Source organism: Nesoenas mayeri (assembly GCF_963082525.1).
Source record: "Nesoenas mayeri genome assembly, chromosome: 7".
Lineage (NCBI taxonomy): Eukaryota > Metazoa > Chordata > Aves > Columbiformes > Columbidae > Nesoenas > Nesoenas mayeri.
The window spans coordinates 22474829-22588004 of record NC_137551.1 but is presented as its reverse complement, the minus strand read 5'-3'; the positions used below and the strand labels follow the sequence as shown (position 1 = coordinate 22588004).

The 113176-nt window shown below is 41.5% G+C and overlaps 1 protein-coding gene across 18 annotated transcripts; it reads right to left on the bottom strand.

The window, feature by feature from the left end:
- Positions 1 to 8833: 8833 nt before the first annotated feature.
- On the bottom strand, positions 8834 to 101998 carry MARCHF8 (membrane associated ring-CH-type finger 8). 18 transcript variants are annotated; one of them, XM_080347911.1, is made up of 10 exons: positions 101827 to 101998; positions 86259 to 86349; positions 79764 to 79942; positions 30308 to 30358; positions 25322 to 25351; positions 19199 to 19278; positions 18050 to 18895; positions 16290 to 16470; positions 12284 to 12431; positions 8834 to 9822 (listed from the first exon to the last, which is right to left on the bottom strand). In XM_080347911.1, exons 3-10 carry the CDS (start codon positions 79857 to 79859, stop codon positions 9518 to 9520), a joined length of 1737 nt encoding a protein of 578 aa, XP_080204037.1. In that variant the 5' UTR covers positions 79860 to 79942; positions 86259 to 86349; positions 101827 to 101998; the 3' UTR covers positions 8834 to 9517. The 18 variants fall into 18 exon arrangements, with proteins under 18 accessions (XP_080204037.1, XP_080204027.1, XP_080204038.1 ...); XM_080347901.1 differs by lacking the exon at positions 86259 to 86349; XM_080347912.1 differs by lacking the exons at positions 86259 to 86349; positions 101827 to 101998 and adding an exon at positions 101071 to 101190.
- Positions 101999 to 113176: the final 11178 nt, after the last annotated feature.

Genomic DNA, 113176 nt, shown 5'->3' with positions numbered 1-113176 from the left:
GAATAATTGATCTCTGATTGCCATCACTAACTGCGTTCGTGCCTGGCAGTCCTTTTGTGTGCAGCTGCTGAGACCCAGTGCTGGTTTCTCACGCCTGCTTGCAAGACTAGGCAGTCCCATCCAGTCACAGACCCCATGCAGGCAGCAAGCCTGGGCTTATTTCTCCCCAGGCCACTTACCTGGAGAGTAAGGAACCATTCCCTCCATCATCTCCACACTCAAGCCCTTCTGCATCTCACTCTCCTCACTTGAAGATGGTTTCACAAGGCAGTGATGGAATCTGTGCACTCAGAAGCAAGGAGCTGGGAAACCGGGTCCTTAAAAACAGGAGTGACTGCTATTTCTGAGCTGAGTGTTAGTGAGGGACTAGGATAGGCCCCTTCAAGGAGCACATCTACTCTGCCATGGATTTTACAGCTTATTATTCACAACTGTCATCGTCCTAAGCATCACTCAGATTTACTACATGGAAACTCACAGCAGAAGTCAGCTGTTGTCCCTCTCTATCTCCTTGCAATGCCAGTGAAAAACAAGGTTGATCTGTGATGATGTAACATCTTATAGCCCTCCTGAGGCTACAGGCAATTTGGGTGGGCAGATGGTTCTTTTGAAATATGCTAATAAAGGACTTGGAATGGGGAGGAATGAGACAACATGGCAATTAACAAATGACAGAAGGTATCAGTAGAGCCTATAGGAATTTCCAAGCTACATAAGTAATCTAAGGGGCATGAGTTTAATAGCTGAGAACATATGGGTGCTAATTGTGTATTGCTCCATCAGAATGGAAAGAAAAAGGTCCTTGTTCATAGACCTGCCTCTGTCCCAGCTCAAAGGGTCCAGAAATTAACTCCAGGATTGCAAAGCTCACATAGCCTGTCTTTGCCATCCAGGCAGTGGCAATTCTGACACCAGTTGAATCGCTCACAAACCCCAAATGGAGTTATTATATCAACCCCTATTACAATAACTTTATATGTGTAGTGCAAAGGATCATCCAGATTGCAAGGGGCTGTGAGTCTCTGCCTCTGTGAACGTACTACTCTGGCACTTCGCAAGAAAAGGGGAAAAAGGAGGGAGACAGAGAGAAGGCAGCCTGCTTCCAGCCTTCCCCACTCCCAGTCAGTGCTGGGAGGTTGCACAGGTAGCGCTGCTAAGGAGGAGGGGAGAGCAGAGGAATGGGACAGGTAAGTCACACACAAGGAATACAGTTGCATTATTGGCTACTCTGTTGGTATCATTTGGTACTGCAGAAATTTGAGAACTGCAAAGCTAGAATTGCAGTGGAAGACTGAAGACTGGTGCAAAAGTCCCAGGCCACAGCAGCAAGGGTTGAGTATTGACAGAGGTTTGTACAATATCAATCCTAAGTCAGGCAGGTCAAAATTCAACCCTGAAATAATACCTCTAACTTCTACCACAGCTTAATTTGGTCCAGGGCTGCAAGAAAGCTGCTCAGTGGTTTAATTTTCATCTGATTTCTCTGGAGTGCACCAACTGCTTAGGTGTGGCCACGAATGTAGCATGGTCCTGAAAGCACAATTTTGGGATGAAATTAACTGTCATCTTGCTGGCATGAGAAACACTAGTTTAGCTAATTCCATGATCAGAATCAGTCCTCTTTTAATGCAGTACTTTAAAGAGCAAGAAGCTAAGCGTAAGAGCAAGACAAGCAGCAAGGCAGACTCCAGAGAGACCTCAGTCTATCCATGGGAAGGGAACAATGGTACATTTTTAATTAATTTGGGATGGTCAGGGTTAAAGCACATATGAAATACTGCATACACTCTCTAAGACAGCTGCATTGTCTCAGTTGGGATCAAGTCATCAGCCCAAGACATTTCCTATTCTCTCCCAATCACAAGGATAACTGTTACCCTTGACAAAGGAACCTGCTGACCCCAGCACCAGAACCTATGGCTCTAATAGTGATCAATTCTTCTATGCCTGCCTGGTCTGCCTTGTTTGCAGGTGGCCTTTGAAACAGAAAGCACCAGAGCAAACTAGAGAACCCAGCAAAAATGAGTGGGAGGTTAATTTTGGTGAAGTCTTAACATGTTAGGAATTGCAAGCCTGATTGCTTGAAGCTTCAGGATTTTATGAGCACACCCTGAGTGGTGATCTCCCCCATCTGCTCTGTGCAGCCTCCTGTTTGTTTTATTCAGTTATTTCAAACCCTCCTCTGATATTAAAGCTTTTGAGACAATTTCATTCAGCTCCTTAACACTCTAGAGCAAGATCTCCTCTTTTTTTGCAGCTTTTGGCTCCTCTGCCCCCAATTTTGCCTTTTCCCTAGAATATACTTTAAAATAAATAGTATTCTTAAAGCTTGCCATCATTTGACCCTGTCTGACCAATATTACATTTTCAATTATTCTACCCTGCATAACACCCTGAACTTACTCCCTTTTTTCCTTTACCCAGAACTCTAATGACTTTAATGACTTTTTAACTTTTTTTTTTTTTTAAAAGCCTCCTCTGCCTCCCTTCTGAATTGTGTTTCCCCCTCTCTCTGTTTAGCCAACATGAATGAACTTTTCCTCTGTTCAGTTCTTGTTCTATAATGAGATATTTTTGCTTGATTTTCTTGTCATCCATCCATTCATCCATCCATCCATCCCACAGGGTGCTCAGGTGGATCTTGCCAACCTCTGCTGCTGCACCCCTTTCTTCTGACAGCCTCCCTCTGTCCCACTCTGAGAGACAAGTCATGCCAGTCCTGCCAGCCAGATACACATAGCTACTCACCAGACAGCTCCAGTTCCTGGGGACCAGCTGAAAAGTCCTGTTCTGGAGTCACAGCTGTGCCATGTGCCGCTGAGTCACTGCTCTTGGAGATGGACACACTTCACACAGCAACGGTAACACTCTTTCAGATGAAGAGGATAACAAGAGGGAAAAGGCTATTTTATCAATAACTCCAAGTGCCTGAACCCAAGACGAGGAGCATGTCTCAACCAGCAGTCAGCTGACTCTGCAGGCTCTGTTCCCTTAACCGTCTATCAGCTTTTCATCCCAGAGACTGTCAGTCAAACAGCAGGCCCTGGCAATCTCCCCAGCAGCGCATTTTCGTATAGAGGTCCTGCTAGTGAGTTTGCAAAATTTATGTAAGTAGCTTCATTTACTACAACCAGACTTGCTTCACTAAAGGAATACAGGACAGAGCCTTCTGCTTTGCATGGGGAGGCACCTCTCTAGGGTTGCAGTATTAAAATTTCCTCCCTCTTCTTACCTAAAACAAAATCACAAACTAATCACTCCTTAACAAGAAATATAAATCATAAGATTTTGTTTGAGCCCTCTTGTGTCACAGACACAATTTTCGAGATCTTATTTGCTCTTTGACATTTATGCTTTTGTTACAAGCTCACAGCAATGTAGACAGCTCTTTTCCTTGACCTACTGATGCCAGAAACCTATTCACAGATGCATAGAATGGTTTGGGTTGGAAGGGACCTTAAAGATCACCTGGTTCCAAACCCCCTGCCATGGGCAGGGACACCTTCCACTAGACCAGGTTGCTCAAAGCCCCCTGCAATCTGGCCTTGAACACCTCCAGGCATGGGGCATCCACAGCTCCTCTGGGCAGCCTGTTCCAGTGCCTCACCAACCTCATAGTGAAGAATTTCATCCTTATATCTAACCTAAATCTACCCTCTTTCAGTTTAAAGCCATCACCCTTCGTCCTGTCACTACATGCCCTTGTAAAAAGTCCATCTCCAGCTTTCCTGAAGGTCCTCTTTAGGTACTCAAAGGCTGCTAGAAGATGTGCCCAGAGCCTTCTCTTCTCCAGGCTGAAAAACCCCAACTCTCTCAGCCTGTCTTCATAGGAAAGGTGCTCCAGCCCTCTGATAATCTTTGTGGCCCTCATCCAGACTTGCTCCAACAGGGCCATGTCCTTCTTATGGTGGGGGCCCCACAGCTGGATGCAATACTCCAGGTGGGGTCTCACGAGAGCAGAGTAGAGGAGCAGAATCACCTTCAACTGGCTGGTCATGCTTCTTTTGAAGTTCAGGACAAAGTTGGCTTTCTCTGCTGCAAGTGTACATTCCTGAGTCATGGTGAACTTCTCATCAACCAAGACCTCCAAGTCCTTCTTGTCAGGGCAGCTCTCAATCCCTTCATCACCCAGCCTGTATTTGTGCTTGGGATTGCCCAGACCCATGTGCAGGACCCTTGCTTGCACTTGGACTTGTTGCACTTCATGTGGCTTGCATGGGCCCACCTCTCAAGCCTGTCAAGGTCCCTCTGGTTGGCATTCAAGATAAACTGCTGAAGACTTCCCACTCTGAGGCTCAATCCTGGCATGAAAACACATAGAGGACTGCAATCATGCTCATGTCATCAGCAATGAAGTATAAATACAGCCATCCATCACTCCATGCTTACATAAAATTATTTTTCTTCTTAGAGAAGAATCACAGAAATGAGAATCTTCTGCTTTGCACCCCGGCATAGAAACTGATGCATGTGAGAACACTGATTTCAGACACAAAGCATTCATAGCATCACTGTCAATTCCAGAAGTTCCAGATTTTAAGGCCCACAGAAATCCTCTCTCCACACCTCCTGCACGGCATAAGCCAGACAATTCTCCCCACAATTTCCACATCTGAGCCCAAAGTACCTGCAGAGTCATATCTTCTTTGAATGAGTTGCCCACCTATTCTGATCATTAATTATCCCTTTATCATCATGAATAATTTTAACATCAAATTGTCACGGGATGCTTCTCTGCATTGGTCTGCCACACTGAAGAGCCAACAAGTTCCATGTTTACTCCAGTGAAAGTAACTCACTTCGAGCAGGAGAGCTCAAGTTTTCTCTTGCATGTGCCTCTAATGTTTTTTCAAACAAAATTGATACTATAATGGCTTAATTTTGTTATTTTCTTTTTAATAGAAACACTTTATTGCTGCAGTTAATAACCCTGTGTATCACACACAAATAACCAATTACAGTTCAAGAAACTAAAAATAATTCTGCAAGTGGTAATACTGAGAAAATGAACATACATGAAAAGATACAAAACTATACATTTAAGTTACTAGAAATTTACTAACTAAAAAACTCCGCAGAAGTGTGAAGTGTCTTGTATAAACTATACAACACATGCCAGTGTAAAGTTTTTTTAACATTATACAATTACCTATCTACAAATGTTTTACCTAAATACAAGATCAGCTGCAATTTTTAAACAGTTACCTTCTACACAAGTGCTTTCAGAACTTCATTGGGATATACAGACACTGTGATATCTCAGAACTAAAAAGTAATCACAAAATAGAAGGTCCCACTTAGAAGTTTTCTTTGCATATCTGATATAATGCTGTGAAAACCCAGCTAGCAATACCCTTGCTTTTCTATTTCCCCTGTTTCAGCCATATTTGAGAAGGACCCAACCCAGAGTCATCAACCTCCCTTTCGTTGCTGGCCGCAATCTCCACAGTGGAGTACACCAGAAATCTGTAGCTTAACACACTCAGCTTTAGGAGAAATTTGAACCTGGGCCCCACTTTGTAATAGACACCCAGTCAAACACAGGGCAGCAGCAACCAGCTCTCATGCTTGGCCATATCCACGCATCACTTCAAAGGCTTCCGAAGAGCAGCACACCAACCAGATCCCTTCCTTACAGCACCGCTGCAAGTGGGACGGATGCCCTGATCAGTACAGGGGTGGGCAGAAATGGGCTGGGACAAGGAGTTACTGTTGCTTCCCAGGATTTCCCAGGTACAGCACAGGCCCAGCACTTCTATAATCCCTGGTAGGCTCGGTGTAATGTTTGTTGAATCCCTCCTGCAGAAGAAAAGCCAATCTCAATGACATTCAACCAGAGGAATCTGTCCCCAGGTCTGGCCATCTCTTCAGAACACAGGACAACATTTTAAACATCACCCCAGCTCCTAAAATATAGGGTTATAGTTGAAGAAAGTCCTGAGAATGCATAGGAATTTAACTTCTCATGATCTCTTAAATGGGATCAACCCTCTGCACCACACACCTGTATTTCTAACATAATGCATGTTCATGACCTGGCAGATATACAAAAAATGACATGGTGGGGAACTTTCCTTGGCACAGTCAGCACTCAACAGGATTTAAATCAATAGAAGGGGTGGCTGGTCATATGTCTAGGGCATGGGGCATATCAGCAAAGGCTCTGTTAATCTAGGAAAGGAATGGTGGTAGATAGTATTAGACCTATAACCGCTCCTACTTAAGTTCTGGTCTCAGAAAAGCCCCAGGTAACCCAAACTAACTTTGGCCAAGGAACAAGGACCAAAAAAAGTCAAGACATCTATTTCAGCCATTTCAAAAGCTGCCAGAAGGAAGCACTGGAAAGCCTGACCTGACAAGAGATGATTGTTCCTCTTACAGACATCTGGGCAGGAAGGACAAAGCTCACCTGAGTGAGCATCAGTGCCTTGCAGCTGGAAGCTGAAAAAAGGTCAATGGTATCTCCTTGAGGAGAAAGAAGGAAAAAGCACCATTAAGCCTTCTCACACCATGCACCATGCAGAAGCAGAGAAATGCAGCTCCAGAAGCCCACTGCTAACACCAGCAAGAATCAGCATGAGAAGTGTGACCAGAATAAATGAAAACCCCTGACAGACGGATCTCTTCTGCAGCCTTTCTTGGTATGAACATTCCTAAGCAGTAAAAAGAGTTCAAATATTAGGTCTTAATTTTCACTCAAAAAAGACCTGCTGGGAGAGGGAATGGTTAGCAGCAACACTGGCTAAAACAGTCTCATACATAAATATTTTTCCCCAGATGATTTTTCTTGAGATGGTTTTACTTCCCAAGATACACATGGGCACAGCAAAAACCTTCAGTATCCTGAATACACTGGACACACTGACACGTGCCACACGGAGCTTCCAAAACCGCAAATAAGATTTCACAATATTTCACTGAAAATCACATATGACAGTGACTGAAACAGGACCAGCATGTTACAGTATGCCATATCGGCACTTGTCAGAGCATTGATCAGATACCAGTGCTTCTCAGGTGTGAGCTGGAGAACAAGCAGGTTTTATATCTGAACTTTTCCATTTTGATTTCACCTACTGGCCACAGGTTGGATGAGAATGCACGCAGCATCAGTTGGCAGCTGAATCAGTGCATCTTGTAGCTGTAACGTGAGCATCCCACAGACATGTAAGCCTTGTGCACTTGGGCATTTCAGAAGAACATGATGAAGGTGTGCAAGACCTGATATTTAAAAACCACCTGAGTTTATCTAGTAAATATTTTCACAGAACAAAATAGAAAACAAACCAAAACAAAACAGTGTATTATCTCAGTTCTCGTAATAGAAGAGGACCACCCACAGCAGAGTTCAGGAAACAGCCCGAGTAATTGCACTTAAAATTATGGCAGGCATAGGCAACAAACTCTACATGCATATGGTCACGAAGACTGCTGCCCCGATATTAGCAGGGTATGCAGGGTTTGTCTGCCTGTATCACATAAGCATAGGACATCCCGACAACCTAGTACAGCATGCAAACCTGTGCCAGTGCAGCTTTGCTAGGACTGCCTATGGGTCTGGGTATTTAAAAACATCTCAAGAACAAGGTACCGTGTTATTAATGAAGATCACAGCCAGCGAGCTTCCAGCATGAGATCACGCAGATGCATGTACACACACATACGCTTTTCCTCTAACAGCTCTTAGAAAACACAGGTGTGTGTTCTCTTACCATAGTCCCTGCTCTGCCTTCTTTTAAAATATTAAGTTAGAAATAAATTAATATTACATTTTAAGGAAAAAAAATCACCAGTCTCTTACTGTTATTCTTTTGGAAGTCTTACAGCAACTACTTTTATTATTACAAGAACTTGTCCAATTAAAGTTGTACTTGAAAAAGACTAAGTAATACTTGAACCAGAGCTGGGGATTTAGTTCAGCATCTCAACAGGTAAATAAAAATTTTTACCTCACTGAGAAGTCCAGGCAACTCCTGCTAAGACTAACCAGAAGATTATCATTGACTTCACAGAGATTTAGATAGGGCTCAGGTAGGGAAAGTCAGCTTTCAAATGCAGAGGCCCCATGTACTGACGTTTGGTAGGGCTTTGTTTCTGTTCCAGTCACACCAAGATTTTAGTTAAATGAGGGTTTGAAGCTGGACAGTGGTTTGGTGAAGCAGATTGGTCAAGCAAATTAACAGCAGACACCTCAGGCTTTGGGCAACTCTGTCTAAAGCCCAGCAAACAGATTTTAAAGCTGTCTCTCTCTTCTCACTAAGGCTGTCTGATTAAAAAGACAGTCCCAAATTCAAAAGCACAGACAAAACTATTATCTGACCACATAATGTATCACATTAGGACTAAAACCAGGCAGGTATTTTTAAACTCATTCACTTAATGCAATATTTACTTCCCAGACTTTGATCTCAGCATCTCCTCTGACAATGTCAAATTCTTGGGTAATTCACACATGACACAGCACAAAAGGGAAACCAATTAAACCAATTTCAGCTGTATTGACTAAGTATCTTTTTTTTTTTTTTTTCATGACAGCTCACATTTTTACCAATATAGAAACAAACCCTTTGCCAATGATTTGGAATTAAAGTTACATTAGATATTTATGTGCAGGTGTGTTGATGGTTTGACCTGTTGAAAAAAAAAAACCCAAACCAATCCCCAAAACAGAGCACTGAAACCATTATGCATTGAAACAAGCACTGTACACATCCACTACTTTTTGTACACAAGTCACAAGTGCAACATCCTTTGGAAAAAATTGCTCCTCAAAGGAAATCCGAAGAGGCAGAGATTTGTAGTGTTATGTTTAGTAAGATAATGTGGGCATGTGTTAGAAATCACAGGTTGGAATTTTTTTTTTAATAAGGCAAGAGGTTTACGTTCCAGAAGAATAGATGGGGTAAAGAATGAAGAAATGTTTAGAAAATAACACATTCTTTCAAGTTTCATTCCTGTTTGACATATGTATTACAAAATAAAGATTTTTAAAAGTGCTATATGCTTTGTAAGTCTCATCACATATGTAAAGCAAAATTTTACACCTGCTGCCTAAGACGAAATGTTAGTGGCAGTGTTAGCAGTAGATTAGACTCTAAATCTCTAATTTCTCTCAATGTTTGGGACAACCTCCTTCATCACACTTAAAGAACAAACACCATTCTACACATATTCCAGAATAATTTAGAGTCATCTTCTAAAGTAACAGACTCCATGAACTTGATGACAGTTCACTAGCAGTTTGCTTGATACCAAACCCAAGGCTCACTCTACCCAGTATCCTATGACTCTTTGATCAGCCAGTATGAGAGACAAAATGTTGAGAGGTATGCAACCACGATGACATTGACAGATATGCCAAAGGGATTTTAAAAAACTCCAACAAAAAACAAATGTAAAAAATCTCATCCACCAGCCCTCAGTTGTTAGCTGATTTTAAAAAGGTAGAGCAGTTTGCAGTAAACAATGATATTTTAAATCTTCAAGGACATACAGAAACATCCCTCCCACCCAGCAATCAGACGTGAAGGATTTCTGCAGCACAGTCTTCTGGCTCCGTGTAATGTGAAGAGTTTGTGTCTGAATGATGAACCCCAAGCATCTCTTTACTTTCGAAGTTTGGCTCCATTAGTGCAGGTTTTTCAAAAATATTCTTTTTGCCAGTTTCTGGACAGTTTTGTACATATATTACTCGGTTATAAGCTTTAAGTCTCTTCCACAGCTGTACGTACACTTTGCATTGCACATACATGAACAGAAGTCCTCCAGTGAAACCAATAGCCACAACCACCAGCTTAGTCCAAAATGGCCACTCTAGAATCCCTGGAAGAAAGAAGAAGGACCTGGTCAATGGCTGGACTACAGCGGCTCTCTCAAAAGCATCCTGTAAGGAACCTGTCACAGAGTTTGGGCCATGCAAACTATTCGTACTTTGCTATTTTTCTTGTTTGTCTTCCCTCTCCCCCGCACCGTAGAGTCAAACACAGGCAGGCTTCTGCTTCACATATCACATTTATTCACACCCACGAGAAAAAAAACAATTGATTCTCTGTGGCTGAGCCTTTGTACAACACAATCACAAACAGAGTCAAGGCAACAGTCACTAATAGATTTAGGTCCTTTTACACCCTGTTTTTAAACAGGGATTGGATCAGATTATGACAGGGATTCTATGGTATGGTTTCCTCTTTATAGCAGGAGGCTCGACCCAGTGATGCAAGAAGTCTATACTACCCTGTGATCACACAGTACATGGACTCATAGTCTTTAAACTCAAAAGGGGACCACTGTTACTATCTAGCTCAACACAATCGTTATGCAGATCAGACAATTTTGTCTGCATCAGGCCCAGTAACCTGTGTGTGAGCTAGAGCATCTCTTCTGATGCAAAACTGCAAGTGTTGGAGATGCTGAAGCATTCTGGTAAGCTTACTCTCCATCACTAAAAATGATCACCCTTGCTTTTCCTGACTTTGTCTAGCTTGAACTTTTAGATATTGGATCTTTTTACATCTCTATTGACTACTTTTAAATGAGAGACTATTCATTTTACACATCTTCTGCTTACACAGGTCCTGTATCCTCCCAGCCTCTCTCTTCTTTAAAGATAAGTGACATCACAAGATGGATATGAAACCATGCTGAATCACACACTGTCAGATTACTCAGAGAATAAAATCATGGCCTTTCAGTTTTCAAAGTTTTTACCAAGACACAGCTCACTGTTCTTTTGGAAAGGCATGGTAGTGGGGGAGGAATGAAAATATTTTAGTCCCACAATACAAAAGGTGCTGCAGCATGACTACTGATATAATCCCATCTGTGATCAATGTCTGAACCTTTGATTCACAGGTGAACTATCTGGTGCCATCTGTAGACAGTGACAGTATATGCTTGCCCCTGTGCAGACATGAATATATACCCACACATATTCATCACACCCCCAGCTCATTACAGTACTCCCCAGATTTAGAATCCAAACAAAGGGAGCAAAGAAGGCACTATAACGTGTACTAAATATTGACATTATTCCTTCTATTCTTGTTCATCTAATATATTTATTGGCTAAAACAACCTGGAGACAATAAAGCTTTGAAAGCATATTGCTTTTCATTATCATAAGGAAACCTTACACTGAAAGGCCTACATTTTTCACCATATGTGGAAAAGATGGGGTTGGATGGAATAGAAACTAACATTTCATTCCAAGCAGCTTCCTGACTGAGGTCATGAAAATCAAACTACAGTCCAAATGAAAAAGGATAGCAAAACTGTTCAGTTTTAAGTGAGATTTTGCTCTGAAGAGATTGTAACAGCTCTGTGGATTTGCAGGTTTGTCAATGCTCAGCTACATGCCCAGAAGACACTCTTCAATCATCAGCAAAACATCTTCCACTTGCATGTCTAGCTGACATGCAATGCTCTGTGAGCAAGGACAGCTTGTCTTCTAATGGCTTCCAGCCTTGGTAGATACCCTATCCCTTTTTATCCCCACCTCCAGGGGCAGCTCAGCTGCCTGAGAAACCGTTCTGTGACAGCTGCAAATTTGCAGCCCAGCATACCTAGGTAAACAGAGTTCAGTTTGCTAAGTTTAGAGCTGGCATACTCAAGAAAACGTACTATTCAAGAAGTTAAGATATTCCTGCAGTGGGGTGTCAGCCACTGCACAAACTGCAGCACACCTCATCTCAGTTGTGTGAACTGGAGTCCTAAGAGTCAACCTGAATTTCTTCTGCTTCAGGATCAACCTCTTATAAATATTTCTCCAGTCTAACAAGGTTCTCACAGGAAACTTGTGCTAACCTACCTCACAGGTGACCAAATAGAAAGAAAACCCTGATGATTTACCTCAAAGATTTGGATTTAGGTTCCTCTTCTTTTTTTTTTAATAAGTGTTCTTGTTTTGCTCAGGTAACCGTAGCAGGAAACAAATGCTTATGTCCTTATCTGCTCAGTAAGTGTTCCAATTCAAAACAAAATTAGCTAAGGCAATGCAATTTTGTGTCTGACTACAGTGCATTAGCTCTCCTATCTGTGCATTTCCTAAGTGCAAACTAAATTGACTTGAAATAGACTTAAAAAGCACCCACAGATGAATTTAACTAAACCCACTGATTTAACTAATTCATTTTAGAACTGTGCTTTTAAACTAATCCAACCACAGGCTAAAGCTGACTAGTTTAAGTATAAGCATTACCTGCACACTCATGCTCTGCATCCTCTCTGTATTTGGGATAAATAATTATTCCATGAGAATAAGTGGCAAGATAACAAGGTAACATACCAGTAGTCTGTCCCTGTTTTATCTCTTCAGCAGTCCTGTCTATCAGGACATAGAGAGACCACACAACGCAGGTGATGGCAATGATATGGAATGTTACAGAGCACATGATCTTCCTCCTCTCGCTGGCCGTCATCTGCAGCTTCTCCCACTGGCAAGAAACCCAGAAGCAAAGCAAGAGATTAGGTGTTTATCGTAGGTACTAGAGACTATAAAAAGAAAACGTTGATATGAAGAAAGACCAGGCAGGAGTTTTTTTCTAACACGGATTTTAAAAATCAGACATCATTATTGCTCTGACCATAGCATGCGTGCAATGGCTGGCAGCTCACTCTGCTGTGACAGGAGCCATTCTGGCACCAGTGGGGACCTCCAACGCTCAGCTCCGACCCGGAGCCTCAGCACCATGTCACGGCACCCTGCTTACCCACGGAGGGGCAGCTCCAGCACAGAGGGACCTTAACGCGAGGCCTTGTGCAGTGCAAGCAAAGCTGCTCCCTCCTGTGTTCCCTGCTCAACAGCGGGTATCCACAGCCACAGCTGAGCACCGTGAGCGGCAAAGGGTGTCCCTGCTCTGGCAGGCATCCAGTAAAACTGCAATGAAAATGGTACATGATCCAGCTGACCACTGTGTGCAAGACACCTCACACTGAGCTCTGTTAGAGTCCCTCGGTGCACAGTCAAGGCTGTTTAGCTCTCAGCTCAATGTTGCTTAGTTCTCACCTCTCACTTCTGGGGGTTTCATTCAACCTTCACGTATATTTAACAGTACTTACAGCGGCAACACCCATGTTTTATTTTCAGTGTTTCAAGTGCACTCAAATACATCTGCCCTAAGAATATATAGTAGAACTGGGATGACAGCTTTTGTAAGTGAGAGGACACAGGCAACTAAATCCCCAGACCTGCATCTATGAATAACGTTTATGCAGCCCAAATAGCAATGACAAAGTCAGGTCACTCTCATTTAGGAAAGATACAAAGAAACAAGACAATTATTATAAATGCTTCTAATATGCAAGGAATTGTTCAAAACCAGCTTTTTTTTTTTAAAAAAAAACACCTGAGACACCCAGAAGCTTATTTTAAAAATATTTCTTGGCAATTTCCCATATGTATATGATGAAAATTTTTGTATTTTGTATACACACCCCTCAGCATTGGAAGAGAGAGTTAAGATGGGCTTTTCTCACACTTTTACAAAATATATGCCGGGGCACATACGCTTCTCATACGTACCTATGTGTTTCTAGAGAGGTGCACTTGATGTCTCCTACAATAATTTGTAGAAAAAGAGGACTTCAAAAAGGAAGAATAATGTGGAAGAAAGTGAGGATGACCTGACTGGTATGATTGAGATCATCCATTATGTTGAATTGTTGTTTCCACTGCTACGAATACAGAAATGGATGAACCCTGAAACAGAGACTTTGTGATCCTCTCTGTCTTGCCATCAACCAATCTCTTTGGCAAGTCCAATCCAAGCCACATCTCCAGTTCTATGGCCATCAAAATCTCATCATGGCACAAGAATTAAAGACTTTCAGCAATGACAGGCTAGACTCATGTCATGCTAGAAAGCTATATTCATTTAATCTTCTTATAAAAAGACTGGACAAAACATTCCATTTAGATGTTGTATTTTAAACAGAAAATTGCTTTTGCATCTAAATAAAGCTGTTCATTTTTGATTAAAAGTATAATTTAATTAATTAATCTGTCAAAATGTAAGCGGGTGAAATATATTTCTGACTGCTTTTACAGAGCCATGAGGACTTGTGTTTTGACTAATTTCTATTTCTCTTTTCTGTTCCACAGCTATTGCACTGACCAATACCTCCTGTGACCTGCTGGCTCCACAGCCACCAAACCAATCCGCACCAGCTCATCTCTTCAAGAGATATGATTGCACAGCAAAGGAGGAGATATTCTGCAAACTATGCACTAGCCCAGAGAGAGCAAACTAGAATCTGAAGGTCCCTACTGCATTATTCTGATGACTCAGCATGTGGCATTTCCCAGCTACAACCATCAGCAGTTCTGGGGTTTTGAAGTGTTAAAACAAAAAATCCATCTGAAAATTTAGATTTACTGTCCCATTTTTTAATGGAAATTTTGTAATGGAGCACCCTTCTCTTGTCTCCCCTCATCTTCGCTCGAACTGTGACACTTTTTTTCTCACCCTTTTATCTTACCCTTAGTAACTTAGTGTTTGAAAGCCCAATGTGGCAATACAACCTTACGATGCTGAAAAAGTTTAATTCCATTTCTACCCTACAGACAAGCACTAGCCCTATTATTTGTTCCATCCTGTTCATAATCACCAGTTCCAGACTGTTTTCCCCTGACTGACAGGATACCATACAGGCTGAGGTGAAGATACAGAGCCAGCTTATCTTCTGGCTGCAGCTGAACCTCTAAAAAGACTCTTTAGATACATTTGTGGCAAATGTCTCCTTCTCCTTCTGTTTATGGCTCTGTCCCTACCTTCTGGCATCTGGTCTCTTTCCCGCAGACGACCTGTTCACATATAACTGAAGATGCTGAGTGACTCATTTCTGAAGGTGCCCAACAACTTTTGCTCATTTCTGAAGTTTTTCTTGCAGGGCACAAATATTCAGAAAGTGTTTCCCACCTGCTACAGGCAAAGAAAACACAGAAAAAACAGTAGCCAATTGCCAAATAAAGCAACTCTTTTTACTTGGGATTCTCTAGAGTAATTTCTTACATGTCCTATGGCTGGGCTGTGCAAAGCATTGCCTGTGGAGATAACAGAGCCTATGATGGTCAACACTGCAGCTCAGAGGTCCTACACTTTGTGCCAAGAGGCTAGACCAAGGAAAATCTGTAGTTCTTCAAAGGCAATGATTCACTGCAGTCATAAGCACAGTCATCCTATCAGCTGGACGAGGTAAGCTATATTCCTTGCAGACTGTACATCTCTGTAAAACAGTTAGAGATGTTTGAAATCTGAGCTATTTTTTGCTAGGAGCCACTTTTAGGAAATGGACAAGTTCCCATTACAGCTTTCGGAAGGCTGCAGTCCAGACTTCCCACACGATATGATTTAGGCCCATACTAACTGAATTTAATATCTCTCATTTATTCTAGTTTCAGACTGAGGTTATTGTTATTAACCTCTTCCACTGTGGTAGATGTGGCAAGGTTTGTCTGTGCTAAGAACACAGTGACTTCCATCTCAAAATCCTGATGGTAAGGATCAATTGAAATTGAAATCCCAGAGGATGTGGGAGAACAGGAAGGTTACAATTGCAAAACCGGCCTTACAATACAAGTAGCATTTAAGTACCTATACTTTAAGTCATCAGATTTATGAAAGGTACTTTTCTATAAAACAAAAATACAGGTTCTAGCAATCAGAACTACTAAAACCTAGTCATTCGCAGTCTTAGAAAAAGGTAAAAATGAAAACACTTTTTTTGTTGAACTTTCTGCTACTTACATTATAATATTTTCATTAAAATAGCTTTGCTTCTTTAAAAAGAAAAAAAAAGCTACATATCTTAACCAAATTACACTCAGAAAGTGTGATTTAAAGTAAGTTTAACCTGAAATTCCCATATTTTCAAGAGGACTTCAAAGCCATGTGGATTGTGAAGCAGCAAACTAAAGCAGATAACGGTAAAGCAAAACTCCATATTTTTTAAAAAAATGTGGATGACTGCAGAGCAAATACCTTTTTGCATCAATTCTAAAATGTAACTGTTAAGAAAAACATATCAGGTCGCTTCATGCAGTTATGTATGTCTATGTACATTTACATACAGAGAGCTGCCAGGCTACACAGCTAACTCTCAGAGCTGGATTCCACTGATGTTGAATTTGCAAGGTTGAGTGTTAATTTAAATCTTTTTGCAACTAAACCAAACTGACCAGACTTAGTAAAGAGACACAGGATCGTGACAAAGACATGGGGATGCTGCAGGCTTGTTGCCAAGGACTGCCTCTTTTCCGGGTGGATCCGTGGGGAAGCAGGTCTTGTGCCTACCTTTCTCAAAGGCTTCAGTTTTGTCTCCATGATGAACTCATACTTGCACAGTTCACAGCATCGTGTGTCTGAGCTCTTGATCCATTGCTGTAGGCAGGCTTGGTGCACGAAATGAAGACTTCCCGTGCAGTGACAGGGGGTAATCAAAGGGCTCTCGTCATCTCCTTCACAGTGACATATCCTGAATCAGAAGCAAAGCCGCTCGTTAGGAGAAGAGGAAGCAGAAAGGATGTGGAAGAGGCGTGTAATATCTGTGATCACACACAGTTGTCCATTGAGGATCTTGAGACATACATATCAAAGGAATGTATTCCATAAAAGAGCTACAACTAAAGAACTCCATTGCTGCGCAGGCACATACACAGGCACAAAACAATTGAGCACAGACACTGCTAGCTAGATAGCTGCCTTCTAACAGATGAGGTGGACACACAGAGCCTGACAGAAATGCAGTATCCAAAAGGAAAAAACAGGGTAAGAAATGACAATGCTTCATCTAGAACTATAGCACTTAACTGAAAATAGCATATAAACAGATTGGACAGCACTTCCCAAGACAAAATATGCACAGAGAGGTACAGCTACCCATGGATTACAATCCGAAACAGAAGATATTCCCAAACCAATAGTGAAACAGCCCACCCCAACATCCTGAAGAGTTAATTTAGATAGCCTGGATTTTGCACAAAAGGAGTATGTTACCAAGCGTATGTGAAGTACACCCTGGCATGCTGCTGTCCCTGTCTGTTTCTGAAATCTCTTACTGATGTGTAGCATCTTGCCTCTTGCAACCTTGCTGATAGCTGACAAGTGGAAATGAAGAAGCGAGTAGATTACAACAGCCTCTTGTTGATGACAAGACAGTATGGAACTAGATTTTGCTGGTAATGAGGGGAAATCAAATAATATTGGCAAGCAGGAACAAAGCCAGCTTCAGAAAGTGCTGTCAGGGAGGGGAAAGATTAGGATAGTAAAATGTGAGGTACGAGAACGGGACATTTGCTCCTGTACTTAGTGACTCCTGCTTCTCAGCCACATTTTAGAGCTGGAACAGGGCAGATCGGCAGACAAGTCACCATGGAGACAGTCCAGAGCTGGTTCTTCCTATGACCTGTGCACATGATTAATCCTCTGCAGTTGGAACAAAGACATCCAACCTTTTTTGGACCTCACACTATGGATATCACACAGGCCCAACACGGACACCCAGCGCTCAGATGCCCCTTTCAACTAAGGCATCCGGAAAGCCCTTTACAAATAAAAGAGTGTGGTGGGATACAAACTGTGATGAAAAGATTAAAAAAAATCTTAAGCTATATTGGTCTGATCTCAGAAGCAATTTTCAAACAGTGTCTGTTTTCCTCCTATTCCCCACCTTCTGACCAAACCAGCAGTGACTGGCAGGACAACACATTGCTCATCAAAAGCTAAGACGTGTTCAGCTTGGCCTTTAATATCCATAGCTGATTCTCAGTTTGGGCACTGATAGAGAGAAAAATACCATTCCAGAACACCAACCCAAAAACAAATTGCAAGAGAATTTATTTAAATCCACAGGAAATGATTTTGCTTAGTAGCCTTGTTAAGTGCCTCAGAGGGGTGCAGGACAGCAGCGAGAGGAATGCATGCTTCAAATCACACATATTAAAGCAAGGTGACAGGGTGAAAGACAGAAGGAACACAAAGGCAGGAGGGAAAGCAGAACGGTCACCATCACACATGGGAGGGCTTGAAGGTAGGTGGTTCTCTGGTAAACCAACCTGCATGTATCCCCCGATGTGGACACAGGGGAGAGGGGGGGGAAGTTTTCTGAGAGGGGGGAAGGGCAGTCAAGGTCACTGTCCTTCTCAACTGAACAGAGCGGTGCGCGCTGCTCTTTTGTTTTCAATTTCACTGAGGTGCTGTCCTCAAAGACGTCATCATCTCCCATTTCATCAGAGCAGAAGTCCGTGCTTTCCACCAGCACACTGGAGGATTTCTCAGCTTGCAAGTGACTGGAATAGCTCTCCAGTTCATGGAACTTATGCAGGCTGCTGGTGCTGGAGGTGTGGGAGAAGGAAAAAAGGTAGCGCAACAGTTTTTTGCTCCTTGAGGTGTCATGGTCCACTTTGTCATCCAGCAAGGGGATATGCACAGCGCTGTGGTTCTCTGCTCCTCCTGATGCACTTGAGTAGTTGGAAAGGGAAGGGATGTAGGAGTGCTTAGAATTACTAAAAGAAAGAGGCCTGAGATTTAGCGGTTTCCTCTCTTTAAGATGAAATTTGTTAATCCTTAAACACTGCTCTTGGGTCGGGATCAGTTTGCCTTCTGAGCGTGTTCGCTCCACATAGTCAAAGCACTCACTGGTGCTCTGCGCCTTCTGGTCCACGTCATTGAGGGACTTGGAGAATTTCAGAGTGCGGGTGGGCTTTACATTCTTAGCAGACCTGAGTGCCTGGCCCCGATCCTGCCCACGGGAGTTTCTCTTTGCTGCATGTAACGTGTCCTGACAGATTACTGTCACAGTGACCCCTTGTGTCAGAGGGCTCTGGCAGTGAGGATTTTTCAAGACAACAGCAGACTGCACTGGACTTTGATGACAACACTCAGAAAACACTGCACTGGAACTGCATGCAGAACAGTGGAATAAAAGCACAGAAAGTAAAAAACAATTACATAAGAGAACACATAATTAAAAGTGAAGAAATGAGAATTATGGCTAGTGTGGGAACAGCAAACATAGCAGGGCCGAACAGTCAGTGGGATTCAACCGAATAGTGTTAGACAGCAGTCATGTCAAACAAATGAGATGCTTCAAATGGCAACCCCACATTGCTTACTTCCCCATACATGTGCTTTTTCAGTTCTGGTTTTGCTTAATTTAACCCTCACACGGGCCTCACTGTAGCCATGCAAACAACAGACTTTACCTGCAGATGTCCTGGTTGGATGGGGTAACAGAAGTCCGAGAGAAGCTATGAGGGGCAGACACAGAGGTCGGACTTCCAGCCTGCAGTGAAATTAAAACAAACAGCAAGTCACAAGTCAGAAGAGTTTGGTACACACAGCAATTGCCCTCAGGGTTAAACACAGCATATGGAGTCAGATATCGTTCTGTATCAGATAGTCAAGGGCTAGTTGCAAGAAAGTGGCTTTACTGTCAAATGCAAAAAAGGGAGGTCATGCAGCCTCATCCTTGGAAAAGAAGTAAGTTGAACAGAAACATTTTACCCCAAGGTCAAATGCAGCCATCTCTGGAGCAGAACCTGCCAGCTGTCAAACATTGCATAGAACAATAGCTCAGGAAATGAGCAATGCTACAGTAATCAGAATTAGATGGAGGTGTGCGTATAGACTAGTTGGAATTTAGCTACCACATAATAGCTAATCCTTCCACTTATAATGATTACAAGACATTAGAGGCCTGTTGTGTATTTTTTTTCCCCACAAGACAGAACCACCAGTAATTCAGAAACTCAGACACTATTTGGGGACTTATTTTCCATACTAGCATAGGCATATGAGCACCATCTGCCAAACCAGACCATTTCCTGAAGTACTCTTTGTACTTTGTGAAGCCTTTCATCCTGCTCATTGTCGGACAGGCTATTCCACCTACTTGGAGAGGAGGTGTGGCAGCAGTCACATTTGTGAGACCCAATAAGAGCACAGTGAGAAATAAAATAACTGAAGAATTCAGCTGCACTCAAAAAGATAAAGCTAAGCTCTTGGCGTATTTAACACTTAATAGACAAGCCTCTAAAATCAATACGGTAAGAACCATCAGTCTCATAGCTGGAACTCAATGGGCTACTGTTATAGGCATTTTCCGCCACTATATTCTGTGGGCCATTAAGAAAAACTACTCAGCTTCTCCTAGAGGTTTTGGCAAGGAGGAGACCTGCATTGATAACTTCATAGTAGAGAATCTTTAAACCTGGTTCTCCCATGTTCCACAGGTGTTGGATAGGCTGTGCCACTTACCCACTGCTGCAAAACGCTGCTTGCATTTCAAAATGCAAAGAAAGTTTACAGCTCTTTTCATCTGCAAAGCAAAGCCTGAAATCCAGGAAGGAACAATGCAATCAGCAGAACAACAAAAGTATCAACACCAGGCTGGGCTGCACAAAAACCAGCACAGCCAGCCAGACCTGAGCGAGGCAGGTGCACAAAGCCAGACTAGGAGAGACCTCAGGTCACAAAACGTGTGTTGCCACAAAAGCACCCAGTGCTCTGTACTTGACATGCCAGAGCGAGCTCAGTCATCACTGTTTTGATGATCTCTGGTCATGGTGCAACACACACACCCCATCTGTCTCAGGTTTCTCTAACTCTATAATTAATTTATTAAAAGCTGCTACAGTGTATTTAAACAAGGCCACCGCAGGCTTTTACACTCTCATAGTAAAAGCAAGGTTCTTCACCACACAATATACTCTTCTTTCTTTTTGGGAAAAGATGGGTATACTAGGACACACATGCTACTTCATATTAATAAACACAGCTACAACCATCATCTTCCATGTTACAGGACCGTTAAGGTTTTGTTTCTCTAGCCAATGGCACTACAAAGAACAATGTGGTTGACCTTGCACTGGGATGTCTCAGCCACATTGAATCTGAAAAAAACAGGTATCCATTTACAGCTGGGTCTCCAAGAGTTGAGGCCAAGGCTCAAACACACACCTCTTGATACACAGCGAGGCACTGTAACTTATTCCCTATCCTACCCAGCTAGGTACACATAAAGAATAAAACCCAAGAGAATAACACAGAGTCAGAAAGCAAACTGAACTATGTTATGACTGTGATGAAACAAAGACTTAAAGATCAATTATTTGCTTTATCCTGGAAACTATGGTTCTTCACATTTTATATCACATGAACATACTAATGATACAGGATGCTGATCATACAGTGAGGTGAGTTCAGGTATTATTTGGGAATTTGCTCTCTATTTGATGCTTAACCTCTCCTAAAAGCAGGGATATCTCTGACATCAAATTCTAGCTTTTAAAAAGAGTTTGTGTGGTAATTACCTTTTTTTTTTTTTCTTTCTTTTGTGAAAGACCAACAAGTTAGTGAAAGACCTGACACACTATAATCTGCTAGTATAATTATGCAAATGCGAATTAATAAGACTTAAATAATGAATTATTTTAAAAGACATACTTAACAATCTCGTAAAAACAAAACATTGAATCAGTAAAACAGCATGTTGCATTCTGCCATGGAAACAGAGCCTTTTATTGTTGGAACTCAAGTCACAAATCAATGAATAAATCTGTCTCAAGTTTTATGTCATGAGAATATCACAGAAGATAACCTGCTTAGAATTAATCCAACCTCTCTAGTCTTTCATTTTAGCAATGAGGCTTTCCAAAACAAGACAGTGGTATTTATGATGTGGCATTCTAAGAGCAGATGACCAGACTAAATGCCCCAAAATTTCCCTTCCAAAGCCATGTTACTGGTTTCTTCATCCAATTGCCTGGCACCAAGACAGAGTCAAAGTCTTGCCACTTGGGAAATCAAAAGGCTGGGACAAACAAGAAATTGTGGAATTTCATTTGCATTTCAAACTTACTATTTTGTTTCTAGATGCCAGCACCACTCACGACAGCTTGTAAAAACCCACCATCTGAGGCACATTTCCTTTTCCTCCTATCTTCCTGCTTCAAATCAGGGAGGTCCTTTGCTCCATCTTCATACATAATACAAATGCAACCAAAATATGAGCAGAAGTTAACACACTTGGAAAGGCACCACAAAGTGGAACAACAAAACACTGGAGGAAGTTATGCCCCACCACCAGTTTAAGCTAACGTAACCTGTGGCTACCACCAAAAGCCATAGTTCAATGAGCCTCCGGTCTCTCCGTCCATTTTCCTTTCCTCCCATGCTTTTTGCTATTGAAAGTATTTACACAGCTGCATTGCAAATCAGATTAGGATAGCGAGGTGAGGTAAAACTAACCACTTCTTTTACTGAGCTTGTTTAATGCCAGTCACTTTGCTAACTTCAGGAAGGAGGAACATCAGTCAGTTACAGCAACAAGCCTCTAATGGTGAGGCACAACTTGCTGACACGAGAAGCCCATAGTAAAATGCAAGCTGCTGCCAAGAGCCCAAGGAGAAAGTCCTGCCAGTCCTAGAAGCAGAGGTGCACACAGCTTGCCTGGGTTTACTGACTCAGATACAGCAGCTATCAGGCAGAGAGGTGCCACAGAAAAGAAGAAACACTGGCAGCCTTGGGCCAGAAGAGGGCAAAGAGGCGGCAATGTGATGGGTAAATGCAACAGAGAGAGGTGGTTCCAGGTAACCTGGAGCTCTGATGTTGCTTCTACACAAGGCACAGCTGAGAAAATAAGCAATCAAAGCCTTCACCACTTTGTAGCTTCTGGCACACACACCACCCTTAATGTTCCAGCAGCAGCACCTTTGGTTAAACTGGCTGCTCATGATGGTGACAGCAATGGTAAGTTTTAAAGTACTCATCATAGGTTTCTGCCATGCTCATTATGTGATGGGTAGACTAAGCCCTGAAAGCCTGAATTTGACCCTTCTAACCCCAGGATCACTTGCTGAATCTCTGTGGACTTTCATGTCCTTTGCATGGAGGAGTATCACCTCCACTGACCAGCCTTGGAGCTATGTACTAGTGAATTACCCTTTACAGCCAGACTGGTTGCCTAAAATAGCCCAGCACTAAAAGTCACTAGTTAGTTGATTGTGTATATTGACATTCCCATCTAATGCAATTCAGTGAGGTCACAGTGTAGCCTTCCACACTGGTTTTAGATAATCACAGTGACTCTGAAGGCAGCAATGCCTGGAAGCCTACAGCTCTCTGGAGGGTTGCCAACAGGAAGATATATCTTTATATAGATATATGTGTGTGTGCATATATATGTATATATGTCTATATATATATATATGTGCTGCCATAGCTTGTTGTTCTCATTATGCCCCTACTCCATGAACAGTGTGATCTGTTGTTGAAAGGACTCAGCCTTTTCCAATTATATGCTGCACACCGAAAGCCCCACCATGCCTCAGAAAGTAAAGTCATCTTTGAAGTGAGCCATAATGAACATGTCAATGGCTTGGGTATATATTCCAGGATAACCTCCTTACCTGAGATGGCACTTCTGGGTACAGTTGCTGTTGTCTCACTCTGGGCTGCACTTCAGTACTAGCAATTATATCTGATTCTAAAGAATAGGGCCTGCCACATTCTAAAAACCTTATTAAATTATTCATGGAAGGTAAAAAGTTAGAAACAACTTAGCTAAAGAAGAATTCCTCCACTGACTGGAAATCTGAAGGAAGCAAATAAAGGTTTTCCTCCACACCTGCAAACTTTATCATTTCTAGATGCCACATGAACAGGAGGAATACGGTGGCCCTACTGTTTGTGCTACAAAGCCACCTAGAAGTCTCAGCTAAGGACCTAGAACCAACATACTAAGCACTATACACATTTAATAACAGAGCACACCTCTCTTTTGAGCAGTCAAAGAGTTAAAGAAGCACAGTTTGAAATCTTTTACTCGGGAGGAACTGCAGCACAAGGAGCTTCAGCCAAATACAAATTTAGCAATAGAGCAAGGGGCCAAACACTCCACAACACAAATTTCTACCTCACATTTTGATTATGGGTTTGCCTTTACACTGTAATGAACCCATTTCAAAACTATGCTCTTCTGCTGAGCTAAAAACATATATAAAACAAGAGAGCAATAAAAATCCCAAAAGGTAGCTGCACCTGCTGTCAAAAAGACATGCTGAAAGATGCCTCAAGCACCACTAGACCACTGCAGCAGTTTCCACCTGCCCCCGCTCCCTGTAAAAACAATGGGAGCATAGTGATGGTCTTCTCTACTGAGCCAACTCCAACTACCACCAGTCCCTCTGGAGATTAAAGAGATACAGCTAACCACAGCACGTGTTGGCTAAATGGAGACATCTCCCACCCCTGCTCCAGAGGTGTTCTGTCCCAAGCACTACCAGTAACCAAGGCCCACTACCTTTAATCCGCAACCCAACCCCAAGCAATCCCACTGCACTGTGATGCTTTTTCAGCACGAGATCACAGTGCTGTGATCTGCAATGGGCCACTGGGAATTTTGTTTGAATCAGATTCATCTCTCTTGGTATTAACACATCACAACGACAAATGTGCCAGAAGCACACAGGAAAGAGAGAATCAGAGGAACGGTTATCACACCCTGTGTTTTAGAAGAACTCATTGCCAAAGAGCTATTTTATCTCTCTCACACAGATCCTATTTAAATGCATATTAAGACAACAAGGCTGCTGCTAGACATGGACATGGCAGGCACTTACCTTGCATGGCACATCTCCAGAAGCAACAAAAGTCACAGGCTCTGCTCCCTTCTTAGTTTATACCACAGAAAACAAGACCAACCACCCCATACCTGTTCCTCTGGCAGGATCTAGGAACAGACAATGATCTAAGAAAGAAAACAACAGTGATGTGGGCCTTGTGATAGAAAGCACCAAATGCCACTGCAAGGTGCTCCATAGCTAACCGGGCTTCAGATAGGGAAAGGACAACTACAAAAAGACCCAGGGAATCCCACTCTCTGCCACCCCTGCCCCATTCACCTCCTCTCCCTTTGACAGGGGCAGCCCCAGCCTTGTCTCATCCACAGTGATAAAACTGAGTTCTGTTTGCTGTGCTGAGAAGTCCTGAGCCTGGGCTGAAGGCTGGCAGGGAGGTCTCGATCAAACCCAAGCAAACATCCATAACTTCTCTCAAGCCACTGCAGAAAAAATATAACTGCCTGGCTCCAGCCATCTACCAGGATGCAAGACGTGTGTTTTTATGGTTTCAGCAAGTGCTGTATTTCATGTACATGCTGGCTGAAGGCTCCCACTGAAGTGCACTACAGCTGCGAAGTCTCCAGTGCTCATCTGTGGAACAGACATGGTCCTTTCACTCCATGCTTGCCAAAGGAGGCCTCCAGCTGAACTAGCACACCCAAGCAGCAGTGCAATGAGGCTACCAGCTGTGCCCATTGTACTAACCTGATACTTGATGTAACCAGAACAGGCCACCTAGGGACAGAATGGACATTGTGAAGGTCAGACAGCCCTGCTGACAGGCTGGTTTTGAAAGCTTTTCCTAAATACCAACATGGCAGGATCAAACATCAGTCACTTCTGGTCTTCTCTGTTAAGTTCTCCCTACCAGACTTGTACCATTTTGACTTCCAGTGCATATTAAAATCAAGTGTCTTTAGCTGGGATAAGATGCATTGTTAGAATGGAAAGTGCTTGAAAAAAATGGGGGGAGCAGGGGCGGGAGAGAAAAAAGTTGTGGGAAAGAGGCATCTGAAATTTTCAGGATCATGAACTCTACCATGCAAGTTTGGTAACAATTTGATAGGAAACAGCAGTTAGCTGCTGGAAGAACTTTGTTCCTTACTTTCCACAGTGTATATAACTATAATAAAAATTATGTCTAGAAACTAGGAGTGAAGCTGAAGTCAGGATTCTGGCAGGAACTTTAGAGATATCAAAGACAAAGGCACTAGAGAAAGGAGGTTATCTGTCCTTTCAAAAATCTCCCCAAGCATAATTCAGTCTGCCTATAGCACAGGCTTAATGTTGACTAAACCCAGTAACAATTACGCAGGTTCTGCAGAGAGAAGAACAACAGAAAAATAGCCTTTTGACTTTAAAATCTTCTTAGAAATACGTTGAGTGGGCTGAGGAAACAAAAGAGGGAACTCCTGCAGGTTCCTCCTTCACAGAGTTCCCTCATACCTATACGATGTAAGAATCCAGGCCCAGGAGAGGGGGTTTATCACAGCACAGGGAGACTATTGCACTCCTTATGAACACGACTGCACCGAGCTCCAGCATGAGATTGCTTGCTCTTGTGGGTGGCAAAAGAGCATACCTTAATCTTCACACTATACAGTTTTGCCTGTCTTTTTCTTTCCCCAGTTGCTCAGTAAAAGGATTTTTAATTTTTTTCTAAACAACTTTTATTTCCCTACCCCCAGGCTCCTGTACCTGAACAGAACACCTCTGGGAAGCAGTTCCTTTCAGTAAGCCTTGGTCATCTGATGGACTACAGGGGAGCTAAGCTCTGTGACTGAAAAACCTGGACTGCTTTTGTATGGACGAATGCTCACTGAATCCATCAAAGCTTCAGGCAACAGTGGACGTGTGTATTCATATGCTTTTCTAAATCTGTTCCAAGCTGATGAACAGCCTAAATGGATTTTAAATTTCATAGTAAGCTTAGGCTACCACTTTGCATCTGCACTGGCTGCCATTCAGCCCAAGAATAATTTAATACTTTGCAGTGTGCTTCTGCTCAAAAGATAAAACTGTACCGGCCTTCAGAAAAGACAAAGCATTAACATTTTTTAAGGAGTGCACTTTTGATTCCTTTGCTTTGATCCCAGTATTAGCATTTTCAAAGTTTAGCCCTTAGAGGTCCACAGAAATAAGACTACAAAGTGCTTCCCCATCACGCTAAATTCAGCCTTCCAAAGCAATCAGATGACAGGAACAGCCCACATATGACCTGAAGATATTTCCATATGTCACATCATCAGTGTCAGGATATATCAGACATCTTAAAGGTAAATAATATCACTAATTTGAGGATAACTGTTTACAGATCAGCTTTGTTAGTGACCTTGTTTAATCTGCTTGTAAGCACACTTCCTTTATCTAAGAGCAGAGGGCACAAATTACCACCACTGAAAATCCCCTTTTCAGCTGCTCTCAGTGACTAGCTGTGGTTTCATCTATATTTAGAGCATGAAACTTCTATAAAGCTTACTTATTTCTCTGTGTGACTTGTATGATTAAGGCATTTACCAGTGAACAGTGGCTTCTTGGCAAAAATGCTGGCTTAGGGTAAACAGCTGAGTTGTGGATCTGAGCTGCATACCCTGTGCCAATTGTGGGTGTTGCAATCAGCATCACTGGGCTTGAACAGGGGAAGCTGGGAATCAGGCTGTGTCCAAGTCCCATGACTAAATCAATTCAACCTGCCTAAACCATTCTTTTTTTTTTTTTTTAATTTCAAAACAAACATAGAAAAGATTACAGAAATTCAACCATTTCATGTGGAGCAGATTTAAAAGGAGTGTTTGAAATACACACACCAAAAAAGCAAAGAAGGGCCTGGAGGAATGCCACATCCCCCAGCGTGCAACAGACTGCAAAAAACCTAATGGCACCACATGAAGATCCTCCTACATCTTATTCCCCACTCCTTTTCTGCTACTTCTGGCCTCCATCCCTAGCCAAGTATTCAGGTGATTGTTTATTCTTGGCTTGGACACATGCACTAGCAACTCTTTGGCCTCTCTTAGTACCTGCCTCTTGGAGCACTGCCTTTTTGCCCCTTCCTCCCAAGGGATGGATCCACCTGGCCGCAACACTTGGGTCTATGTTTGGAGAGGTTCTGCTACCTCTACCAACTGATACAATTTTCAGTGGCACCATCTGTCTGCCTCCCTCCTTGATCACTTTTAGTCCCAGGGCATTGCTTTTCTTGATCACACTGAGTAACACAGCATCCTCTCTTGGCTAGAGGCTGAATTCTGACTCAATCCTTTCCACTCATATTGCACTGTGCAACTGAGAGCAGTGGAAAGATACACAGTAATAATCACAGCAGGTTCATAATGACATATCAGCACCAGAAAGGCTTTGAATCAAGTGTCAATGCCAAGCATTTTGTAGCAGATTTGCTACATTGCTATGCCGTAAGCTAGATTTGGGTGGAAAAATACTAGCTGAAACACTCATTTGCAGGAAGCGTGATCATTATTTCTGTACATGCACACATCAACATATTTGGAAATGCAGCATGCAATTGATTAAACTTGACTTTGGTTAAATAGCTCCTCCTAAAATGGTGTAGCATCAACAAGTTCTGAGGATTTCAGAAAGGGATATATGGGCAGCCAAGAATTTCCATACTTTTTCCTTTACATGCATTCACTCTGCCTCATTGGCCAGGTTGTTATACTATCCTAAACAGACATAAAAGGTACTTTCCTATTAAACCTCGGAACTAATGAACAATCTTCCATGTATTTATGCTTCTATTCAGCTTCCCTCTACTATAATCTTTCCTGGTTTGTCCTACAAATTGCTTGCAACAGCCAGTCCACCTGTAGACTGCAAAATAAATTGTTGCAGCTTAGCAGTGAACTTCCTGAATGTGCAAGGCAGTGTTTGGATGCATGACGTCAATCAGGGAACTGATTTCAGCAATGAGACTGCCACTTCTTGCTCTTGTTAGAAGCTATCTCCAGAGCGGAGCAAGTGCACAGAAAGGATCGGACAGAGGTGACAGAGGAGCAGTAAGAACAATAGCACCTCTGGGAAGCTCATGTTTGCAACCAAGAAGTCTCACCTGTTGAACCAACAAAGCTGACTTCTGTTCCCCTTAGAACTTTAGCTTTTGCAACCCACAGCAATCATGTAGAATGTTTCAGTGTTTCAAGGTGAATGCAAATATTGATATCTCACTTGCCAGCACTCCCAGGGAGAGCTTTGCCAGAGTGCAAGGTCGTTCCCACTGCACTGCCACGCTACCAGTTTTTGATAAATTAAGAACGCTGTGCAGCTTTGTATGGGTACCAAACTGCTGCTGCCAAAAGGCTCGTTATGCTGAATATCAGACACTCTGGGAAAAGTACAATGACAATGACAAAAGCACCATCTCTGCTGAACAACACCTGAAAATCCAATTAAGGATCCTTAAGAAAAGAAGAACCAGGGTAAGAAGGAACAGGCACAGTCCCACTACAGAAAAGCACAGATGAGAATTTATGCTTACATGGTATTTCTTTCAAAACCCTTTCTGCGAATGCAGATTTTCTGATGCTGAATGCAAAACACAATGCTGCATCACTCCATGACAACACCGCTTTCAGCTTCCTCAATACCTTGTGCACTGGCCAGTTGCCCTGCTCATTATTTATGACACCTGGTAATCTTGTCTTTCTGCTCCAAAGTCAAAGTTGTCTGTGTTCATATAAACCATAAATTAAATGCAGCCACAGTTTCCTCTGCTGCAGATAGGCATTAATAGCCTCCTATATGCCAAAGTACTCAGAATAGCAAAAAGGGACTTGAGTTTGTCACAGCCATAATGACTCAGTCTGTCATTAAAGGTCACTATTACCAGCCACATCAACTGTGGCAACAAAGGGTTGAGGCTTATGCACCCCATGAAAAGCACTGGTCAACCAGCACAGCCTTGTTTGCATGAAGGCTCTAAGTAATTATAGTTGTGGAAGCAAAAAGGCATCAGGCCTCTAGCTAATAAAAAAATCTTCTTATTTGTATTGCAGATGTAGCAGTAGGGTATATATTGAAATACGTAATCTTTGGCAGAGGATACTTTTTTCCTAATGGCACAACAAAGTAACTGTGCTTTTGATGTGTCCATTGGCTACATAGAAGTGTGACTAGAATGGGTAGAGAATCACACTTCCCTCACAAGGTCAGGGCCTCTAACAGCAAATATTCTAAAATACTTACATAGTCATGTCCTGACAACAATGCATTTCATGGCATTAAAAATAATTCAGTGTTGAAGTAACAATAAAATAATATTTAAGCACATATCCAATACATATTACAGGATGCGTGACTCTACATATCTTACAGAGAACATTACATCAGATAGCTTAGGGTATAAAAGAACATACTTGAGTGATGTTTTTGGAGCAATTTTCCCCCCAAGATAAGATCTCAGGCATCTGTCATCGATCTTGCTCCTACCAAGCTAAGGAGGCTGACAGTGTGAAAGAGAAAACCTACTGTAGCTTCCATTTCATTTGACCTGTAAAGAGAGTCTGTAAAACATTGGAGAGTTCTAATGTTTCAGGAGTTACTATCAATGCCAGACAGGTATAAGAAGCATTTTCTACTGGTCACATTGTCACAGTATAAAACCCCAGATTTGAAATGAAAGAAAATCCAGCATCCCCAAGTTTATCAAAGACTGAGTTATACCAAGGAACGTACCTTTGAGATGTTACTAGAGCGGCTCATGGAATGCCCCAAAGCCTTCTCATTCTGAAAGAGGAAGAACAGGATCACTGCAGCAACAAATCACAGTTATGAGGATATTTTAAAGCTGGTATTAGAAACCAAATTCCATGGAGAAAGTCTTGCAGCTGTGGCTTTTAAGGATGCTGTTTCTATTAACATCAGCCTGATCTATTGCAATCACTAAATTGCTTTGTTTGCTTAACAAGACACTACCTGGCAGAAAATCACATAGGCAAGACAAGTACAAATGTAGAAATACTGGAACAACGATTTCTTCTCTCAATGAATACTGCAAAGCCCTTTCCTCTGGTGGCATCTAATTTGTAAAGGATATTTCTCAGCCCTGCCTTATCTACATCCAAAGGTAAACATCCAATTACTAAACCTGAAAGCTCGTGCTTAAAGAAAAACATAAGTATCACAGTGATGTTTGGAAACAATAGTGAATAACCACATGCATGTCATTTCAGGAGTCAAAATAGTACTGAGGAACTTCCCATTTACTACAGAACTCAGAATTAAGCTGGAAATATCATACAAAATGGAAATGCAGAAGCTGCAATTTTCAAAACTGAAACCAGTGATGAATGTATCTGTTACTGTTCAGTGCACAGATCCTGGCTGATAATTATGACAATCTTCTTATACCAAAATAAACTGTAGCTTTCACCAAGATATTTCATTCTGATTTCTGAACATCAGTTTACCGTAAGGTGACATAATTACTCCACTGGTAAGAGCCTAGAAATTGTTATGCAAAAGCTTTTCTGAACAAAATCCAGCAAGAAATACTTTATTCTAAACAAATATTAAAACCAGATAAAGTCATAATGGTTGGTGGGAGAACAGTATCTATGTTCCTCTAAGTCTGGGAAGCTGGAATATAAATTGGTTTGAGACTTAATCCCTCTGAAAAACAGTGCAAATTTACTACTGTCTATGGACTCTATGCTGGATTAGAGTTTCTGGAAGTGCATCCTTTCATGTGGGATTTCAGGAACCAAACTCTCTCACATTTATTCCTGAACATAATTTAACCTAACAGAGACACTTCAACAGCCCCCTCTTTGAGTTCTCATTGGCACTGACTGATCAGATAGAGACTGAGATCAGAAGACCTGCATAGATAACAAATGGGGACATAAAAAACCCAGTCCACTGCAGTTATCCCTAGATCAGCTTGGATATAACACACTGGTTTCAGACCTCCCATGCGTGGTTTATTACAGTTCAAGTGACCTTCAGTGACTAAAGCCCATGTCAAGCCAGACTGGGTGGCTCGTTACCCAGGTGCTACATCCCCATGCTACCAGACATCTCTTCCTACAGCACATCCCCAGAACAACTTCAAAGCCTTCAGCATGTGTTTACAAAATGAGGCAGTCCCTTCCATGCAACATCACCTGCCTCTCAACACAGTCCTGGGTACTGCCCCAGTTGATGGATAGAAATTGTGTGTCCGCCCTTAAAAATGTGAGGAAGCAAATACAGTGTTCTGAAGAGAGGAGAAATGTCCAGACAATCCCCTTCAGTTTTGACTGATGGCCAAGTTAAAAATCAGCAAGGATCAGTTCTGGAATAGTTGTGGCCTAAATTACCATTGACTTGAATGCCAGATCTGTGTACTGCTAGGCTGAGTTTGATTTTTGAATTTCCTATGATATTTTGTTACATAGATAACAGTATTCCTAGAACAGAAACAAACATGTAAGGACCCCCCAAAATATGGACATAATGGTTACGTGAAGAATCTAGCTGATTTCACCAAAGGCAGTGTAACTATAGCAACAGAAAAAAAAAAAAAAAAAGCTAAAGAAGACAGAAAGAAGAAAGGAGAAGGCAGGGACATGTTCTCAAGCTATGACGAAAAGAGACGAACACCACCTGGCAAGCACAAAGACTCGTCATTGCGTATGTGCGGGGTGTGGGGGGAAGCAGGCTATGCCTGGCCTTCTAGGGATGCGGGGGAGGTAAACAAAGTAAGGCTATATGGGACAAGGGAAAATGTAGTGAAGAGAAGGACCCATGGCCAAGAAGTCTGCCTGAAGCAACACATACAGACCTATGAAGGTGACAGTCTCAAATCCAGCCCTAGATGTCAAAGACAAAATTGAAGCAGAGGTTTCTTCACATTAACTCAACACTGCCCAGATACTACTGTCTAGTTGAAGAAGATGCCTGCAAGGGAGCATGACTGAACTTACACAGACACCTGTGTTGAAATGGATGTGCTAAAATTCAGTAAGCATGAACAGGCCGGAGGACAAGACCTATATTTGCACAACACCATAAATGATGCACGACAAATGTACTCTTAGCCATGCCACAGAAACTAGTTTTTCTGCTCTGCTCCCAGAACTGATTTTATCTGATGGATGTCAGCAGCTTCTGAGAGACAGATGCTTATACTATCTTTATTGATCTACTGCTGGAAACATACCTATCAGAGGTTTCAGTCAGTAGATGACTGCCAACAGTTGGTTTTGTTAATGAAAGACTCATCATTAAAAAAAAAAAAAAGCGGTCTTGAAAAATATTCCCTTAAGGGTTACAGAGTGCATTCACACATCTATTTAAGTATTAGTGATATTTCTAAATGACTCCTAGACACCTATGCACTCTTTCACATCTCCGTCACTTTACTACATAAAGCTGTACATCCATAAAGTCAACAGGAAATTCACAAAAGTCTCAGCCCATGCTGGCCAAAATCTGTACTCTAATGGGCTGCTTAAACTGACCAGCAGGAGAAGCACCAACTCAGCCCTATTTTCAAGGAGTGACAACTGATCCAATAGCTGCTACCAGATCCACCACAGACTTGCAAATATACACACATTTTCCAGTCTGGTTGGCCAGTCAACTACCAAGCATCCCCATCACCCAGGTAAAATCGTTTCAGCCCCTGGACACCAACTGACCAGGCACTTTTTTTAAACAGCTGCTCCAAGTCTCACACTCTACATACACAGAGACTTTAAAATGTTTTGGGCTGAAAACAGATAAACAACTGAGTTTTGTTGTGCAACAGCAATTCCCAGTTCACTATTACCACCCAAGCAGCACCCCTACTGAAGGAACATACACCGCTTTCTTGCCAGCTTCTGCAAAGGACCAAAAAAAAACAATTAAAAAAAAAAATCATTAACAGCAACAGAAACAACTCTAAGTAATACAGTTCATTAAGTTTATCTGTACCGTTTAATTGTCTTTTGCAAGTAAAATAATAATAATAACCTATCTTTCAGAAAAAAACACTGTGGAAGCCATTAAATAGAGCCAGTGCTTGCCGGTGTTTCCCATGCTGCAATACATTAAGCATGCCATATGTTTTCCAGTCATTAAGATCGAAAAAGAGATGTAAAGCCATGGAAGGAGCTCCTGGAACATGCAGTTTTTAATGGCAGTCACAATTACTGAGGAACAGAAATGCTAAATAGATAAAAATTATTTTAAAGGCAAACAAAAAAGCTCACTTTTCACACTCTATCCATCATCAGAACATTCATCCTGGGATCTTTTAACAATTATTCACAAATTAACGCTGACCTGGGAGTGAAAAGGCTAAGCTTCTATTATGGTACTATCCCTACCCACCAAATAAAGGTCTTCAGAGACATTTTCTAGTTTGTTCCCACTGCACAGTAGGAGATATTCTACTCTGGTAATTACAGCTCCAAACAAGCTCTCCTTCCCTCTTGCAAAGGCATTAGTCTTTGCACTTGAATTCGAGGTCCAGACAAATGCAACATCTGCCAGCACAGAACATACAATTACCACCAGTTAAAGCTAGTGTCACTCTACTTTAGTGGATCAGTCTTCCTGTATGGGATAATGGGAATCCCACCTTTCAAAGTCATCTGACTCAACTAGAACCACCTGACAGATACTTGAAAAAACAATCTAGATAGCAAAAAATTACAAGTGCAACTCCTAAGTTTTCCTGAGCTACTCACTGCCAGCTGCTGCTCTGAGGTCTGAATCAGAGCCTGGCTCTAGGGAAACAAAGAGGAAGGCAGAAGCAGGGAAATGACTGACAAAAGAAAAATTGCTACACATTCCCACAGTGACACATTCCTCTGAACTACAAATGCACTTGTTTGCAACTGCCTGAATCCCCTTCCCAACCTTCCCCTTGAATTTGCTCCCTACTGTAAGCGACAGAGCTGCCTCCTTCCTTCAGCAGTGGCTTCAGCTCACATCTACTTTCCTGCAGGGCTCTTAAACTTGCCTTCTCCACCTTGCTGGCTCATTTTCCCTTCTGCCACCATTCCTTGGTTACTCTTGCATGATAGCTCTTTCTTTACAGTTCGGAGATGTAGAAGCCACCACCTCCTTCCAATCCTTCAATTTACCTCAGTCTTCCATATTCAGTCCTTTCAATTTATTTTACCCTTGCTTCCTTATAATAACATATCAATTTTTCCACTAAGCACAACAGCTACGTAACTTCGTCAAATCCAGAAGCCTTGTGAACCCAAGAACACCAGTTCCTATCAGCTGAGCCAGAAGGAGGGTGCCCACCCACTGATAAGAATTCAGGCAGTCACAGCTGCTCTTGTGCATGATACCAGTGTATCACACTGACCTTTTTCCCAACTCAGCTGTAGACTTAATGCAGCCTCAGCAAGTGGGCACCCTAGAGAAACACAACTTGGATGTCCTTGCCAGGATGGAAGGAAAAAAATACCTTGGTAAAATGGTTTGGATTTTGTGTTTCTAACATTTTGGTTTTCAGTCATTAAGGCAGGTAAACAGAAGACAACAGAGGAGGCAGTCTCACAGACTATTTATTGTTTATTTGACTTTTATTGTTGCTTGCTCTGGGAAAAGAGGGCAGAGGTCATCAGAGGGAAGTCTTCCTTCTCAAGCCACCAGTGCACGAACCTAGCACCCGCCTGCTTCGCAAATTCTTAATTCTCTAACACACCAGTGGCCTCATAGGGCACTATATTCCTCATTTTGCAATACAGCTTTTATGTTACTTTATCTTACATGATAAAATGGGTTAAGTTCCTCACACAATGATGAGTTCTCCAGCTAAAATCTCAGGAATGGAGGGCAGAACCCTTTGTTTTGATTATGTTCTTACTCCAGTGCCCTAGCTGCAGATTCCTACAAGGTAAGTGCTAATGCCTCGGCCCAATAGAGATACAGTTAAATAAACCAGGGCAGATCAGCAAGGGCACTGCCTACTTGTGGTTTTATACCTGGAATCCAAAAGCCATTTTAAACTAATTTTGTGTATCACAACTGCATTTTACAGGGATAGTTTAAGTACAGGGTCAATATCTAAAATCACTTACTGTTATCAACAAGTGGCACAGATTCTATTTCAAAAGTCTTCTGGGTGAACAGTTGCTTTCCTTATTAAAAAAATTTGTAGAAAATAATGCCTAAGCAATAATTGCTCCTGTTCATACAGCAATTCTCATTCTTAGATCTTATCAGAATTACAGAATTGGAAACAGAATGGCATTGCGTGAAAATGTGCGGTGCAAGAGCTGAGTAGCTGAATGACCCTTGCATGGCAAGTGAAACTCAGTTCTATCAAGTCCCATGACCAGAGTATGAATGCACAGCTGCTCTACAAACATGCAGCTGTACACACCCAGGTATTGTTTCAGGTTTCATAATTGTATCAGATTTCCTAACAATCTCTTCCCAGATCTGGTGCAAATCTTGCACTGCAACCCTGTACCTGAACAGTAGAAATTAAAAAGAACATATGCTTTTAGTTTGGGGAGAAGAGAGGTTGTTGTTAATACTGGCACATGCACTTAATTGTCATGGCAAGGATATCCAAGTTGCGGATAGAATGAGAAAAAAGAAATGGGAGAAAGCTTCGGGAATTATTTTCTTCATCTGTCAAAATAAATGGATTGTTACATTACAAAAGCTTTGTCAGCACTAGATCTCATGACTGACAGAACCCAACATTTAATTACTTCAGTAGGAAATGGTATTTTGCATCATACTAACTGAATATGCTCTTTATTTCTTTGGCAGTCACCAGGCCATCATGGAAGAGCAATAAACACATCAACAGTTTATAAAGCCAGTGCTGGGCAAATTTCTTAAACTTTACTCATTTCAAATTTTTGTCCATAAAATACAATGAAATATCATCAAGGTTCATCAATGATTTTTGCATGCAGCTAGAAGAATAATAGCATCTAATCAAAGAACAGTAATGGCATCTATGCCTTGCATCTCTGCTCTTGTGCAGTATTTACACCCCAACATTGGAAACTGAAGGTGGTGATGGAAATCACACCACCTATTTCCTTTTTCTGCCTTCCTCGAAAGCCAATATAAATATTGAAAAAGGAATTAAAATAATCTGTCCCATCCATCTAGCCTAGCATATTCTGTTCTTGGATTATCCCACTTGATTTTCCTGGACCAACAATTCACAATGAGTTCAGAAACTCAACAAAAGATTTCAGATCTTTCATCACAGTGGAAAATTTATAGCAAGTTCACTGTGGATTACTCAGCTCACTAACTTGCTCATTCATGTTCACATCAAGCCACTTCACACAGTGGGAGACAAACTTGGAAAAACAACCTGAAGGCAAAAAACAAGGCTGGAAGTAAAACATAGGAAAATTAACAAGCTTTATTCCAGGTGCTGAACTTAGAGCTGTATCTGAGAACATTAACAACAGAAATAAAATCACAAGATCATACGTCTTTAACAGAAAAGAAAGAGCAATGAAAGGAAAAGATGACAGACCGGATAGCTTTTAATGGCAGAGTTCAAGGAGTTTAAAGAACAGGCCCCTTGAGGGTTTGTGGAGGGAAGTCAAGGAGGCAAACAGATCACAAACAAGAAATATAAATGAGAAGAAATTCAAAGAACGGGGCAAACATAGCAGAATGTTGAAGCTAAATAAGAATCTCTTGCCTACGTCTGCACCACAGTGTGGTCAGACGCCCAACGTGCTTCATCTCTAGTCTGCCTTGTGAATAGCTCTTAACAGCTCGCATGGGTGTGCATGATACTACGCAAACCTGACAGACATGTAGATCCCTATATTTTCCAGATAGGGTACACTTGCGTATAAATTTTTGCTCATTTTGTATTGCTGTGTGCTCAGTCTTGCCAGTTTTGTCTTAGGAGTACATTACAACACGTGCATCCAATGGATAAAGTGAGGCCAGCATTCTCTTCAAAAAGGCTGTTTTCTCCATGCTTTGTTCTCCAGATTTTTTTTTAACATACAATGTTTTCCAGATTTTGCATTGCGTTGCTTTACTTCCAAAGGCTCCACAAAGTGCACTTGATTATGGATAACCTGCACTTCCAGCTGCCACTTCAAAATTGAGATCTGATCTGCATCTCCCCTTTTTAATTGTTTGAGCTAGAAGATTACATAAAAGCCTTTCTCTTGCTGAGCTGAGGCTGCTTCACCTGGAAGAGCAAATTCTAATTTCTGCACAAGACCATCAATCTGGTAGATTTCACTAAAATTACGTTCATTTGCACACTTACAATATTCACATGCCACATGCCCAATTCCTAACAAAGCAAGTAAACTGCAAAGTTTGGCATCAAACATGTTTTACGGCTGTTCTTATCTTGCTGTTGCCAGACAACGTGCCTAAAATGGATGCATGCCTTTATGTGATGCAACAACAACAAAAGAATCCTTCCTCAAGGAAAGAATTGTATGAACTACAAAAGACATGATCCAAAAATTTACACCTTTCCTGATAATGGAAGCAATATGCACTAAGATTACCTGTGTGAAAACAAAAACGCCATTTCAAACAATTCTGTGTATTTAACAGCAGAAAGAGAGATAGAAACGCTGAGGAAGCCGGCAATTATAAACAGATTAAAAGGAATAACATTCTATCTTTTGTGAAGCAATCACTTTTAATGCAACTACTGGAATTCTCATGATACCCTACATGTGTCGATATGCCAAAGCAAGTGACTATTTTAAACATATACAGATTAAAAAACCCTCTAGGCAACTGCCAATGTGAAATTTCTCAAGCTGCCAACAGACACATCCTAGAAGAACCTTCCAAAGAGCTGGCGTTTCTTGGTGTCTACACGACTTCGTAGGCTCAGCCGCTTGCTGCGGAAACAGGCTGTGGGTGCTCCTTGGGCAGGGCAGCAGGCGGCTGCCCTGTCTGCACATCATGTGTGGTTTGGACACAATGCCAATGCAAACTTGATACTTCAAGTTGCTTCTATTTTCTCAAGGATTTTCTCTTCCTCTTTTTCCATCTTAAGATATTAAGATTGCTTATTACCCTACTTCTGACTACATGGACCATACGGACAAATGACACTCCTTACAACAGTAAGAGAAATCACTTCCCAGATGATGCTGGGAAAGCATTCAGGATATTTTTGGTAACACTGAACATGATATGGCCAAAAGCACATGACAAAAGAGCTCTCGAAAGAGCTCTTGTAAATATCAGAGCTGTTTAGTAATACCGACTTAGTCCAGACCAGCTTGGTTTTCCCTCAAATTTCACCTTCCAATTTTTATCAGTGTAGTTTGCAAAGTATCCTGACCTGCAGCATTTCAAACTCACCTAATCTTAAACGATCAGACAAATTTAAGTAAATGAGGAACTGGGCCCTACAGATCCCATTGAAGTTACTTAGCCAAACACTGGCTAGAGTGAGATCACTTGTAAAAATCCAACCTGTGGTGTTGTGGAGAGCTTTAAGCACATTATCTTTCTTAAAATTGTTTCTAAGGTCAGAGAAAACACAAAGAATAATATCTAAGAAAAACAACACATTCAACCATCCTTACAGAAATAAGCCCAAACTACTTATCAAAACACTGCAGAAAAGATGATGCACAGCTAAGAGAAAAGGTATAGTCTTAATTTAAAGGGTAGTGCATTTAAACTGCAGAACAAGAATCCTTTAGAGCATTAAACGGCTAATTAAAAAAAAAAACCAAAAACCAAACAAAACAAAAAACCACAAAAACAAAAACAAACCCAAACAAACAAATGAAGTGACTGTTCAGAGTTCCGAGCCAATTACGCAGGAAATTCAGGCATCAACTGACTATTTAGGCCAAGCCATTTTAAGATCACACGTGTGAATGCACACACTTACATATCTTTTTTAGGTTAACACTCAAAATGCCAACGGAAAGCACACACACAGCCAACTACCCTCTCTTTCACCAAAACACAATCCCTGATACCAGAAACAAAGGCAAAAAAGACTCTCTAGGGGTAGCAGGTTACTTCAACCAGTAACCCAAGAGCATTTTATATCATTTTGCCAGAGAAGCACAGCTCGTCTCACATGAAGCTTCACCCAATGCTTTGGGATGCAGCCAAAGCATGGGACAAGGCAGAAAACAAGTACTGGGGACACTGTCATGCATGAGCACCCACTGGTGCTATCATCAGCACTGTCTGCTGTTTAGCATTGTGAACAGTTAAAGCTATCACACTAATTATCAGCATATGGCAAGAACCTGTCAAAGCAGCACTCTGAAACACCTGGCTACACTTCCAGCCTCCCATGCCACCACTAACCACCCCTGCCTACAGCACAGGGTATTTTTTGTAATCACGTATTTCAGAGCTTTCTGCAAAACTCAGACTTCAAGGAGGCAATGCATGTCTCTTGCTTTCACAGGTCTATCTTTCATGACCATTCCCTTTGCTATAAATCCTGTGTGAACAACAGTGACTCCAGAGGCCATTTCTCACTGGAAAAGCAATTCTGTGACTCGCACAGCTCTAAAAACTGCAAAAGCCTCTTCTCTTAAACACAGAGGATTTAACACTCTAAATGTGCTACTTTTTTAGCTTAAAAATCTGTAGTCATTAATTTTATATCCACATTTGGGGTGCTGCACTTGAAATACCAACATATTCAGTAATGTTAAAAGGAACTGAGGGTGCAGGTTCTCAAGAGTCACAGATAAACAAGTTTCAGAAACCGGCAAACAAAGGGTGTGCTGAGAAATACTGCACTCTTCAGTCACAAGCAGATCCTCTGGCAGTCCCTCACTCAGAGGATGTTTAGGACCTGTTACTCATAGGAGAAAATCCTGCCGATTCTGATTACCTTCCAACCATACAGTGGAAACTGAGTAGTACTTCACAGATATCGAGGGAAGAACAATTAAAATGCAGGGAAAATAAAGGACAGAAGCAGAATTTTTATGTGCTCCATTAGTCTTTCCTGTATATCACTCATTAAGTGGGTGTCTGACAAAACAACAGAGGAAGAATTCCACATCTATCTGCAAGTCAGTTAACACCACCTAAATCCACATTTAACAGCTGATGTTGTCCAAGTTTACTGATACTGATCTTCTCCACTATGTTTGTCACAATAGGTTATGCCCACAAATGAAAATTGATTAAAAAAATATTTTTAGTGGAAGACAAGTGCTCAGAAGATTTAGATTCTCTAAATTTTTGATACCTTTCCTACACTTTTAGGGAAGATAAGCACAACTCGGATGGAAATGAATACTGGAACAGTATAAAAACCAATGGCAGGTCAACAGCTTTTGCATATGGTCACTAGAAATTAAATCCTGGCTCCATGGAAGTCAGGGGGAATTCCACCACTAATATTAACTGGATCAGGAGTTCAGTCTCTGTTAGTAAGAGATACTGCAGAAATGCCAATAGTTCAGCAAGAGACAACTGGGGTGATCAACAATAAAACAAGTCTTTATATGAAGACAGCTAAAGCAACAGATTATTGAAAGAGAAATTAAATAAATAAGGTGAAGAAAAGACATGTAGCTAAGTAACAAGACTTCACAGTTGTGTCCCACACCTTCAGAAGGACACCAGGAAGCAGGCGACTCAAGGCAGATCCTGCAGGCTAAGACACACGTGGCTGAATTATTTCCTGGAGGAAGCAATAAACCAGCACTCCATGAGGACACAGCAGTCCCACCAAAACCAACAAGAAACGCCTGTGGTCTCAGGAACATTCAGACTGAGTCACTATCAAGATCCTTAAAAAAAAAAAAGTGTTTCAGTAACGGCAACTGGCAGTAGGCACACTTCAGCACTTCTGGACTTAAGGTAGTTTTAAAGTATTGACTTGCCCTAAAACATGAGAAGCAGAGAAGAAAAATTGCAACAAGAGTCAGCTAGAAAAACATGTGTTTGCCTTTGCACATGGAAATCTAAATGCCGCACATTCAGCATGGAGAAGCAGAAGTTTCTAAGTGAACCACAGGAAGGGACCGCTGTGCACTGCTGACTCTGAGAAACGCCAAAGCCAATGGAGCTGTGTATCCAGAGTATGGTGCTGGGCACCTCAAACTACCATTCCTGGGCAGGGCGGCTGTAGCTGAAAAAGGGATGCTCTGTGCAAGCAGCCTCATTTCCCATCACTGTAACCCCAAAATCACCAGATCACAGTGGAAGAGTGTCTGAGGTAATGAGATGGGTGACTATCAAACCTACTGGCTGAAGAGAGGCTTTCCACGAGAGGAAGTTTTCCCCATTTCTCATTGGGAAACTTCAGTGCAGTTACTGTCTCATAAGTAGGGCTGAGGTTTTTGTGTGTCGGAATGAGCTGAATGGCAGCAGCTGCACAAGAACTAAATTTACCACTGCAGTCCCAGGAACGCCTCCATTTTCTGCTAAAATAAAATCTCTGGGCCATTAGACTATTGGAACAGAAGCTTTTCCAGTTAACTAAAGACATTTACTCATTCTCTTTCCGCATCTCTCATGCTCCAGTTCCAGTAAAATCCTGCTTGGTTTCAGACTTTTTTATGAAACACACATGCATCAGGTCAAAAGTACTGATATTATGTGACCAGTATATTAAACAATTCACTTCACTGGGTTCCTCTGCCTCTCGCATTTATTCCTAGGAATCAGAAAATGAACTGCAGCTGTCAGAGTGCTGGCTGACCTACTGGGGACTGTACTGCATTCCTGCACACATGCTGACATTGCATTTTTTAAAGTTTATTTCCCAAGGGGAAAGGGTTATAAATAAGTCTCACATTCTCAGTAAATCTCCTGCCCTTCATTCCCTAGAGCTTTGAGCAGGGGCATTTTTTTGTCACAGGAAATTGCATCAAAGTTCTCAGAAAAAGTGTATTAGCTTATACGATTTGCTTTTGTTGAACTGCTTTTAACTCGACTCCCACCAAAGCTAGACTTCAAAAATTCAGTTTCAATCTTCTCAATGTTCACGCATTCTCTATGTCTACACATTCGTTATCCGCAAAATCTAGACACCTATGAAATCTGTAGCCGTTTTACAAGATAATAGATTTTATTAAAATACATTTTGTCTTTTTTAAAAGTAACTTAAAAAACCCCAAACAAACACAAAAACCTGCTAAATTACTAAAGGCATTTCTGTATACCTTCTGAAAACATATATAGCCAGATCTCTAGGGAGGTTGTTTTCTCTTGCAGTCTCCATTTGGAACTGAGCAAGAAGCTGAAGCAATAAATAGGGGCTCCCTGCTCTCAACACCTATTTCTGACTCCACTTAGTTTTGAAAATACAAGAGATAAAATTATGCCTATATGTAAGCAACTAGCCTTCCAGTTTGAAATAGCTACTGCAGTATTTTCTAGGAGGCTAAAAAAGAAGCACACTGCTGGTTTGGAAATCCATTTTTCATAAAGGCCAAATGCCAGATAAGTAATATTGCGTATCTGGACATTACAAATCCATTACAAAATTATCTTATCTCCAAAACAAGAACAAGATAATATCAAACAAACTGTAAGAGGGACATGATGAGGCCAGTCAACAATTTACAACCTTTTCCAAAATACACTCCAGGAGTTTGAGATCAACATCCAGAAGCAGGCAACTGTGGCAGTCACTTGGTAGAGGAGAAACCTGAGGCACATGGAAATTATGCTGCCCTGAGTGAAATTCACTCCTACTGGTCCTACTCAGCAGCTGTATCCTGTTACAGACATGTGGCTGAATAGTGCACGTGGTTTGCACGGGACGAGTTTCATGTACAGTGAAGTCATGCAAGAACACGATCGAGATCTCCCCCTTCCATTCTTCTGAGTTGTAGAATGTACATCTCCAAGATGGGTCTTGTGAGGGCACTGACTTTCACATGGAGTACCAGACACTGGGATCTGTGTAAAGAGATGCGTCCTAGAGCCCATCACCTGGTAAAGCACTAACTACACTTTATAAGTGCTTCCTCCAAGTCAGAAGAATGGTCTCATTCACCCCACCAGTTTTCCCTCCCTGAAAGTGTTCTATTTGTCTACATCATTTGTAAATGTGATCCCAAATTTTCCTTGCATTTCCCTGGCTGTTCAATGGCCTTTAGATCTCTAAGCACGGTGGTCCATGAGAATGCAGAAGGTGCTGCACAACGCCCTCATTCCTGTGCATAGAGGCAAGCAAACTAATGGTAACACAAAGATTAAACTAATATTCAAATATGCCTTTTTTTTTTTTTTTCGTTACAGGTGAGGCACCACAGCATAAGGAATCTACAACATTTAGCAAATATTTGGGATGTTAGGATCTTGAGATTCAAGATTAAGAAACACTGCTTTGGTCAATAATTGTGTGGGCACTCCTCATCTAGGTAATTTGATATTTAAATTTTTCCAACCTTTGGCACAAGCAGAAACCCTGCTGGCCATGCTCTCACACACACAGACATAACTGGAGCATAGCAGTGGAACTAAAGTAAGAGGATTACATTTCAGGAGGGACACGTTTTGGTGAGAGACTAGAGGCTTAAGGGGATTAAAAGATAGGAGCTGCATCAGAGTGACAGGGTGAAAAACAGCAAAGGCCACACATAAACATTGCCTATAAGTAAGCATTGCTTCATATCCTTCAGCAGCAGAGAGATACAGCGAGCAGAACAGCAAATGAACCAGTGACCACATCAACTGCATCTTCAGCCACCTCCATTGTCCTCAGCACCATCTTAATTCACATCATACCTGCATCTTCTGTCTCCTTGTGCCTTTTATTACCCTTGTTTCTTCTTAGCTGCTGCTCTTCCCACATGAACCAGCCCTTTTCTCATGTCTTTCTATTATTATCTATAGTCTTTCTCTGTATCATTCCACATCACGACTGGAAAACAAATTGGAAATAGTTTTTAATTCAATGCAAGAAAAGGATGCTGGGATACTATATAAAGGAGGGTAACTTACACATCAGGAAACTAGAACGGATAGAAATATAGCTGCCTTCATAAGAGCTAATCCTGCGTACAAAGGGGAACTTCTGTAAGCTTTAGAAAACAGGACTGCAATCATTTTTAAATCCAGGAGGATTTTGTTTTTCTGCTAGCTAACACTCCTCAAAAGTGGAGCGTTAGATTTGGCTTCCAGATCAATATGCCCTTCTAACAAATACTTACAGAAATGGTAGTTTTATTCCCTGAACGACATGGAGTTGAACACACTACCAAGCGTTACAAATGCCAGAGGGCCGAGCATGACTGGAACATCCTATCTGGATGTAATTTAGAAATCAGAAAACTATGCTAAATTCAACTGATGCTTTCAAGCAACAAGAGAATTCAGGAGCAGACCTTTGTGGTGCTAAGCATAACACATGGCAAAATGCTGGAATTTCTTCAGAAAGCTTGTAACCCAATAGAAGAAAATTTAAAGATAACTATAGCAAGCTGACAGCAGACACTGAGATGGATGGATACAGGCATATTGAATAAAGGCTGCCAGGCATATTTATGTCAAATACATTAAAATATATATGTATATACACTCACACGTATATACATATATATTAAAAAACCCCACTAAAAACTACATTTTTAATTCATTTAATGGAAAGTACTGGCACTAGACAGGGCCGAATCCCAAGGGCTACAGTAAAGTAAGCCAAAGAAACCCTCACAAAAGAGAAGTCCTGCAAGTGTCATCTGAATTTTAACGACAAGGTAGTTGTGATCTCATTTATATCACAGATAGCATCACAGAAGAGAAAAAAAAAAATCAGATGATCACTGAGCCAGGACTTGGGAACCAGAGGTTCACTATCTGTAGTCAGATCTTTATGGCCTTGGATATTAAACCTTTAAAAGCTCGGTTGAAAAGAATGGGACAGAAAGTCAGAGATCACCTCTGAAAAGTGCTGACAGGTAAAACTGGTTCATATCTATAAATGGTAAAGAAGAGGACAACTTGTAAAAATATTCTCATTACATTGAGCATACTTAAATTCTCTTCCAGTACTGTTCAGGAGTTCACATTTTCTCCTTGCTAAATTCACACTTCTTGATACTGCAGATGTCCTGTTTTCGTTTCAAGTATATCTGTGTTCACCTTTCTTTTCCTTTTGGTGAAAAGCATGTTAACATCTTCCCTGGAGTCAGACACGTGAGAAAGTTTCTATGTGTGCTTCCACAAATCAAAAGCAGCTGCTACATGGCATGGCATGTCATGGCAGAAGTGAAAACTATTTTAAATAAAAAGCAGAAGAGCAAAAAGGGGAAAGGAGGATATAGAAAGTAATAAGAAATATAATGTGTAGCACAACTGAGGAGGAAAAAAACCAAAAGAAACAATTCTCCTCTCCCTCTAGTTTCTGGTTTTGTTTTAAAGGCAAAATGACTCTTATGTTTCTTTGTTGAATTTGGTATGTAGGCCTTCTATTGACAGACAATTTGCAGGAACCATTAAAGGCTTGAAGTATCAAGAAAAAGCAGACTGAAGGTCCTGCTTCACATGCTTCTTCATGGGCTAGCAGAGAATATCTAATGGCAAAAGAGAATGAGGAATTCCCTTTCCAACTGTACACACCCAAGGAATGTCCTTGTCCTCCTTGTATAATATCTTGCCCACTTTCAGGATAATGGACTGCAGAAATGAGACTGTTAACATCCATCCTACAGCTGTTGCATCTCAGAAATCCTTTGACAAAAGAAACTGAGCTCCCACTGCTAAGTCTCTTCCAGTGGTCATCTGCCATAGTATTACAGTGACTTTGTAGAATATGCAGAGTTTCTTGATTAAAAGAAATTAACATCTCTTTTTAAGAAATAAGAGACAAAAATCTGCCTTTTGGTCAGATTATCATCGCATTTACCTAGCTTGATTTTTCTATGGCGTTACATGAATTTGGCACTTGTTCTATTTTTTTTTTTAAGGCTACCTTTGTTTGATTTATTGAATTAGCACACACATAGCTTCATGTCTGTTTCTCTCCACCCAGAACAGCTAGTGACATTGTATGCTACCTAATCTGGAGACAGCCTTAATCTTACCTCTAAAAGGGCTTTGCCCCACTATTACTCAGGGAAACAGAGAAGGAAAAGAATGGTTTATAGAACACAATTCAGCTTGTAATCAGCTAGAATTGTCATTATCTGTAACATATGCAAAACCAGTGCTTACAGTTTATTAGGAGGACTGATGTCCTCTTATTTTTAAACCACAGTGTGCAGGTTAAGGCCACCTTACCTAGGATTTGGCTTGATCCTGACACTGCTCTTTAACTCCCCTTACCATTTAACACCGCATTTTTTGACAGAAGAGAAGATGCCCGATGCATAATTAAGAGCTTGGATATGGTTGTAATCTGTTTAAATGTCACTGGTATGCCATGAAAAAACAGGGTGCAAAAGTAACTTATACCCACACAAAACTCCCTGCCTTGCACAACCAGTATTAATTTTCCAGTCAAAATAAGCTTTATGGAAAGACAGTTTCAGTTTTTCTTTTGCCTGCCTACAGTGTGTTTGCCATTTCAGTACAAGTATTGCGGTAAAACATGAGCTTACCAAGTACAGCTCAAGTTTTCAGCTCTCCTATCCTTACAGCCATGAGAAAAAATTCATAGGAAGTCTTTTCATCGTGAAAATGCTTCCAGTTGAAATACACAGGTAGCTTGAAACAGCTGGTCAAGTGGGGCCAAGCCATTCAGCTAAAATGCTGGTGTTGCAATGGTGAAATATAGTAACAATAACTTGGCACTAAAGTTCATTACTTTAAGGTTGATAAAAAACAACAGGGACAGTTATAAACCATTGACCCTTCAAAACCTGCAGCTCCCAAGCTTTCCCATACATAAAGCCATCTCAGGGATGTTGACTGCAGCTAGACTCATAATTTCTTAATTTAAGAGTTTCTTTCAGGTGTAATAACTACAACAGACTACAGGACAGACAATCACTAAGTGAACTCCTACTCTAACCCTTGATTGTAACCTGGGAAATGAGAAGCCAACAGAAGTCAGGACACTAATTTGACTTGAAACAAGGGATATTTTTAGGCATAACAACACACTGCCAGTGCTCTCATGAAGAGCAGAGTAGGTGCAGAGCCACAATTATGGGAGACGGAAGCATTAAAAACTTAATTTTAGCAGAAGCACAGTTCCTGAGTAAAGCAGAGAGAGAGAAAACACAGGAATTATTACCCTAACCACGATGGCCCAGGCTGGATTTGAAAGCAGAGCTGGTGCCTCAGATAGCCTCAGGTATTACATCTGGTTCTTCAAACTAATCTGACCCCTTTGAGACAGACAAATACTTCCTTGGGGAAGAGTGTTGTTACATTTCAAAGTCCTAATGTTAAACCACTGACTGTCAATCGAGATAAAACAAGCACCCCAGTGAGTCCTAAAACACTATTTTTCCATCAGACAGCAGGAGAGAAACTGATGACAAGAAACAACAACAAAATTAGCCATTAACAGAAACCAGATGGAATGGTAAAAACTATTGAAAGAAAACTATTAACTTAATACCAAGAGAAAGAAATAACAGTGTGTAGTAACCACAAAATATCTCAATATGGAGACCAACCAACCATCAAGGTCAACATAAGGGAGCTTAAATTGCTTAGTTTTGAGATTGCTTCCTGTTACACTAGGCTAAGCTGGGAAAAACAAAGAAAAAGGGAGGAGAAGAAGGAAAAAGGGAGGAGAGGAAGGAGAAAGGGAGGAGAGGAAGGAGAAAGGGAGGAGAGGAAGGAAAGGATCCCCAAACAAAAGAAACACAATCCCCCACGTTGACAGTAGCCCAGTTGCCCAACAGAAGGTGCAGAAACTAGGCCCTGGAAAAACATTTTAAAGACATTTCTTCCTCTTCCCAACACTCTCCTGCCTCCTGCTATCTCAGTGCCATCTTCTCTGCTGACTTCTATCATTGAAGAGCTTCAGATTAACTTTTAGTAAAAAAAAAAAAAAAAAAAGTGAAAGATTCACAGGTCTCCACAGTCCACACTAGGACCTAGATTAAGCTTTGTCTAGGAAAACACCAATTCGAGTCACCAAATTGCCACTGAAGCACTACTGGCTCTAGTACTCAGAAATCAAACTGTTCCCCACTTTTTAAACAACTACAATTCAGTTTCCTCAACCTCTGATACACACATAAAATGACTCAAGTTTCAAAATCACAAAATTAGCTTAAAATTCATAAAACGAGTGCATACATTCTCAATCACATAGGCTGAGTACACCAAAATAAACATGATAAAAATAATTCAGCAACATTGCCTAGTATCTACACAAGAAAGGAAGAAAATTTTTTAAATGCGTTTCAAGCACTAGTTAAAAACAGAAAGAACATTTATCTTCACAACCTTAATCGCAGTTATATGCAGGACAAATGCATGGGTGTGGTGCTTCCATGCTCAGTCCAGAGATTGTAAAATCACCATGTCTTTTAACATTATAATCTCATTATTTCAGTACTACTGTTTAGATTTTGCTTTAAAAAGTGTTACACCTCAAGAAAGAAGCAACAGGGTGTGTTTGTTTTGTTTTGTAGGTGTTTACTTGTTTTTGTTGTTTTTTTTTCTGTTTTGTTTGTTTGGTTATTGTTTGTTGGTTTTTTGTTGTTGTGTTTTGTTTTGTTTTTGTTTGTTTGTTTTTTGGTTTGGTATTGGTTGAGTGTGTGTGTTGGTTTATTTTGGTTGTTTTTTCCTGGGGGGTGGGGATGGTGATTATTTTTTTTTAATTTACTAGGACTGAAATTCAGGGCTCTTCTTCACCAAATGAGGCTGACATTACAGAGGCAAGGCTGTCTGAGGTTATCACCTAGCCAGTAGGTTGAAGTCATTCTGTTCTTTGCCACAAGGCAAAATGTAGAAAAAAGGGATGAGATACAGGGCTCGGGGGGGAGTAATCTGTGTAGTCTTTCAACCCTGAACTGCTTAACTAAAGAAATGGAAAAATCACCCTCTCGCAATGCCGAGACAATAAGCTTTTGGAGCACTTGTTATGTCTTTAGGCACTTCTGGACAGCTTTACAGTGTCCTTCTGGTGTCTACAGATAACAACAAAATAAGAGAACTTGGAAGAAACAGCACCTATGGATATTCTCTGTGCAGCCGTATGATGAAAGGCTCAAGTTGGACCCTTCTGATTTCCTCATGGCTAGCCTCATAAAGAAAAAACATTAATGTAATTAATTTAAAAAAAAGGAAAAATTGTTTACTACCAAGCAGGAGACAAAGTTATGGGCAAGAGTATTTTAACTCATTTCAACAAAGGCAGCTTCCAATCAGACTTTGCAGAGCCTGTGAGGCTGTACTGGGAGAGACAACTGCTACCTCCTTCAAGACCACTGTGGAACTGCTCTTGTGAGAAGCTAAATCACTTCAGTGAGAGGAAAAGGTGATGTGAACCTCAAAGATTTTGGTCCTAATAGAGGCAGAGTAACTTTTCAACATCAACTGAAAAAAGTAGCTCTCATAAGACTTATCTGACTCATTAAAACTTAGTTTCTGAGATGACTGGCAAAGACATTGATTGCTTGGCTGTTCATCATCTCAGTCTAAGCCATGTTAAGGTTCCAACACATCTGTAACAGCCACCAAGCAAATACATTTAGCAACACTAGTTATTTGGTGAGCCTGAAGTCAAGATAATAAAATAGCACCAGGAAAGTCCCTAATCAAGGTCTTTGTCTTTTGTCCACATATAGCAGACAGATGAGAAAGGGATGTTGGTAACAAAGAAATGTATGGATTCCAAGAGACATTCCAAAAGAGTATTTTTAGCAAATGCAACCATAAGAAAGAACGACGCAGTTTTAGCAACAAGTGGAAAGAATCTGTAAGCGAAAGCAACATACCCAGAAGTGATGTTTAACAAAAATTAAATCCCAATGTCAAAAACACATCAAGAAGAGACATGAAAGGGAAGGCAAGCAAGCCACAAAAAGACATCAAAAAGCAGAGGAGGAGGGAAGAACAGCATAATCTGAAATTCTCTCTGTTCTTTACAGATTTGTGATTATTAAAGATCTAGACAGAAAAGATTTTCCTTTTTTCTTTCTCTTTTCTTTTTTTTTTTGTGTGTGTCTTGTTTTCCTCAGTAACTCAATGTAACAGTAACTTAGCAAAGTTTAGCTCTGCTCTACAGCTCTGACTGAATTGTCTATTGACAATAGCCTATTTTTGCCCTTCTTCAAATGCTCTTTTAACATGAACACAGTGGCAGGGTTTCCCCGTTGAGGCTGACTCATTTCTACTGCAGCTGACAGGACTCCTGCTCTTCCAAATTTTAGCCGTTTGACGTGGCTCAGAGCGAAGGACTCTATGTGGAACATGAAGCATTATTACAATAATAAATACAGAAGGTATGGCTTGGTAGCTACCATGTTACTACCAGGCACCCTTACTGAAAGCCATGAGGGGAAATTTATCTCTTGAAAAAAGAAAAGCACGGCCAGACAGCAGTACAGTTGAGTAATTTTCACAAAGAGACGACAAATTATGCAAATCAGAATCATCAGTGCTAGTTAGGGCCAGGCTGCCTTTAACAGGTGCAGTTAAAATCCACCGACACCACTCAGAAATAAACACAAAGCTTTGATAATTACAGTAATCACGTATGAGTATTTAACAGGAAGCTTAAACAAGAGCAAAATGGGCCAACATGGAGACAAGCCCTTTCCCTGCGTTTCCAGGCACTCCTAGTACCTCTGCTGAAAGAGAATTTAGGTCCCAGAAGGGAATAGCCCAACACCAGTTCTAATGAAGGAAGTGGTCAAGGATGCATCACCAGTTTTTGAGTCAGGGAGATATGTGTTTATGTTTTCACCATTGTTTTTATGTAATTCAATTTATACTCCAGTTTCTTAGGGGTAAATTGGAACAAGCAGAACTTGTTCTTGCCATGCATGCTCACTTTTTTAGACTGAAAATTTTGAGAGATGAAAGGTGGAATTTTCCTACATATCCACAATACCTAATAGCTAGTAAGACAGGACATAACACGAGGGGTCTACAATGCCACTGTTACATGTCAGCAAAAAAAAAATCAATGCTTGAAGAGTGAAAGTACATGTTCTCAAAAGCAACTTTAAGTGAACCCTTGCTATAATATAAACCCCACAGAGATTCTCAGCATCACCAAAAGCTGGATGTGGAGCAGGCAAGGACCATGCTAAGAGCTTCACTTCCCTGCAAGAAGTCCAAAGGAATATCTGGAAAGGTTCAAAAAATAGAAGGTAAAACATATTTCTGGACAAATCAATAGTAGTAATAATTACTTCACTGTGACTGATGCTACAGATTAACCTTTAGAAAGAAGCATACTGTCAAACTGCTATACACAGTAACACCCCAACTAAAACAGCCCTAGTTTAAGAGGGAAATACACTCATATAGAAAAGGCAAGTTTTGCACTAAGTCAAAATCTCTCCTAAGTCTGCATCCCTGACTCCTCCCGTTAACCTCTCCTGCTCTGGTATACTTGAAGACTGTTACTCTCCTGCTGAAATGGTTTGTCAGGCTAATGTTTTGGGGGCAGCAGAGCAGGGAAGCTACTTCATTTTCAATTAGAAATTGAATTTTTCCCTGAGATCTTTACATACAAAGCCCAGGCTATACTAATTTCAAGCCATTTGACAGACAAAGCCTTGTATTTGAACCTCCATACAAAACAAACCCAAACCCACCAACCAACCCCCCCAAAAAACAAACAAAAACCCCACAAAACCAAGCAGTATTACTAGTTGCTTGAATTCATATTCCAAATCAGATGGCAAACATTTTGTGATTGAGGATCAGAACTTTTACTAAAGATGTTTCAAAGAGGAAATAAATTTCAAATGCAGTTCAAAAAAAGAGATTACTAAATATAAAAAAGTTCTTTAAGAACTGCCACTCTATGTTCATTTTCCTTTGAATTCTTCTATCTTCAGCATGGAAGAATAAACAAGAAAACTTCAATTCTTTCCTTACTTAAACTCAGCTTTGAACCAGGTCTGAGACAAGCTACTAGTCTGGGACAAAAAGAAATAAACCAACCAACCAACCATACCAAAAAAACCCACAAGGGCAAAAAATAAGATTTTTTCCAAAGGAAGTTCTGCTGACATGCAGGCTGGATAAACGTCAAGTAACAATTTGAATTTTACATATTCAAGGTGAAGGTCTGAGTACTTAGGAATACAGTCTTCAGGTTATAAAATCAATTTTATGGTAACACCAGCTCAGTGCTTGGTAGTGGTCCAAAACCCCCCAAGTGTTTGTAATTATTAAGAAAAGGACAGAAAAGAAACCAGGACACCACTGTTGTCTTCTAGAAACCCAGAAATGCCATTTTAAATACTATGTTCAGTTCTTATCCCATAAAAAACAGAGTTAGTAAGACTGAAAAGCACACAAAAAGGGTAATTGAGTGACTGAATATTAATGGTTTCCATGCAATAAACTACTGAATGAACTGGGGCTGTTCAACATGGAGAAGAGATAACAGAATCATGATGGGCACAGAGAAAATAACTAGGAAACAATCTCCTGTCTCTCCAGTAAAAGAAACAGGGAACATCCAATGAAATGAGCAGTTCAGAATTAAAAAAAAAAAAAAAAGAAAAAAAAAAGAAAGAAAGAATACTATTGCTTGCATAATCCACAGTTAATGGTGGGAATGGTGGGACTCTTTGTCTCAGGCAGTTCTGGATGCTTAAAGTTTTATTTAGGTTTAGAAAAACCTATTGGAGATCTTAGTGGAACAAGAACCTACTGAGAACTATTAAATACAAATACAGAAGTGTCCTTGAGCTGTAAATTAGTGAAGTCAGAGAGCTTTCTGGGGAGGCATTGCTATATGCTTGATGACATGCCTACTTTTAGACATATTATATAATTACATGCATGTTTTTACACTAGTCCCCAAGCATCTCCTGTCGCACACTGCCACAAAGTGCTTTGGTCCAACCTGGTACATCAGTGCTTGCGTTCTTAATTCTAGCTACGATCTTGACTTTGTTGACAGCTTTAGCACTCTTGTTACTGCAAGCGTAAGGGGCTGTTCGGGTCTTTGAGTCAGTTCTCTGGAATAATCATCATTCATGAGATATGCACTTAGTGCTGAAGGGTTCAAGCAAACATTATTTCATACCCTCGTATAGAAATTGAATTTAGATCTTAGTAAAAATAGGCAAACCAGAAAAACAACAATGCAAGATGGGAAGGGAGCAGGAGGAAAAAAAGATGCCACCAGCACCTCAAATACCTATAGTGCAGGGACCCAGTCAGACAAAACCAGCCTAGAATGACCCTATAAAGATGACTGTACTCACCTCTACAAGATGACAAAACAAAACCAGATTCCATGAATCCCAGATTGCAGTAGTTGCTGTCAGTTCCTTCCTGACCTCCATTTTCTCAGTGCTTTGAAGCTGCCAGCCTTCACTATCTTCACACAAACTGCTCCAGAAGCACAGGGAAGGCACAAGGGTTAAAAGTCTCTGCAGAGTTCAACACACAAGTGGTCTGACTCAGAAAGGTCTAACTGGCCTGTCCTTAATCATGATTTTGTATCTAAGCCCAAGGACAAAAGCATATCTATGCCAACATTTACAAACTGTGTTGAAATGTCTTTCTGTTAGCTTTAAGCTTGGATGTTGTGCGTGTCTACAGTCACCTCACTTCAAGATTATTCTCTAAACACCACTGAAAGGCAAATATACAACTGGGGAGCTCCAAAGCACAACTGCAGTTACACACTACCATTTATTGTACACAAAACCTTCCACAACGTCAAAACAGTGCTCTATCTCCAACCTGTTAATTTGCTGTTACTTTAACATGAATGCACAAATAAAGAGACCAAACCAGAGCAATATAGCCAACATAGCACATCGCTGAGCCCTGCGCCCAAGACTTGCTCAGAGAGAGGCAGTGTGTGTGCTAGCACATCTCTGCACTAATGTGCTCAACACAGCCTTTGGATCGGGCTTGCCTGTATCAGCAGTCAAGTCCTGACTTAGTTGACTTGCAGTCAAGCTGTAGAGGTGCACATCATTGCCTGACTTTTCCCTGTCTCTCTTACACAGGGACACTTCCTTATTGAAAGCTTTTTATTTCTGCCTCCCCTGCAGGGAGGCAGGAGGAAGAAAAGAATGGACAACATGGTTTTAATCCTCCCTGCTCAGGTATCATGTGCTATCAGCACATCCTGTGCCTTTTGGACAATGAGACTGTGAGGTTTGGGGAGGTATGATTGGGCAGAAACTGTTTCTGTCCCTCCTCTTACTGACCCTCGCTTGTCACCAGTGGCCAAGCGATGCCCATGATGAAGTGGCCAAATCCATCCCGATGCTGAGGCTGAAGCATAAGGAGACAATGGCACCCCTTTGCCCTTCTCCACCAGCCCAAGGTGCAGGTATCTCCAGCCCGGCATGCTGCACTTCCTCGAGGAGGTGCAGAGAATCCTCCCTCCTGCAGCCCCACCACTGTCACGGGAGGAAGCCAAGCACTGTCCCTCCCCACCGCTGGTAGAGGAGGGAGGCAGCGGGCCACCCCGCTCTGGGGGATGGGACAGTGACAAAACCATAATGAAGCTGGCTGACACTGAGAAAAGGCTGAATGTCATAGGGCAGGCTACAAAACAGACCTCATGAACGCATGGTAATACATGCTCAAAATCAGTCTTACATTGTTTGTCATCACAAGCAATTTGATCGCAGCCCCACAATACTGCCCACCAACAAGCATACTGGGAGACAGGCTAGAGGGAGAAGGCCCTAAACTGAAATATGTTCATTTTGCAGTACTGAAAAACTCGAACACCAAGCTAAATTTATTCTTCAAGTATTTTTTGAATTAAAAACAAAACAAATGCAAACTTCTATCTGTTCTCATCAGAGACTTCCCTTTAAAATTCCTTGTCAGCTGAGAAATAAAAAAATCTTAATTTAAGTTTCTGCACTGCTTGATAAGGCCAATAAGCTTCGCCTTCCCTGGTTTTTACTGCTTTTCCCAAGGACATCACAGTTGCAAACATTTCATCTAAATGTTGTTACCATATGATGCTGCCTTTATATCTGAGAACTAGCTAATAACTCCTCTTCCATTCACTTCTTTAATATCAACATAAGCATACTCTTCATTTCAGTTTGTGTCATTTCTTACTGCTGCCAAATACTAAATATTTTAATTGTATTTCTGATTCTACTATTAGGAACCTTCATATTCCATTACAAAGAGACACTGCAATGGAGATAAAACTGGTAACAAGTTTTATCAAATAAGCCTCAGTCCTGTTCCCTGCCTCAGTTGGAATACAGATTATCATGTTTCCTGTTCTGGTCTGATTCCAACTCTTCACAGCGATCTACAGAAAAATAACCAAAAATTGGATTTGTGCCCTTTTTTTCCCCCTTATTCATTAGCTGTGGTTTTTTGTTCAGCTCAAACTCTCACCTTCCTGGATCTGTAAGCAATGCCTGAAGTGCTCTGTTCAGTTCAAATATTTTCCTCACTCTCAGCTGATGGAGCAAATCTCTGGGAACTTTTATGGACCTTTTGTTCCAGAATATTTCCCAGATGTGAAAGTTCCCTAATTTTTTATTTATTATTAATGATGTCTGAACTTAAAAAAAAAATTGTAAACACCAGAATAAAACTCCTTTCCCCAGGAGCAAGACTATTATCTACAGTGTTATAGTCCATCCAGGTCCCTAAGGCTTCAGCTGCCCAAGGATTTTGAGCAATTTCTGAAGCATGGGTATAAGCCTTAGCACTTTCAGATGGCACAAAGATGACACTAATCTGGGCCCAAATTGGTTTAAACCAGAGGTGAACATGCTAAATTCCTCCCTGTGTCAATAGGGCTGTAGTTGCTGGTTTGTGCTAGAATGACAGTATTAAATCTTACTTGATTATCATTAAAACAAACAAACAAACAAACAAAAACCAGCTAAGTGAGTGGCAGGGGGACCGAGTACAGACAAAATCTGAATGTTACTAGTTGAAAATGAACAACACCGCGATGCTTTTAGAAAACTTCATTTTAAACTATCAATATGTCAGTCCAATACATGAAACAGGCAAGTGCAGAAATAACTCTTCCTTCCCTATATCCTGATGAACAGACAACACAACCCTGGACTCCAGGTGTAAATGAGTAGTGAAGCAGTAAAATACACTTTAATGTTAAAAAAAAACCCAAAACAAAACGCAAAAAAACCCCACAAAACACACCACAAACCAAACCTTAAAGTTTAAACCACGTAATCCCAAATCCATCTTTTAATTCCAATGACTTCAATCAAGTAGATGAATACATGGGACCTCACAAGTCTAATAAAATCAGAGAAAGAACCCTGCTTGCAAGCTTCCATGAAACAAGGATCTTACGCATTGAAACATCAGACAATCTGTTGTAAAAGAGTATTAGACTGTCACCTCTCTCACAACAAAATTGAAGCATCTCCAAAACTGAAGCAGCAGATCAATTCTCACTGTATGTACAGCATGTATTTTCAAGAGCTTTAATATATGAAGTCAAAAGGAGCTTTTTAAGTTTTTCAAAAGTCACCATTTCAAGTTATTTAGGACTCCCAAAGTCCCCTACAACACCCAAAGCCACAGGCTGACAATGTGTGTGACAAAATATTGTCACTCCCAGTTGTTAACAAAAGGAAAAACAAAATCTCACTAGATATCATCTTCTTGTGTACATATAAACTATATTTAGGTGATAAAGTCATCTTGGAAGGCAACATACTGGCAGGCAGTGTACATACAAGCTTCACCAACAGCACGTGACCATTAATCTCCTCCTGGGGGATTTCACATAAAGCTGACAATTTCTGCTTCCACCAGTAATGCTTATTTACTAAACCCCAGCTTGGACTCAAAGCTACCGTTTTTAAAAGAAAACAGTTTGTCTGCAGAGCAAAGCATCGTTTCATCCCAGTTGTTTAGCAGGGGCTCTTGATTTTTGCACTTTGAAGTTTGGGGTTTTCAGCAGCCCACTTAAATAAATAAATAAATAGAATCCCCACCAAACGGAAACAAACCCCCAGCCAGGGCAGGCGGACACACACCCGCCCCAGCGCCTTCACCGCCAGAAGCAGCACACAGACTTAAGACACACAAAGCAAATAACATTTGAACAGTCTTGCCAAATGAGATTACGGGTTTGTATTCCTCCCTTTCTCACACATGCACAAACCCATACATTGCAGAGCAAATAATGCTCACAGAACAGAACAAAGACCCTTTGTTTTTGTTCCATAAGGTTTTGCAAAATCCCCTTCTTTGTCTAAAACTGAATTAATAGTGTTGCTTGAGCCCTGATGATCTAAATATACAAAGCTTGCACAGAGAAGGAATATAGGTTTATTTTAAAACAACTGATAACATTAGAAACTACAGACAAGCTTTTGAGAGCAAAAGCCTCAATTTACAAGCATTTTTATACAGAAAAAAAAAGTAGTAAACACTGCAGCCATTCAAATGCACGCACTCTGAAAGGACACAATTGCAGCTTAACGCTTATCGCACCCAGCTGTGTTTTAACAGATCTCTTATGGTTACCTGCCCCCAAATAAAAGTGCTAATACCAATACAATTAAAAAGCCAGGTTAAATAAAAACAACAAAAAAGATTCCAAACACCAGCAAGTTGTCCTTCTGCCTTTAATCCCAAGCACCTTCAGAAGGGTATTAGCATGAATGAAGGAAAGGTATTTAAAAAATAAAGCAGCTTCACAATTAGAACTGAACAAAGTCTCATACTAAAAGGGATCGTTTGTGTAGGACTCTAATGAGGAGCCTCTACAGCAGCCTCTCCTGACAGGCTGCCCTGCTGTACATATCTATTTTGCAGGACTTAGCAGCATCCCTATAATGAACTGCAAGCCAAGATACTCTGCTGACAAGGCATTCTCCTACCTGCAGCTTCATTTTCCAGCATGAATGCATGTGTGTATCCTCAGCGTAGCTTCCCCTGGTTGCATGACTCCTGTTATCCAGGCTAAAGAGATGGAGCTGTGTAAGCAGAGCTGCTGACTTCCCTACATTTGCCTGCAGATGAAGAGAAAGAGTTGGTGCTGTACTTGCCTGGGCTTGTTTAAGCCCCCTAAATATAATACTAGTGTAGCTCAAACTAGACTAACTACTTCCTCCAGCTGATCCCAGTGAAAAGAGCTTGTGATGAATAATGCATGAAAGCTCCTATGAACATGCTCCATTCCTTGCAGCAGCTGATGTCCACCTCTCCCCCTTCCCAAAAGCAATCCTTAGCAATTTTTGTGCTGTGAAGCATAAAAATTCTCCCAATGTCCAAAGAGCAAGGAGGATGCCCCTCCTAGATCCATTTTCTTTCCTCTACTCAATAGTCAAACCAATAGATCTGGTGGATTTTTTTGTTTGTTTGTTTTTTAGATAAAAATCTATACAACTAAGAAGGCAAAGAAAGCACAATAAGTACAGAGCCATATCTCTGGACAACGCAATACTAGTTAATCCAGTTGCTTAGTAATTAATTTTTCTTATTCCTTAGGGCTGTGATGCAAGAGAAGCTGTATAAAGAAGAACACTAAAGACAGAGAATGAATGTGACAGACCAGAAAATAATACAGCATGAAGACAGCGGAAGAAAAAAATGATTTCTATAGCTGGCAAGTTCACTTGACTGTTTACAGAGAAAAGAGATTGCTTAGGACTTAGTGGGTGGAAGAATATGGGGGAAAAATTCACATGCTTCTTCTCTTGAGCGATAAATTCCACTATGTCAGTACAACTTCGCAAGCTAACTACAAAAATCACTTTCAGATAGTCCTCCAAAAAGTGAACAAACACAGGACTAATTTGCAAGTACCTAATTTGTAAGTGCAATTACTGCAATAGGCAAATGTCAATACATGCCACTTTCAGAGTCTTTTCTGTTTCTCAGAACTGTTTTGCTTTGATGTCATTGTTAGATACAACACAAATTATTTGGCATCTCTTTATCAGTTACCTGCTGCAACCCAAATAACATAGCCATCCAAACACAACTGACCAGGCTCTCGCCAGCTGTTAGTTTCCTGTAAAGGAAACATGGCATTAATGTATCATTTACAGTGACAGAGTGAGAGCAGCCTCCTAAATCCTGAACCATGGCTCTTCAGTTTGAGCATAACATAACTCTCTAGACTTCTCTGAGGTTGGATTTCTTGGGTAGCGTTAAAACTCAGAGACAGTCCCGACTTTCTACCCCCAGCCCAGGTGACTCATGAAGAAAAAGAAAGATAAAAGTGAAGACAACTGAGGGGCACCAACAAGATGGATATTCAGCACGAGAGTCGTGACTGGTTATTACTTTTGAAGGACTCCTCTTTCACCTCTGCTAAGGGTGATCCTCCTGCAAGGATCAAAGCTAACCTTAGGACTCTCCAGATGACATTATCCAGACAGTTGCAGTTATTGTCATTCTTTCCCTGGGATACCCTCTGAGCCTGGGAATGCTTCACACACCACAATGCAAAGGAGAGGATTCCCCTTCCCTTCAACTGCACTTTTTTCAGACCAGCTCCATCCTCTTACCTTCATCAGTTCCCTCCCACATCCACTTTTAAACTGAGGTTTTCAGGTGACCACACACCCTTCAAAATTCAGTTTTATCACAAAAATCACGTGGTACGAATCTTGCAGCCAGGACCACTCTGTACATACTTTGTTTCTCGTACTCTCTCACTCATCACTGAAGACAACACCCTGCGCTAGATGGACCTTTTGTCTCATCTGTCACAGCTGGTCCCATACCCTGAGCACTCTGCATAACTTGCTTCCTCCCTCCATTACAAAAATCAAATCCACACAAACATTATTGGATCCATAACAAAGGTTATGGAAATACTTCACTTTAAAATACACCTCAAGGAGGAAAAGGATCTTAAGATTTAAAATGCCTTCCTCCAGCTCCTCCACCATTTTAAAAATGAGAGCCAAGAAGCTTCCAGAGACTTAGCTGGTCTTCTCAAAGTGAGGAGGCAGGGGCTCTGCATAAACCCAGCTCCACATGCTAGGAACTACAAGGCAAGCAATTGGGCTGAACATGACGGATACAAGAGGACCACATTATAGAGAGATTTTCTGTTTCTGCAAAGGAAGCCAAAAGGACTACACCTTGTTAGAGGAAACATCATCATATGGCATACTCAGATCTACACTATAAACAAACTGCAGCAGATCAAACATGTGAAATAATTCATTCAGAGCTTTCTATACAATTGACAATTTCAGAAACCCCAGCAAATAGTAAGCTGCAAGATTACTCTATCAATGACGGGGTTCACAACTCACCTCTTGGTATTTTCATACCAGATGAGCTTTGGTTAAACAACAGAAAACTCGTCCCTCTCCATGCCAGCCTTGCAGACTCTTGCACACCCTCAGAGAGGTGCCTGGTTTTGGTTCATATGGGACTAATGTGAACAAGCACTTTGCAGACAAAATTTCTGCCTTAGCTGAACCTGGACAACTGCACTGACATGAATTTGACATTTTTTTTTTCAATATATGGAAGATTGTGCTGAATTCTGAGATTTTTTTTTTTTTTTCCCCAGAGGCTCTAAGTCTGAGGCTAATGGAAATGGATCGCTGGAGGGAAGGGGGAAAATCTGCCATAAACACAGATTTGTAAGGCGTTATATACAAGGAAGTATGTATCTAGGCTTAGTTAAGAATTTCACATAGCCCTTGGATATTTACCTTCTTCCTCTTAGTACTTCAAGAGGTTCGGTCAAAGGTTTTCAAGGCTGGTTTCTAAATTGAATAGCTGTATTACTACCATTATGAAAAATTACGCAAACACAGCAAGCTGGGAGAGAAATCCAGTTTAATTACATTCTGCACTCGTGTTACGCCAATGGACTCTGAGCCGAACTATGTCTGCACGTGGCCCATGGGACTGCTCCCATGACACCAGGTGTTATGAGTAAATTTCTGGGAGAAGCAAACCAGAACACAAACAGATAAGCATAAGAGTAATTATATGCTTTTTATTGTTTCAGACAGTTGTCTCTGTTGGGTATTCAATTTCAAATATAACACGAGAGAATTAAAACTTTTCTGCCTTCTAAAAAGGGTCTTTCATAGGGATTTAAAGAAAAAGGTATTTTCCTAACTTTTTAAAGGCACAATGAACTCAACTGGTCTCTGAATGCACCTGTTTGTTTAATGTTGCATACCAAATTTGTTTCTTAAAACCTCAGCAGCAGAAATGAAGGGATTTGCACTAAAAATCTGATTGTCCATTTAAAAATACCCACCCACACACAAATCCTGCAATTTCTATGTATCACAGCTTCGGGAAAAAAAAGAAAGGAAAAAAAAAAGAAAAAGAAAACCACATTAGAAACATGGATATCAGAAGTCCAAAGCTATGTACCAAACAACTCCAAAGTGACTTGAGTTCATGGATTTTTTTAAGTGACACATGATATTGGACTGCTTAGGGTTAACATACTCTTGAGTCTCGTATCCTCCAAATAAAGCATTTTTTTTCCCTTAAACATTAAATATTTGATTATATAATCAAATTTCAGAATTTAACCAATATATTAATTCTTATGCTTACAAGGCTAAAAAGAGCAGTTTAAAAATTAAATACATTCTGCTGAATGGTGATATATTTCACTTAAAATGAACAGCATTTTGGAGTGTTCTCCTGCATGCCTGAACAATCATGTTGCCACTGTGAAAGTAAGAGATGCAGAAGAGGCCGCACCACTGTGCATCGCAAAATAATTTTTCATTCATGCGCACTTATTAGGTGAAACTTGAAATAATGTGTGCGGTGTCAGCTCACACACACATCACTTCATTATATGCTTATGCTAGGGGCCAAGCTGAATCATTTTAGTTAAGTATTTAGCTACTGGCTGGCCAGTTAGTTTTACAGTCGAATTTTGTACAGTCTATTTAGTTTTTTCCCCTTTTAAAGAACTGCAACCTCCTGGGGAAATTCTCTAGTAGACCATCTGCTCGTTTCCTATAAATCCTCCTTTCAGACCTTACGCAAATTTCCGATCTGCCAATCAGAACTTCTTTGATGTCTGTGTGAAAAAAAAACCACCAACTATTCTAAACTGAAGCCTGCAGTGCAAAAAAGATTAGTTATCCCCTGATCAGTTAAATAACTACAGCAAAGCTGGTAATTTATTTGCAGCGCATCTCAAGTGGCAGATACAACCTCAGTGGGACGAGCACTTACAGTTCTGCCTGGCCAGATGTTAGAAAGGGATGGTCATGATCCAAGGACAATTTATCTCACATTTTTAGCTTGTTATTCTCTCCCAAGTTTCTGTGTGCCCAAGCATCTTATTTGCGACCATCTCAGTTGGTAGTGCCTGGGAACAGCTGATGGCCATTTCCCAGGTCTAACCCCAAAGGAGGGTGGAGGGAAGGAAGAACCAGTTTGGATGGCACAAGCATAATGGGGGACAGACAGGACAAGGAGATGTTAAGTACCAAGAAGCGTTTCCTGCCTGTGAATCTGCATGATCATGCTTGTGCAAGTACTGCACTGCTCCTACCTGCCTTGTGAAACACTGCAGGCTGTGTAGATCCAATGTTATGCCTGACTTTTTCCAAACAAACAAGGCTGGAGGGAGTTTCAGCAATCAGGGACACACTGAAGGAGCTAACAGACTTTGATCCAGCAGATGTTTTTCTGAGCCTATGTGAATTTGACAGTGGAAAAAAGAAGCGAGAATTTTATATCTATTTTTAATGAAATTAACTTCAGTATGCAAAATCTCTACCAAGCATTAACAAACACCATGTAAGATCCCCTGCCTCCATGCAGTAGGCAGAAAGACAGTAGTACGTGCAGCTAGGAGCTGACTTTCGGCTGCTGTCTGTGCCTGACATACTTGTCACTTCAACAGTAAATTCACAATGCTGGAAAGCAACATAAAGGTGCTTACCAAAGTACTGTGGGTGTCACTAACACACCTAAAAAACAAGAGTGGAGTACAACAATATGGCCTGAAGAATTTTTCCAAAAAGCATCAAAAGATTGAAGGAAAAAAACCAATCCAACAAACCAAATTCACAGAAATGCACTTCAGACTAGAGAAAACTGGGTGATTGAACATAAGCAAAAGAGTAAGGCAACTAAGGGGCATACTGAGTTTCCTAAATAGTTTTATTTCCCCTCCTATCTACAGCTTTGGCTTTTTGTTCTGCTTTTTGGCCTCAGAAAATACAGCCAAGCTCAGAACAGTGGATTGCAGACAAGCTCTCCCCAGCAAAACTGCACATGCAGGAACCAGTTAAGACATGTTCACAAACTTTTGAGAAATCTAAGAAAAGGATTAAAAAACAGAACTTTGTTCTAAAGAGGAACTCTAAGAGCTTCCTCAGAAGTTCCTCAAAAAAAAAAAAATCCGGTTCAAAACTCGCAACAACTAAAGCCCACCTAAATATTGCACAAAAATCATTCACCAAAAAGGATGCAACAGACATGGGGGTCAGGGCTCCGCATTAAACACCTCCGAAAAATTCTGGTTATAAACTAGAAGTTCAGACTTTGCAGTTGGTTGTCTCAATGACTGGACTGAAAAACGCCAGGGCCATAAAAATGGGTTGATCTCATCTGCCTTGCTGCACTCTGTAATCCACTGAGACCTGTGTATGCCTCACCTAGATTTACTACAAGTAGCCAAACAGCTACTTAAAGTCTTAAAGAAGGACGTCAACGATCTACTTCTTGTGTTCCAGATGGTTACCCCCACATCATCCTTGGGGACAGATGGCTGAGGGGGCACCAGAGCCTGTGGCCTAATTGCTGGTGGTGGGTGTGTGAGCAGAGAAACCGCAGTGGACGTTTGCTGGAGGAGGATAAACAGTGATAGTGCATTTCAGAGGGGGCTGGAGGAAACACTTCTGGGTTTTACTGGATGAGGTACCAGGGAATGGGACTTCAACTGAGTAGCTGTAGCACCAGAGGTAGGGAGAGGTCAAAGAGAAGTCTGTAAGGAACCACGAGGCTCTTGTAATTATTAGCAGCTATCTGCTAGACACTTTACAGGTGGGCTTGTGTCGCAGAGGTCAGACTGAAGCCAACCAAGTTGCTAAGACTTTTAGACCCAGATATAACAACTCCAGAAAGAAAATATCTGGATCTGGAGATGACGTCTAGCACATTCACTACATATTCCTTGATGTCTCCTGGGGACAGCGGGAACTTCCATGGCAGAGAAGTGTGGCGAGGCAGAGGCTAAAACTGGACAAGCTTTCAGGAGATAAGCAGCTGACACCAGTCCTACTCAGCATGAGACTGGTTGGACTGGGGGGGAGTTAAAAATGCTCATAAACTTAGGAACAACGGCCATGCTGCCTGCTGTATCTACATTCAAAAGGAAACAGAGGTTTATAGATGATAAGGGATAAGGGGAAAAAATAGAACAAAACAGCATGGCATGGACACGATACAGTGGGAACCAAAACTCTGAGGGGGACAACACAGCCCAACCAGGCAGGCTGGCTCTCTTTCTCCCTAGCCGCATTCATGGGAAAGGCCCAGTTCCCCATGGAAACTGCATGCTCCTATACTTTAGTCAGTTCATTCTAGTAACCATCAGAAAGAACCTTTCAAAACAGCATTTTTTTATTCAGGCTCCAAAACACACAGAACAAACAGTGTAAAAGAAGGCCCTAAGACCTGGGTGCACTACCCCCTCCCAAAATTCTCCTTGCTAACTCTTGTGGAAGAAATGTTCCTCAGACCAGCTGAGCTCAGGATGCGACAAGGAGAAAGCACTATCTTTGCCGCAGACATGCTCATCCCATCTGGTGGTTGTGTGTGTTCCATCCCCCCTCCCCCACCTATTGTCTCCTATTAACATTTCTCTAGTAGTCTGTTGTAGCTCACTGAAACTCCCACCTTTACTATGTCTGATATGGTGGAGCATTTATTTTTATTTATTTTTTTTTCCAAATGCTTCCATTTAAAAATGAAACAAGTGATACCGACAGAAAACATGTTAAATGTTGAAGACCACCGGACTCCTGACAGATCTGAAGTTGGCCTTGTCAACAGAGAATTAAATGAAGATGTTTCTGCTGGTTCCACAAGTTCAGTCCTAAGCCAGGTGTTAGTCAATATTTTCAATAATCAATTGAAAACGAATTTTAAAAAAATAGTAAAGTCGCTGCCAGTAACATTTACAAGTGACCAAAAGCTTAGCAGGGTGGTAAAAATGATGAGGCTTACATCCACTTCACAGATTCTGAACGAACATTTGAAACTGATTTTGGGGAAAAAAAAAAAACACATCGTACTCAAACTGCATTTTACTTTCACCAAATCAAAGTGACACAGACTGTAACTGCAAGTTATACGGGCTTCAGTCTATAAAGCAGGAGTACAGTAAAGGATTTAGGAAGTTTCATTGAAGTGACGACTGCAGATGAAAACCTGAATGGAGTTTAAGGCAGAATTGATGCTGTTCACCCCTGCACTACAGCAAGTAGAGATCAGTTTTCCCTCTCAAGTCCAGCACTTCCAAGGTAAAGTGCTGGAGAACCGAGGGAGGACAACAACTGCAACAACAACAAAACCCGAAAAATAAGAGCAACACAGCTTGCCTTGTAATTAGGACACTTGAATTCCAGTGTCCCAATCTTTCCTTTCAAACAGAAGGAGAGGGGGATGAAAAGGATCTCTTTCCATCTCTCACTGCCCCCAAACATTTTCAAGGCTGTACTGGGAGAGATTCAATAACTTCATATGTAAATTTATCTAAAAAGATAATGACCTAACTTGTCTGTAATGCACTGATTGGTCCAAAAGCATAACTTAAGAGTCTGTTTCAATTAATGGATAAAGAGGCACCAACAACCAGCAGTTGGGAGCTGAAGCAAGAAAAACTCAGAATTAAAAAGTCAGGTGTGGTTTCTGTAAACTCTGACGGTTGTTGGCATGGAAACAAACTATCGAGTAAGACAGAAGATTCACCCTTCATCTTCAAATCAAGGCTGGAGGCTGACATGCCTCTTCCAAATACCATGAGTTATGCGCTCAATATATGTTGCATGTAGTTACCCCTGTAACACAAGTCATTACAAGTCAGATGTGGCCATCCCTGCTGGCCTTCAACATCACAAGCTTCAAAGGAGTCACGACAATTAAACAAGCCGTTTTCAACCAGACTGATGAGAAAGGGTTTGGTGGTAGGAGGTGCTGCTTTTATGCTGCACACTTCAGTTAAGAGGACAATTAGCCCTTCATTACCAATGCCTAGAAATACATGAATAGACATTTATTTTAGATAGCTATGTTCTGCTTTGCATATTAAAAAATTACATGCAAAACACATGCCCCCTTTTTTTAACTGAATCTGTACTCCAGCATACATGGCTTTCACTCTTCCACATGAACTTTATCATTGTATGTTGACACAGATTTTTTTACTTGGCAATTTGAAGCAATAAGCCATATAGTCAAGGTTTTCATACTAATCACAGCACAGAACCAGTTCAGTTCTATTTGTAGCTGTAAGGGAAGAGGTTATCTTATATTAGTCTAAGCACAAATTAACACTGCCAGTACCCAGCATCCCTAATTTGCAAATGTTTCCATTAAGTACCCTAGAGCTTCCCTTTTAAATGCTTAACTTAAAATAGCTATGCTTTAAAGTTTGGAGGTATGCAGTAGCTGTGCTTCCCGCTTCCCAAATGTCCCAACCTTGGTGTCTGAAAACAGATACATCTATTTAGGGGTCACTTCCACATTTCTGCTTGTGGATGTTTCAGTAACTCCAGTGTCTCTGGAGCATCCAATGCTTGTCGGCAGCCAAAGGGGAAGTCACACTGCAGCATTTCATGCAGAATGACACTGTCTAACTGCTGTTACATTAATCAGCTCAGAGAAATTAAGATGCAAAAATTAGTGAATGTTTCACTTGGTTGCATACAAGCCTGCCTTGCAATCTTTACCCGAATAAGGGTTTCAGCCATCTGCATCACAGTAGACTAAAGAAGATTGCGGGTAAAAATCTCAACGAACAACTCTCTCCTGTTCTCTGGGATCAATCAAATGTTTTCACTGTCATTATGCATAAAAACTGAAGCCAAAAAATATCATGTAAGCCACTTGCTAAGGGAAATGTATCGTGATGTTTCAAACTGAACAAACCAGAAACCACCTCCTCTGGTATCTAGTGCTGGGAATAGTTACTAGAAATCAGCAGGCAGATGATTGCCAGAAAAAACTTTACAACTGGCGTGGGGTTTGTGCATCCAGTCAGAGCTGAATAAAACATTTCCTGTTCTGAAGCTTTCCATTCAAGAAAAGCCAACAACTTTAAAGGAAAAATAAAAATCAAATGATTAGTTGGTATTCAAAAAAGCCAGAAGCAGTCTCTGCAACTTTTAAACCCTCTTTTTTATGCTCATCTCTCTAAATCCTAAGAAAAGGATAATCTCATACTCCTTTTAAGAATTTGATGCCAATCCATAATTCCAATCATCACGTGGTCATGGGATTTAAAATATAGTATAGAAGATAAAAAACAATCTAAAGAAGAAAAAAAACCCAACATATTGTAGAGTACTCACTTCCATGGGCTGTATAGTAAAGTCTGGCATCATCATACACTGCAGAGGTGACAGGACACAACTTCTCTCGAGTGACATTTGTCCCTGTAGGGCCTCAGAGGACTTACAGACATGCTACTCATATCTGCCCTGGAAAGACAGTATTGAACTATGGAACTACAACTTTCTGTTGCATACAATCACCCCCCAAACACTAGAAGATACGTGGAGATCTGTCTCTTGTTTCTATGAAGCATCTTTTTTTCTACTTAAGAGAAGTTAACATCCCCCACACAGGGAAGCACAAACTTGGTAGCCACCTCTGAAATGAGTCATGGCACTGGCTGAAAAGTTGTCCTGAAATTATACGAAAATAAGAAGGGATAGCATGTGATGCCATTCTTCTAAATCATTTATTGTTTTCCTAGTGACAAAGTACAGAAGAAAGGGTAGTATACCAGCTCAGAAAAATGCTTGTTCAAATAATAACCTGCCTCTGCACAGATGTGCAGTATAACATGGGCAACATTTTAATGTCCATTTTTCACAGCTCTATAGCAACTAATCAATTAATTAGATGGCTAATACAAAGCTCTACCAGCAGAAGAAAGTTCAACTACTTTGTTGCAAAGGATTTCCCTGACTAACAAAAGTTGAAGTAAAAAATCCGTGCTTGACTATTAGTGTACATAATTCTACTGCACACAACCTCTCCTTTCTGCACTCATTTCCTCATCAGCCTCATGAATCAGGTCCTCTTTAATTACACTTATGGGAACTAAGGCCAACTAATCAGCATCCTCAGAAGCCATGATCTCAGGTGTGCTGGGTTGCTTCCAACATTTATTCCAGGTTCTCACTTCCCTGTACACTCAAGGTTATTGCATCTGCTGCTGAAATGGCTCCTAGCCTGGCCTTGCTGGTTGAGGTCACCTCTCTTTTGATCTACTGTTATGGCTGCGCAGCATTCACAAATCGGCCCTCAACATCTACTAGTTCACCACTGTAACTATGAGACTATACATTAAAAAGTGCACCTGAGTTAAGAAGAGCATCTCAAGGATTTCTTCCACCTCATCTGTTCTGCAAGTTTCCTATATACTAATGTCACCCACTAATGCCCTTGTCTGCAAATCTCAAGCCCGTTACACCTATTAGCTGATGTGAACAACCCTCCTGATACAACGGTATGGACAAAGGAATTGAAGCGTGGAGTAGTTAAAGCAGGGACTGCCAGCATGCAAACTGGAGAGGCAGAGCTAGAACGCACTGAGTGGCACACGCAGGCTGGATGCTGGTATTGGAGGAATGCAGGGACCCCCAGGAGGGGTTCCCGCTCCGTGCCACCATCAAGGGTGCTGGGAACTACTGCCTTACACAGTAATGGGGTAATCCAGGTTCACAGGGAGGCATTGCACGGCTCTTCACTCCAAATTTCTACTGGCAGTCTTAACCTCTAGGTTGGGAAAGAAATTGGGTATATCCTGGAGTGGTAAACAATCTCTTGGATAAATTGTGTATGTGTGGGTGATGGTATTTTATTACGTAGTTATATACTGTTGCCTCACTTCCTGGGCATATCAAAGCTCATACGAGAACATTGGGATGAAGGGTAATCACAGTACTGCTACAAACTACCCTACATACATATAGTAACCATGAATGAAATCAGCTGACATGCCACATAAAGCTGTTTCCTTTGTGGGAAGACCAAAATGTCTGTTAAAGCTGTGGATATCTTGCACAGATAATTCTGCATGAAGACAGCTGCTAGTAATGTATAAATCTAGAATATGACCTCTGCAGTAAAAGTTAAACCTGCAATCAGAAGAATGAATGAACTGGAAGACCAGTAAGAAACACTTGGTTCTGTTACCTTCCCCCCCATAGACAAGATCTCTGTGTTTGTTTGCAATAAAACATGATGCCAAGGGTTACAAAACCATAACAGAATCGCAACAAAAAATAACTCTCGGTCCTCTGTACTGTAGACTGGACACTATACTCTCCAATATTACAGCAGGAATCTACAGGAAAAAACATTTGGCACAAACAATGTGCTACAGAATCATTAAACAAAGAAGCAAACATAAGACTTTTCGTTTTTCTTTTTTCCTTGAAGAATGGGCTTGAAGGTGAAAGCAAAGGCAAAACAAGTTTTTTGGCTTTTACATTAAGATATTGTAGAACTCTTAAGTTTTCATCTCATATTGGAAACACATGAGTCAAGAACAGGTAACTACAAATATCTGCTTATAAGCTAATTCATGAACATCAAGCAGCAAGTAATTTTTCAGTTTCCAGTGTACCTTAAAAATAAAAGCAGAGCAAAAAAGTCCTCCAAAAACCCCACAGGTTCATTGAGATATTAAGTACAATATACTTAAATAAATGAACACAACCACACATTAGTTGCAGTTAACCCAGAGAACGAATTTGACTCGAGAGTCAGAAAAAAATCTGATTGACTTTTTAGAGATAAATAGCCATAAATACTTCTATGTGTGTGAGATTTAGAGCAATGATTTTCCAAGGTGTAAGTACTTAAGAGTAGGAAATGCAAGTATCCTTCAAGGCAGTAAGACACACTGGAAATCTGTCTTCAAAACCAGATTTGATATAGACTTAAGTAGGTTACACAAAAAAATCAGATGTACATTTCTTTACTATAAAGTCCCTGAAAAACCCAACTGTAAGATATAAACTTATTACTGAAAATGTTCACATGATAAAACTGTACCAAAACCTCTTTGCATGCTCATAGAATCTGAGTATATCAGTGTCTGTGCTGAACACACACACACATGCAGTTACACTGACAGATGCATACCGCGCGTTCAAAGCATTTAGTGACATGGTATCAGACTCTCGCTTCCAGAAACACCATAGGTGCTGCACCCTTACAGAGCGTGGTGGGACCACACAGTGTGCACGTAACGCAGGGGTGAAGCCAAGTGCTGCAGATGTGAGGACAATCCTCTCCCTCACCCACACAGCCACCTGCTGTCAGGTCCACATGGAATCACATACAATCTATGTTCAAGCATATGAAAAAACTATAAATGGGTCACTTTTAATCATTTGCATCAACATCGAAGTAGTGCTTATTTAAAAGAAGAGAGAATGGGGTTGTAAATATACTTAAACGTCCACAAACAGGTGATCCCACTCTTCCCTTCATCTTCGAATACGTCAAAATTCAGTTCCTGACTCTGAGAAAATTAAATTCTGAATTTCAGCCTCTGACCTCAGGAAACACACAAGTGGGCTTGCTCAGTAATAAAAGCATGCCCTTGACTTGTGACGGTCATGGAAAATCTCCATAAGCAACTTCCTAAAACAGGATCAATGTCTGCTACCAAAGAGACACGTTTGGTAGCAGAGGAGAGACCATCACCTCTGGGACCAAGAGAAGCTGAATGGCTTCCAAAGGTGGATTTTGTTCCCAGGTGTGAGGACTATTGACTCAGAAGATTGTACTCATAAGAGCTTAGATTTCCACAAACCACGGTGGAGCAATTTCTAAAGAATAACTTCCCACTGCCCCTGGCAAGAATTCTTTATAAATGGCAAAAAGACCAAGCAGAATTACCCAAGTTCTAGGGTGCAAATTTAAGCCTGTATATAACTTCTCAAAGATAAGTCTTTAAACTGCTAGGGTATAGGTTTTAAAGGGAAATCAGCAACTTGAAAGCTAGAGTACCACACCACAGCATGTCTCCCTGGCAGAACTGTTAAGTCTTTGTTCTTCTTTTGAAAGACAAAACAAACCAAAAAGCCCCAAACAACCCAAAACCCAACCTAATTTAAGTATTTCACCAGGTAAAGAAACACACCTGTCTGAAAGAGCAAACCACAAATGTCACTCACTATGCATCAATGCATGAGGCAAAAACAACCTATAGGAGAAAAAACCCTGTAGTTCTGCTGTCTCTCTTTTACAGAAATTAACTTTAATAAACAAAGAACTTTAAAAATCAGTTTTCAGGAACCTGACAGCATTGCTTTACAGTATAGCCACTGGATGATAAAAATCACTGCCAAGTATGAGTAACACCTTGACCCATGTCTTTGTGGAGCTATGATGATTCCAGAGGCACTCTGTACCAACACAGATACTAATACACACATACAGCTCACTGCGGGATCATGGCTGACACGCACTTTTCGTTAGAAGGCAATCAAGCGGCGTGTTTTCACCAGGGAAGAAAAAAAAAAAATCAACTCTAAGATCACAAGCTCAGATCCAGGGCCCCCTTTATGGAAAAGTGTTGCACATTAACATACACCAGAAACACCAATAGACCTGCAAAACACAATCATCAAAACATACTTGGTTATCACACAATTAAATAGCATCAGCACTTCTTCTAGAGAATCACATTTTTCAAAGAATGACTCTCAGCTTGTTCAAGTGAACTGCTAGTGAAAGCTAGACAGCGATTTCATTAATATCAGAGAGGTGGTTTAGGAATTCAGATTAATGCAACAGCTACAGATCATAATGATTAACTCTAAGTTTCTGGTCTTGAGACACCAAAGCATAAGCAGACAAAAAATCAAAACAGAAATCTTCTACGAGTCGGATTACAATAAAACAGCAAAACCTGAAACTTTTAAAGTTCCTTCTCTGAAGCATCACTACATAAGATAAAACTGCTGCTGTATCAACTGCTGCTAGGTTTTATGTTTACTGAATTTTTAAAAGAAAAGGTTTTCTCCCCTTCTTCTTCAAATCCCTTTCAGAAACCACTTCCTGCAGTTTGCCTTTTCGTAATTCATCTCCACTCAGAAGCCATCTGCTCCTTTCCTCACACACACATGCTGTACACACTCCAAGCCAAACACAATGCAGAACCCAATGGCGTGATCTGATTTTTTTTGTTGGGATTGCTGGAGCAGGAGCAGCTCCCTCCCTCCCTCCCCCTCCCTGGCTCCTCTCTTCCCCCTTCACTGGGCTTTGCTGGGAAGCAGCATGCCTCAGCTTCCAATCACAGGGCTTGAGAGGACCAGTGTCCCATCCTGCACTCCAACACAAGAAGAGCAGAAAGCGCATACATGGATTCAGGAAGGTCACAGCATTTTGCACATTCACCAGGACTGAGATCAAGCAATGCTCACCTGCAGGAGGAGGACCCCTCTGCTCTCCATGCCCGCTGTGCCCACTGCATTCTGCAGCAGAGCTATGGGCCAGCTCTGCAGAATGGGCTGCAGAGCGGGACTCTGCCAAATCAGTCATCTCAAAGGATATAGCGTCAAATGCTTCCAGCTGCTCAGCGTTTATCTGTAGACCTGAAGCCCTGTACAAGGCTAACCAGCAGCGCTAGCACTCCTTGATTGATGGGAGGAAGGACAGTGCAGGCACCCAAGGGACTTGCTCAACACACTGTCTAGGCAGGGCAGTAAGATACAAACACATTAAATCCTAGATTCTACTGTTTTAATCCAGGCCTGGCTGCACTCTGTGTGCTTCTTGCCAGCTCTCCAGGTAAGCACACAGAAGGGGAGGTTAGTGGTGACCTTGCCAGGAACATGTGGGAGAGAAGAATGCCCTGAAGCTGGCAAGGGGTGGGAACAGTGGCAACTGCCCAGGGCAAGAAGGCAGACGGGCAGAAGGAGCACCTCAGGCATGCAGACCACTGCCAGACACCAAGACGTTTATAGTAGTAAAGAAATAGGCAATACCCTGTGAGAATATGTTTGCAAGGGCACCTGACAGCAACTGCAAAGTGCCATGCCCAGGAAGGGTTTGATGCAAGTAACAGTTAAGTTGTCTTGACAAGCACAAGAATTACTTTCCTAATAACCAAAAGGAAGGATCACAAGTAGGGTGGAGTTCAAGCCTGTACAAATGCACCTGTGGAGTAAAGAGATGCATTTGGTGTGACACAGTTTCTCAAGCAATTTCCCTATTTACTTAGTGCTCCTCATTAGGCTGTTTACCTGCTAAAGTTAATCAAAGTGAGAGTATACTTGGGTACCTGCTCCTACACAGACATGTGCTATAATGTCTGTTTTAACAAAGACATCAGCCATGGAAATACCACACTCTCGACATGACACATCGCTGCATGGATACAATTCAAAAGGATGTTACAACCGCCTCACTCACCTGGCGTATTCTCATATTACAAGGTCCGGGAAATATTCTTATCTGCTCCCAGACTGCAGAAACAAAAGCATTTTCGCTGCAGCTCTTCCGGTGTGTGTCTGTCACAGGTCGTCTGCTGCGTCAAAAAATTGTCTAATTGCTACTTTTTAAAAGTGGGAAGTGCACCATCAACTTTTTCTGAGAAATGCTTTATGATCCGTCAAAAAATATGCTAAGTAAAAGGCAAGGTTTGAATTGTCAGAAAAGGACTTTGCAATTCTCACGTTAAGGCTAAGCCTATAAGCAGTACAGCAAGAGACAAATTCTGCTTCCCACGGAAGAGTTAAAGGATACTCAGACAAAAATTCTTTAATAGTTAACCAGTTTCTCTACAAAGCTAATTTAATAAAGGAAAAATGCCAGGTACAGTGTTAATGTACTACATAGCTACACATAAACACACAAAATGCAGTATAAAAATAATAAGAGGTGAAATTCTCAAAGGATTTGCAGCCTGGCTGCTTAATGAATGATTTGGTTCAATGGGCAAGCAAAACCAAACATACACACAGAACCTTACAAATGCCTAAGTATTTGGATTAAGTTCAGCCTATCAGAGCCCACATTCACAGCTCAAAGTCCAAAAGGTGAACGAAAAGTTCACAGAGTGCTTCTGTGCCTTAAAATCAATATTAAAGCTCTCAAAGTGTCACAGTAGATTCAACAACATAAACCATACACCTTTATATTGTGCTACTGATCTATAACTAAAAATTCTTGCAAATGCATCTATAGCTTTTTTAAAATTTTTTTGAAGCCCTGCTTTTCCAGTAAGACATGGCTTATTTGAATCAACAGGACATAGTGCCTTTCCTGTTATAAGATGAAAGAGATCTTTAAGAAGACAGAAGAAATTTAGCAAGATGCGGCACAGTGTACTTCTCTCACTGTAATTTCATCCAGACAAATTAGGTAGTTATAGTATCTCAAAGATGACAGCTTTGAGAAGGACCTGGCGATGTTTGAGATGATCATAGCATCTCTGCTGAGCACATAGCAGCCAGTAACACTTGTTGACCAAGTGGAATTAGAAAGTTTAAATTTGATTAGAACATTCATCTGCTTCTGTGATAAATGCTATGTGATCTTTGATGACAACCTGATATTGCTTCCCAGGTGCAGGCCATTGAGAAGGAAGACTACCTTGCACCCAAAATGACATGAACCAAGATCTCATGATCTCTCATTCAGACACCGATTCCATCCATCCCTGATCCACTTATAAGGTCTGCAGAGATCGTACCACAGGAGGCCACGATTGTGACGTTACACATTTTTAGAAGAGCACTGTGTAAAAGCTATTGCTCAAGGAACTTCACTCACTGCAGTAATGTTTACTTGTGAACTTGTGGTACACATCAGTCTGCTTCAGCCAGTGAGGCACAAAGTCGTCAAACAGGCAAAGCTCCAGCACAAAACAAAACCAGAGTAATACCTCAACCACATGACAGTGTCGGTTCAGCATTCCCACTCCAAATCCTAAGAGCTGTGGCTTTTGCATACATTATGAAACACTGAGGACAGCACGTTACCCAACAAACAGGAGCAGGGGGGCTAAAGCATCTGACAAAGAACAGAGTGACTCTCCCTTAAGTCAGGTAAGTGTGAAGGCATTCCGAGTAAAGGATAAGTAAGAAGCTAACGATGGTTATTAATAGCCCTTAAAGCTAAAAGTTCACCTAAGTTAAACACAAGAGTAATAATCCCTTTATGACCTTCTCAATTTTTACTGGGGAAATGGACAAAATTTTGTGAAAGACTGCTGTTAACTCCAGTTTTCAACTACTTTAAATTTCAAAAATTACACTAACCTGAATCAGAATCTACCAGGCTATGGCATTTATACATACAACTGAGGACTTGAAACAGAAATGGTAGGCAAGAGCTTTGCCTTTTACCACCTCTTCAAATTCAGTAGTGTTTCTGCCTCAGACTTCCACAGGTATTGCATCTGCATGTTAGTGTGCCATGAGGTATGCCTAGGAACTACAGATCACCCAATCTGAGAAACTGGATTATAATGCTAAAGGTAGTAAGGATTTCTTGCTGTTCTTCACTGTTAGTCACAAATCATTAGCCCAGAAAACTTGCTCTTGTAGCAAGGAAAACTACTGCTAAAACCAGTCAAGCCTTAACCTGAAATACAAGAGCTACACCTTGACAAGAAGCATGAAAGGGAAGAAATAGTATGAGACCTGAACTTTTCAGCTTGAGAATTTTTCCTCTGCACCTCTGCTACAAATTTGGATAATTAAGCACATCCATAATCACAAAAGAGAACAGGATATAAAGCATCTTCTTTCAGGGGAATAGGATAAACACTGGTTTTTCATGGACTGGCAAAGTTCACTCTCTGGGCACATTGGTACTTCATTTTCTGCCACTGTTCTTGAGCCTTTCCTCTAATACACTTCTCATGATGCAGGATGCAGGTACAGACAAACTAAAGGCCTAGTCTGAAACAGCAAGAACAAAAGCAAGATAAAATTTCACCTGCTAGCTGACATTCTACCTTTAATCACCTTGGCTTTTACCAGAGGTTGGTACATGAGTCTGCTCAATCTACCAAGTACATACCTGGGAATGTACTTGATCTAAGAACATAGCCTGGTTATTATAAACCAAACCTACATATTTATCTTTGAAGCAGCGATATTGATTTTGATTGTGGTTTGAGGTTTGATTGATTTTGTTCAGATTAGCAAGTAGCTTTGTACAGCATAAAACATTTTAAGACCACAGTGTATCCATTTGTTTGAGGTGCTTACTGTTGCTTCTACATAGAAAAGGTAAGGACTAATTGTATTATATAGTAAAGGTAAGGCAAGAAACTCATGGCACTTGAATTAAACTGAGAAATGTTGCACTTGCTCCTGCAAAACTATTATATGTGTTTGCAGAAATCCATGAGAAGAAATAACTGTGAGCTTTGTTGTGTAACATAAAGTTACACAAATGAAATATGGAAGTACTGAAGTTACGCTGACTTTGTAATGAAGTTACAAAACTCAAGTGCAAATGCCTTCTTTCTCAGTTTTACCTACTGTCTTTGTATTATACAGCAGATGTTACCTACAGCACAAAAATAATCTACAGCTGCTCAGCAGATTTGCTCAGCACCAGATCATGCTTGCTCCACAGGCTGCTTTTTATCTGGCAACTGTTCCTAACTCAAACAGAAAAATGGGCATTTCAAAGTGACTAAATATAAGGCAGCAATAACCTACTATTTCTTTCTCTCGAACCCTTTCTCCCCTGTGAGCAGAACTCACACTCATGGCCAGTGGGTCCTAATCGTACCCAAAGGTCAACAGGGACTCTGACTAGCAAGTAGCCTTGAATGTCCTGATGGATGCAATAGGAAAATTTAACTGGATTGGTCAAAGTCAGCACATTAACAACTCGACTGCTCCCCAGCTCATTCTTAGATCCAGCATTAAAGCTCAACACCAGAAATGATGCAGTTTGCAGGAGCGGGGAAGAGCGTACAAGGGCCAGGCTGTGACTCACGTGCACAGGAGCAGCTGCAGTGTCAGTATACAGCTGTGCATCAAGGATGGCAGGCAGTTCACTGAGCACTCCAGCTGTCCCAGCTGTGGTTTTGGAAGAATATAGAACACTTGGGAAATGAATGAATATGTTGATGAAGACAAAAAGGAAAAGGCTTAGGAAACAGGAAGTGTTTCCAGGTTAGCCTAACCTATTGCTTGCGAAGTTCCAGTCACCATTATTTCCTTTGCAATGCCACATATATTTAAATAAATATTCTGTTCTGCTTCAAATGTCCCAAGGCATAAAGTACAACAGCAGCCTGGCAAGGGAAACAATAATCAACATTTCACCTATTAATAGTTACCATGAAGGAAACACAGGAAAGGTTTGTTGACACTGAAGTCACTGTGTTAGAAATTAAGAACAGGTTTAGCAGGAGACTTGGGACTCCCAGTGCTAGGCTTATCACATGGTCAGAGTTGCCACAAGTTGTTCTGATCTGATTGGCCTCCTAAACCCCATCACCCCAGGGGATGGTAGTCAATTCACAGCACTGCCCTGCATTGGGTAGAGAGGCTGTTTCACTCCAAGCACATACAGTTTTAAATGGGAGGGGACTGAAGGGAAGAAACAGCAGAGCCCTCTTACATAGAGAGCTGCCCAGACAGTGACTACATGTGACAGGTGGGAAGTGAGAGACTCCAGCAGACTCCTGAAACAAGGTGCTTTATGGATTTAAAGCACCTCATCTGTGAAGATGACTTCTTGCCAAGTCTTAGCAACCAAAACCAGCAGTGCACCAGCCTAATTAATTACTGATTTAAGAATCTGAAGGGATAGAATCCATTTTAAGATGATAATAAGGAGAAGACTCCAAAAAATAAGAATATGATAATTCTTGTTTACTGACTCACCGTTGACTTTGGCAGGTGCAATTTGGACAGCTGACAGGTGAGCTGGATAGTCAGGGTAGATGATCCTAACATATTAGAAGCCATTTCTTTTACCCTACCCAAAGTTGAGCTTAGTGAATCGCTTTCTGTAACAGGACAGTGCACTTCTCATCCCTTATAATTAAGCTACACTCTGTCTGTAATCAGTATCACCCTAGACCTCCTCAGAATTAACCACTGCTGAGCAGTGCACAAAACAAGCCCTGCAGCTGTACCATAATGTGAATGTCCTTTTGACCTCATTTTATGTTGGAGTAAAGCTAAAAAAATGGCAGAATTTTCTGTGGAACTGGCAGAGAATGTAAAATTCAATACAATGCACACGAATGCATGTGGCATACTATGGTCTTTGGATTTGAACAGAGAGACATTCCAGGGGTAAACAAGGTTGACACATAAAGGCTAGACACAGTATGCTATTAAAAATTATTAAGTAGAGTATTAATTAGATTCTATCACAACTATAATCATAAGATACTTCAGATGGTTTTGCATTCCCTTTCTCATTAGCACCACAACAAGACCTCAAAATTATTCTATTCACGCATATGCTCCCAAGTTAAGAATACAAACCATATTCCCAGAAGACAGCATAATAAGTATAAGTATATATATATATATATATATATGGGTGTATATTTCCTTTCTTGTGATATTCTGGTCAATATGAACCAAAACACGGCTACTAAATGATGTCAAGATCAAAGGAAAACAGGATGCATGTGTGCATGTAGGGATTCACGTCCCATACTATTTTTCTTTTAGAAAGGTAAAATACACCTGTAACAGCTTTCGTGACAACAGTTCTAGAGCCATCTTCCAAAATCCCTATTTGCCTTGAATTCTTATGCAAAATAGAAGGTCATAGCTTGCATTTTGCAGGTTACTCTCCAGCAATTTCTCAAATTTTGCAGCCAGTTGCTTTAAAATTGCAAACATGAGAAGAGATAATCTGTTAACATCCGTCTTCACTAAAAGCAGCTGTCATGCAAGGAGTTGGGGCTCTGGAACAGAATCAGGTCTGATTTGATAACTTCTGCCACTTTATATTTGGGTAACTTCCTGTGAATATCAAGTACATCTGACAGTACCTGTTCCTCTTTTTCTTTGGTCTTGCTCCTGGAGACTCTGGAAGAGGTAACATCCTGAGCTGGAATGACAGAGATTTGATGCAGTGGCATGTTCATCACACCGCCTTGTTTGGTCCTATCATTTACAGGAAGGAGGCTTGAAGGCAGCGCTCATTCAGTGCCATTGTCAAGCCTTGCACCTAAAAAATAAAAATATTAGATGATGTTAGAGTAGCTTGGAATGCAATTATTTCTAAATCAGAGCTAAGCCATGAGTTGGGCCAAGGCTCACTTCTTATTTTCTCTCTGGATTCTGAACAGGAGAGAGTTTGGCTGGGTGAGAAACAACACTGGAGTTTTAAAGAGCTAGAACTAGACAGGTCAGAGCACAATTTATACAAACGAATGAATACACAAATTATCAGCCAGTTCTTAAAGTGGTTCAAGAGCAGAGCCAGAGGGCAGTGACCACACTTGAGTCTGTGTAGAAACAGAAGAGGATGAAGAGCAGCTGACCAGCAGCAGTGTGCTACCTGGAGGGGCAGAGAGCAAAGCTCATGCAGGTAGATTCCTGAACAGCCAATCCCACCACACTGGGTCAAACTGCCTCAGGCATTGTCCCCAATCAGGCTGAATACCATAGATTTGGTTAAAAACAATCAGTAGCCTGCATTTGGCTCCTGTCATTCATACAATGACAGCTGGCAATAGGAAGATGCATCACGTGAGCTGTTCCTTTCTTAAGGCTATTAGAGAATAATATAATCAAAATCCCTTGCTAGGAATTGGGAATCCACTGGACTACACACACTTTATCCTTCTTTTACTAATACAACAGGGAAGCATTACACAAAGACAGCAATACACATAAATTAGCCAAAACTGGCAACACTAATCTGAAAGGCAGACATAATTAGCCATACCTTTTATTAGATTAGCAAAGTTACATTAAATAAAAACCCTTTTGAAACATGTAGGATCATGGAGTGTTTATTTAGAATGTAACCTGCCACAAATGAGACACAATCAATTGTATTTAAAGAAAGGATTAGAGGGGAATTAACATAGCAGGGACTATACTAAATAGGGCAACTGGATGATGCACTGTTCTTCTGTTTCCATAACATATCAACTTTTTGTTTGTTTGTTTTTGAATCTCTGACAGCAGGAAAGAAAGAATAGGTAGATGAGCTATGTATTATATTGCTGAGCAATTTAGAAGTAGTATAGTCTACTACTTAGTGCACACCCTTAACTTAAAAAGCACACATTTTTTACTTAAATTGGAAGTTTTAAAGATAAGCCAAGATTCCCAGGATTTTGATTCTGCAGAAAATGACAATCTGGTTCTATTTCCACTGGACTCCACAGGAGTACTGCAGTTGCGTAAAATGAAAACAGGATCAACTCTCTTGACTGCTTTGGATTACATTGGAAAAAAAAATTACATACCCCAAGGCACTTTATATGGGGAATGATAGTTCACTACCCTCTTTGCACCGAGCGGGAAAGAGTTATCAAAGGTCACAGAGCAAGCAATGAGCGAAAAACAAAAATGCAGGCAATGCCTGCTGCTTCCCAGTCACACACTCCACTTGCTGGATGACACTATCTGCCCATAAGACTGCTCAGCCAAATTCAGAAGCATTACTGACACATGGTCAGGATTTATATCACTTCCATAGATGCCAAGATGGCATATCATAAAGCATGCGTGAAAGCTTTGAAGGCAATGTCTCCATAGCTTCTAGGCATCACTGACTGTAAAAATCAAACACATTTATAAGCATGAACAAGCAACAACAAGGACATTTCCTTATTGGAGGAAAGAGGGAAACATGGGACTTACCAGCACTATTGAATCTCAGTGTAAAGTATAAAGAGAAAACACAGAACCTCCCCAGCTCCTCCACACACCTGCTTAACTGCATCTTCTAAAGGAGCCAAGGCATAAGTGCCAGAGGAGAGATAAACATGGGCTGAGACAGGAATATCAGACTGTAATAAACTAAGCAGGAAGGGAAGGTATTTTCCCAAGAAAACACAAGGAAATGAAATCTAGAGAACATCAAGCTCCAATGAAAATATGCCAGGTAATATGATCTGTGCTCTTGCCAGTGATAGCTGAGCCAAGGGGAAGGAGACAGACCCCGTTCGGTGTCCCCTTCAAAAAGAGTTCTGGGCTTGCAGGCAAGAACATGTTATTACTGTACAGAGACCAAGGGAAATTATTAGAAAACACGGTTAAAACCCTTTGATTATGACAAACAAGTAAAACCAGTTTTTCTGCAGGTACTTCTAGGATTGCACGTGTTAGAATTCTTTGAAAGTGCTCAGCCAGCAGATAAAATCCAATTAGACATTGAAAGATGATGTGAAACAGCCCTCCCCTGGTAAAGAAGCCCGGCAGATGCTCTAATAATGCCTGCTTTTGTTCAAGAGTGGCCTAGAAAAAGCTCTTAACTTAACCCAAATGCCACATTGTAGCATCCCCAATCTGGAAGGTCCCTAACAAGGCATACTCTCAAAGCCTGTCTGCATCGACCTGAAGCACGTTAATTTCACAGTGCTAATTAAAGGATACAGTTACATGAGTCAACGGACCATCTGCAGCACCAAGTGCAAACAGACAAGGATGCCAGAAAAGCAATGCCACTTGACACAAAGCAAGTTATGACAAACTCTGCAGGATGTTATCCACAGCTAAACTAGCACGACACGCTCCCCAATCCAGGGGTGAGGAGCTGCGCATCTGTGAAGAGGGATCCAAGCTTCAAGCATGCCAAAACAAGGGCGTGCCAAGAAGGCTCCCAGGGAAGAAATGTTAAGGCAGGGGACTGCACCTGGATACTCCCTTCTCTTCAGGACTCCAGTTATATGTTCAGGCCACCACCCCTTACGCAAAGTGAGGGATCCTCATTGCTACAGCCCCTCCACCAAACCGCTGAGTACACTCACCCAGGAGGTGGCAGATAAGGGCTCAGCTTCCTCCTGCCCTGCATGGTATTCGGTTCATAAACCACACATGCAAGAGAAGTCCCATAACCAGCAGTGTAGATACTGTTCTGTTCACAGAGAAGGGACTTTCCAGCTCCTTTCTGCCTGGAAAGCTGAAATAATTATGGGAGGGCTGGACAGAGAGAGGGGGCACGTACATGAGACAGGTCCCATAGGAAGGGCAGTCATCTGCCTGTGAAGGAGGAGGGATCCTGTTCTCCTCCTGCCCTCATAGCTATTCATACGTTATTCACTGCAGTAAAACACTGAAGAACACCTTTTAGGAGTTTTGGTGTTCAGCAAATAATAATAAAGTCTGTTTTCATAGCTGGGCCCTTTAGAGATTTCTTTATTGATGCTGCCGATGGCCACTAAGCCACAAATACAGACTACTGGTCTTGCCCAAGAGGTTTCCTGTGGACCTGGCTGGGGCATATGTGAATGCCAGGGCAGAGAACAGCCTGAAGCTCTACTGTTCCCCCTATCTAGAGCCACAATGGTTCCAGCAAAACAGATTCCAGCAATACTGCCACTGTGGAGAGCCTTCAGAAATCAATGCCATTTCAAAAGACAAAAGAAGTCAAAATCCTGGGGTCAGAGCCCACAGTTGAGTCCTCAATGGAGCTAAGATGTCACCCATGCAGGTAGTCTAGTTTCGCTTTCTACAGGGCAGGCAAACAGTAACTAAAAATGCCAGCAGACGGCTGGAACCACATCAGCTGGGTCCTCATTATGTTGCTAGAACCAAAAAGCTCCAGCAAGAAGAGTCCTAGACAAAACTACACAAACTGTCTCCGAAGGCAGTTAAGTAGTTAAGAAGAAAAAAGGAAGGAAACACATACATGTGACTTGGACCTGGTGGCCGGGGCATTCCCCTGCGCAGTTATGTCTCCTGACACCAACAGATGCACAAAATTAGGTTCCCAGCAGTTATCAGCATTAAGTACATGAGCGGGAACAACTGACAACAACAGATAACTTCACCATAGCAGAAGCAGGTGGGAGACTACTTGAAACCCCACTTCTATCCCACTCCATGAGGGCCTCCATTTCCCAGCTGACAAAACAAGAACATAAATCAGCCATGAGACGAGCCTAATAGTCTGTAAATTGCTCGACTGTTACAATAAGAAGTGCCATGGGAAGAACCCAGGTGGAGGAAGATCATCTGTCATCCCTCACCTGCCACCTACCACAGCTTCTCTGCCCATCACACACCTCAAAGTAAAGGCTACATCACACTTTGCCAAAGATTCCCAGCCAGACGGGGGCAAGTAAGTACAAATCATGCTTTCCTGCCCGTGGTTTGATATCTGCTGCAATCTAAAAACATGCAGTATGAACTGCAGCTTTTATTAGTTAATTTACACTTCAGAAAGTCTACCATATTCTCTAGTTACACAGCATATGCTGAAGAACTTCAGCAGAAGGTCTGGAGCTGTAGCAGCACTGGCTGCTGATGTACACAGGCCTCACCAAAGGAAAAGCATCCTGAGGATGTTTGCAGGTGTGTACATGGGCTTCGCGTTACTCATAGAAGGGGGAAAAAAAAAAACAGCAGCCAAATATCACAGTTGTTTTCCTGTTTAAATTACAATAGGCATTCTGGATTATATGTGCATGAAAAATAAACCATGGAACCTGTGGTATAAGCAAGAGGACAGTCACTAACGGCATGGAATTGAAGGGAATTTCACCTGAGTTATTCCTATCTGCTCTAAGGCTTCTTACACTTTTCATCAACTCTCCTAGCCCCCATTAATGACAGCGAGCTCTATCATATAGGTCAATGGTCTGATAATCTGTTGAGGAGGTGGGCAGGTTAAAAATAAAGCAACAGGTCGCTGCTGTCCAGATAATCCAGACACTGCTGCACCGTGCATTGCTGTGAAAATCCTGCCATGGAGTGGACATAGCCCAGGGACTTCAGGGGACTTATGAGCTGCAGGCTGGAATGTGCTGCCGCGAGGCTTTGTGGATCGCTGCCATGAACTCTGGTCTTCTGAAATTTCCCCTCTGTACAGCACGAAACCTGACCAAGCTAAACAGGAATGGAAACCCTCTGAGGAAATCTCTGAGTGCTGCTAGATGGTGCAACGTCTTCATCAGCTGGCTTACTTTCTTAGTGAGAATTTAAATAATCTATCAACACAGCTCTGGAACTGGTCTTCTGCTGAAGGTCTTGATGTGAAATCTCAAAGCCTCATTAAAAAAACCAACCGAATAAATAAACCAAACCAAAATAAAATAAAACAACAACAAAGCCCAAACAACTTTCAGGTTTGCCTTTGTTTTTTTGTTGTTGTTTTAGAAGTGAGAGAAGTCCTCATCCAGTGACCTTAGCAAATTCCTGTATGCATCTTAACTTTGCTTACCTACCCTGGCATTTCAGCTGGATATAGCTTATGCCTACTTCCTGTCCACTGCATCTTCCATATTTGCAAATATTTCCAACCCTATTAAAGCTTGTGTTGGCTCCAGTTTGAAGCTTTTACTTATTTTGAGCTGTCCAGACTCCTCCTCTACTAATGCAGCTTACATAATCCTTTTCTAGCAATGACAGATGTGCATTTTCAAAAAGAGGATCCTGTATCTGTGTTTCATTTTGTTTTACTGCAGCTTAATCAGTACTTTGTTAACAGCATTATTTAGGAGATGTTATCAAGCCTCATGCACTTCACATGCATTTGTTAACTTGACAAACAAATCTAATTCAAGGGAGCTTAAGGGAGAGAAACTCACACTTTTTTCCCTGCGGTACCTTTTACATTTCAAGGCTAGTACAACGTTAGAAGTGAAAAGAACCCCTGTACTTAGACCAGGCAGGTATAATTCTGATTATTGCTGTTTACAGCTACACTCCTGCCCCTATATCTTGCATTGTTTATAAGCTTAGCTGTAACTTCTCACTCCTTTCATCCACCTGCTAGTGTCTTAAAAATAATCAGCTTCAAGACTTAAAAATATTTTTCTTCTAATTTTTTTAAATCATGTTATTGTGTAGTTGAAACCAAAAGAAAGACTTAAAAAGGGGACAAGAGATCCTTCTATGTGTTTCCCATGTTCCCTTTGAAAGCTTCTCATTATACAGGAACATATAGCTGCAGATTACACACACTGCAAATAAAAAGACAGGTATCTGCCAGCTCTGGCTGACTCCTCTCAAAATAAGAATATGATAGTTTTTACAAACATAATACAACTGGACAAGCACAGTGTTACACTACAGCATCAATAAATAATGGTCCCAGTGCTCTTAGCACTGCCCTCCCCCTTCCCCCCCGCCTCATTAATTTCAGTGGCCGCTGAGCAAGATCTACACCTCTGAAAAACAGATTCCTTAAAATCTGTCCCTTTCAAATCAAATCAGCTGTCACGTGCAATTATTAACTAGCTTGGTAGCACTCAAAAGAAAACAAATATCACTTTCTTTTGTTCGATAACAAAATAATAGTCATTACAGTCCCTTGAGAAAAAATAAATTACTTTTGTCTGCTTACGCTACTAATAGCAACTTACCTGCATGAGAAGCATCAGCGGTTATTCCTGATGTCCTGTGGGAAGAACAAAGTGCCAGGTGCTCTCCACATACATGGGCAGGATGCTCCTGCTACAGAGGCAAAACTTCTTTAACTACCTCAGTGTCTACTAGGTAATACAAATTTTTAAGTACTCCCCTTGTATATTTGTTTATGAAAGAGCCCATAATAACATCAACAATAATCCCTGGGACAGTCTCTAACTATAACAAGCAAAAAGAAACAGAGGCAAAGCAGAAATTTCATACTCTACTCTGGGAAGCCCTAAGAGTGGGGCCTGGGAGAGGAGAACAGCCAGGGCTGCTGCTTTGTCAGCCAGCAAGTTGCTCTACCTGCTCCACTGATTTTCCAAATCCATTTGCATAAGTGGGTACCACTCATTCTTTCACCTAGATAATCACAATTTCACCTCACCCCTTCACATTAAACATGTCTTCCTGCCCTGAGGTGCTTTTGAACAGAGCAGGTCTAGCACATGAATCACACTGCAAGCTGGGAGCCTTTACAGCTTTGCTGCAAGCAGGATGCAATATCACAGCATGCACGGGACTTGCCTTGTTATCAGTCTTAGCCATGATCCCATCAACTCCCACAAGAAGTAGCAACTGACTTCCTGAAGAATGAGTGCCCCCCTCCCAAAGAGCCATTCTTCCCTCTGATTTGGCCTGAAGCCACCTTGCTGAGCAAAAATTAGGCTGGCTTGACCACATGGCTTAAATTAGAATATTTTTTTTTAAAGATATGGATGATGACTTTCTTCTTCATACTATTCATTGTCAGATAACAACATGTCACAGTACCACACCTGTTGCTATGGTTTTTGAGTATAGCTGTTTTTCATTCATTATTACATGTCCAAAAGCATCGCACAGCAGTAACCTGCATGGATTTCATCACAGTGTGCTCACTGGTGATGCAATGGTCAATGTAGCTTTTCCTTACTAACCCACAGACACGGTTAGAGCAGTGGTCTTGTTGCATACAATTTGAAATCCTTAAAGTAAAGGAAAATAAAAAAGGTCAGATTACTGTGAACACAGGTTTGGGAATGACCCACTAAGATTGCTGCCATTGATCCCCTGCAATTGTAGGTCACGCATAATCAGCATGGAAGGGTCCACAGTACATCCACTGGATACAAAAGACACTCCCCTCCCCTCTATTCATGGGCAAAAGCCAAAACCTATGACATGCCAGGGAAAGGCAGCAAGTGATGTCAAAGACAAGGCAACACCCTGGGCCTCTAGGATAATAGCAAATCTATCAAGAAAAACACCCACATGAGCATTATGATTTGGCAAAGTGCCCCACATGATGATCCATAGTTTTTAAAAGAAAATATTAATGCTGGTCATAACCAAATGGAAAGAGGGACATACTAATACATGTATAGACCAGTGAGAGAAATCTGCACCAACATGTATTTGTAGGCAAATATCAAGCCTAGCACACAAGTCGACATCACTTCCTATTCTCTCCTTTTGGGATTCACAAAATTCTAAATGGTTCTGAAATCCAGAAAAAAAACCAAAAAAACCAAAACAAAACCCAAAACCAAAACAAAACCAAAACAAAAAAAATCCCACACTTTGTATATTATCTTCATATTTAGTAAAGATTGTTAAAAACAAATGCATAAGTTTACATCAAAGACAATGAAAGTCTGTGTTTCTCAAACACTGTAAATATTTACAATACAGGATAGCAATGAAACAACAATGTCATCCTTGTTGAGTGAGGACATTGCTCACATTCTGTATTGTACACAGATAACAATGATATATTTTTAGGAAAATTCTGTGCTACATCACTTCTTTTCCAATATGTAAGAGGCTAACAGTTGTAAAAGCTATTTATGAACAACAGGTGCCTAAGGACACTTTTCACTATTGTTTAACTGCTACCAGGCAAAACTTTCCTCTTAAGCCAGAGTAAGAAGAAAATACTGTTGACTGAATGATTCAGTGTTTTGAAAAAGTATGAAATAATTCCTTCATTGTCTCTAGGTGAATAAGAAATTTCTGAAGTGGTGCACATAAGAATGTATCTCTCTGGAATGATTTGTGAGTTAAATGCCAGGTAACTCTTTATTTACAGGTTTATGTTACAACTTATCTTTGCTCTGGAAGTCTTAATAAAACGTAGATTTCTGTATCATTACTACAAACCTTTAAACCCTTTCTGAGGAAATAGCTATAAACCACAGTATTTAGAACTTGCATGATGCAAGTTCAAGTGTAGAGTAAAAAGGGCAATGTACCAAGCATACTGTACCTGATTCTTCCACAAACTTGCATGACCAGTAAGTTATGTTTTCAACCATAATTTCCCACATTTTAAAGTAACCTCAACTTCTGATGAAAAACTAGCTCCCAGAAGTCATTTACTATCCCCTGAAGAGTCATAAATTTTAAATACATTTTAAATACAAGGGAATACTACGAGTTATTAAAGCATAACAGCTGTTGGTGAGAGTTTCTTATTGAGAAGTATCTTCAGGCATAGCATGTATCCCTTATGTTTTTCTGTTTCCATCCTGATACCTTCTCCATACATGTCTCAATGCCAAACAAGAAACCCCAGAGGGCAACACAGGAAGGATCAGGACTGCAAGCCACACAAGAACTTTCCTCCAGGCAGAAGCACCATCTGAGAGTGTCCACAGTCCCAGACATAAGTGCTCATCTTTATTTCAAATATCACCAATACAGAGATGTGCTTGTTAGGCTTAGTTCAGGAAGGCAAATCATTTAAGTTCTTCACTTCAGTCACTTTCGTGCAATGGAAAGATGACAATACTTCCACTTCCCCCACTCAGGCTGTTTCAGCTGCACAGGTGTGTTCTGCCTGTTCCTTACCATGGCAATGTACAGTACCTGGTACAAGCAAGAACATAGGCTGAAGTGCTACAGTAAGACAAGCAATCAGAGCAGTACATGAGTCACTCCTTCCGTTTCAGACCTGCATCCTCACCAAAAATTGCCAGATCTTGAGACAGCTGCTAGCCAGACAAACATGGTATTTCTCATCAACACAAAAATTATGCTGTGAAGAGTTTAAGAACCTCTGTGTCACAGTATTATTGCTGAAAACTAAAGCTGTATAAAGCCTACAGACAGTGTCCAGATTTGTTCACAGAATTAATTCCCTTCCAGTGTCAGGACAAGACAGCCTCTTTCGAACGTAACCTTAGAGTGGGATATGTTGTGCAGTTAAAAGGGCTTCACGTGCTCTTCTTATTACAAGTGTTCCTGGTGTGATTTAAAGGCCAAGCAGCCAATTTCAGAGGGCTGACAAACAGCCTGGCTTCCTTCATCCTGGCTCCCCACGCCAGCACTTACACCAACGTGCACGGCAGCAAAGCATCAGCACAAACAATTTCCATTCATCAGGGTGTTATTTCATGTGAGTGTGCTGGCACGTGTATGTCAGCTCCGCCTGTCCTCCCCCCACCAAGGGTGCTCTGTGCCACCCAAAAAGGAGGGACTGGCATTACTGAACCCAACAGACAAGGCATTCCTTACCACAGTCCATAAAGGGCCATTCATCCCCACTATACCTAAAATAGCCACTGGATGCAATCATGAGATGAATACACAACTGTGGATTCCTTTAAAACACTGCCTTCTTACACGGACCAGCTTCCTCACCCATTGTCCTCATTCTCCATTTGGCAATCAAGTGTTGACCCTTTCTGTTCCATCTGATATGGGTCCCTTCATTTCTACAAACATTACAAGTTCAGAGAGTTTACGAGAAGCTTAGAGAAACACCACAAAACTCCACCAATCCATTCCTATGCACTTGCAAGATCTGTATACAATCCTATTAAAACAAATCCATCACAATTTCCAAGTACCAGAATCAAGGCAGTATTTCTGCAGTCTGTCTGTCATTCAGTAGCTGCTCATTGCCAGTCAACCACAGCCAGCTGCAGAAGGCTGCTATGACACAGTGAAGCATCCAGGTACAGAGAAATTGTGCCTGTTCATAAGAAACCTCAAGAATTGCACAGGTCTGTTTCTTGCTGTTGGGGAAGAGGCTGACTTGCAGCGCCTGGTTGTCCTGCTGCTTAAATAACTTCTTGTTTTGCCTCTGGCAGATGCTTCAAGTGATACTCAAGTGCCTAGTAAGGCAAGAAGCAGCCCTGGACATTAGAGAGCAACAGACCGTCAGACAAAACACCATTTAGAAGGAACCTGGTGACAGCTGGGGCAATATGGTGGAATGGATTCTGGGTTGCTGCTCCATATTCACGGGGCAAGTAAAAGTAGTTGATAGGGAAAGTTGTCCAAGCAGGGAAAGGCTTAAAATAAAATTCAGGATCACAGCCATATCACTGACACAAGCTGACATGTTACATTTTTCAACTCAATCACATTCAAAGGTGGCTTCTCTGTCTTCTCCCCTAATAGATGTGTTTTGCTTTAAATTAGTTTAGATAGGAGCCAGAGAGATGAGCCAACTGTGCTAAGTAAGGCCCATGAAATTCTGATGCACGCAAGCAGTATTTTAAAATCTGAAACATTCATGAAGACAAAACCTGGAAGCAACAGCAGTTTATATCAGGTATCTGATGAAACTGAAGGCAAGAAAAGAAAAAAACCAACACTTCTTTTTTTTAAGCTAAAATCTCATCAGTCCTGAAGAAAATATATTGTTGGAAAGAGGGGAACATTTAACCTGTTGAGGTCACATCAGAGTTTTGCACCGTCTGCATTCAGAGCTGTAGTGAAATAAACCCACCTTACCCCACCCTGCTCTCCTTCATATTTTCCAGGATCTATACCTGCTGACCATGTGGTTTCCCTCTCTAAGTACATATGATTACAATAATATTCAGGGACATTTGCTCTTCCAAAGAGTAGATTAAAAAATTACTACAGGCAAATAATGTGGATGTCTGCTGTATTAGGCTAACGGAGAGATAAGGACTTATTTCTTTATTAACCATTTTAAAATGGCAAATACAAGATTTTTTTTAATTGAAAAAAAGAAAACTACTCCTTATTCCAAATGCAACAGGTATCTCCTCATTTTTAAAGTGTCAGGAGTCCACAAGTGACATTACTGCTTTCTCCTTGGAGGACCCAATCATTCCTGTCAGTCTCTGGCTGCCAGAGGAAGCAGCACTGAGCTTAGGAGCAGGATGGTCCCCTCTGTGTCACAAGTGTCTTCCTGCCTGAGGCAGTCCTTCTCCATTAGCCCTGCTCGCTCTGAATGAGGCACAAAGCCTTGGTCCTGAAGGGATTTACTCTTCTTGTTTTACAGGGACATGTGCTACTCAGTGAATGGTTTTACCTGGTGACAGCAAAAGCTCCTATTACCATCCTCTGTCTAAGAAGTAATTTGGTACCATCGTGCATCACCAAAATTTCCTGCAGAGTTAACAGAAGTTTCATGGTTCAGTAAGGCCAGGTGATCTCTCATGGCACCATTACAGAGGGCAGTAACCATTTAACTCAAAAATGAAACTAAAGAGAGGCCCAGACCCCAGTTTACAAAATGGTAAATACATCAGCTGAAAAGGCTTCCTCCTCCTCCTTGTGCTGCTTCTGCAGCGAAGCCAGGCAGCTGCCTTACAAAGCTCAGCCAATGCTATGTAACAGCTTCAAGCAGGAAACAACGTAACATATAAATGTTTGCTTGTGTGATCATGGGTTGGGTTTTCTGGGGTCGGGGTGATTTTTTTTAAACAAAAATATTCTCTAGGAAGATGATGCCCATACTATGGAGGGCATCTTCTCTGCCTGAAAATAGTGATACTGCTGGAAAAACTGCACCTTACAGCATTTAGCTAGGGCAAAGACTCAGCATAAATCCAGTGCAAAGTCAGTACCACCACCCTCACAGCACCTGGTCTCCCCCTGAAATTCCCTTCCCAAACACTGATTTGCCCAGACTTTCCTGACTGGCAAAACAGAGACATCACTTCAGTCTCTGATCTTGTCCTATCTGCAGGTTATGAATTTGAATACTTCCCTAATTAGAGATCAACTGTGGAACTAGAAGGTGGATTATTTTTAGCAATTGTCTGATTGAGCTGCAGCCACAGCCAGTTTTAAATTAGTCACTGCCTTTCCTAAGACTACATGTTACAAACGAACTTCCAATGCAACATTCAGTATCTCTTCAAAAGCCATAATCTATCAGTCATCTTTGCAAGGAAGAGAGAAAACAGGGAGCAGCTATTATTCAGTCAAAAAGAGACTTCTTAAGATCTTCAGGTTTCTCACTCAAAGCCCAGAAAGAATGGCAAGGGGAGATGAAGAGGTCTGGAAAGGCACAGTCACCTCAACACAGCAGCAGCAAAGACACAAACTCGAGTAACTCATCCTTCTGACAGCAGTCATGCCGGAGTAGCATCTTATACAGAAAAGGTCACAGAAGGCCCAGCGACAGCATACCATGCTCTTTCACTGCTCACCAGGTTAAAGCACCACTTAGCCTGACAGTGATTTTCTTCTTTTTTTGGCACATTCCAGTAAAGGAAGAAGAAAAGGCACACAGAAGAAAGGCTCAGCTCAGAAACTTGCCAACTCTCCTTGACTCACAGGGGTTGCTGGAAACTGAGGATAAACAGCATCTTGGAACAGCAGGTCTGTGCTGCAGTATGTCCATGTTACTGGCCGTGGTGGGATGTGCTGCATACAGTCAAGCTGTTTTCCAGTCCCATCCCCTGCTGACAAAAATTACTTTCAGACTTGAAAGCCAACAGTTTCGTCATCTTATTAAATTCCCTGTTCCTGGCTCAGATGTCTCTCACATGTATTAGTTACATTACATCAACCATGAAGACCTGTCTATGAGCCACACAAGATAGAGCTCAAAGGAGGCCAGTCAGAGTTTGGATCATCAGCGCTCCGAGGTTCTCTGCATTCACAGAAGCAGCAATGCAAACGTGTGACAAGGGGTGAGTTTATGGTTTGTGGGGTCAGGTGGAAAGTGAGATAATACCAAAGCACTAAGATGCAACTGGCAAACATAGCTTGCCTGGGCAGATCATCCACTTGGAGCAGAACCATCCCTGCAGCTTCCTCTCACAACCCCTGCACCATGCACAGCCAGTAAAGACAGACTAAGCCAAACCCATGCAGGTCTAACAAATCAGAGAGCCTAAATGCAGCCACTATGGAGGACTTAAAAAGGCAGCTGACAAGCAGCCAACCAGCAGCCTAACCAGCAGGATCCCTGCAGGACATCACAGCCCTACCAAGTCTGCGCATAGCGCCTGCTGTACTGCACAGTGAGAACACGCCAACTGAAAAACTTCCCGGTAGGCAGTCAGAGACAGATAAGACAGACTGAACACGTGTCCCAGCTGACAAGTGGAGCTCAAGTACACAGAGAAAGCAAACAACCATAACAAATGTCTAACAGACACAATGGAAGATCACAGCCAAGAATAAAATGCATGATGTATCTAATTCCCTTTCTATACAAGGAACTGATCCTGACTCAGCTTTCTTGCTCTGAGGCAGCTGAACCACACAATGCTATGCTTGCTTCTTGCCAGGGTATCACAAATGATGGAAAGTGAGTGAGAAATCTTATCCTCAATCAAACATGTTCAACAGCAGCTGAGCTGGGATCCTTGCCTTGTGGTTAGAGAAGTTGATATCAACACCACTAATGAATAAAAGCCCAGGCCTGGTGCAGATACAAGTCCCCAAAACACCAAATGCTGACCATTAGAGGCTCCGATCCTGGAAGAAGAAAACCAGTAAAAGACTAGAAAGCATACATCGGACTTATCCCACTGCATTTGGCATGCAGGTATATAGAGGAGATACTTCCACACTTCACTACGTGCATCTCAGATGCAGCCTTACTGAGCATGGTTTAAAAGCAAGGAGCACTTACGCAACCCTGGTGCGAGGCACAGGGCTTGGGCAGGCTTTGGACACACGGCTTTGAAGCTGCAGTTCTAATCTATGTCTAGCACAAGGCCTCACTAGAAACAAAGCCATACACTTCATTTAAGGAAATAATCAGATGGATCAGGAAAGGTCAAAGAGGAATAATTTTGAACCTCTTGTCATTTGGAAAATACAACACAGTTGTGAATCCCAGTGATTTGCCTGGAAAACATCACATTGCAGTTTTCCTGCACTCCCAGGAAGGCACATAAAAAGAATGTAATCTCTAAAAAGCCTTGGGAGCTGCAGAGCTCTGCAGGTGTACCAGAGCAGGACTCTTTTTCACAGACCTGCCCAAGCGTGTAGCAGCTTGTCCAGAACAACAAGCCTTGCAATTCTGTGATGAAAGCGACTTGGTGAATATTTTCACATTTGAAAGACTTAACTCTAGCGGTCTCAGTCAGAAGTTATCCTTCCCTGTCAAGTCTGACCCTAGGACGAAGGGTACAAAATAGCTCAACACTGTTGTCACGAGACTCTCAGAAACAAGATATGCTTCTCATGCAAAAAAACTGCTAAAAGGCAATATATAGTGTTTTCATGCCCCAAAGCAATGAGATATTTCAAGGCTACAGTGTTAACATACTGCATAAGAACACTGATGCATTTAGAAGGCTGAAATTTTGTCTCATTTTTATTTGCTTCTGCTTTGTTATGCCAAGAGCAAAGTTAAAACCCCCTTCCACCTTTCAATCAAACATGCTACTTTTCTTTGTTAACTCCCAAGATGAGGCTAGCCTGACAAGACTCCTATAATTTTACAAAGGAATCTCTCCTCCCTCCACCCCCTTATGTTATCAAACATTAATTTTGTGAAAAGTCTGCCACACCGTGCCAGTTCTAATTTAGTAACAATACTCAACCTTTTCCACTAGGCTCGTGGAATGCCTTGCCGTGGAAGAAGATCATCCCATAGGCAGAAGGATGAGCAGAGTCTGATATCTTACAGCTGGGTATCCTGTGGCTGCAGGATTCATAAGGGTCACTCACCCACGTGAACAATCTTGTGTCCAAAAAAGTGCTGTCTCCACTGGCCTTGGCACAGGGTGAGGCTGCAGCTCTAGGTCATGGCATTGCAATCTACATTCCCGTTTTCCTGTGACATCTATGGTTCCAGGAAATATTTGGCATTTAGCCAACAGGTTCAGAAGTTACTTGCAGTGTGACTGCATAAGGCACTTCCCCTTGGAAAGTAAGCTAAAAAAACATTTAAAAAAATATCCAAGAACCTTACAAAAACATGATACAAATGACAACTGAGTTGCAGAAAACTCAAATGTGTACAGATGAAGTAGCTTAAACCAGAAAAGAGAGCTCAAAAGCAAGTACAGGACGCAGATTTCCTGTCTCTGACAACAAACCATTAGCTACAAGTGAACTTCCTCTTCTTTTTAGAGCTAAGCAGATTTATTTTTTCCTCTTTACAACAAGACAGCATTTAGTTCAGTGCACATCTATGCTATTTGGTTTAAGAAAACCCTCTCATCTAGAGAGCATTTGCAATGTCAAAGAGCAGCAGCTCCTCTGCAAGTTTTCAGTCTACTTGTTTTTCATATATATTATATGCACGCATGTATACACGTGCATGTATATACACACTTCACAGAAGACACTTCAATGTAAATGACTGGTTACAGATCAAGCTGGAGAAAAACACTGACAACAACCATCATTTTTAGCCCTGGTACTTCCAATTCATATTTGGCAGGCAGGCTCTAGATGAAAATGACCCTGAAAGCTATGATTATAATAATCACATTTAAACAGACAACATTTTGGATGCAGAACTACAAGGGAAATTCACTTCATTTACCAGAAAGGAAGGAAAAAACAGGCTACTGTTAATTCCAGAGAGAGACAGACTGTTCCCATGTGCAACATTCTGTCATCATCTACAGCAAACCATTACCTAGTGCTCTTCACATTGCTCTATGTCAGACTCCAGCAGGCTTATTAAGAATAGAAAAGCCACTGCCAACTTTCACTTTCTATCTATTTTAGCAGAGTTCATCATGCTGTTAAGTGCAAGTCCCTTAAGAGTGATTTGCTGAACAAGGCCATGGGAAACAGGGGAGAACGGGACAAAAACACACTCAGGGCAAGAGGAGGCATTTGCAAGAATTTCTTGCTATAATGTGGCCCATGTTATGAAAGCATGACAGAGCCCTGCATTGCATCACTCCCTGTATTTCAATGCATCAGTTTCCCCATAAATATATATATGCACCCAGAAAAAATAACATATATATACACACAGAAATATGAGACATTTTTTCATTAGCCTTCCTCTTCTGACTGATGTGTTCATAGTTACAACAGATGATAAGAAGGATTGGCCTAGCAGTGAATCACCCTCAATAGCACACTGTGCTTTTACAACTAGAAATAGAGGGATCAGAGAGATTAATCCTCTGTCCTGGATGACATGAAGAGCCAGTGACAGTGAAAGCAAATATAAATAGGCAGAGAAGGCTCTTTGTCTCACTACAGCCCCCCTTGGTTTTGAAGGAGACTCTTCCACTAAGAGATGCTTTAAGAGATCACTAGGAATGAAATTAAACAAAGGCTTCCCTTCTGTAGGGCCTGCAGTAACTGGGGGAGAGTAAAGGCCAGGTTCAGCCCCGCTGCCAAGAGCAGCACTTACGGTAGAAAGATTTGACTGAAAACTTCCTCAATATTTAATTGGTGCTATAGGGCAGGTTGTACATAGGGAGGCTGCTGCTTCCTGTTCAGCCAGTACTACTCAAATGATCCTCTACAGCCAAAGTTCACCCAAAAGCCACGTCTAGAAGTCAGTAACCTCAGTCACAGCACTTCGTGGACTCACTGCTGCCCCTGTGCAAATTCTTGTGTAACAAGAAAGTGGAACTTAAAATCCCACTCTGTGCACAGAACAGAAGCACGTCCCCCCTCCTCAAGCTGCACCAATGGCACTGAGTTAATAGCAGTAAGTCAGTCTACGTGACACATTATTCTGACCATTAGAATCAGCAGATCAGACTCAAGGGAAGCCTATCTTTTCTATTAATAAGTATTGTGTTTTTTATTGTTGTGTTGTTGTGGTTGATTTTTTTTCTACAGATACTCTTCCTTGCAGGCTCAGTATACACAATCAAAAAGGAACAAAAAGTCTTTTTAAAAATAAAGTATATTTGAGAGGAAGAGAGGCACCAAGGATACGTATACTTTCTTAAAAATTAGCAACTTTGTGTGTAACACTGCACCCTTTTTTATTTATTTTCCTCTTTTTTGGTTTGTCACCCTATATCCTTCTATCCTTCTTTCCTTCCCCTCTGTTTTATCCACCTGAGCCTTTGATTCAAAAGAAACATTGCTCATCCTGTGTCCAAGACATGACAGAAGTCAAGCTACCTGCTCAGGGAAAAACAGCTGGGATTATTTTTATTACTTATAATGAACCTCTTGTCCTTGATGGTGTGTAAACACATGATCTTGCTGAAGCCACTGCCAAACTGAAGGACAAAGTCACCCTTAGTGGTTTTCAATCACCTGTTAAATGATATTCCTAAATCCATTGCCTGTTTTCCCAAGGAGAAACTCTGGCACAGTTGTTCATGGTCAGCTTCACCTGCAGACTGGACTGGTGATCTGTATTCTGTCCTTCTGATGCATTCTGAAGGACACACAGAAACTTCTAAGGGGCAGATATCAAGGCACACCTGATACATAAGATTTACCTCCCCTAAAATATACACTATTCATATTCTATATTGATTCTGGCCAGATATTCTGCAAGGTTTATGACTGGGATCCTTAAATGAGGGATAAAGTGCTCATCTACTAGTTAACTTGATTTCATCAAACTATGGAAAATCTCAGCCACAATTTCTAGAATCTTTTAGTATTTTCCACCTATTAGACATATACCCGGCATCATAATTTCCAGTGTTGTTTTCAGTTGAGTTCAATAACCACAACTTTCTGCCAAGTCTCTGTTTAAATTCAAGACGTACTACCAAGCCCCCCTACTTGCCTGCAGGTATCAAAAAGATTAACTCCAAAGAGGCACCTATTCATAAAAGATAGAGAAGTTAAACAATAACTAACATACACCTTTGATTTAAAACTACACAAACCCAATAACCAGCTGGGCACATAACAAAGGCCAACCTTCCCTCCTGATCCCTGGGGAAAGAAATTGCAAGCACTGGAAACTGCTAATGGTTCAGATATCTCTTGCTGTTCGTGAATTGTCTGGTGATGAGTTACATTTAAGAATAACTCAGCTCTTAAAGCATATCTCTAATTGCAAAAAGACTGTGCTTGCAATGGCTCTTGTTCATTTACCTGCGCCAGAATCAATAAACACAATATCATCTGTTATTTGGCTTTTAAATGCTTCACATGAATGTGGTTAAAGCAAACCCACATTATCAAATGTGGGTTTGATAAAAGACCCACAAAAATATAGTGGTAAGCAGCAAAAGAGAATATGTTTTGCAAGTGATGAGTTCTTTGGATGACTAGTGTTTTCAGTAAAAGTGGCCCTAACTTTATTAAAGAAGCATTCAAGGACGTAGAGCTGTGAAACTTCACTGCTAACAAAGCCCACCCAGCAAGTTTAATGCCAGCTCTACTGCACCAAAGCAAGCTTCCATCACATCTTTGCAGTCTATGCACAAGTCAGCAAAACAGAAGTCACAGTAAATCCTGCATGAATGCTGTTTTACTGTGGGAATTAATACAGGGAAGCAGCTAGCACTAGATACTCCAGAAAAAGAACCAGATCAGGCAGTAACTGGATAGCTTGTTCCCCAGGAAGACTTCCTATCTAATACCTTTTGCCCTAGACGTGAAGCTTTTCCCAGACTTAAGTTTTTCATTTTTTGTAGCCTTCTGCAGCTTTGCTATTCACTGTTTGTCTGCCACATGCAGGCGCAGTCCAAGCACAGCAATATCCAGGGTTCCTGCACACTCCTTCCTTCAAAGCCGATGCAGTAGCTCAGCTACAGCCTCTTATTGAATACTAGTTAGATGCCTCTGCAGGACCAAGAGTTCCTTATGTTTTGAGGAGGAGGGAGGAAGGGCAGGACCAGAGCAAAACAAAATAAACAATAACATAAAATACATAACTAAAAGAAGGGGGCACTTCATTCCTGTTTTCATTTTTCCTGGCAAATGGCCATACTCACTCTGTTCTTCACCACTTCTGAAGCTGGCCGTCAGTCAGTCACATCAGGGCTGACTGCTTCTGAGGCGTATGGCAGGAAAGACACACCGCAGGATACTCCTTTTTCTTAGGCAGCAGAATCAATTCAGGACTTGTAAAAAGAACCTACCACTCCTTCCCTGAGCAGCATTACTACTAGGAGCTGGCACACTCCAGCAGTGATCTGCCTCCCCCGCTAATACCGCTGTACTAGAAGAGCAATAAGGAAATCAGGTGGGCAGAGAAGAGACTTTGGTAGATTGCCCAAAGTATGTGTGAAAGCCTCGGCAGCTGGGAAGACTGACTCCTTTCACCCTTGAACACAGGAGAGTTGCTTGTCCAAAAAGTCAGACCTAAAAAAACAAGTTTTGTTTGTTTTGTTTCAGTTCTTGTTTTGTTTGCTGGTTTGGTTTTGGTAGGTTTTTTTGTTTGTTTCTTTTCTCTCATCCTGAAAATACAGAAACTTCATCTGGTGCGATGAATTAATCCACCATCATGACACTTAAGACTGGGCAAAAGCAGCCTGGGAACAGGTGGATTTTCTAGCAGTGGAATCATAACTGCCTCGTTTGCATACGTTCACCAGTTCTGGCCTCGTGTCCATACACTGAAGCATGAAAAGGGCTGCAGCTTCTGATCTGACATCTCAAAACAGAAAATGACTTATTTTCAATTAGTATAACTCTACAAGCAAAACTGCTGACTAGGATGAGCTGAAAGCCCAAGTTAAAAAAACAAACTAACAAAAACCCCAACATCATAGCAAAAAATTCACAATTCACTGAATATTTGTTAAGTCCACATCAGGCTGTAATCAAAGCTACATGAAGTCCTCAGCATCGGGGCAGTTGTTCAGGCTTCAGTAGTCCTACCAACTTCAGCAGCTGTAGCAGATTCAAATCCTGGGGAATGTCTCTCTGTCTTTGAGCAGCTACAGGGTTGCTCAAGGCAGTCTGGCACCAAACTGTTTGGGCCGCAGCTGAGCAGCTCCCAACATCCCTCAGCAGGCATGATCCTGGATGCCCAGGACATATCCTTGATGTTTCCAGCAATCCTGGTCCAGAGGCAGGCTTAGAGGAACTCTGCATCAGTGGAAATTCACCAATGATGACAAGTTTCAAAGAAAACATCTTAGGTTTGATAAACAAGCGTTTTTCAAATAAAACCTTTTTCCTCTGAAAATCTTTGACTCGGGCTGTTACTGGACTAACATCAGCCTCATCTGACAATACTCTAGAACAAAATTCAGCAGCAAAAGTTCATAAAGAGTGCAGCTGCTTCAGACCACCTCTCCTCTTCCACCCCATCTTCCTTCCAAAATCTCTTTCCACCTCCACTCAAACTCTACCTAAATTGTCCCTTCTATGTTTATACTGCCCGGTTATTTCACAAATTTGCTGCGCTCAGAAGCACACAGGTCCTTTGCCAACTACAAAGCCTGAGCTGTCTGTTGTCTCACGCTGCAGTTTGAAACAAATGGTTTTTACATTGGCATGTTATAATTCAAGCTTTGTTTGCACTACCAGCATGCTAAAAAGATGAAAAGTTAAAGTGTTACAGTTCAGAACAACTTGAGCATTACTCTATTTGCCAGCTATCTCCAGGAAGCATGAAGGAATTCCGACTATTTCTCAGTCTGCCGTGAAACTTCATGATTCGTTTACGAACACGTTGCGACCAGCACATCTTGCATGCAGTTTTACCTCTGGTATATCTTTGTTCCACATCACTAACTGAACGCAAATTCAGGTCCTCCTCCAAATCGCAGACCCGGTGCAGACACGGAGCCTTTCTCAGCCAGCTGATCCGCTCTCGTTTCTCCCGAGCAATGCTAATACTCCCGGCGCCAGCGCACACAGAGGAGCTAAGGCTGAGCAGACAAAGACGACGGAGGTGGAAAAGCCTCTTACCCATGAATTAGGTGTCGCTTCCCCAGCTCCGACAGAGGAACAGCCCTCAACCCTCCGAGCGGCGCCTCCGCACCGGCCAGCGACGGGAGGCTCGGCCGCAGCCCCCGCCCCGCGGGCTGCCGGAGGCGACCCCCGCGGCCGCGCCGCGCTGCCCCGGCCGGCACACCACGCCACGCCACGGCGGCCGGTCCCCCGGGGAGCAGCTGCGGGCCGGGCCACGCCGCCCGCGTACAGCTGCCTGTTGCTCGCCGTCGGCACCGACCGACTTCCAGGAGGTGCTGCACCTGCGGGCGGGCGGTCCGGCCGCCGGACCCGGAGGGACGAGGTGGTGCCCGCGGGTCCGACCCAGCGGCGGCCGCAGGGCAGCGCCCCCCGGGGCAGGCGGACCCCGCGCCGGCCGAGCGGCACCGCGGGCAGCCCTCCCCGGGCCAACCCCGCGGCGGCGACGCCGGCGCCGGCCTCCCCACGCCGGAGGGGCGGCGGACCCGGTTCGCCCCCTCGGAGGAAGCGGTGGCGGCTCCCCGCGGCCAGGGCGGCGGCCGAGCCTACCTTGGTGCCCCGCACAGGGCCCGGGCCGGCGGCTCCTCCTTCGGCTGCGGCGGCTGTTGCTGCTACCCATGCCCGAGGCCGGGAGGCGGCGGGCCGTGGCGCCGGGGGCTGCGAAGCTCCTGCGGGGCCGGGGCCCCCCGGGCTCCCTCGCCCAGCTCCTGTTTACCGCGGCTCCCCGGCCGGCCGGGCTGCCTGTCACCGCGCCGCCCCGCCCCGGCCCGCCCCCGCCGCCATGGCCCGGAGCAGGACGGGGAAGCGAGGCGGCCGCACGGCGCCGGGGCCGCGGCTCCCCCTGCGGGAAGGGTGCCGGGCGGGGACCGTGACTTACCGGGAGCTGCGAGGTGAAAATCGACAGCGAAGCGATCGGTTTCCAGTTGTCGTGAGCTTTTACTCTCACCCTTACCTCCTGCTGCTACAAACGGTGATGCTAATGTCATGTCCGAGGGGCTTGTTCTTTAGTCTTTAGCAGAAGGAGACAGGTGAACTAACATCACAAGGTGCCACGTAACTTTTAAAAAATGTATATATGCTATAAGCCTGAAGATGGCCTATAGCCACCTTCATAAGGTGTTTTGTATTAGTTATTCACCTGCATGTATTGATTTACCATCAGAAGATTATGTAAACAAAAAGTACTAAAAGGATGCTAATGAAGTTTACCCCGTAGCTATATCTGGGTGCCATACTCTCTGTTGCTGTTTTACTCTTCCATTGTGAAAGTCGCACACTTCAGTCATTTCTTCCCAAAGGGGAATCTCCTTGGGAATGTCCTGAGGTATACTGGAAGAGGTTAGCCAGGACAAGAGGTGAATTATATGGGGGAAAAAAGCAAAGTAAGAGTTTAATGAGCTAATGCAACAGAAGAGATTTCCTCTGTCCAGACATGGTATCTGTCCCGCTGGGGAATAAGTGAAAAAGAGGCGGAAGTCAAGCAGCCTTGCTGAACTCTTTGTCAGTACAGCACAGACAGAAAAGCAGATGCTATTAAGAGAAAAAACAGACAGAAAGCAAGCAAAGCTGCTGACTTGACATGCAAGTTCTTTCACTAGACCTAGTCCAAGTTTTTCATCTCCCAAGTCTGCACTTTTTCATCTCCCAAGTCTGCACTTTTTCACCTCAATAATTTACAGGACTCCAGGGAGATTACATTTACCCTTAGAAAACAGTGAGAAAACCATAAAATGAGTAAGGTAAACCCTTTTGATGCAGAGTACAACCACCCTCTACAGAAAAATGACATAATAGTTTTTCAGAGCACTGAGAAGCTGGGCTGAAATTCTTTCACTACATTTCAGAGTTAGGACCCAGCACACCCATGAAGTGAAGGTGGGAGAAGCACCACCCATAGACCACACAGCGTGTCTTCCAGGGAGAATGTGTCTACAGCTCCTACAGTATTTAGTCCTATGTAGACTGAAGTTAAAAAACCAGATATTTAGATTGTATCCCCTTTTAAGACAGAGTATGGTAGCGTGCGCATGTGATTATAATTGTGTTCTCTTAGGAGGCAGTTTATCGTAATGCCGGCCTGTAAAGAAAATCAGTTCCCATCCAAAGCTGTACTGCTGGCTTACCTTGTGGCCACAGGGCTATCTCAGGTGAGGCTGTTTTCTTCCTTCATACTCTGTTTCATTGTGGGTTTTTAAAATTATTTTTCAGGCCAGGTATCCCGCTGTTGGAACAGCATAGCTCACCACCCAGTACTGTGTGCCAGGCTAGGAAAGGGGCCCATAGACATAACTGGAACAGAAGTAGGGATTACGCAGAAAGACAGTTGCACAGAGGACAGAGTTTCCAGGCAAAGTAGAATAACTAAATATTAGGCCTGAAATGAAGAAGCCACAATAAGCCACCTGTACAACATCCTTAATTCTCAAGAGGAGCAAAGTGCCTGAATTCCTTTGCAGGTGTAAGCCTTCCCTGTGTTCCTCAATTATTACTCCAGTCTCTACATTTCCCCAGAAAGGTTGTCTAGTATTTTAACGTCTTGTTCTTGAGTTAGGAGTCTCAGCAACAACATCCTGAGCACAGAACTGCCAAGCTAGGACTAAAACCTCAATGCTGAAGCGCAAGCACTACTGTGGAACATCCTCCCTATACACCTCAGAGCCCTCAGTAGAAAATGCAAACCTAAGCCTTTGCAAATATTCCCCTGCCCCAATTTGCAGCTAATTTAAAAAATAGGGAAGAAATAATATACTTAAGCTAAAGACCATTAGTCAAAAAGAAATCTTGAATTCTTACAGCTAGTGTTGCTGTTCACAATCTGAGTAGGAGATATAGGGTTTTTAAAAAATTATGGGAAGAGAACATCTCCACTTTGCTAATTGAATACTTCTGGCCCAAAGTTAAGGGAAAAACATAGTTGAGGAATACATGCCTAGAAATGTACATCATGGTTAGCTGAAGATACTGATGGATCTGCAGGAGGAGCTGCCCTGATGCCCTGCACAGAGGACCTGGACTGTGAACTCGCATATGTGGCCATCATCTTGCCATCAACAATAAATTCCATTTGTTTTCAATCGCAGTAGGAAAAGTACCTCTGTGCCCAGGACACTCGAATTCTCTCTAGAAGCAGCACAGTTCTACCATACTGTTATTAAGACTACGCTTTTCAGAAATACTGTTACTCCTTTTAGCAGGAAGACCTGAGAAGTGTTGTGGGGCAGAAACTCTGACGAGTAAAAACTATTGTACGACTGTGCCCTCTTTTTTTGTCTTCAGTTATGACAATACATATAGTAGTTGTGTGGAAAAGCATAATTCATTTTTTTCCCAGATAATTATAAGTGATCCTTTTATTCTACAATATCGGTCTGAGCGCTTGCATGTTTCCATAGCAACTCCACAATACTTTTGGGGATTACTTTGGAATTCCACTGTGGTTTGGGTCTCCAAAGTTATTTAGATTTTCTGAGGAAAATCTGTTTCCAAATAGAAATTAAAACGACTGCTACCACATTTTTAGTGACTTATACTAGTCTTCTACATTATCATCTTAAGAAACTGCAACACTTCCTTGCAGCTTTTTGTGTAAAACCATGCAATGTTATATCACTGTAGTCAGAATAGCCATTAAGGACTCAGGGTTGGAAGCATCCCCAGAAGTCTTGTGGGGATCACACTTACATGAGGGGCTAATGGGAGACTGTGAATCCCCCCAAAAGACCCTTTGCAAAGAACAGACAGGTGTAAGCGCTTTCATGCACTGAAGTACACACAATGCTCCTTCATTTTGCATGCATGTACATGAATCTGTGGCTACTAATTTAAAATGTAGAGAAACACATCTATTAGACTACATAACAACTACTAAAAGAAAGGAATTTAAGCCTGATGACTAGGAAGCATTAAATCTAGACATATATATATATGTGCTCTCACATGCAAACATGACACATATGCAGACAGGGCAGGATTGCTCCTGAGGCTTTTTCTTTGCTAGTTTTCCCCAAGTCAGCTCAGTTCCTTTACTTCCTTCCACCTGCATATTCCGAGCTGTGTGTTCTCCCATCTGTTCACTCTCTTCTTTGCACACTACTGGCATAGATGAGGGGAGTTTCTACAAAAATTCTCTGATGACACCTAGTTTTGCTGAAGGTGAGCCTGGGGTTCACTCCTCCCCACACTGTTGCTCTGCTGTTTTCTGCCTGTGCTACTACATAAAATAGACTCTGGTAAGAGAAGGAAAAAGAGGAGCATTAGGGGAAGGTCAAAGGAACTGATAAGAATTCAAGTAGAAAGAGGGAGGGAAATACAAATAAAATTTATGTCCTTCCTGACTGTTTGTCATTCATGCAAAGACAATTTCAGATTCTGAAAGGAAAAGGAAAGAAAACAACTTACCTCTCTGTAAGTAGCTGGAATTCCTACAGGATAGGTGGGAGTGGTTTTTTCCATTCTCTCCTGTAGAACTTCAAGAGAACTAGATGTATATTTCTTGCCAATTTTTGGAGGAAAACTATTTGCTCAGATTATTTCAAGAACACAGAAAGTTAGAATAGGAGCAATAACCGCTCCCTTTCTTTTCCAGCCCAGAACATCAATGTTATAACCAGGAATGTTCAGACATGACGGCTGAAAGATGCTCATTCTCTAAAAACTGTATTCTGCTGCAGTAAATGGCAACAGCTTAGAATCAAATGAAAGAAAAATTAGATGATGCATGAGACTTGCATGGGAGGCACGTGAGTGATGTTACAGCACTGAATAAGCACCATACAATGTCAAAGCACAGACCCTTTGTGAGTGAAGAAAGTCCGAAGTGAGGCTACTCATCCAATATAAACATGCAACATATCCAATAGCTGCAGTCCCTGTAAAATAAACCATTTTTCTTTCTCAGGTAATTTATCTTTGTGAGTCCCATTTTTGGTGACTTGCAGGCAGTGACCCAGCAGAATGCACTGTTCAAATTCTGTTTAAGGAAACAGCTTTTATCAGAAAATCACCAGATTTCAAAGCTTATATCGCCTTTATTGAAGACACCACCAGAGCTCCAAGTAGATGATCTGCAGACGTCTTAACAAGTGTCAAAGTGCCTGAAATTTACTAAACTTTCTTCAGTCTCAGATGCAGGATATACATTAGCACTGTGGCAAATACATTTTACTAAAACCTGGCCTTGGAAAATCACTAGGATGCGATTATCTGAAACTCATCCCTGAGACAGAGTGGCATCAGCCATTAAGGTCTGCCTTGGAAACTAATAGGAGAAAAACACATTCCTGCCTGCCAACCAGACTGTGACATTTCTCCCAGTACAGTGATGCAAGACCCTTGTATGTTGTGGGTTCAGCAGATAATGACTGTCCACAGCCCTGCACGCAGCAGGTCTAAGCTGGCGTGGCGTGCGACAAACAGGCGTACGACTACACACCCCAGCAACTTCGGCAACTCTTTACCGTCATGCGAGGGTGCCTTTGAAGGCTGACAAGATTGGATACAGCTTTGAATCTGTCTCAAAGCAGATAAGCTTTTGCAGGCACAAAGCCTGACCCAGGCCTCACAAATGCTATCCTCTGTAGAAGCATTAATGGGGTTTTTCTCATTGCTGAGCCTCAAAACTAAGGAAAAGGCTGGCAAATGCAACAAACTGACCTATTAAGGTAATTTCTCTAAATAAAACTAGTTGTCTAGGTATGGGTGAACTGGTTCTAGGGAAATCCAATTAACAACATTAAGGTGTCACACTTAAGGCTTATATTATAGCACTGCAAGTCATTTAGTATCCAAATAAAAGAAACGAGAAGCCTGTGCCTCAGTCCCTTCTTTGTACCCCATTACGTTTAATGCATATTCAAGGCAGGATATGCACTATAAGAGCAAAATGAAGCTCAGCGACAAGTGATGCATCTCCAGAGGTCGGATGGTACCGCAGCTGAAACTACAGCTCACCCTTTTCTTCCCTACTTTGAGGAGAAAAAACAAAGTTTCCTTCTCTACTGAATAGAACTTAGTGCTGCTGCACTTCAGGGTTGTTACTCAGACCACTGAGGAGCATATAGAAAGTTACATTAACTTACTCCCCCCAACCCCAAATATGTGAAGGAAGAAAGACATTTTCTGAGCCTACCTCTCAGCAGTTGATATTTTCAGGTTTGACTCTCCCCACTGCAATAAATAGATTGCGTGCATCCAACATGCAGTTGTGGTGAAGGCGTAAAAATAGTCAGCCTGTTTCTGTGGAACAAAACCCAGACATCATCTTCCTCAGAAGCCCAACTATTGTGCTGAACTCAGCTAGATGTTCCCCTTACAGAGCTTTCCTACATTTTCTCCTCATACTCTTAACTAATGCTATTCATATTCTGTCCAGAGTACAGACAGATTAATAATACTAACCATTTCTATAGGACCACCTTCAGAAGAACCCTGGGCATATTTTACCGGATATTATTTTAATCACAATTTTAGAGGCTTCCCTTGTAACAGTACCTTGAGCGGCTTAAAGCCAAATATACAAGACAGGAAAAGGGGAACCAGGAAACTGAAGAAGACAGAAGGATCTCTGAAAATATACTGCAAAATCAGAGGAGATTCAGAGGACAGCAAGCATAATTAAGGCTCTGGAATAGCCAAGACAGTGAATTGCTACCATAAAAAAGATGAGTAAGAAGAGATGTGATACAAACACAGAACATACTGAATATTCAGGAGACACTGTTCTCCCTTTCTCATAAAGACCAAATTAACTTCAATTAAAAGATGGTAGGAAATTCAAAACTATAGTGAAATAAAATGCTTTTCACATTATACATAAATACAAATAATTGAAACTGTGAATCTATCAAGATTCAAAAATAGATTTAGACCTTTATGTGCCTCTAAATTAATATTGTTCTGTACACTGAGACAGCAAGTTATCCACAATTCAGACCAGTCATTGGCACGGGAGGCAAGATCCAGTGTTGGAAACAGGTTCCTGCACACTTGGTTACAGAAGAATTCTTGCAATTTCTTTTGAAGTGTCTGTTACCTCCTGTTCTCAGAGACAAATGCTGGACTGGGTGGATCTCAAGCTAATCCAATTCATTTTGATGAGTCCTATGCTTCCCCTAAAGAAAACCACCTATGATCACTGCCAAGGCTGACAATGCTAAGAAGAAATCCTGACACTCAATACTCAGTCTCAAGACCATATTTAAAAATAAAGATTATACATCTTTGTGTTGTAACTGTGCACCAGCCAGTGCAGGTTTTTAGCAAACCACTGCCACATGCCAAATATGGTCCATTATGGGCAACAATTCCAGCACTTGAGATTAAGTACAAATTAGATTCATACAAAATAAATCCAAATGTGCAAACAACATCAGCTCCAGTAGAATAAAAAGAATGCACATTAAGTTTATGGAGAGAAGGGTGAGAAAAAACATAGAATTTTTTAAAAATTATATTCATTTGTCAGAAAAAAACAAAACAAACCCCAAAAAACAAACACAAAGAGAAAGAAAGAGGGTGTTTCAAAACTCCAGATTCATCCTTTTAGAAAACGTCAGTGTTTTCATTTCCAACTCATTAAGCTTCTTAATCACTTACCATGTAAATCATACCTTTATCATGATTAAGTATTGTTTTGAATTTCTGGTGCTGGGCAGAACACCTAATTTCAGCAATTATTCACCATCCAGATGTGATTAGAATACATAATCCTTATGTAGCTATATATATACACACACTATATTTATGATATATAGTAATGAGCCCTACTGAAAATTGGATTAAAAAGGATTGAAAACAGCCTTACAGTGTGGTTTAAGAATAAATTTCTGTTGCTGAAGACCTGTAAAGCTTCTTAAATTGCAAGGTCAGAAAGGACAAGTAGTAAAGAGTGCTCAGAGTTTGTTTGAGTAGCTACACTCTTCACACACCACTGGATTTATTCTTTCATATCTTCACCCCGTATCCATAAGAAAAAGAAAGCAATATTTGTCACTCTGTAGTATGAAATTATGGGGACAGGTAATATTTTTTACTGTGTATGTGGCATCCAGTATGACTTAACTAGCAGACACTTCTGAAATTCATACTTGCAGAGTTATTGGGGAGGAATAGAGGAGGGCTCTCTATTCTGCTGAACTCAGCTAGATGTTCCCCTTACAGAGCTTTCCTACATTTTCTCCTCATACTCTTAACTAATGCTATTCATATTCTGTCCAGAGTACAGACAGATTAATAATACTAACCATTTCTATAGGACCACCCTCAGAAGAACCCTGGGCATATTTTACCGGATATTATTTTAATCACAATTTCTGTAATACATAAAGATTATCTAATAGTTTACATCATAAAAACCAGCATACAATCATATGGTTCTGAGGCACTCTGCCATTATTTTCAAAGTTTTAAAAAATTAAAAAATACTTCGGAACTAGGAAAAGGAAAGGAATGTACTCTGCTGAACAGATCTGAAGAGCACAGCAGAATGGGCTATGTAAGGGTCATAAAGAAATGATCAGTTTTCCTTATCTGTGGTTTCCTTTGTAAATCTCATGATTGTACAAAACCAACACTTCTGCCGTTCTTCAATGCCGCCGCTGCCCCCTGGTGTCTCCTCTCCGCAGTCACCCAGACGGCGAACACCTCCACAGGTTCCCATCACTGAGGCCTCACCAAAGAGAAAACTTAGGCACCAACTAGTGGCCCACACTTGTAGCTGCCGTTCTTCTGCTGGCTGATGCTCATAATTCTTCCTGAAAAAAGATCTAATTACTAGGCAAGCGTCACTCCAGTAAGATACTGAAGAACAAGCACAACTTATCTCTTACACTGTACACTGCCACCAGGAATTGCTTCCAATTAGCCAGAGTACCAGCAAACTGTACTTAAAAATTACATTAAGCTGGGGAATAGCTGTCTTTTTCTTTTATGCAAGCTTCTGTAGATATACTCTTAAATTGCTGCTTATGCAAGGATTATTTTTCTTTTTTTTAAATAACTGTTATTGGGAAAGGCAGGACAATGACGTGAGCTAAAATATTCTCCAAGAAATATGCACCCAATGGCCATAAAAGAACATAGAGCAAAAAATTACACGGTTGCATTGACAAAAAACCCAAGCATACTGGCTTATTCATGGACTCACTGATAACGAAGATGAAGGAGACCAAGACTGCCACAGAAAAGATTTCAATGTGTGTGCACAGGGAGAAGGAACAGCTGGAATAAGCAGAGCCTAAGCTGTAGACAGAGATTCATATATTGGTAAGGCAAGATGCATGTTGGATGCCACAGTTTTCTTAAATAGTGCATTCCTTTTGAGGTATTTGTTGGCCTTGAAATGACTAACTTTGAGTCCTTTTAACAAGATGTGTCTAGTGGTCCCGAGAGAAACTGATTACAAATCAGTATTTTATTCATGGAATTAGTTAGCTGCAGGAAAGAACTTGGCTCAAGGAGTCAGTTCCACATGTGGTTGGATGATGTGGTTTCATCTTTTGAGAGAGCAACACAGAGAAAATCTGGCACATCACTTGAAAGACTGGAAAGGCTTTGAAGTACAACTTGTTCTTTACCCACACAACCATCTTAGCGCAACTCTTATCAGATGGGAAGATTCAACAGGAAAAATCCTATAGGATCTCAGGAGGTCTCAAGAACTAAAGTAAAGGACTTCTTCTTTAACCCACGGCTGTAAACTCTAATAAAAGAAGGAATGGTAGATTTCTCTCCAGAGGAAAAACACGGCAAGCATCCACCCTACTGTAAACAATGCAATGGGGGAGTACAAAGACCAGCTTGCTGAAACACTTTACCCAACAGGCTGCCTGATGAAGGAAGCTACATTACACTGATTAAGAAATAGACAGGCTAGGAATATAAAATAGATCAAAACAAGCAATAGCCTAAGCATCATTAGAAATACAGAGTTCTGCCCCCATTTTGTATGTTTGATTTATCCCAAATTTGCTCTCAGACTGGGATCTCCAATGACATCTTGTGTAACATGTCATGGTCAAAAAAGAAACCTCCTTACTTTTCAAGCAATTGTTATTACTGGCAAAAGGGGTAGAAAAGCGTTTCTGATTAGTTAAAACATTTTGCTTGCAAAACCTTTGATTTGTATATTTGCTCAGTATGTGTAGGGAAAAGCAGAACAAAAATATTGTGAAAAGGAATGTCCCTTTTACCTGTGCACAGATACAGTTGTAACATTCAATGGTACACATAACCAACCTTAAAAACATCCCATATAAGCCAGGAATTGAAACCAGCTAAAGAGAACAAGAGACTGTTTTGACAAACTTCTACTGAGAAAGTGAATAATTACTGTTCCACAGATTAAACCTCAGGCACTACAGCCCACAATATCCCAATGGCTCTAAACACACCTGCTTCACAAGAAACAGCCGAAGCTCATCTTATTGAGCACATCTTCTGATTTTAGACAATTATCTGTAAATAGGACAATAACTACAGGAAGGAAATTGCCTTTTTTCATTGTTTTCCACCCAACACTCCAACCATGGCAAATATTGCAAAAAAAACCAAATTAAAATCAGGATAAGAACTGCAGTAATCAGAAGCAGTGCAGGCTCATGCAACTGTCCCACAGCTTCATGTGGCTTCTTAGTTATGTGAACATCCTCACGTGAGCAGCTGTGGCTCGGTGCTTACATAGACACCAGAGAAAGTGTCAAAGGCATTTTAAGATGAACCTGATACATATAAAAACTGGACAAACATGACCTAACACAAAAGCTGCAGGTGGAAGCAACTCCTTGCACACAAACACCAACACACAATTTACACCCAGGAGATGGTGCCCCATTATGAAAGTTGGAGGCACTTGAAAAGAAACCAAAGTGTCTAATTCATGATATGCAAAAAAAGCTAGAAAGACTTCATTTTTGTAATATAAAGCATTAACAATTCCAGACTTGTCTACAACTGAAGACTGTTAGCAGAAGGCACCAGTGCAATTACATCCTGGGGGGTTGCAAACTGAATAGAGATGGGGATTGCAGACAGATTTTTATCACCATGGCCTTCTAGAGATTTCAGAGAAAGGAAATATTTCATTTAAGATCAAGATCTGACACCTTTGTGGCACTTACCAATTTGGCACCAAGAATCGCAGAGGTCATTCAACAAGAGACTACTAGCCTGGCTATGCCTCACAGGTCCTCAAGCATAAAAGAGTCATACAAAAACATTTGACAGGAAGGTAGAGAAGCACACAAAAAAAGTAATTGTTAAACTTCCGTTGTGTAAATGCTTTATGATACAATCTAATTACATGAACAAATACAGAAAAGCTAAACATTTGTCTACACAGATGCATAGCGCCACAGAGCACTGACTAATACTCAGAAAATCAAACCATTTAGCTAAATTTACACAGTAAACAGTAAGTAATCCATAGCACAGTCCAACACAGGATTTGGTAAAACCCAATGGCATACAAATTAGCAAATAAAACAGTTTATTACAAACTTCAGTGCTCTTAGGGCTGTACTACTGGTTGAAAATAAGAATGTCTATAACACAGTATTGGAGATGAGAACAAAACCAGAAGAGTTCTGCACAAATAAAGACTCTATGAGGTATAATCAAAATGAGGTATAATAAAAATTAGAAGCTACATATGTGGAAATTAGATTACTAAATTGCATTTTCTGAAAAGTACTGTTGTGCACTTCATTATACATATGCAGAAAGGGAGATTCACAATTGAGATTTTATTTGGAGACTTCCTGCCACGCATCTTAAGTTACGTAGCCTTCCTAAAATTTGAGTACAGCCATTCTAATGCACTGTAAAATAACTTCCTAATAATTATACTAATGCAAAAAACAGGTTACGCAATGACATCTGATATTCTCTTAATTCCACTTTTTAC

Excerpts from the sequence above, each read along its gene's own strand:
- MARCHF8 (XM_080347911.1), bottom strand. The coding sequence starts at position 79,859 with ATGAACATGCCACTGCATCAAATCTCTGTCATTCCAGCTCAGGATGTT. Across the intron at positions 12,432-16,289 it reads AACTGAAGCCTTTGAGAAAG|TGGGAGAAGCTGCAGATGAC; the intron begins GTAGGCACAAGA and ends GTTTCTTGCCAG. Across the intron at positions 9,823-12,283 it reads AAAACAGGGACAGACTACTG|GGATTCTAGAGTGGCCATTT; the intron begins GTATGTTACCTT and ends TCTTTCTTCCAG.